General features: G+C 39.3%; 3 protein-coding genes across 5 annotated transcripts; all 3 read right to left on the reverse strand.

The window, feature by feature from the left end:
• Positions 1-45,354: 45,354 nt before the first annotated feature.
• Positions 45,355-58,658, reverse strand: LOC111909113 (wall-associated receptor kinase-like 1). Its single transcript, XM_042899840.1, has 2 exons — positions 57,836-58,658; positions 45,355-46,609 (listed from the first exon to the last, which is right to left on the reverse strand). The coding sequence occupies exons 1-2, from the start codon at positions 58,650-58,652 to the stop codon at positions 45,507-45,509; spliced, it is 1,920 nt and encodes a 639-aa protein (XP_042755774.1). The 5' UTR covers positions 58,653-58,658; the 3' UTR covers positions 45,355-45,506.
• An 8,159-nt stretch (positions 58,659-66,817) lies between these two features.
• Positions 66,818-73,054, reverse strand: LOC111909116 (NAD(H) kinase 1). 3 transcript variants are annotated; one of them, XM_023904904.3, is made up of 11 exons: positions 72,828-73,054; positions 71,146-71,275; positions 70,926-71,045; positions 69,910-70,109; positions 69,296-69,409; positions 69,072-69,166; positions 68,834-68,940; positions 68,666-68,739; positions 68,448-68,526; positions 67,459-67,766; positions 66,818-67,391 (listed from the first exon to the last, which is right to left on the reverse strand). In XM_023904904.3, exons 1-11 carry the CDS (start codon positions 72,858-72,860, stop codon positions 67,083-67,085), a joined length of 1,569 nt encoding a protein of 522 aa, XP_023760672.1. In that variant the 5' UTR covers positions 72,861-73,054; the 3' UTR covers positions 66,818-67,082. The 3 variants fall into 3 exon arrangements, with proteins under 3 accessions (XP_023760672.1, XP_023760671.1, XP_023760673.1); XM_023904903.3 differs by having other exon boundaries at positions 71,146-71,299; XM_023904905.3 differs by having other exon boundaries at positions 71,146-71,357; positions 72,828-73,051.
• A 35,465-nt stretch (positions 73,055-108,519) lies between these two features.
• On the reverse strand, positions 108,520-110,395 carry LOC111909101 (uncharacterized). The gene is made up of 2 exons (XM_023904889.1): positions 110,044-110,395; positions 108,520-108,821 (listed from the first exon to the last, which is right to left on the reverse strand). The coding sequence occupies exons 1-2, from the start codon at positions 110,393-110,395 to the stop codon at positions 108,520-108,522; spliced, it is 654 nt and encodes a 217-aa protein (XP_023760657.1).
• Between the last annotated feature and the right edge of the window lie 33,784 nt (positions 110,396-144,179).

Genomic DNA, 144,179 nt, shown 5'->3' on the forward strand with positions numbered 1-144,179 from the left:
TTTACATGTGAATTACATGTGATTAATATGTGAATTACATGTAATTCATATGCGATTCACTCATGATTTACATGTAATTTACATATGAATCATAGTAATTCATATGTTGTGACAACCTGAATTTTATTCCGTCGCTGTAACGCATTTCCGTTAATAGAATATTTATTATTATTATTATTATTATTATTATTATTATTATTATTAAAATTTCCGTTAACATTTGGGTTAGACAAATCAATTAATGTTATATTTTATTTTATTAGTGTCGGAATGAAATAAAAAAAAAACACTTGTAATACCCTCAAAAAATATTTGGGAAAAATTTCAGTTTACGACTAAGCCGGGTTACGACCATTTAATCGGGTAAAATTTTAAACTCCGTTTAACGTCGGTATGGGGTGGATCCCCACCTGGCCGCCAACTCAAGACCTATATAAGGGTTGAGTGGCTTTCACTTGAACCTTTTCTCACTCCTAGAAGCTTCCTCTCTCTACTCTCTCTCTACAAGTGGGTTTTGGCCCAGAAACACCTCATTCAAGCTCCAAAACCGTAAGTAATCCTTCCTAGATTGTTTTTTAGCTTTGTATCCATGAAAATTCGGGATTTAATCACCCAAATACCTTAAAAACTCGATTTTACGGTTGGGGAACACCTCCCAAAACCGTGAACTCCCATAAGGGGGTTTTGAAGCCCCAAAATCCCTCCAAAACCCTTCTAATGCTTATCTATGACTTAGAAACTTGCATGCATGAAATTAGAAACCCAAAATCGTTCCTTTAGGGGAGTAAACATGAGTTTACGGTCCATGAACATTCATGAACCATAAACACCAAAACCGTAAACAACATAAAGGGTGTTTTGGTGTCCCTAACTCCTTCCTTAGCATGTTTAATGGACATGAAACTTGTATAAATGAGCTTAGGACCACAAAACATTAAGGAAATTATGTGCCCAAGGGTTTATGACCGTAAACCCTAGTGTTTACGACTGTAAACTCCCAAGGAGTGGTCCAAGGACCGCAAACTCCAAGGGAGTACCCTTTTGAAACCTAATCACCTCTCAAGCCTTGGATTTGACCATAGAACCCTTCCTAGTGATGCAAGAGACCTTTAAGCACACAAATACACCCCTACCATGAGTTTATGGCCGTAAAATCATGGGGGAATTGGTTCCTCAACCGTAAACTCACCTAAGGTGGGTATTTGAGGAGTAAACTCCATAGTGAGGCCTTACACTCCTTTATTGCAACCCAATAGCCTTCTAACACTTGACCAAAGCGTTTTTCTTCGTATAAGGATGTTTATACGTGTTTAATTAGTGTTTTAATCACTAATTATATGTAAACATATGTCTTCATATGTTACTAGGGTCATTAAGTGTGTTTAAGTCTTCACTTGACACCAAGCACTCAACCGACACTTCCATCCGATCCACTCGCTGCAGGTGAGTTCATACCCCTTAATTAACCTTTCAAATGTTTTTTAAACGTTTTTATGGGGGGGGATACAAGTTGAATACAACAAGTTATAGTATCAATCACATGTGATTTATAACTTGCAACCAAAAAGGCTTTTCTATACTTTTAACTATGGTCAACAAAATTGTTTTAAATAATTATCAAACGCATTTTCTATGTTTAATTGTTATTAAAATATTTTCAAACTATTTATAAACCTCTTTTCTTTTAAACTATATCTACACCAATATATTTATATAAGTAAGACTTGAAGGACTTAGGACTGATAACTCGCTTTACTTCCTGTTCTTGTTTGATTGTGGTCTTAGGGTATACTGTTATCCGTCCGACTGTCGTTGAATTCTTAGTTATATATCATATATATTTGTGTTAGATATGAAAGTCTTCACTTAGTTCAATACCTTTGTAAACCAAAGGCATGCAATCCCACACTCTATTTAACTATAATAGGTATAGTTAAGACTACTGCTCATTACCCCTATCATTATGATGCTCACTATAATTACTACTATTATGAGTTAATACATGTTAAATACTATGCGAAGAGGACACTCTATACACTATACTAAAAAGTTCATTATACTATAATACAAGAGAATACACTAATCCAGAATGTGACACACTATTCTTCTATACGACATTCTACTATGCAAACACCGTGTAACCAGAGCTTCCCGGAGGGAAAACAAACACTACATGTATAGATCTATACAGGACGGACACTATCACATCCCGACTGTTAACTACAGTCCGAGCCAACTAGGCCCAGGGGTGACAAAACATCGCTACACTACGTATGACCGGGAATGTAACACCGTAAGAATTAAAACAATTTTTCACATTTTCAAAACACATTTTCCATTTACATTTGTTAATAAAACATCACTATATCATATCCTTGTTTCACAAAACATTCCCCAAGATCGAAATACATAAAATCCCATGTGTGTACGACTCATGCCGGCGCCTTCCCGCGATCATCGCTGGTACCTGAAACACATATCACATAACACTGTAAGCATAAATGCTTAGTGAGTTCCCCAAAATACCACTCTAACACATAATAGCCACTCGAGGTTGTAACTCTGTCGACCCTCTGGTCAATGTGTCTCAGTGGGCCCTCCAACCCCAACTCTCTGTGGGCCCTCTGGCCCTAACTCTATGGATCTGAAGGTCTTAACTCTGATAACTCTGAATCAGGCATATCACATATCACAATAAATATCATAAAATAAATAGCATACAAATACACTGGCACATAACTCTAAACCTAACTCTGTGGACCCTCTGGTCCTAGCTCTATGGACCTTCCGGTCCTAACTCTGATATACACACAGCATAAATCACATAGAAATAATGCAGTGCCACACATCGCATAGATAGCATACGATAACTCTGTCACATAACTCTGTTACCACTCTAGGTAAAGTATAGTGAGAAGACTGATGATGCGAGCCCTAGTGTGGAGGATCGGGCCCTTGCGTTCCTAGAGGCCCACGACCGTGTGACTAAAGGGGCTTTACGGAAATGGCCATAACTTTGGCTACGAATCTCCGTTTTGGGCCTACGACCAGTCAAATCGAAGCTTGGAGCAAAGAGCACGTCTAGATAAGTCCCCAAAGGGGACTTACCCATTTTTGAGTCCAGAAATCGCTTTCTAATTGGAGTTATGAACAATTTTGTTATTTTTCCTTAATTTTTGGGTTTTGTTTTTGGGTTTGTATTTGGCCCATGGACTTTTAGGGTTTCATTTTAATTTCTGCTTCTTATTTAACTGTTTTTGATGTAATTTGCATGGTCGATCATCAATTTTATGAACTTTCGATTTTCTCCCAAATTCTGCGTTGTATTTGGCCCATGGACTTTTAGGGTTTCATTTTAATTTCTGCTTCTTATTTAACTGTTTTTGATGTAATTTGCATGGTCGATCATCAATTTTATGAACTTTCGATTTTCTCCCAAATTCTGCGTGTGTTAACCCAGATTTTGAAGCCAATCCCACGGTATTCGTAGAATCAATGCGGTTTTGAAGAGACTGTCCTGGCTATTCTTTTAGAAACAATAGGTTCATTCTTGGTTATCTTTGTGTTGTTTTTTTTGTGCTGCATCAACTCACCTCCGGTATCTCGGTAAATCTCTGACTCAGTAAACGTTGGCCTAGCCTCCACCTAATCATAAGAAATAAATACCCTATTTAATATAACTCTCAAAGGCTAGACTATGTCCTCTTATGATACTCTTAGAAGGGTAAAAGACCATTTTACCTCTCTCATAACTCAAAAGGCCCCACAATAGACCATAACCTAAAAGTCAACCAAAAGTCAACTTTCCGGGTTACGCTGCGCGTACCAAATGTGTACGCTGAGCGTACCCCGGCTGCCTCTCAGAATCGGGGAACGCCACCCAGTACGCGGCGCGTATTGGGATTACGCCCGACGTACTCCCCTGCTTCAGCCCCTTAGCTCTTGAGGTCTTAAACAGCTAAGACCCACGTCCAAATTCTAGATCCGACCACACCTAAGCCTCTTAATCCATAAAGTTGATGACTTTAATTAAGCCTTTGCATGGCTGAACAAGCCACCAACTCCCATAATATTCCATCCTCAAACTCTAGAAGCTTATTACTCAAGCATGACCTCAAACTAACAACCAAGATGGAAACTTTATGGCTCTAAATCACTAATACTGTTGAAAAGGGACAGATCTCGGACCATGGAGCACCTTACACTCATAAAGTCTCCACCTTTGGGGTTTTAAACCCTAGAAATGGCACATGCAACAACAACCAAAAGAAGAGGAAAATTTTGAACTTTATACCTCTAAGTGTAGCCCTTTTCTCTATAGATCTCAGATCCAAATTGGCACTTCTAGCTTTAGCTTCCAAAAGCTCCTTTCCTTCTTCTTCACTAAGTCACCAATACACAATTAGCTCCAACAAGACCCACACACACTAAGGACGATGGGAGGCTCTCTCTTAGGGTTTCACTCACTGATATGGACGCTGAGAAATGAGCCTTAGCACCCTTTAAATAGTGCACAAGACAGATTAGGGTTTTGCACCTGGGCCGGGTACGCCCAGCGTACCTTGGCGACTCTGCGTCCAAACTAAGCCCATGAGTACGCGCAGCGTACCCCTCTGGTACGCCCAGCGTACTCACTTGCTAGGTTCCCTCCACTCAAGGACCAATCATGACCAATTGACAAAGAATAAAGGTGAAAGAAATGCACCTGAATCTCGGGGTGTTACAATTCTCCCCCACTAGAACCAAACTTTGCCCCCGAAGTCTCATTCCTCGAACAAATCTGGGTGCTGCCCTCGCATCTCCGACTCTGACTCCCAAGTCATCTCGAACCCCTTCCGATGTTGCCACTGAACCAACACCAGAAGCACTTCCTTGTTCCTTAAAACCTTGATCTTCCGATCCCTGATCGCCACCGGCCTCTCAGCATAATTCATGCTCGCATCCACCTGAATATCCTCCAACGGCACCACTGCCGACTCATCGGCTATACACTTTCGCAACTGAGACACGTGGAAAGTGTCATGAATCTGTCCCAACTCCTCAGGTAGCTCCAAACGATATGCTACCCTACCCACCCTCGCGGTCACTCTAAACGGACCAATATACCGGGGCCCTAGCTTGCCTCTCTTCCTGAACCGGATCACTCCTTTGCAAGGAGATACCTTCAGGAGCACAAAATTTCCGACCTGAAACTCAAGCTCGGACCAACGCCTGTCCGCATAACTCTTATGGCGACTCTGAGCTGTCAATAACCTCCGTCTGACCTGCTGAATCTGCTCCATTGTCAGAAGTACTATCTCTGTGCTACCCATCACACGTTGCCCTACCTCTCCCTAGCAAATGGGAGTCTGACACCTCCTCCCATACAACAGCTCAAAAGGCGGCATACCGATGCTCGAATGATGGTTGTTGTTGTAGGAAAACTCTGCCAAAGGTAGATACATGTCCCAACTCCCTCCGAAGTCCAATACACATGCCCGAAGCGTGTCCTCGAGCGTCTGAATCGTCCGCTCGCTCTACCCGTCAGTCTGTGGGTGGTATGCGGTACTAAAATGCAGCCTCGTACCCAATTCCTCATGAAATTTCTTCCAGAATCTGGAAGTGAAACGCACATCTCGATCGGTACTCCATGTCGCGATACCACCTCTCTCATGTACAACTCTGCCAATCTCTCAGCGGAAGAGCACTCACTGATAGCAAGGAAGTGGGCGCTCTTCATCAACCTGTCCACAATCACCCAAATTGCATCGACTCCCCTAGCAGTCCTTGGCAATTTGGTGATAAAATACATGGTAATTTGTTCCACTTCCACTCGGGAACCTCCAACGGCTGCAACTTACCATGCGGTCTCTGGTGCTCGGCCTTAACCTTACGACAGGTTAAGCACCTCTCAACAAACCACGCGACATCCCTCTTCATACAGGGCCACCAATACTCTCTATTCAGGTCCAAATACATCTTAGTGGCCCCAGGATGGATCGAGAACTTCGATCGATGAGCCTCTTCGATCAAAATGGTACACGTCCCGCCCAAAAACGGTACCCAGATCCCGGGTATCCATCACATAGGCGATATAACCCGTGCAACCCTGCCGAAGGTAGCGCCTAGCCCTCGCAGTTGAACATAAAGTCAACCCGTGTTGCGGCCTCTCGCCTTGGATCACTAACCCTCCCTCACTAGGAGTCCGAACCCTCACTAGTTGCTGCTCGCAGTCGATCACTACCCCATAGGGCTCAACTAGTCCATACCAACTATAACCTTATTCCCTTACAAGGGAATGGGGACCAAATCTACCGAAAACTGCTCATCAAACAACTACAGTGTACATCCCCGATGAACCCTCGCAACCCAAACGGTCATATCATCCACTATCTCCCTGTCCAGTGGACAATCTATCTCCCCCGGAGCTCCAACAAATCGCTTGTTAAGTGTGAGTGATATAAAGGATCGTGTAGCCCCCGAATCAAGCAATACCATAACAGATATACCGTTCAGTAAGAACGATCCTATAATGAAACACATAGACATAAGAGACAGTAGATATAAATAAAGAGATAAGGAGAAGATACATACCTGTTACAACATTGGGAGTTGCACGTGCCTCCTCTGCTGTTAACTGGAAGGCTCTGCTCTTCGCCACACGCGCCTCTGTCCGGCCTTGTCGGTTGTCTATAATCCTCAATACAGCAGGAGCGGGTGCCACCACCTATCCTGTTACTGCTAAACTCGGACACTGGGACCTTTTGTGGCCCCTCTGGTTGCACTGAAAGCAAATCAGATAAGATGATGTGGCGTTGGTGGTAGCAATACAATCTCTGCTAACATGTCCTGTTCGACCGCACTCGAAGCACCAGAACTACCCGCCCTACACATCCCCTGGTGTGCCCTGCCACACTTGCCGTAGCGGCCTCGGCCCTACTAGACTTTCCCTTGGGAATCTACCTTAGGCTTTTTGCCCGAGCCCTCCACACCAGACACCGCCTCTGGTTCCTCTTCCTCTCCATCTCTAAATCAATCTCCCTCTCACGAGCCCTAGCAATCATATCTTCCAGCGTCTTGTAGCTGGATTGGCTCACAAACTGCCAGATATCACTCTGAAACATCTCATGATACCAGGATTTTTTCATCCCCTCGTCCGCCACGTACTGCAGAACAAGAAGGGCCCTCTCCCTGAACTTAGCGGTGATCTCCGTCACCATCTCAGTCGTGTGTCGTAAATCCTGGAACTCTCTAGCTAGCTGATGCACCTCTATCACAGGTGCAAACTCAGCCCTGAACCTAGCCAAAAAATCACTCCAGGTCATCGCATCTGAAACTGCATCATCACCAATGACATGTCTGACCTTCTCCCACCAGTCAAGTGCCCTGTCCTTCAGAAGGCAGGAAGCAAGTCAGACCTTGTCCCCCTTGGGACACCGGCTCGTATGGAAGGCGTTAGCGACATTAGCCAACCACCTGCTGCTAGCAATGGGGTCCCGATCCCCATGATAGTATGGAGCTCCACATGCCTGGAACTCCCTGAAAGTCATCGCGCACGCCCCTAGCATGGCCGCCATCTCAGTGAAAAAAGCACTCTACCTCTTGTCAAGAATCTCGAGGATGCCCTTCTTGACCGTACAAAAGATCACAAGAGTCTTGTCTAAAATACTATGTGTGATCTCGGATGAGATGAACTCCCTCAACTAGTCATCTAGCTAGCCGGCTCTAGAGCCCGAGCCTGATCCCTCACCAGCGCCTGAACTGTCAACTAGTCTAGTGCGTAGCGTCACCATACTGAAAATACACCATAAAAATCATCAGAAAACTCATCATAATCAAGGGATCTCACACACTACAAGTTCCCTGGATACATCTCAGCCCTCATTGACTCGAGTACGGATCCTATGCTTTCAGTAGTATGGGCCCATACTACCTTCCACATCTATCTGTACTTTCCTCAAGAATTTCCTTGACTCCACCAAGTCCCTTCTACTACTACTGCTCACGCGCTAATCTCATCCTAGGCTTTCCCTATAGAAATCACCAATCCACTCTTTGCCATCAGCTACATAAAAAGTCCCTGCTATGTCCCCTAACTAGCTTGCGAATACCATTTCATATCACTAAGACCAGATAATTTTTCGAATGAGAGGTTCTACCATACAATGGTTAAAATCAAACAAGAGCTGCGAAATAAAGATAAACCTAAAGTTCTAAAATTATTTAGTCCTCGTAATATGTAACTTAACGTATTCGTTTACTAGTTATTTAAAGATAACTAGAACTCCTAAAAGCACAAAGCAAGCAGCATCCGAGCAATGAGTAAACATAATCAAACATATCCTACTCAAGGTATCATATTACTGACTAATTAGTACTAGCATGTTGTTCATAAAGCTCATACTCATATAACAGGCATATAAGACATCATTTGTGACATCCCCATTTTCACGGCCAGAAAAGACTGATTTTTTTTATGCTTCGTATGAAAATCAGAGTAACATTTTAAATAAAAATGTTGCGGAATTTGTCCCAAAACAAAATATGATAAAGATTTATCAAAAGCATTTCCATAGAAATGTATTTCATTAAAAAGACTCGGGATGTCATGTTCGATATAGATCATAAGCATAAACAATACAACATAGGCCTTACTACATTATTCCGTATTTACAGGCCTAAAATCCCTTAATCTCTCATCCCAAGACATCACATCTATGCTCATGCGCCACTACCTGTAATACAAGAAACTGAGTGGGCCAGGCTTGGGAGCCTGGTGAGCACATAGGGTTTTCAACCCACAATAAATAAGTTTATTAACTTTATCAAACCAAACCAACCCGGTTACCCGTTCCTGTTATCCTCACTTTACATCCCTAAAACATCTAACACAAGGGACCTAGTCTAAGGACTTTCATTCAGATGGACACTACTGCTAAGGGGATTCCTCAACAATAAATGTCCTTAAGGTAACCATGTCGGGGATGGAGTACACCTGGTGAGCACACAGTTCAAATAAATATCTACAGGTTGCGAGCCTGCTAGCGTTCCACTGGACTGTCTACAATAGTCCGTGATCGTCATCTATACTCCGCTAGATGACTGGATCATCAATAACATCTATAAAGAGGTCTCTCATCATTTTATTTTGTCACACAACGACTATTACATCTACCCATTTTTAGCCAACACATTTTATAGATATAAAATACATAGGGGTGGCAATTTATGACACGACACGACAAAAATACATGACACGAAACGAAATTGGGATGAAACTAAAATTTGAATTCGTGCTCGTGTCGTGTTCGTGTTAGCTGTAAAAAACACGATGTTGTGTCGTGTCGTGTTCGTGTTCAAAATTCGACACGAAATTGACACGATTTAGCAGTTCCTTATCGTGTTTTTCATGTTTGTTGTGTTTATTGTGTTATATTTGATAAAGTATTCATTAAATATACTAGTTTTTTGTATATGTTATATTTGTCGTGTCGTGTCGTGTTTATTGTTTTTTAATTCGTTTGTTTTCGTGTTAGTTACAAAAAACACGACATCGTGTCGCTCGTGTTCGTGTTAAAAAAAACTTTGTCATGTCGTGTCGTGTCAGACAGAAACACGAAACGATAGCACGATTTGTCACCCCTAAAAATACATATACAGTTTAAATCATTTAAAACATGTATAAAGTTGTTCATCCAGCATAGATAGCAAGTATACATATAATATGCACACACAACACGTAATTTATATAAAATACTTCATATCTATGTGTAAGCTGAAAGTAACCATGCACTCACCTGAAAATGTGGTGATTCTGCCCTCGAGCAGCGCTTCGTTATCTCAAAACAATTATTCCTCGATAAAACCTAGTATCAATACCACTAAGGTTGAGTCTAACGTTAACGGTGACTAATTAATAGTCTAGCTACTATTATTATTATTATATAAGCGTTAAACAACACTCTATATAACTCATAATAATAGCCCAAATAATTATTTTAAGGACTTAATAACATTACTATACTTATCTAACAACTATATTAAAAATTTCAAAGGCGTAGCTCACTTACAACGGGTTTTCTTAAAAAACGGGCTTTGCTTGGAGCAGCGTTTTGAAACCGAAAGACCCCTTTTTCTCGGGACTTCGGGAGCCTCGGGGCTTCCCTCGGGTGCTAGGGTTCACCTAGACTTTAGGGAGGGTTAAAAACCCTAGAGAGAGAAAGTATTTTAGAGAGAGAAGTGAATTGGTGTGGAAAATCCGAGAACTCTCGCATGTATTTATAGGTTGCTGGCTTCGGACGAACGCTGGGCGTTCAGCATCTACGCGGCGCGTAGCTTCGGATCAGAATTTCAGGTGCGAGCATTCGGTGGGGCAACGTGGCTCCTTCTAAACCGAGCAAGGGTTTGCGCATGCGGCGCGTTCCGAGTTCGGATGCTGGGCGTAGCGAGGGGCTACGTGTCGCAATTCGAAGCGACTTGTGGAACCAACATCGGACGGCTCAGATGCTGCCACGTCAGCACATCTCGCATCAAACTTCTCAAAATCGAGTGCAATATTTAAAAATTCGTAACTTTCGCGTATGAGCTCCTTTTTCGACGTTCTTTGTATCCACGCGAAGGCGGGAACGTACTCTACAACTTTTGTTTAGACTCTATCGGCTAATTTTGATTTTATATTAAAAGTTATATTATTAACAGGACAGGATATGATTGGTCCGTTAAAATCTCATAACTTCTTCATCCGACGTCCGTTTTCGTCTGTCTTTTTATCGTTACGCTACTATTAACGAGATCTTTGATTCTCATTTAGGTTGTGTCGGCTAAAAACCTCTCAATCTAATATTCGAATTTCGGGTTGTACACTGCTAAGCCGAAACTTCGAAAAATCATAACTTCCTCATACGAAGTCAGATTTGGGCGTTCTTTTTATGGACGCTCTCGGTTTAATGTATTCTACGACTTTTGTTTAGATCACTAAGGCTAAATATCGCTCTATCATAAATTCACTATTTACGCTTCCCGGTATTGTGCTGGTTCCATCGCAAAAGTTTGACGGGTCATAACTTCTTTGTTACAACTCGGATTTCGGCGTTCTTTATATCTCCGAAATCCTTATTTCGACCAATACAACTTTATGTAAAGATATAGGGTTTATATCACACTTTAATTTTGACTCTTATTTTTATCATTTATTTATTACACATTTATAAATAAGTAATAAGCATATAATTTACATAATTCTCATAATACTCAAATATTTCATCTTTATTATCTCAAAAAGTGTTACAATAGTTGACCTACACTATTACATCTTCTAAAAATGCTTAGCCCTGAAACCCGGGAGTTACAATTCTCTCCCCCTTAGGATGATTCCTTCCCGGAATCATGCATAAGCAAACAGACGTGGGTAGTGACTCATCATGTCACTTTTTGTTTCCCAAGTGAGATTCGGCCCATGCGAATATTTCCATCGGACTAGCACTAAGTCGACCATCTTGCGTCGTAACTTCTTAGTCTTACGGTCAACAATTGCCTCAGGCTCTTCGATCAGCCTCTTATTGTAACACTCGTGTTTCTAGCCTAGGCATTAATATTAAGGTGATAGTATAGGTTAACCTTTGTAACTCATTTTGAAGAAATGAAAAAGGAATTATGTGGATTCTATGTGTTTTATGCTTAATTACTAGGGCTTAATTAATTAAGAATAAAAATGAGCGTCAAAAATTAATTTTTAGATAAAGCCGATATCTATTAAGAAACTTGGAGTGGGAGTGACAAGGATTACAGATATATAAAGAATGCCGAAAGCCGAGTTATGACGAAGAAGTTATGACCTGTCGAAGTTTCGCGACAAACCGGCACGGGGCCGAGTGTTGTAAAAAGTGAGTTTTTGATAAACTACTTTTTAGCCTTAGTGATCTAATCGAAAGTTGTAGTATTCGTTAAACCTAGAAGTACGATACAAAGAACGCCCAAATCTGACTTTGTATGAGGAAGTTATGATTTTTCGAAGTTTCAGCTTAGCAGTAGACGGCTAAAAACTCGAATTTTAGATCGAGTGATTTTTAGTCGACACAACCTAAACGAGAATTGAAGGTCTCGTCATTAGTAGCACAACGGTAAATAGTCTGACAAAAACGGACGTCGGATGAAGAAGTTATGAATTTTTAACGGATTTCCTGTCCCGGTTTGTTAAAAATAATAATGTAACACCGTAAAAATTAAAACAATTTTTCGCATTTTCAAACACATTTTTACAAACTCATTCATTCATAAAATGTCATAGTATCATGTCTTTGTTTCACAAAATATCTCCCAAGATCAAAATACATAAAATCCCATGTGTGTGTATGAATCAAGTCGGCGCCTTCCCGCGGTCATCACTGGTACCTGAAACAGATAACACGTAACACTGTAAGCATAAGCTTAGCGAGTTCCCCAAAATACCACTCTAACACATAATAACCACTCGAGGCTATAACTTTGTTGACCCTCTGGTCAATGTGTCTCAGTGGGGCCCTCTGGCCCTAACTCTAAGGACCCGAAAGTCCCAACTCTGTAACTCTGAATCATGCATATCAAATATCACAATAAATCATAACACATAAATAATATGCAAATGCACTGGCATATAACTCTATAGTACTCTGTCACATAACTCTGTTACCACACCGGGTAAAGTATAGTGAGAAGACTCACCTCTGGTATCTCGGTAAACCTCTGACTCGGTAAACCCTGGCCTAGCCTCCGCCTAATCATATGAAATAAATACTCTATTTAATATAACCCTCAAAGGCTAGACTATGTCCTTTTATGACACTCACAGAAGGGTAAAAGACCATTTTACCCCTCTCATAACTCAAAGGCCCCACAATAGACCATACCCTAAAAGTCAACTTTCTGGGTTATGTTGCGCGTACCAGATGTGTACGCTGAGCGTACCCGGCTGCATCTCAGAATCGGGGAACGCCACCCAGTACGCGGCGCGTACTGGGATTACCCCCATCGTACTCCCCAGCTTCAGCCCCTTAGCTCTTGAGGTCTTAATGTTGGGTTTTAGCCATAAGAACTTTCCTATGTGCGCATGCAAAACCCTAATGCTTGGATCTAGGCTTTCTAATAAACATGCATTGAATCCAAGTCTTCTAATGACTAATTAGGTTAAATAACAACATTGAAACAGATCTAGAATCATACCTTTGAGTTCCTTGTTGATCTTGAGGTCTTGGAGCTTCTAGAGTCACAAGTGTCACTCCTCTAATGGCTTACAAACACCAATAGCAATAAGAATGATTTAGGAGAGAGGAGAGGGAAGGAATTCGACCAGAGGTTCCTTGCTTTTGGAGATGTGTTGAATTCCCTATGCCATAGGGTCTATTTATACTTGTAGACTCCTTAAGGGTTACAACCTAAACCCCAATTGGATAATCTTCTCTTAAGGCTATCCAAATCCATTCCATAGATAAGTATATGGACGATTTAAGCTATCCTAAACCTCTTAGAATTCGTCCATACCATATCCTAATGGATTTACAGTCTAAAGCTTAACTATCAAACAATTGACAGTTTATACCCCTTTATTTAATTAATCTCTTTAAGTCACCAAATTAATTCTAATTAATTCTATGACTTATATTAATCAAATAACAATATATTATTCATTATATTATTCACATAATATATTAATAATATTTACTCTCTCTTAGTAAATCATCCTATCAAGTTGCTATGGTGAAGGCAACCCAAAAGGACCATGCACAACCGGATCAAATACTTGCCTAATATAGTTGCAGCCTTAGACACTATTCCAACAGTCTCCCACTTGGATAAGTCTAGCAACTATACAAGTATAATCCGGTTTGCAATCATAGCTCTCAAAGACGCTATCAACTCTGATCTAATCAATCTTGTCCTTTAGATAAGGGAACGTACAGTCCTCTGTTAGATATCATGCTGACAATCCTATGGAATGGTTAGTCAAGCATTTAGGTTTCTCGATCTCTGATTTATTCGACATAGAACTTAATCGAACACATCAATTCAGTTCTGACCGGGCCCGGCACATAAGTCAAATCAAATCATCGAGCGGCCGAGATATCGCTTTTACCTTCTTAGATAAAAGTTACAGATAAACTTCGACTTATATGCATTTACTTATTCATTAACCAACTATACACAACAATACGCTTTATAACACCAAGTTACTGATGCGTTTTCGTATTATCAATGTACAATCAATTAACAAATAATAAACCATATATCTAGGTTTTAAGACTATATGATATTATCGTCTTGCGATCACCTTTTATATCGTATTCCACAAGGTGATTCCAGCAAGCGTGGGTTTATTCCAATACTCAAAACTAGTTCATAAGCACTCATGAACGTTGCAGCAATCCTTTGCTATGTCTAACACCATTTAGACACTCTACACACCAATTCATGACAATCTTCTTTCATATCTACTCCCAACATATGAACGATTGTGGACCATTTGAATAATTCGATTATTCCTAATAAACTCAATTATTCTGGAAGTCAAAACATGCAAAGTGAAACAATAGCTAAACAATTAACATAAGATAGTATCATTACTCATAAATAAAACTCCTTTATTTATTCATCAAATGTCAATTTACATTTATCTATTACACGTTTCTAATACTATCTAATCTATGCTAATATCATCCTTCAGCTCAATACTCCTAGCATGCTGTAAGTGCTTAACCCTACTCAGTCCCTTCGTAAGCGGATCTGCTGGGTTATCTTCTGATGATATCCTCTTCACTACGAGTTGTCCTTCTTCTACACGATGTCTGATGAAGTGATATTTTCTGTCGATATGTCTTGATCTACCATGATCCCTCGGTTCCTTGGTTAAGGCAACCGCACCTTCGTTATCACAGAAAATCTCCATGGGCTCCTTTATGGCATGTACGACTCCAAGATCACCGATGAAGTTCTTTAGCCATATTGCCTCCTTTGACGCTTCGCTCGCTGCAATGTACTCTGATTCGCACGTTGAATCAGCTACGGTCTCTTGCTTGGAACTCTTCCAGGTCACTGCTCCTCCATTTAGGGTAAAGACCCAGCCCGACTGCGAACGGTAGTTGTCCCTGTCGGTCTGAAAACTGGCGTCACTATACCCTCGCACCTTCAAGTCATCACTCCCTCCGAGGACTAAGAACCATTCCTTTGTCCTCCGAAGGTACTTAAGGATATTCTTCACCGCAATCCAATGTGCTTTGCCAGGATTCCCTTGATATCTGCTAACCATGCTCAAAGCGAAGGCTACATCAGGGCGAGTACAAGTCATAGCGTACATGATTGAGCCAACTGCGGAAGCGTATGGTACTCGGCTCATTTATGCTATCTCAGCTTCGGTACTCGGACTTTGAGTCTTACTCAATTTGGCATTACTTTGTATTGGTAATTCTTCCTTCTTTGAGTTTTCCATACTAAAACGTTTCAGTACCTTCTCCAAGTAAGTGTTCTGACTAAGTCCAATTAGTCTCTTACTTCTTTCTCTCACTATCCTTGTTCCCAAAATGTAAGAAGCTTCTCCGAGGTCCTTCATAGCGAAGCACTTCCCGAGCCAGGACTTAACTTCCTGCAGAGTCGGGATGTCGTTTCCTATGAGCAATATGTCATCGACATATAGGACGAGAAAGCTTACTATACTCCCACTGGCTTTGACATATACACAAGACTCGTCTTCGCTTCGTACAAATCCAAACTCTTTGACTTTCTCATCGAAGCAAAGATTCCATCTGCGAGACGCTTGCTTAAGTCCATAAATGGACTTCTCAAGCTTACACACTCTATTCGGATGCTTCGGATCCACAAACCCCTCGGGCTGAGCCATGTAGACATCCTCAGCCAACTTCCCATTAAGAAAAGCGGTCTTGACATCCATTTGCCAAATCTCATAATCATGAAATGCGGCAATAGCTAGCATCACTCTAATAGATTTAATCTTCGCAACTGGTGAGAAGGTCTCATCATAGTCAACTCCAGGAGTTTGAGTAAAGCCCTTCGCAACCAATCGCGCTTTATATGTGTGTACGTTTCCATCCACGTCGGTCTTCTTCTTGAAGATCCATTTGCACCCAACGGTCTTACGTCCGGGCACATAATCAACCAAATTCCAAACTTGGTTATCATACATGGATTGGATCTCGCTATCCATTGCCTCTTTCCATTTTGCAGACTCCGGGCCTGCCATGGCTTCCTTATAGCTATTAGGTTCATCAAGATTCACTAGTGTACCATCACTAATATACGTGTCCCCTTCGGTAGTAATATGAAAACCATAAAACTGGGGTAGAACTCTAACTCTATCGGAACGTCTAAGAGGTAAGGATTCGTCAATCGGTTCAACCGGAGTTTCCTCCTCGGGTTGAGTGCCAGCGGTAGAGGTTCCTTCATCTATCGACTCTTGAATCTCTTCAAGCTCGATTTGCCTCCCACTGTCTCCTTGGCTTATGAGTTCTCGCTCTCGGAAAACTCCTCTCCTTGCAACGAAGACAACATTGTCCTTCGGTCTATAGAAGAGATATCCAAAGGATGTCTGCGGGTAGCCGATGAAAATACATCGCTCACTTCGAGGTTCAAGCTTGTCGTGAGTATCTCGTCTTACGAAAGCCTCGCAACCCCAAACCTTGATATGTGCCAACGAGGGAGCTTTCCCTGTCCACATCTCGTGAGGTGTTTTGGCAACCTTCTTAGTAGGGACTCGGTTAAGGATATGGGCGGCAGTCTCTAAGGCATACCCCCAGAAAGAGATAGGTAGTGAAGCACGACTCATCATAGAGCGAACCATATCCAATAAGGTTCGATTACGCCTTTCTGCCACACCATTCAACTGCGGTGTCCTAGGAGGCGTCAATTGTGAAACTATTCCACACTCCTTGAGATAATCGTGGAATTCAAGACTTAGGTACTCTCCTCCTCGATCGGATCGAAGCATCTTGATTTTCCTGCCCAATTGATTCTCCACTTCATTCTTGAATTCTTTGAACTTTTCAAAGGTGTCTGACTTTTGCTTGATTAAGTAGATATACCCATATCTACTATAGTCATCGGTAAAAGTCACATAGAAGCGGTTCCCATCCTTCGTGGTTGATCTAAACGGTCCACACACATCGGTATGTATTAGGTCCAATAGACCCTCGCCCCTTTCACATGTACTCGTGAAAGGTGACTTAGTCATCTTTCCAAGCAAACAAGACTCGCATGTGTCATCTTCCCTAAGGTCGAATGACTCCAACACTCCATCCTTTTGGAGTTGGGCTATGCGTTTCTTGTTGACATGTCCAAGACGACAATGCCACAAGGATGCCTTATCCATACTAGTGGAAGAATCAATATTCAAAACGTCATTTCCTAAGTTATCAACAATCATAACGGTTTCATATATTCCATTACATGGTATAGCTTCAAAGTAAAAGACACCATTTAGATAAGCCAAAATAGAACCATTCTCATTATTAAAAGAAAATCTAAATCCTTGTCTATATAAACCATGAAATGAAATGATGTTTCTTGCCATTTCTGGCGAATAGCAACAATTGTTCAAATCTAAAACTAAACTATTCCTAAGCACTAAGGAATACACTCCAATCTTGGTCACAGGCGACGATCTTCTGTTCCCCATGATTAGATTGATCCTTCCTTGCTCCACATCCCTACTTCTTCTTAGTCCCTGCACATTAGAACAAATGTGATAACCACAACCGGTATCAAGAACCCAAGAAATAGCATGATTAGAATCGTTAGATTTGATTGTATATATACCTGCGAAAGATGGCTTGATCTTTCCTTCTTTGATTGCTTGCAGGTAATCCGGGCAGCTTCTCTTCCAATGTCCTATCTTGTGGCAGTGGTGGCACTCTGCCTCCTTCGGGTTAGAGCAGGGCTTAGCGGGATCAACTTTGGTCCCACTAGAAGAGGCACCATCTCGGGCTTTCACCTTGCGATAGTTCTTCGATGAAGCTTTCCTCTTCTTTCCCTTCCCTTGTCCAATAGCCAAGACAGGAGCAGCGGGCGGATTGGGAGTGGGCGCAACAGACTTGTCCTTGAAGTTGCTCTCAGCAACCCTCAAGAGACCTTGGAGCTTGCTTAGGGTGACCTCTTCTTTGTTCATGTGGTAGGTCATCCTAAATTGGTTGTACATCGGAGGCAAAGAGTGAAGCACCATGTCGATCGCCAAGTCTTCACCGAAGTCAACATTTAACTTGCGGAGGCGGTCAACATACCTTTGCATCTTTTGCAAGTGCACGGTAAGAGATTCTCCATGACCCATCTTCGCGGAAATCATGTTAGTGAAAATCTCGTACCTCTCTTGTCTCGCGTTTTGGTGATACCTCTCCAATAAGTCTTGATGCATCTCGTACGAGTACATGTCCTCGTAGGACTTTTGGAATTCGGAGTTCATGGTGGCGATCATGATGCAATGTACCTTCGTTGCATCTCGCTCATGAGTTTCAAAGGCGGTGATTTCGGCGGGAGTAGCAATTTCGGGGTTGATTTTCTCGAGCTTCTCATCGAGGACATACTCCTTATCCTCATAGAGAGCAATGGTACGAATGTATCTTATCCATTCGCTAAAGTTCGTTCCATCGAAGGTGACCTTTTGGCAAAGGCTCATCAACGTGAAAGAACTAGCAGCGGCGTTGTTTGCGTTCGACATCTACAATTAGAAAAGGACAAAGATAGATTAGAATAAGAATCCCTAATTATCACCCAATAAGAAAATTAGGGCTAGGATCCAACAATAACATTTACATACTAGAAAAGGGATGCCGTAATCTAACATGCAAATAAATTGAAGGTAAGTGAATGACGATTCACTAATTCTCCATCACAAAACTTAAACTATTAGTCCTAAGTGTTTTTGAGAATTCCTAGGTTCGGATGAGATTCATTGAAACTATTCAATGGCATGTTTAAATCTCGATATGCCCCTCTTGTTTGTGACTGGGATGCCGAGGATCACAAAGCGGGTGTGAATTACCATGCAAATTCACATGGTGCCTTCATTGTAACAATCACCTATTCGATGTGCCGGTAAACCACACACGCTCCATCGAACTATGATAAACAATGAATCACCCTTTGCCACCTTCGCTTAGAACCAATTAGTGTGCCGGTAAACCACACACGCTCCACTAACATCTTAGCAAGGTGCAAAGTGTAATTTCATGGGATTGCATCAATTCACTTTTCCTAAAGTAACTAGGATTGGGAAATTTTAAAAAATATACGTAGTTACTTTATATTTCTTATTATACTTTTAATGAGAGAATGAGGTTGCCCCATCCTACCCGTTCGGCTAACGACCCTCCACCAATCAAGCAAGCGGTGGGTGTGAGTGTACACCCATTAAGCGCCATTTTATAGGCCGCAACCTTATACCCACCTTATAGATCGGCTTCGTGAATGAGGCCTACTAACGGTAAGACTAGCATTTAGTTATACATATATTTATTATTCTAGTAATATCATATTTGTATAGTGTTGTATTTTAAAACTTTTAAAATCTAGGGTTTGAAATTTAAGTTGTCTAAATTAAAGCTTTTAATCTCAAAAGTAAATTTCAAAACATGAGGGTAGGTTTTAAACATTTAAAACATGGAGGATCAAATAACAAATAATTCTAATTAACAATTAATATCCTAATTATCTATATTTGATTTATTCAAGATTTCTTTTGAAAGATAATTACCAAAATAGTTAAATAATTAATTAATTATCATATAAGGAAATTAAATATTTAATTAGTTGATAATTACCTTTTTCTAGATCAAGATAATAGTCATATTTATCATAAAATCGGATTTAGGTTGATCTATTATGATTAAGGTAAGTTTCCATAAGATAAACACAAAGAAATCCCGAATCTGGCCATTCCTGACGCTTTGACTCGCCGAGTGCACAAGGGGACTCGCCGAGTCAGGCCTACTCGCCGAGTCCACCTTGGGACTCGCCGAGTTAGTGACACAGAAACCAAAAAATCGAATTTTGCAGGTTTGTTTCAGTTAATCAAGCAACAATTTAAAGAAAACCAAGCTAGGCTCTGATACCACTGTTGGGTTTTAGCCATAAGAACTTTCCTATGTGCGCATGCAAAACCCTAATGCTTGGATCTAGGCTTTCTAATAAACATGCATTGAATCCAAGTCTTCTAATGACTAATTAGGTTAAATAACAACATTGAAACAGATCTAGAATCATACCTTTGAGTTCCTTGTTGATCTTGAGGTCTTGGAGCTTCTAGAGTCACAAGTGTCACTCCTCTAATGGCTTACAAACACCAATAACAATAAGAATGATTTAGGAGAGAGGAGAGGGAAGGAATTCGACCAGAGGTTCCTTGCTTTTGGAGATGTGTCGAATTCCCTATGCCATAGGGTCTATTTATACTTGTAGACTCCTTAAGGGTTACAACCTAAACCCCAATTGGATAATCTTCTCTTAAGGCTATCCAAATCCATTCCATAGATAAGTATATGGACGATTTAAGCTATCCTAAACCTCTTAGAATTCGTCCATACCATATCCTAATGGATTTACAGTCTAAAGCTTAACTATCAAACAATTGACAGTTTATACCCCTTTATTTAATTAATCTCTTTAAGTCACCAAATTAATTCTAATTAATTCTATGACTTATATTAATCAAATAACAATATATTATTCATTATATTATTCACATAATATATTAATAATATTTACTCTCTCTTAATAAATCATCCTATCAAGTTGCTATGGTGAAGGCAACCCAAAAGGACCATGCACAACCGGATCAAATACTTGCCTAATATAGTTGCAGCCTTAGACACTATTCCAACACTTAAATAGTTAAGACCCACATCCAATTTCTTGATCTGACCACATCTAAGCCTCTTAATCCATAAAGTTGATGACTTTAAGCCTTTGCATGGCTGAACAAGCCACCAACTCCCATAATGTTCCATCCTTTAACTCTAGAAGGCTTATTACACAAGCATGACCTCAAACTAACATCCAAGATGGAAACTTTATGGTTCTAAATCACTAATACCACTGAAAAGGGACAGATCTCGGACCATGGAGCACTTTACACTCATAAAGTCTCCACCTTTGGGGTTTTTAGCCCTAGAAATGGCACATGCAACAACAACCAAAAGAAGAGGAAAGTTTTGAACTTTATACCTCTAAGTGTAGCCCTTTTCTCTGTAGATCTCAGATCCAAAATGGCACCTCAAGCTTTAGCTTCCAAGAGCTCCTTTCCTTCTTCCTTACTAAGTCACCAAAGCATAATTAGCTCCAACAACACTCTCACACACTAAGGACGATGGGAGGCTCTCTCTTAGGGTTTCACTCACTGATATGGAGGCTGAGAAATGACCCTTAGCACCCTTTAAATAGTGAACAAGACGAATTAGGGTTTTTGCACCTGGGCCGGGTACGCCCAGCGTACCTTGGCGACTCCACGTCCAAATTAAGCGCATGAGTACGTGCAGCGTACCCCTCCGGTACGCCCAACGTACTCACTTGCTATATTCCCTCCACTCAAGGACTAATCATGACCAACTGACAAAGAATAAGGGTGAAAGAAATGCACCTGAATCTCGGGGTGTTACAATTCTCCCCCACTAGAACTAGACTTCGCCCCCGAAGTCTCATTCCTCGAACAACTCTCGGTGCTGCCCTCGCATCTCCGACTCTGACTCCCAAGTCATCTCGGACCCCTTCCGATGTTGCCACTGAACCAACACCAGAGGCACTTCATTGTTCCTCAAAACCTTGATCTTCTGATCCCTGATCGCCACCGGCCTCTCAGCATAATTCAGGCTTGCATCCACCTGAATATCCTCCAACGACACCACTACCGACTCATCAGCTATACACTTTCGCAACTGAGACATGTGGAAAGTGTCATGAATCTGTCCCAACTCCTCAGGTAGCTCCAAACGATATGCTACCCTACCCACCCTCGCGATCACTCTAAACGAACCAATATACCGGGGCCCTAGCTTGCCTCTCTTTCTGAACCGGATCACTCCTATCCAAGGAGATACCTTTAGGAGCACAAATTTTCCGACCTGAAACTCAAGCTCGGACCGACGCCTATCCGCATAACTCTTCTGGCGACTCTGAGCGGTCAACAACCTCTGTCTGACCTGCTGAAACTGCTCCGTCGTCTGAAGTACTATCTCTGTGCTACCCATCACACGTTGCCGTACCTCTCCCCAGCAAATGGGAGTCCGACACCTCCTCCCATACAACAGCTCAAAAGGCGGCATACCGATGCTCGAATGATGGCTGTTGTTGTAGGAAAACTCTGCCAAAGGTAGATACGTGTCCCAACTCCCTCCGAAGTCCAATACACATGCCCGAAGCATGTCCTCGAGCGTCTGAATCGTCCGCTCGCTCTGCCCGTCAGTCTATGGGTGGTATGCGGTACTAAAATGCAGCCTCGTACCTAATTCCTCATGAAATTTCTTCCAGAATCTGGAAGTGAAACGCACATCTCGATCTGAGATGATCGAGATCGGTACTCCATACCGCGATACCACCTCTCTCATGTACAACTCTGCCAATCTCTCAGCGGAAAAGCACTCACTGATAGCAAGGAAGTGGGCGCTCTTCATCAACCTGTCCACAATCACCCAAATTGCATCGACTCCCCTAGCAGTCCTTGGCAATTTGGTGATAAAATACATGGTAATTTGTTCCACTTCCACTCGGGAACCTCCAACGGCTGCAACTTACCATGCGGTCTCTGGTGCTCGGCCTTAACCTTACGACAGGTTAAGCACCTCTCAACAAACCACGCGACATCCCTCTTCATACAGGGCCACCAATACTCTCTATTCAGGTCCAAATACATCTTAGTGGCCCCAGGATGGATCGAGAACTTCGATCGATGAGCCTCTTCGATCAAAATGGTACACGTCCCGCCCAAAAACGGTACCCAGATCCCGGGTATCCATCACATAGGTGATATAACCCGTGCAACCCTGCCGAAGGTAGCGCCTAGCCCTCGCAGTTGAACATAAAGTCAACCCGTGTTGCGGCCTCTCGCCTTGGATCACTAACCCTCCCTCACTAGGAGTCCGAACCCTCACTAGTTGCTGCTCGCAGTCGATCACTACCCCATAGGGCTCAACTAGTCCATACCAACTATAACCTTATTCCCTTACAAGGGAATGGGGACCAAATCTACCGAAAACTGCTCATCAAACAACTACAGTGTACATCCCCGATGAACCCTCGCAACCCAAACGGTCATATCATCCACTATCTCCATGTCCAGTGGACAATCTATCTCCCCCGGAGCTCCAACAAATCGCTTGTTAAGTGCGAGCGATACAAAGGATCGTGTAGCCCCCGAATCAAGCAATACCATAACAGATATACCGTTCACTAAGAACGATCCTATAATGAAACACATAGACATAAGAGATAGTAGATATAAATAAAGAGATAAGGAGAAGATACATACCTGTTACAACATTGGGAGTTGCACGTACCTCCTCTGCTGTCAACTGGAAGGCTCTGCTCTTCGCCACAGGCGCCTCTGTCCGGCCTTGTCGGTTGTCTATAATCCTCAATACAGCAGGAGCAGGTGCCACCACCTATCCTGTTACTGCTAAACTCGGAAACTGGGACCTTTTGTGGCCCATCAGGTTGCACTGAAAGCAAATCAAATAAGATGATGTGGCGTTGGTGGTAGCAATACAATCTCTGCTAACATGTCCTGTTCGACCGCACTCGAAGCACCCGAAATACCCGCCCTACACATCCCCTGGTGTGCCCTTCCACACTTGCCGCAGCGGCCTCGACCCTACTGGACTTTCCCTCGGGAATCTACCTTAGGCTTTTTGCCCGAGCCCTCCACACCAGACACCGCCTCTGGTTCCTCTTCCTCTCCATCTCCAAATCAATCTCCCTCTCACGAGCCCTAGCAATCATATCTTCCAGCGTCTTGTAGCTGGATTGGCTCACAAACTGCCAGATATCACTCTGAAACATCTCATGATACCAAGAATTTTTCATCCCCTCGTCCGCCACGTACTGCAGAACAAGAAGGGCCCTCTCCCTGAACTTGGCGGTGATCTCCGTCACCGTCTCAGTCGTGTGTCGTAAATCCTGGAACTCTCTAGCTAGCTGATGCACCTCTATCATAGGTGCAAACTCAGCCCTGAACCTAGCCAAAAAATCACTCCAGGTCATCGCATCTGAAACTGCATCATCACCAATGACATGTCTGACCTTCTCCCACCAGTCAAGTGCCCTGTCCTTCAGAAGGCAGGAAGCAAGTCAGACCTTGTCCCCCTTGGGACACCGGCTCGTACGGAAGGCGTTAGCGACATTAGCCAACCACCTGCTGCTAGCAATGGGGTCCTATGCTTTCAGTAGTACGGGCCTATACTACCTTCCACTCTCCGCACTTCGGCTCAGTGCATCAGCTACAACATTAGCCTTACCCGGGTGGTACAGGATCTCGCAGTTGTAATCCTTTACCACATCCAACCATCTCCTCTGGCGCATATTCAGGTTGGGCTGATCCATCAAGTACTTCAAGCTCTTGTGGTCCGTGTATATGGTACACCGAACCCCATACAGATAGTGACGCCAGATCTTGAGGGCGAACACCACTGCCCCCAACTCTAGATCGTGAGTGGGATACCTCGTCTCATGAGGCTTCAGCTGCCGCGATGCGTATGCTATCACATGCCCTCTCTGCATTAGCACCGCTCCCAACCCCGATATCGACGCGTCACAATACACCACAAAGTCCTCCATCCCCTCTGGGAGGGCTAAAACTGGGGCTTCGCACAGTCTCTGGCGAAGTGTCTCGAAGGAGACCTGCTGCTCTGGGCCCCATGAAAAAGCAACACCCTTCCAGGTCAACCTGGTGAGTGGCACGACGATCTTGGAGAAATCCCTGATAAATCTCCGGTAATAGCCTGCCAGCCCTAAGAAACTCCTGATCTCGGTGGGTGACTTCGGCACCTCCCAACTCATCACTGCCTCAATCTTGGCCGGGTCGACCAATATCCCTTTCTGGTTAACGAGGTGCCCTAGGAACTGGACCTCTCGCAACCAGAAATCACACTTGCAGAATTTGGCATAAAGCCTCTCCGATCTCAGAACTCCGAGGATCTCCCTCAAATGCTCCTCACGCTGCTCTCTAGATCTCGAATACACCAAAATGTCATCGATGAATATGATCACCGAGCGATCCAACATCAACCTGCACACTCTGTTCATGAGATCCATGAACACCGCCGGTGCTTTGGTGAGTCCGAAAGGCATCACCACAAACTCGTAATGTCCATAACGAGTCCTGAACGCTGTCTTCTGGATGTCCTCATCTCGCACCCTCACCTGATGACACCCAGACCTCAAATCGATCTTGGAGAACCAAGATGCTCCCTACAACTGATCGAACAAATCGTCAATCCTCGGCAACGGGTAACGGTTCTTGACCGTCAGCTTGTTCAACTCCCGGTAATCAATGCACATCCGGTGTGAACCATCCTTTTTCTTGACAAAAAGGATAGGCGCTCCCCACGGCGAGCTGCTCGGCCGTATAAACCCCTTCCCCAGCAACTCCTGAAGTTGCGAGGATAGCTCATGCATCTCTGGAGGCGCAAGGCAATAGGGCACCTTGGCGATAGGCGCAGCCCCCGGAACCAAATCGATACTAAACTTCACCTGCCTCACGGGAGGCACGCCCGACAACTCCTCTGGAAATACATCCGGGAACTCACGCACTATTGAAACCTCATCAACTGACCTCGGTCTCCCTGAATCAACCCTCGTATCCATCACATACGCTACAAAGCCCCTACAGCCCTGCTATAGACACCGTCTCGCTCTAGCGGCTAAACAAAATGCTGACCCAGAACGTGTACCCTCGCCGTACACCGTAAGAACTCCCTTACTAGGTTCTCGTATGGTCATCAGCTGTCGATCGCAGTCGATAACCGCTCCGAATCTGCTCAACCAGTCCATGCCCACGATGACACATACATCTCCCATCGCAATAGGAACTAAATCAATCGGGAATTAAACACCGAAAATCTCGAGTACACACCCTCGGATCACCTCTGTGGCATACACCGTCCTCTCGTCATCTATGGAAACTCTCAGAGGTCGACTCAACGCCTCACGACTAACACTGATGTGCTGACTAAAAGCCAAAGATACAAAAGACCGACTCGCACCCTAGTCAAATAACACCAAGGCAGGTGCAGAACTCACAAGAAAAGTACCTACGCATAACATAATATAAGCACAATATCTCAACATCAAAATAAATACACGAAAGAATACATACCATCCACGACATCGGGCACTGCGTGGACCTCCTCCGCAGTCAACTGAAAGGCTCTCCCTCGTGCCTTCGGTGCCTCGGCCTTCACTGGCCGACTCTCAGTAGCTCTGATAGAAGCAGGGGCAGATCCCTGAGAGGCTCCCTGTGCTGATCCCTGCAACTGTGGACACTCTACCTTCCGGTGTCCTATCTGGTTGCAGTGAAAACATACTGCAAACCCCTTGGGGCAATCCTTGGCCATATGCCCCTCCTTGCCATATTTGTAGCAAGACCCTACTCTGCACACCCCATCGTGGATCCTGCCTCACTTGCCACAAGTGCAGCCCCTCTGACTCTATGATCTCGAATCAGCAGGCTTGGCCCACTTGGCTACCGGCTGAGACTGCACCGGTCGCCGATCCCTCCCCTGAGACTCAGCCTCTTCCCTAGCCTGGGTCTCCAGCTCTATCTCCCTCTTCCGGGCATTTGCCTGAAGCTCGACAAATGTCCAGTACGTCGAGTTCGCCACGAACTCTCATATATCCCTCCTCAAAATGCTCAGATATCGGCTCATACGTGCCTGCTCGGAGGACACGTGCTCTGGGCAGAACATCGCCCGCTCATGGAACATCCTCGTAATCACTATAACAGACTCAGTACCCTACTTGAGGGTCAGAAACTCATGGGCCAAATGCTCCCTCTCCACCTGGGGAACATACTCATCTCGGAACATAGCAGCGAACCTCTCCCAGGTCACTGCAGCAAGCTCAGCAGGCGTATAGTGTGCCGTCACAAACTTCCACCAATCCTTCGCTCCCAAGCGAAGCTGGTTCAGCGTGAACCGGACTCTCAAATGCTCTGGAGATGAGAAAGTAAAGAAACACCCCTCTATGTTTAAAATCCACCTCATCGCCGCAATCGGGTCTTGGGTCCCGTCAAACTCCGGTGGTTTTGTGTTGCTGAACTCTCAGAACAACAATGCATCACCACCCTGTGGCCTAGTCGCAGCTATAGCTGCAGTGGCCGCAGCAATAGCAGCCTCAGAAAGAGCAGGGTATCTCTCATCAAATGTCTCTATTAGTGTGGTCTTGATAGACCTGAACATCTTTGGTATCTCTGCCCTGATGGCCGTAGCCACCTCCTCATGGATGATCCTACGGATCTCCTCGTCACTCGTACCGCTGCTCTCTGGTGTGTGGCGTGTCCCAACCATGATCTCCCTCTCTCTGAAATACAACATAAAATATCAGGGACTCACTCGAGTATACTCACACTCGAATACTCCACCCTACTTGTCCCTTGCTACTCTACGGATTCTTACTTGGACTGTGCACTGACCCGGTATCTTCAGTAGTACGGGCCCAATACTACCGTCCATACCGCATCAGCATTCATCCCAAGTCCTCCCTCCAGAGTCCCAAGTCCCAAGTACTCTATTCTCTCCAATCATGTGCTACTCACTAGCAGATCTCTAATAAGCTCCTTGCTGCTATCTAATTACTCTCAAGCATCTCTAGCAACAAAACCCCTAAACTAAGGCATCACATATCAGGCCACCCTAGTCCTAATAATAATACCTAGTCTACTCTAGCATGCATAACATAATTCATCATATAGCATAACATAACATATCTTATAACACTTATTGTAAGGGTATTTTGGGAAATCACCATTCGGGCGCTTGCTGATCGTACACACGGCTCTGCTCTGTTTGTCTCAAAACTCTTTTTGCTCTTTAAAAATTTTACTTTATTTTCAAAAACTTTTCCTCAAATCCTCAGTTTGAGTTCAGATACGCCCGAAGATGCATCCGAATCCCTCAAACCAAGGCTCTAATACCAACTTGTAACACCGTAAGAATTAAAACAATTTTTCGCATTTTCAAAACACATTTTCCATTCACATTTGTTAATAAAACATCATTGTATCATATCATTGTTTCACAAAACATTCCCCAAGATCGAAATACATAAAATCCCATGTGTGTACGACTCATGTCGGCGCCTTCCCGCGATCATCGCTGGTACCTGAAACGCATATCACATAACATTGTAAGCGTAAATGCTTAGTGAGTTCCCCAAAATACCACTCTAACACATAATAGCCACTCGAGGCTGTAACTCTGTCTACCCTCTGGTCAATGTGTCTCAGTGGGGCCCTCCAGCCCCAACTCACTGTGGGCCCTCTGGCCCTAACTCTATGGACCCGAAGGTCCTAACTCTGATAACTCTGAATCATGCATATCACATATCACAATAAATCTCATAAAATAAATAGCATACAAATACACTGGCACATAACTCTAAACCTAACTCTGTGGACCCTCTGGTCCTAGCTCTTTGGACCTTCCGGTCCTAACTCTGATATACACACAACATAAATCACATAGAAATAATGCAGTGCCACACATCGCATAGATAGCATACGATAACTCTGTCACATAACTCTATTACCACTCTAGGTAAAGTATAATGAGAAGACTCACCTCCGGTATCTCGGTAAATCTCTAACTCGGTAAACGCTGGCCTTGCCTCCGCCTAATCATAAGAAATAAATACCCTATTTAATATAACTGTCAAAGGCTAGACTATGTCCTCTTATGATACTCTCAGAAGGGTAAAAGACCATTTTACCCCTCTCATAACTCAAAAGGCCCCACAATAGACCATACCCTAAAAGTCAACCAAAAGTCAACATTCTGGGTTAAGCTGCGTGTACCAAATGTGTACGCTGAGCGTACCCGGCTGGCTCTCAGAATCGGGGAACGCCACCCAGTATGTGGCGCGTATTGGGATTACGCCCGACATACTCCCCTGCTTCAGCCCCTTAGTTCTTGAGGTCTTAAACAGTTAAGACCCACGTCCAAATTCTAGATCTGACCACACCTAAGCCTCTTAATCCATAAAGTTGATGACTTTAAGCCTTTGCATGGCTGAACAAGCCACCAACTCCCATAATATTCCATCCTCAAACTCTAGAAAGCTTATTACTCAAGCATGACCTCAAACTAACAACCAGGATGGAAACTTTAAGGCTCTAAATCACTAATACTACTGAAAAGGGACAGATCTCGGACCATGGAGCACCTTACACTCATAAAGTCTCCACCTTTGGGGTTTTTAACCCTAGAAATGGCACATGCAACAACAACCAAAAGAAGAGGAAAGTTTTGAACTTTATACCTCTAAGTGTAGCCCTTTTCTCTGTAGATCTCAGATCCAAATTGGCACTTCTAGCTTTTGCTTCCAAGATCTCCTTTCCTTCTTCTTCACTAAGTCACCAATGCACAATTAGCTCCAACAACTCCCACACACACTAAGGACGATGGGAGGCTCTCTCTTAGGGTTTCACTCACTGATATGGAGGCTGAGAAATGAGCCTTATCACCCTTTAAATAGTGCACAAGACAGATTAGGGTTTTGCACCTGGGCCGGGTACGCCCGACATAACTCTGGGTACGCCCAGCGTACCTTGGCGACTCCGCGTCCAAACTAAGCGCATGAGCACGCGCATCGTACCCCTCTGGTACGCCCAGCGTACTCACTTGCTAGGTTCCCTCCACTCAAGGACCAATCATGACCAAGTGACAAAGAATAAGGGTGAAAGAAATGCACCTGAATCTCGGGGTGTTACAGGGAAGGTCATCGGACACTCTGTTATCACTCAGTTATGAGAGATCACATTCAGACTCAAATTAACGCACTAAGAATTAAAGGCTAAACTAACTTCCCGAAGGTAATATATATATATATATATATATATATATATATATATATATATTACTAACTGGAGTTTGCATTACTACTATATCCAGCCGGTAGTAAAACTATTGAAATAAGATATTATCTTTCCTCATCTATTTTACACAAATGAAATCTATAACTATATTTTTATATAACTGAAAGTCTCATTGGGAAAACTTTTACACACTCAAAGGATCAAACTTACAAATATTCAAGTCTGAAAAATATAGGATTTTCTAAGGATTCATAGTATTTTCAAAACCTTGATAACAACTATTATATTACATGATTGTAAACACTTTTATACAAGCAATGACACTAAATTCTTATGAACTCACCAGCTTTATGCTGATACTCGTTTTTAAATAACTTGTATTCTCAGGTCAACAATATATAGGTACTGATGCAACTTTTGAGACGATGGAGCACATACAAGACCCATCTTTTATTTCTGTTTATACTTTTGGTGTCTACAAACTGTACTAAACACGTGTGTATTACAATTACTATATTAATGAAGTGGATGTTGTTGCTTGTTTTTACTATTATGCATTGTTATGATACTGTACATGACGTCCTCCACCCTAGAACGTATTCCGCCGTTCTCGGTTTTGGGGTGTGACATATGTGCTCTTGTTATTTACATGTGAACTACATGTGATTCATATGTGAGTTACATGTGATTTACATGTGAATCACATGTAATTCATATGTGATTCACTTGTGAGTTACATGTGAATTACATGTGAATCACATGTAATTCATATGTGAATTACATGTGAATCACATGTAATTCGTATGTGATTCACTTGTGATTTATGTGTGAATTACATGTGATTCATATGTGAATTACATGTGAGTTAGGCATTTATAGCATATAAAAAGAAAACATATACTTGTTTTAATTCCACAAATTGTGATATAGCTACATGCTGAACTTTAAAAACAATGTTTATTGTTTACAATAAATTTAACACTTATAATCAGAAACCTAAAAATCAAATTAAAAAATTAAAAAATTAAAAAAAATCAAATAGGCAAAAAGAAACAACAATGAAGGGGAAACAGTAAAACGTATACATGTTTTAATTCCATAATACGTGATATAAGTGTCAAACAACAATGAAGGGGAAACAGTAAAACATATACTTGCTATTCATCGAAATGGTTAATGGTTAACAGGTTAATAAAAAACAATTCAATAATTAAATAGGCAAAAAAAAGTACATTGCTATTTAACTGATTTTGATCGATACAAAGACATATTGTTATCATGTGTTTAAGTTAGTTAGGGATAAATAAGTTAGTTAAATACAGAGATAATGTAAATACAAAAATACATTTAGGCAAATAAGTTAGTTAGGGGTAATATTGGAAATCATCAAATTAAAGACTATATTAATAGTGGGAGGGGCGTTTTAGGCATTTATAGCATATAAAAAGAAAACATATACTTGTTTTAATTCCACAAATCGTGATATAGTTAAATGCTAAAATTTAAAATAATGTTTATTGTTTACAATAAATTTGACACTTATAATCAGCAACCAAAAAAAATTCAAACAGGCAAAAAGAAACAACAATGAAGGGGAAACAGTAAAAAAAATACTGATAACAGGTAAAGTATATTGTTGCTAGTCATCGGAATGGTTAATGGTTAACATGGTTAACTGGTTAATAAAAAACATGGTTAACTACAAAAGTATATTGTTGCTATTCACCGAAATGGTTAATGGTTAATAACAAACATGGTTAACAGAGTAATAAAAAACAATTCAATAATCAAAAGTGGGTTGATATTACTTGTAAGGTATATTGTTGTCCAATATTTGACTACATGAATAAGGGGAAACAGTAAACTGACCTGGTTGATTATGTAGTCCAAAACTAAAAATTCGATGAGTATATACCCTAGATATAGAAAAAACACATTGCAAACACACAAAAAAAATCGATGAGTATACCTTCGATATAGGAAAAACAGAGAGCAAAGACAATGTAGTCTCCTGACCCGATGATGAATATTTGATCTATGCGTATTGAAATAGGAATATAAACAGGAATGTAAACGTCAATATATATTTGATTGATATTCGATTGCTGATTTATTGTGATTGATATTCGATTTCCTGATTTATTGGGATTGATATTTGGTACTTAGATTATATTACTTTTAGATAGAGTTCAACACATATTTTCTTCCAAAATTGTTGCATAATTATATGGTATAAATGAAAATTCAAATTTCAAATATCCTGATTTAAATTTTTCCTAATTTACATTATTTTTTTTGAACTTACAGTAATTATTGAATAGAAGGGCAAAGTGGGAAATTCACTTACAACAATTGAGCGGGAAAAGTCAAGGGGGGGGGGGGGGGCACTAAGGTAATGCCACGTGGCGTTTGTGGTACTGTTTTATTAGAAGAGAAGATATATATATATATATATATATATATATATATATATATATATATATATATATATATATATATATATATATAAGTGTTGCAGAAATCGGCCGATTGATCGGCGATTAATCGCTAATCGGACCTCCACCGATGAGATTTATTGCTAATCGGTCACTATAATCAGGTTTAGTCAATATAGGTCAAAGTCGGAATTAATCGGACCTAATCGGGTTTGGTCAACGCAAATCAAAGTCGGACCTAATCGGCCCTAATCGGACCTGATCGACCCTAATCAGACCTAATCGCCAATTAATCGCTTATTTTGTAGGACTAAAGTTAGATTTATAAATTTTTGAGTAATTTTCTTAATAATTAATAGTCCCCGATTAATCTCCTGATTAATCCCCGTCTAGCTGATTAATCCCTAATCGCTAGTCCACCGATTAGCGATTTCTGCAACCATGATATATATATATATATATATATATATATATATATTAATAATTATCGATGTATGTTGTGTGGACTGATGTGATTGCCTGACTTGACATAATGCATGTGTATGTTTTGTTTTATGCTTATGTGTTTGAAATTGACTCATTATACTGATATTGATACTTGTTTCTTTCCTGTTATTGTGGATTTTTCATTGGTACAGGTAGCTTGACTTCGATGGTCTGGTGAGGTTAAGATCTTTTGGGTAGTTATAGTTTTTGGTTACTAGTGCTGATACCATTTTGAGACATGACGTGATGTTTCATTTACTTTTGGTTTTGACATTTGTTTTGGTTTGAATTTTACAACTTTGATTCATGTTAGGTTTTTGTAAAAGATTTTCAAGTGACACTGGTGATGTTTTCTTAATATGACTTCCACTAACGTTTCCTGATTAAAATTTGTTGAAAAGAAAAGATTTTTTTTTGTGAAAAATCACGGTGTTACAACTATAATGTAATAAGCCTTTTTGGCGGGAAAATGCATCTCCGAACCATTTCATGATAAAGAAATATGTTTAGGTTTCAGGGTGCTACCCCTTGATTCCGCAATTCCAAAGTTCATATTTACCACTTTGAGTGTACAAGCCGTACCTCCTGTCTCGATAAGTAAATGGAGCTCATTCAATCTCGATATTAATAATAACAACAATAAAATATATTGATAAAACTAAAATCACCAACTAGATTTTTATTGTTCTCCCTATCAAACATCCAAATGGTTGGCAATATTGATTAGAAAAGGGATGATTTTAATCTGGTGTTGCTTCGTGCATGTTCTGTGGTGTTGTTCATAGATAACTTGAGTGAATTATACTTATATGTCGAGCAACTTGGTAAAGCCGAAGATCAGCCTCAGTTTGGCAGAGTTAGAAGTGTTATATTGGCAACATTCCCATTGTGCAACATATAAACAATATTACCCATGTACTAAAATTGTTGGAATCGAGTCTTTCATGCTACAATATGGCTGGAAACTTAATGATATCGAATGCAAACTTTATTTTGGTAGTGCTAGAAGTAACAAATCAGACGGATTTATCCCTACTTAAAATATAGACAATTTTACCCCTGGACAAATGAAAGTAAGATGCTATAAAATATTATAAAATCGATCTATTACTTTTACATCAATCAACTGTCCACCGAAAAGGTATAAAGTCTTATTGAGTGACTTCTTTCCCTACATGGGCCTCCCATTTAAATGAGGTAAACTATTTTTATTTCTACTTTGTCTTTCTTTACACCATTCTTATTTTATATTTAAATATTTTAATACATAAATTCCTTTTATGAAGTGAAAGATCCACTCTTATTTTAATGTCTATGAATGAAAGAACTCCCTTTCATACAGTCAACACATTGTTACTCCAAAACAACATGCTACATGCATATTCATAAACATATGATGTTATATACTAAAGGTCTTATTATAAAATACTGGATACAAACCGACTATGTTTAATATATTACAAAACTACCCAGGATATTATAATTTTATACATACTTAAATTCAAATACAAAAGTAATAGTATAAACTATTCTAAATCTCTCAGCAGTATAAAGCTATACTGGTTGCCTATTACCTACAATTGTTAAACACTGAGAGGGGTAAGCAATAACGCTTAGTGAGTTCAATAATAGATACAACATAACGTTATGCCATATATATACATCAATATGGCAGAAGCAAGAGGAACAAGGAACAACAAAGGCATATGTGAATCATGTGACAAGCTTTCCGTATCAATCAACGATTTAATTCAAAGATATACTATCAATGAGATATAAGAGTTTCAATACTTGATATACATCAATAAAGTTTAGCCCAAGTGGCACAAAAAATTATACAATTTCTGATTATCATTTTGCTAGCGTATATAGGCTTTCAACCCTACCTAGCCCATTACCAATATCAAAAGTTATACGGGTCATGTTTTACATGGTCAAAGGCACAAAGCCAATACCAAAAATTATACAAGACATGCTCTACATGATCAAAGGTATAATACCAATACGAGACATGGTCTACATGGCCAAAAACTCAAAGTCAATACCAGAATATCACAGGAAAGCACCTTGCACATATAACACATAACATACAATTGTTCCTATATATTGAACTCACCGTGAAATAACTGGGGGTTAAAATAGTAATTTGGGCAGCACTTCGTTCCTATTAATAGCTTTCTTTGATGAAAACCGGGAGCTTTATTGAAAACCAGGCCTTGCGAGAGTTGAGCTTCAAAACCGAAAAGATAATTTTTTTCAGGGTCTTCGGGCACTTTGGAACGTATTTCAGGTATTGGAAATGATCCCGGGGCTTCGGAGGAAGTTGAAATGAAAGAAATATTGATTTAGGGGCGAAATATGTGATTTTTCAAAATTATCACCGGGAGGGTTTGCACCCTCCTATTTATAGGTGCGAACCGAGGGTCTTCGGCCGAAGGAAGAAACATGCGGCAGTAGCGAGGGGGTGCCAAGCGTTGGATGCGAGGCGAGGCAGGTGATGGTCACACGTCGGTCTTGGGTTGGACCTGCTCTTCGGATGACTCACCGTGATCGGACACGAGGCGCTTCGCGGGAGAGGGTGACGTGGCCGAACCTAAGCCATTCGGAATTTCTTAGATTTCGGGATTTTCTCGATTTTTGTGTCCCGAACTTCTAAAATCCATAACTTTCACATACTAGCTCTGTTTTTGATGTTCTTTATATATGCACGCGTAGGTGAAATTATGCTCTACAACTTTCGTTTAGACTCCGTCGGTTAATTTTGACTTTATTTTTATTGATATATTTTTAACAAGCTGGTACAGGAAAATTCCGTTAAAAATTCATAACTTCTTCATCCGATGTCCGTTTTCGTCAGTCTTTTTACCATTGTACTACTATTGACGAGACCTTCGAGTCTTGTTTTGGTTGTGTTGGCTAAATATCGCTCGATCTTATTTCGAGTTTTTAGCTGTCTACTGCTATTCCGAAACTTATAAAAATCATAACTTCCTCATACGAAGTCAGATTTGGACGTTCTTTTTATGAAAATTCTCGGTTTAACGAATACTATGACTTTCATCTAGATTACTAAGGCTAAAAATTAGTTTATGGAAAACTCACTTTTTACACTAAACAGTGTTTGCCGGTTTTGTCACGGATCTTCGATTGATCATACCTTCTTCTTTATAACTCGGATTTCGATGCGGTTTTCGCCTAAATGTTTCTAACGAAATTATCTACAACTTTCAATAATAAAATTTTAGTTATTTCAACTTTTATATGTAACGTCCCAAAATTCAAGACTAAAAATTTCTTTTAATAAAGTATCACTTAAAGTAAAATCATCATTTCAAAACATAAACAGAGTATTAGTTTTCAAAACACATGTTCATTATCAGAGAAAAACGTTCCCAAGCTGACTAATCTATGGTGTGTGCCATGCGATCATCCCGAGCTCCATCATCCGCTACCGGAAGTACCTGAAACCAAAACTGAAAGCCGTAAGCACGAAGCTTAGTGAGTTCCCCAGATACCTCATACCATACAAACCATTCATAGCCAAGAGCTATACATAACCGACTTATCCATAATCAAATAAGGTGCTATGTGCCAAACATAGTCTTGCCATTATGCCACGGGCCGCACGTGGTCTTCCTGGTCAAGCCTGGGCCGCTCCTTGGGTCTTACAGACAAGTGCCAAGGGCCACCCCCTGGTCTTACAGACATGTGCCAAGGGCCACGCCCTGGTCTTTTATGCAAGTATCACAAAGACAACTGTACATACTACTCTACTTAGCTAAACAACATACAGTGTGCCAGAAGCCACCTCCTGGTCTTTCATATATAATAGCATACAATGCGCCAGGAGCCACCTCCTGGTCTTTCATACATATTGCCTAGGGCTAACCCCCAGGTCTTCCTGTCATCCATAATAACATATTGTGTGCCAGGGGCCACCCCCTGGTCTTTCATGCATATTCTAAATGGGCTGGCATTGGTGCCTTAGACCCATACAAACAGTGAGGAGACTCACCTCGCACTGCTGAACTCTGCTGATAATCCTCCGGCTGCTGACCGACAACTCTCTGAACTCCCGCTCCACTAGCTCCCCAAGCTACCAATATCAATGCAACACTTAGTCTAACTATCTCCCGAAAGTCAACTAAGTCAACTCAGGTCGAAGTCAAAGTCCTGGTCAAAGTCAACCTTCCAGGTCAACCCTACTCGTCGAGTCACCCTACTGACTCGCCGAGTTCATAAGTCCAGAGTCCTTCCACTCGCGACTCTACTCGCCGAGTCAGTCCATGAGTCGCCGAGTCTACCGATTTCCGAGTCCTGACCTGTCCAACTCACCGAGTCTCTAATCGACTCACTGATTCGAGTCTAAACGCGAAGGATTTGGGGTTTCGCGACTTGACTCGCCGAGTCCAAGAACAGATTCGCCGAGTCCAAGACAATCTTCATCCAACTCGCCGAGTTGTTCTTCCAGCTCGCCGAGTTCATGCCCAACTTCATCCGACTCGACGAGCTGTTCATCCCACTCGTCGAGTTCCTCCTCATCTTCAAGCTACTCGCCGAGTCCACTCAAAGGACTCGTCGAGTCCATCCGGTCCTTCATACATGCAGAGGACTTTTGAGTCATGCAGGGACTCAAATCTGTAGATCTACCCTTCCCAAGCCTATTCCTCACGTAAAGTTGCAAACTTTACGTGTAGAGAAGGAGATCTAAGCAAAATACACCATAAACTAGGGTTTAAGGCCAAGGGGCTTCAACATTGACTCAAGGGCTGATACTTTATGCTTCTCTAGTCCATAACACACTTGGATCGGAAGTAACAACTCCAGATCTGACTTCTAACTCAAATGGGTGTCAAACCATGGCTTAAAAGCCCCAAATCTCACAACCATGGAAGACCTAAAGGAGAGAGGGATGACTTATTACCTTCAATATCTCAGAAAGGCTCCACAAACTGAAGATCTATAGTCCCTTCTTGCTCCTCCAAGTTCCTTCTTCCTTCTCCAAGCTTTAATGCACCTTCCAAGGCAACAAATGGCTCAATCAAAGGTTATGACGGCTAGGGTTTGGTATCCAGGGCTGAAGAGGCAGTAAGGGAACCCTAGGAAGAAGATTAAGACGTTTATATAGGCTCCAAGTCCCGAATTTAGGGTTTTCCACGCACAGACCAGACTCGCCGAGTCATCTTGGCCTACTCGCCGAGTCGGTCACTTACTCCTCGACCCGGATCCCGCTCGGACTCGCCGAGTCGACCCCTAAACTTAGGGTTTTCTTTCCTTTCTTGGCCTTCAAAACTTTGGGTGTTACATTATATTTTCGTTAAATTTCAATATTTGCATTTTGATTGGAATCTCATAAGACTTCCAATACCTTCTGAGTGATTCTAAACATAGCTTTACTTCAATTCTAGTAAAAACTATCTGTTAGAACTCAATGCTCAATATCATATAATATTTCATGATATTATTCACTTTTAACATTACAAAACACGATAACAGAACGTGTATGTTACAATGAAGATATATAAAACATACACTTTCAATCGCTTAACAAAGTAAATACAATTTCAAATTAATACATATCAAATCACAAAGTTTGAAGTTATATTCGTTTTGGTAAGTGATTGAATATGTAATAGTTTTATCTAATTAGTATTTTTATAAAAAATAATTAAAAAAGAAATAACTTAATTATTAAAAATGAACTTAAGTACTAAAATGTAAATATAAAACGAGAATGGTGTAAAGAACAAGGAAGAAAAACATAAAAGAAAATGTTAGGTGCTGTTTGTTTTTTTGCAAAAAACCTCTTCATACCTCTTATTGCTGCGCGACGCTGCACACACGCAACACTTTTAATCTCATAGCTATTTGTTTTTTAGAAGTCTTCAGAGTTAAAAACCCCTGCGCGTGTTCTGTTTGGCACAACACTTGTATTGCCTCTTCCAACCTCTTCTTCTTCTTTTTTATTGATAAAATCTTGATTATATGTTGTTGAAATCTTATTTTACATTTTTTTTCTTTTTTTTTTAGTTTGTTCTTGTTGATTTTTTTTTAATATTGAATAATGATAATTTCTTGATGAAATATCATTATTTTTTTGCTAAAATATCTTTATTTTTTTTGTTGAAATATCATTATTTTTTGCTGAAATATCATAAATTTTTGTTGAAATGTTATACATTATTAAATTTTCGGTATTAATAAACTATTTTTGGTTTATAAAATCAGTTTATTTTAATTTTTTAATATCTACAGCAGCATGTAAAAGTTAAAAAAACAAACACGCTTCTTATTAGAGTCTGCAACCGTTTGATCCACCCCCTCTACTGCAGAGGGTTGCAGAGGTGGTCCACAGACTTCATGAATATTTGCTTAAAAAAAAAACACCTTAGTTTACATGATTTAAATGGTATATGAGCATTTAGTACCAAATCTTGATCCCACACCGATTCGTACTGAACTTAAACATATAGGACGGTAGTACTTTAAAATAATAAAATTTTAAAAATGAGAATCGGTATGGAAAATTGGTACCCTTGTCGACACATGTATTGTTAATATTAGTTCAGTTTAGTACTTAGTATTGTTTTTTCATCAATTTCGGTATTCGAAATTCTAGGGTTAGTAAATATTCGATACCTCTATATGCTCATTCCTAATCAAATATTCAAACTACTAATATGATATATTAGAGATCTTTTATAGTTGGAAAATGGGTTGAAATTGTATTCCTTTTGTAATTTGCTATGAATGAGTTTGAAGTTTTAATCTTTTATTAAGTAGATGATTATATAACAAATTATCTAATTAATATGTTTATAACATCTCTTAAGAAAATAGAGATGATAGTATAAATAACTATCAACGAAGCAAAAGAAAATATTAAAATAAAAATAGATCTTTTAGTTCATAAAATAAACTAGGCGAATGCCCGTGCGTTGCGCAGAAGCATCTATATAGCTGAAATCTTTACAAATATATGTTTTTTTTAAATATAACAATAATGTTGTTAAATTTGATATAGTAATTCGTATACTAAGTTGATATAGTGTATTGACTATTTTGAATTATATGTTAATATATATATATATATATATATATATATATATATATATATATATATATATATATATATATACATCTATTAAAACTGCATAATCTCAATCTTTTAAATGACCTCTACCCGCGGGTGACTCATGAATAAAATTAAATATAATAAATAGTTTAATGCTATTTATAGTTGTTGTTATTATTAATTATTTTTTAAAATTTATTTGCATAACGTTTTAATTTCTATCATTGTAATTATTTAAAACATCAAACATTTTTTTTTATTTTAAAGGTAACAATATAATCATTTATATAGAGTTATTTTCTACTATATTTATTGTAAGTTATTTTAATATACTTATTTGAAAGCTTTTAACGATTATAAAAATATCTTTAGAAAATATTTTAGTTAAATTGATATTACAATTTAGTTTTTGCATTTAACACTACAATTTATCACTTTTAACTATTCACAAAATATTCTTTGGATTTTTTAAGTGGAACTGAAATTTATATTAAAGTTGACCTTGTTATGTTATATTTAAATTAACAATTTAAGTATTTTGTCTAAACTGTTCAAAAATTGTAGCTTTAAACTGATAATGGTTTACATACAACAACATATTAAATCTAAAAAATTATGTATAATATGTTAAAAGTTAAAGACATAATTTTATAAGTAGAAGTAAAAATAGTATTTTAATATTGAAATTTAGTTTATTGATGATTACACTTTAGATTTGATACTCATTTAACCTTATTAACCAACTTATAATCATTATTAGAAAGACACTACAATTTATCACTTTTAACTATTTACAAAATATTATTTAGGTTGTTTAAGTTAAACTAAAATTTATATTTAAGTTGATCATGTAATGTTATAGTTAAATGAGTAATTTAAGTATTTTATACAAATTGTTCAAAAGTTGTAGCTTCAAAATGGTAATGGTTTACATACAACAACATATAAGACCTAATAAATTAAGTGTAATATGTTAAAAGTTAAAAACATAATTTTATAAGTATAAGAAAATATATTCTTTTAGTATTGAAATTTAGTTTATATATGATTACACTTTAGTTTTTATATTTATTTAACCATATTAACCAACTTATAATCATTATTAGAAAGAAATTGAAAACTTATGGGAGTTTCAAATGAATGCGGTGAAAGGAAAAAAAGAATAGGCGTTTCAAATGAATGTGGTGCAAGGAAAAATGTTAGCTTTATAAGTATATAATGATAAGTATTAAAAAACTTTATTATAAAATAATAGTGATGTAAAGAATGACAAAGAAGAAAAACTAAAGTATTATACATGTTTAAAGAATAACAAAGAAAAAAAATAAAGTAGTCAACATGTTTAAAGAAAGACATAAAATGAAAAGACAAAATTACAAAAATGGTCTCTGTGGTTTACCAAAAGTCACAAAGTCAGTCCCTATTATTTTTTTTGATGCAAATGGTCCTTGTGGTTTGCGAAACTTGCAAAGTTGGCCCTTTTTACTAACACCGTTAGTAAAATGCGGTTTGGGGCTAAATCTGTAAGGGCATTTTTTGTCTTTTTCAAATATAGAAGGACTGAAATCGTGACATTTGAGAAACCACATGGACCATTTTTGAAATTTGTTTGAAAAATGAATTAATTTGCAAAGTTGGCCCTTTTTACAAACAATTTGTATGTATTTTTTGTATTTATTTTACGTAAAATATATTTTTTTATTTCTTTAAAAAATAAGTTTTCATATAAAAAATATGTTTTCGTATATTATATTTTTTTATATCTTTGAAATAATAATAATTAACAATACTGATGCATTAAAAATGTATAAATTCTGTTGAGACGCTAGTTCTAAAACCGTTTTTTCGGTTATATGTATTAAAAACAACTTAAGAACGATTATGTTATGTATCTAAACAATTTATACGTTTTTTTTTTTTTTTTTTTTTTTTTTTTTTTTTTTTTTTGTCAAAAGTACTATTAATTATCGTTAGACAAAATTACAAAAATGGTCTTATCGTTATTTTGTTTTTTTTTTAAATAAGATATATAACCGAATAGGTTTTTTATGTTTTTTTTAAATACATATAACCGAAAAACAGTTATACGTATTTAAAAAAGATGAAATACGTATTTTAGAACTAGCGACTCAAAAGTATTAATATATTTTTTTTATGTCATGAGTAGTGTTAAAAAAAAATATAATATACGAAAACATATTTTTTATATGAAAACGTATTTTTTAAAGAAATAAAAAAAATATATATTTTACGTAAAATAAATACATAAAAATACATACAAATTGTTGGTAAAAAACAATTTTTTTTTATAATACGACTAAAATACATTTTGTTTTATTTAAAAAAAGGTTATCTAAAAAAATGTTTTTTGGAATTTATTTATTATTTAAATATTAACGTTTTTGTTATTATATAAATTAGTTTTAGGGTGCTATAACTAAGTGAACAATCAACTCAACTGGTTAAAGTTTTGGTGAAATAATGGGGGCTGGAGGTTGTGAGTTTGAGCCTTCCCCTACCTTCACAAATTTATACATTTTTTCAAACAAATTTCAAAAATGGTCCCTGTGGTTTCTCAAATGTCACGAATTCAGTCCTTCTATACTTGAAAAGACGAAAATGCCCTTACAGACTTAGTCTATAACGACATTTTATTAACGGTGTTAGTAAAAAGGGCCAACTTTGCAAGTTTTGCAAACCACAAGGACCATTTGCATCAAAAAAATAATAGGGACTGACTTTGTGACTTTTGGTAAACCATAGAGACCATTTTTATAATTTTGTCAAATGAAAAAAATAAAGTAGTCACTGTGTTTAAACAGAGGGGTTGTGGGCAAGGTTTTGAAAACCGGACCGAAGACCGAACCGGTCGTCTTACTGGTTCGATGGTTCAAGTGGTCCAACCGGTCGTTCCGGTCTCAAAAACCGGAAAAACCGGATGATGTCATAATTATATTTAATTATATAAAAATACAAAAAATGAAAAAACTAAATATCTTTTAAAATTTCTGGTTTTGACCGGTTCAATCAGACCGGTTTTTACCGGTTCAAACAAATACCGGTTTTTTGACCTTTATGAACCGGATCCGGGACCGGTTCCCGGTTGAACCGGTCGAACCGGCCGGTCCGGTCCGATTTTCAAAACATGGGTTGTAGGTAAAAAAAAAATACTTTATGGAAACATATTTATTTTTCTTTAATATCCAAAAGTTTAAACCAAGGTTATAAATAATGTGAGGAGTGGGTTTGACGGCAATGTCAAAGTTAAGCAATGACGAGCTTTAGCGAGCCATGATGTTTTTCAAAGAATGATTATTTTATATACATTAAATAAAGATAAATCACATAATTATTGAATTTTATCAAATATATCAAGTTAAAAGTGTTATATTAATATTTAATATATAAAGTTAACAAAAACTTAATTATTTTAGACCCGATCAGAAAAAACAAAAAAAATGAAATAGGCAAACTAAAAAAATATTCCTTCAAAAAAACTCGCACTTTAACGCGATAAGGTGCACATTGACACATTATTTGGGCGTCACATTTAACAAATCCATTTTAAACGTTTTCGTAATGGCTACATCACGCTTTGCGTCTTAACACGCATTGAGGCGCGCCATAACATGATTTTTAGAACCATGGTTTTAATCATGGACAAAATTAGCAATGTATATAAAATTTAAGTGGATGAAGAAAAATCAATCCTCAAAATAACTATCAATATATGGAGAGTTCTATATTATGCAAAATATAGTTGTATATTATGCAATGTTTTCAAAATCACGTTTTTAATTAAAGTTGGTATACCGATTGGTTTCGGTTTAACCGGGTTTTTAGAATTTTTATTTTCATATTTTTTCATATTTTCCTATACATACAAACACAAAAGTTTAAACATTAAAAATACACAAAAAAACAAATTTTAAGTCATTTAAAATATATTAAAAAACACATAATCATAAGTTTTATATCAATTTACATACATAAAAAAGAAAATAAATAAAATATAGTTTTAGATGAATAAACACTTTCAGAATGTTTCATAACATTCCCCATGTGTTTTTCCTACAATTTAAGAAAAGTTTAAATAGATATGAAAACCGACATTTCGATAGGGTTTTAAAATATTGATATTATGTAAAAATGACATTCTTGCATAAATTAGGAAAATACAAAATATTGTTATATGCAATTTTACCTTATTAGTTTCTTCTTAATTACTTTTCTAAATAAAAACTGTGATTAATAGCCAAATAATTAAATTTCAAATTAAATATTATTTGATAAGTATTATCTAAAAACACAATTCTTATGTTAAGGACTTCATAGTTATGATCACCTCAGAATTAAACATTCCAAAGAAAAAAAATCATATTCAAATCTTACGTGTTTCAATTTTGGAATGACCCGTCTTTAAAAAAAGAAGACGTTATGTTACTAAAATCAATTTAATACTTTACTACAATAATAGATTTGGTGTAAATCTTATTAGTGACTATTTTCCATAAGTTTATAGATCTAGCTATTTGAAATCATATAATATTCAGATATCAAACAATAACGGTAGGGGATATTTAATTTCCCTAATTTAAATCAAAAGATGTATTTTTCTTAAAATATAAAATAAAATTATGTGGGTGTGAAATCAAAACACATAAATATCCTCTACAAGTCCATTTCGAGAATTTAAAATAATTAATTAAATTTTAATATTTTCACAAATAAACTTATCTAATGTATTGGGAGCCCATTCTAGAGACTAATGAAAAGATACAAATAACACCATTCTTATTTATTTATTTACTAGTTGTGAGATCCGTATATTATATAGGTCGATTAAAACAAAATGTTAAATACAAAAGATTAAATGAGAAGTTTATTTGAATTTGAAATTTGAAATAAATAAAAATTATGAGAAAAAAGAACATGCAAAAATAAATAAATTAAAATTATTGTTTAGTTATCAGACTTGTATACTAAACAGGTTAATTATAACAAAATGTTAAACACAAATGTTTAAACTGTAAATTTATTTAAAATTGAAATTGATATTTAAAATTTAAAATTTAAAATTAATATCATTATGGTAGGTTTAATTTATGGAAACTAATTAATAATATATTAGAAATGGAAAATGAAATAAATGACAAGTGGAAAATAAATATATCTCTAAATTATGACAAAATGACATGTGGCAAATTGAATGAAAAGAGGACATGTGGCAAAATCATTCTTATTTATTAGGGTAGATTTATTTATTAAGAACCAATCAAATTTCAAACAATGGAAACATAAAATATATATGATATGAAAGAAGAAAAAGATATAACATATACCGTACTTTTTGGCCTTTAAACGAATTTATCGATACTAGTAATTAATTAAAAGAAAACATAAGGTTTACCATAACTCATAGACTACGGTTGTCGCCAACTGTCCATAATGTTCATGTTGATGTTGACTCGCTATATGTTAGCTATACATCATCATGTTGTGTCACATGTCCAAAATTAGTTTGATGTGTAGAGGGCACATGTGACACTCTGATTCTTTCTAACTCAGTAGCGACTTCTTTCATTGTTGGCCTATTTTTTCCATTGAAGTTCAAGCATCGCATTGCCATGTTAGCCATAGCCAACAACTCGTTCGTAGAACCCTCCTTAACAACCATTGCATCAAAAATAGACATCACACGACCTTCTTCCATGGCTAGCATAAAGTATGTAGCCAAGTTTCTATTTTCACCAAATCTAGTAAAGGAAATAGGCTTCTCTCTTGTCAAGAGTTCCAATAAAACAACACCAAAACTATACACATCACTTTTTTCAGTGAACTGACTCGATTGAAAGTACTGTGGGTCTAAGTAACCAAATGTTCCTTTGACTAAGGTAGTTAAATGAGTTTGATCAATTGATACAAACCTTGACATTCCAAAATCAGATACTTTGGCTCTATACTGTTCATCCAAAAGTATATTAGTCGTCTTGACATCCCTATGGTATATCGGAATGGAGGTTGCGGAATGTAAGTAAGAGAGTGCTCCAGCAACCTCTGTAGCAATGTGTACTCTCATTGATAAAGAGAATGAGAACTCACCCGTTTCATCTTGAATAAGGTCATATAACGTACCATTTGAGATGAACTCAGAAACAAGTAGTGGGACCTCAGTCTCTAGGCAACACCCCAATAATTTAACAACATTTCTATGGTTGACCTGTGAGAGAATGACTACCTCATTGATGAACTCTTCTAGTTGGATTTCATCAACCATCTTTGATTTCTTGATTGCTACGATCCTTCCATCAGCTAACATACCTTTATATACTATACCTTGACCTCCTCGACCCAAAATTCTATTCTCATTAAAATTGTCGGTGGCCTTCCCCAATTCGTTGGAAGTGAAAAGTATGGTTTTATCAACTAAAGCAACATCAGTTGCTTGTTGTTGTTTAAGAAGCAGACCACCATTGCGTTTAAAAAACCTTTGTTTCCTTTTCTTGGCTTTAGTTTTCTTGATTATATTGTACAAAGCATAGCTGATCACTGATAAGAGAAACAATCCCATACTTATACTAACACCTAAAAGAAAGAAAGTATATCATAATTAATAAATTAACAATTGTTCTAAAAAGACATTTAGCAATTCACGTTGATGAAATATTGAGTATGCCTCCCACAAAAGATATATGTTAGTCTATTATATCTTTAAAATTCATCAGTTTTTTCTTCACTATCAAACTTCTTATTCCATTAGTAAATAGCATAGAAGAATTCTTAGAGAGATTGATTATTTTTTTTAAATTTTACGAGTAATCCAATTAAAATAAAATAATTAACTATACATAGATAAATAACTTGAAGAACTCTTATAAACAAGAGTTTGATCATTTTGAAAAAACAAACAAAGCAATTAATTTCAAATTAAATCCTGGTTAGGTTTTTATATTCTCTGTATATAATTTCTACTTATGAAAAAAATCTCCATTTAAAAACCCTACAACGACATCTATAGGGAATCCGACTAATGCCAACCAACGATAGAGAAATGCTAGATCAGATTGAGATAATAAAAGAAATAATATGTGTGAGCGGCGATTTCAGAATGCCAAGAAGAGAAACACAAACAATAATCATGAGCTACAAAATAACACGAAATAAAGAAGGTCAATGAAACAAAAGGGAATCAAAACGAAAAATAGTGGGATAAGTGAATCAAATCATTTCTAGAGGTTCTTAAAGGGCATCAGAGAGAAATTGTTGGAAAAAGAAGTCAAAGTGCTTCAAGAACGATCACAAATGAGTCTTGGGACCCGTTAACCATCCCAGACTCGATTTGTGTCATTGTGGATAATAATGGAGAGGTGTATTCTATTACTAACCTATTCAAGATTAGAAAAAAGCAAGGATATGAACATATTATGATGAAGTACATCATAGGAACATGAGTGTGCTTGGAATTTAAATCTAAAACTGAATGTGATAACTTTAAAAAAATGATGATGTTACTTGTATTTTACATAATTGAAGCCATCAATGAGAAAATTTATAATTAAAGAACATTTGGTGTGATTGGAAATATAAGGTCTTCTGTTATGTGCATGGAAGTCACGTGCATTTGAGATGGTGACGAGATTGTTTTACTAATGACGGTCAACAGTATAACATGCATGGCTAATGGTCATGTTTGTATTCAACCGAAGTCAAGAATATAATCTCGGAAAATGTTAATATTTCGATAAATGAGATTAAGCATCATGTAAGGGTAAGATATATCTTTTTATTTCAAGTAGCACTTTATTTCTATACTTCGAGAAGTATATGCTTCTTGTACTTTTGTGGTCAGTCGATGACACTAGGCATGTTGCATACATAGTGATAGACACGCTTGCACACTCTTGTATTTCCTTACATTCATACATTTGTACTCTCTAACCTTTTCTTAATCAATATGATCTGAAACTTATTATTTACTTGTGTTATTTCATTACATCTGATTTTGATTCGTATATTTATTGAATAGCTCATCAATCGGTATCAGGGCAGGGATCTTTCAAGTCTTTCGAAGAATTTCTTTCGTCTTTCATATTCTAGATCTAAAATTGTTCTTAGATCTAGTTTCCACATTTGATAAACATTTCTTCGGTTTTGGTTGTGATTTTTGATCATGTATTTTCTTCTAATCAATTCATACAAATCATATCTTTTTGTCATGGAAAATTCCTCTACTAATACAAATAACATAATGAGTTACACAAATATTCTTGGTTACGTAACGAAAACCTCGATGTTACTTCCAGAGCATTATGATCAATGGGATGATCGTATGGAAGAATATCTTAATGGTCTTGATGAAAGTCATTGGAGTTCACTAACAGATGGTCCTAACGATCCAAGCAAAGTTACCGTAGTTAGTGTCACTGGAAGTTCTAAATCGTTGGCGAACACGAAATTAACAATGAAGCAACATGATGAAAGATGATGAGAGAACTACGTGGAACTCTACCTCTAGTTGTCTACGGTTACATCAGAGGATGTAATCTTGGTAAAGAAATTTGGTAAGGCTAAAAGAAAATTTTAAAGGAAGAGAAAGAACAAAGAAAAGTGTACCTATAGATCTAGCTTTTGATAGATTCTATGATTTGGTGTGTCATATGTCAAAGTATGGTGTGGATAGGAGTACTTTGGAGAAAAATATAATGTTCATTCAAGGATTACGTAAAGAATGGAAAGGAATAAATATTCTTATGAATTTTGATACATATTCCTTATTTGTACTCTTTAACATTCTCAAAACACATAAACATGATGTCAAGGAAATTACTGAAGATAAGGAAGAAGAGGATGAAGAAAATAATGTTAATGATGATGATGATATATCTGTATTTGATAATTTTTAAGTAGTTAGATTAAATTGAATTATCCCTTATAAATTTAATAATTAATTTAATTGTAAAGTAACTAAAAGATAATTGTAAATTAATTATGTGTTTAAATTGATTAATTAGTTATATGATAATTTAGATAATTGATATTTAAACCTCGTAATTTGAAAATATTTAAAATACACTTTATACTATATACAATTAAAAATTTAATATATTATATGTATAATACAAATCAGTCAACCAATAGTAGGCCTCAGTCTCAATGTCATGCTATAAAAGGGGGGGGGGGGGGTATAAGGAAACTGCCTATAAAATGGTTGTTGAATGAGTGTTAATTCTCACCCACCGCTCCTTTGCGTGGTGGAGGGTCATTATCCGAACGGATTGATATGACATAACCTCTCAAAAGTATGATGCCATACAGTACTAGAACCCACTTTAAAATCCCACTATAGTTACTTTAGGAAAAATTTGAAATTATATGCTAATCTATGAAAACACATATCATTTCATTATGAGTCGTTAGTGGACCATGTGTGGTTAACCTGCACACAAGTTTGGTACTATAAGGATGAAATGATGAAACAACTCGTGTTTATGATTATTTATGGAATGTGTGTGGTTAACCGACATATCATTGAGAGATTATAAATCGATCGAGGGTACTTAAGTGGATTTGCATGGTTATTCACATCTTAATTGTGATCCTCGGCATCCCAGTCATAACTGGTAATCACATAATCGAGATTAAACATGCCATTGATAAGATTCAATGAATCTTAAAGATGTAGGAGTTTCATGTGATTGAAATTGGTGAGTTGACTCTACCTACCTAAAATAAATTCGAATTTGATTACGAGATCCCTCTTCAAAGTTCAATTAAAAAATATGGATCCTAGCCTTAATTTAAATTATGGGTTAATTAAGGATTAAAATCAACTAACTTGAATTCTCTCTTCTCCCAACTTTAGATGTCTTATGAAGATAGAAATGGTCTTCCACGTTCTTATGGAAATGGTTTTCCTAAATCTTATGGAGATGGTCTTCCACATTCGATTCAAGGTTAAATTGTTTTCCCTTCCTTAGGAAATGGTGGAATTGAACATCTTCCTCTTTTAACTCTTCCACCTCCTCCTCATATGATTCTCCCAACGTCACGTTTTCCTTGAGTTGAGAAATATGAAACAACTCAAGCCTTGTTGGCATGTAAACAAAAAGATGGAAATTATGTGTGTGCGCATGTTCTGAAAATGAAATCTTACATTGACAAATTGGAAAGAATGGGTATCGTAAAGGAGAGAGCTACTGATGTGGTTCTTATCTAGCTTCATGATTCATATGATCAGTTCGTTAAGAATTTTCGTATGCAGAATCTCGAGGTGACCCTAAATGATTTCACATATATGTTGATGGTTGCTGAAGCAAAAAGGCTTAAGAACACAACTAAAGAAAAAAATGCTTATAGGGTCTAATCTGAAATTTTCCAGGGACATTGATAATGGAGACATTTGTGATCAAGAATGATTTCTCTTCCCATCGAAAGGGATCGGAAAAGGTCAAGCCTTTTAATCGTATGGTAAAGAGAAAGGCTCATTTTGAGATCATTCCACATGTTGAATCCAATGAGTCCATTTGTTTCTTCTACCAATTGAAGGAACAATGGAAGCAAAGCTACCTAAAATACTTGAAAGATCTTCGAGATAGTAAAGTCAATTCGGGTGACTCTACTTTAGCTACATCCATTATCTGACTCCATAAGTTCCTATTCTTAGACTCTTATAGGAAGAAGGAAGCTTAAGAAAAGTGAGCTAAATTTGATCCTGAAAGATGGACTTTGGTCGCATGGTTCAATGGTCAGAATTTGGAGCTACTACTAGGGAGTTAGGATAAATTAATAGATTACTATTAATCTTGGAGAAGTTTAGAAATATAGTTTTCATTCATTCATTTTAAGGACAAGTTTAAATTTTCATTGTATTTCAAATAAAAGCGAAATTTTGGTATATGTAGTTGCCTTATCTTATTTCCTTGCAATGGAATTAATGAAAGAGTTGGTTATGTTTCTAATAATAGAAATATTACTTGTGGATATGATTCTTATGATATCGCTTGTGGTATTGTCATAATTGACCAAGTGAAAAGAAATCTCATCACCAACTGGACAGATACTTGGTGGTGTATAAGTCGTATTGTATAATATATGAGAATCTTGTTCATTGGAAAATAATGACTTAATTCATTATTCACCTGCTTATGTGAGACAAGTGAATGAGTAATGGATGTAGTACATGTTGATATGGACTATTCAGATCCACCACAAGGGAGGATATCTCTTTTCGTCATGATTCACTGATGCTTCAGTAAATATGGTATTGTTTAAAAGATTAAACAAAATTCTAAATACTTTTGAAAAGATTCAAAGAGTAATATAACGAACAAAAGAATCTATTAGGCATAAAGATAAAAGATTCTCTAATCTGAAAAGCAAGGAGAGTGATTTAGTATCATGTTTTATGATCACCTTGGTAATTGTGTAACTTTATCACAATTAATCCTCCAATAAAGTCTTAGTGCAATTGTATGGCTAAGAAAAGGAATCGAATATTGTTGGAAATGGTTCGATCATAGATGATTCATGCTTCATTCCAATAAAGTTTTAGATCCGTTCTCTAGTAACTATGAATCGTATCTTGAAACTCAAAATAATAAGCATGATACCGCCGCGTAATATGTGGAGTAATAATTTTTTGTTACACTAACACATTTAGAATTGGAGTTTTGATGTTTTTCATTGATCAAGAAACAAAAGATAAACTGAGTCCTATTCTACGAAGTGTTTCCACATGACTTTTAAATGTTTATTTTAGCGCGTCAAGGAATGTTCCTTGAGAGAAAACTCACATGTCAAGAAGGAAGTGGGAGTCATGTTGATCTTGATCCTGCAAGAGTCAACTAACAATGATCAATTTAGTTATCACTGGCATACAACCAGAGTTTGAAAACCTGTTGGGTTTAATTGACATATTTTTGTGCACTTCCAATTTAGTTGGAAATGCTTATGAGTTCTATGTTCTACATTTAATTGCAAAAGAAAAACATGTTAGTCAGTGAAAGTACACTGATCAATATGGGTGGGTTGCTAACAACATGCAAGCACTGGTGGGCTATTAAGCTCCCAGAAGGCAAGAGATTAAAATAATAGCAAAGTTCAGTCCATGAAGGAAAATTGATTCTATATTTGGTTTGTCCTAAACCTTGTCTTATGACATTAGGGTGGAAAGGATTGATCCACTTGGATGGGAATGTATGCACCTTTAAATCTAGGTGGCAAAAGGTTTCACTTTAATTCATGAAAACGATTATGAAGGAATACTTTCGCTGAAAGATTTTAAGGATCTGATAAAGATCGATATGGATATTGGTTGTATAAATTGTATTCTCAAATTCACAATATGATTTCAACACCCCTCTTCATATTTTGAATTGTGAGGAATAGCCATGAATTATTTAAACTTTCAGGAGATATGTTGATCATGTCTTGAAAGAGTTTGAACACATACACTATCCAGTTAAAGTGCATAAGCTTAAGAAGCCTAATTAGAGGCTTGGCGAAGCATTGCGAAATAGTAATCTGCACTTCCATGAGAAAGTCAAAAGGTATTGATTTCTAGAAATCTAGTTGATTTTTTAGTATGGGTCAGAGCTACTGGGAGCGTAATTGTTATGCATGGTATTACATGTTGACAATACTATTCATAGGAAACAATGTTTCTAGTTTGCAAGTTGCAAATTTATATAATTGTTTCACTATTATGGACTTAAGGGAGAGGGCACTCAGACTTCGTTACGAATCTAAAGGTTTAGATTATATAGTTTAATAGAACTTAGTCAAATACATATATGAATGGCATGTTGAAATATTTTGAAATTGGATATTCTATATATGGAAATATTATAACAAGGAATTGAACATATATTGGACCCTTGTAATAATGAGTCGAGCCTCATATGCTTCGGATATATGATCGATTATATATGCTATAATATTCAATTATTCTATTTATCAAATGATTTTAGCATTATGTGGAACATGATTAGGATTACATGTGACTGAAGTTGTCAAACAACTATCAAGAACATTCTAAGGTTTTACCAAAGAACTGGTTGCTTGTGGACTGTTGGAAGTATGTTACTAGGATGAATTATAGTGACACGTTCTGGATTGAGATGATTCTTTTTCATATGAGAATATGGGAATGGTTCCATAATGGGAGATGCTTGTGAAATCTACATGTGAGTTGGAAACTTTAATGGAAAAAAGTGTTCAAGGAGTGTACCTTGAAATCGAGACTTCATAATCATTGAATTGATCTGAGTAACAAGTTCCAATGGAACATTCTGTAATATCGAAGGCTAAGTCTGTGAATTTAGAACCTTGACATCACAGAAAGACAATGCATGAAATTTCACTACATTATAAATAATGATAAGAATTTGGAATTAGGAAACGTGCATCATTGAAATAGTGTCTAGTGGATCTATTCACAAAGGAAGGACCATAGGGAGGCATAGTATACATGTTCATAACATAGACATGACTAATGTTATCTAATTCAAAATATTAGTTGATTACTCAAAAAATTATACAATGAATAAATTTGTGATTACTATGGTGATTAAACAATTGGAATTGTTTATGTTCATTAATTTTGAAACCATCAATAATTAATTTATGATTGTGTTTCACTTTGCATGTTTACTTCCCTGAGTAATTTTAAGATCATTCAAAATCCCACAGTCTCTCATACCTTTGGAAGTAAGTAGTGAATTAAGACTGTCAAGAATTGATTGTAGATTGTCGATTAAGGTTAAGACATTGCAATTGGAATTGCTACGATATTCATGAGTACTTTGAAAATAGAGATTTTAAGTATTGGATAAACCCATGCTTGGATATTACTTCTTGGCTTTTATCACAAGTAATTTTGAGACGATAAGATCCACTATTCTTAAGCGGATATATATATATATATATATATATATATATATATATATATATATATATATATATATATATATCGTAGTTTACGAAGCAATTGTGCATTTTTTTTATCCAAACACATATCGTAATTGAGTGTTAAAAAGTGTAATTCCATCCAAGATTTTGTTAGTAAAATGTATGACAATATAGTCAAAGTAATTTGTTCCGTTTTCCTTAACAGGAATAACGATATCTTTGAGTCCCTCGATGATTTGTTGCCGACATTTGGAGTGCTTGGCAGAGCTCGGACTAAATTGATGTTTTCAGTTAGTAGTCTGAATTTAGTCATCATAATTCAGGAAATCGAGAAACAAAATCTTGGACTATAAGATTGATTTTAATCCATGTTTCACGCCCATACAATATCTTATAGAACAAATGAATAGTTGATCACTTATCTTAAGGTCGAAGTTTGATTTGAGTCAGAGTTTGGCAGCGGCTTTGGAAATCACTCTTTGCTGTTTAGTTCAAGGTCAATACTTGCAACAATAGTCATAGATTTATCCAAGTGGGAGATTATTGCATTAAGGTATCTAAGGCAGTAACTAAATTGATATATTTTTGTAATTAGAAGCAAAATCCTTTTTGGATTGCCCTCATAACTAGAACTTGATTAGAATGAAATCTATAAAGAGATGATGATTTATTAGACTATTATATAGTTAATAAACTAATTGAAAGTTATGAGGAAATAATTTATTAATATATTATATGATTAATACAATAATTGGAAATAAACAGTTGGTTTGTTAATTTATTATGTGATTAATAAATTAATATGAGATAATAATTGATTTGTTAATTTATATGATTAATAAATTAATGAGAAATCAATTAGTACTAATTAATTATTAATCAAAATTATCTGGAATTAATTTGGGATTATTTGGAATTAATTAAGGATGTAAGGGGTGAATTGAAATTTTTCATAGTTGAGAAAAGAAAGAGAATTCTAGAACCTACCATCAAGGTGGACGGTTTTGGGAGCCTTTACAGGGTTTCCAGAAACCCCCCGGATGATAATAAAGAAATGATTTGGATTAAGATTAAATATATTATTTTATCATTCAAATCTTGCTTTGTCCGTAAGTTAGTTAAACTATAAATAGGACCCATTGGGATCTCAAATTTGTTCATACTCTTCTAAGGAAGATACTTTGGCCGAAAATCTCCTCCTTCCTTTCTCATCTTGTGCTCTAGTTCTAGAGTTTGGATGTGAGCCATTAGAGGCATCATCCTTTTGGTAATAAGCTTTCCAACTACACTACAAGGAGATTGAAGTGATTTGTTTACTACAAAAAATTGAAGGTATGTAACCCTAATACCATGATTTTGATTATACTAGGGTTTAAGCTAGATTTAGTTATCCACTATATGTTGCTATCAATGTGTATACCATATATCTTTTGTAGGATGCATGTACTCTATTAATAGTTAATTGTTTTTACGTATTTTACAACATTGTTTCCTATAAAACCCAACAATATGATCCAAAATACAATGATTTAAAATATATATGATTCAATTTTTTTGTTCAACATGTTTATGATCTTTAATTTGTTAAAATCTAAAAATATTTTGATTCAAATATTTTATTATCGTTAATTATATCTTTTATGATTCAAATTTAGATAATTCAAAATATATAATGATCCAAAATTTATTTTTCAACTAAAACTTTATTTAATTAGATATAATATTGATCCAAAATCATATAATTCAAAATGATATAGTCCAAAATATTATGATTCATGATCGAAAAATAATATGATTCTGAAAAAAGAATGAACGGAAACAATATCGTGGTTAATATTTTTCTTATTTAAAACTTTTATAAGTGTTAAAAATTAAAAACTCGAACTAATATTTAGTTCAAAAATATGAAATAATAAAAATACATATAAAAAAATAAAAAATACAAAAAAAACACTGATAACTTTAAATATGTGTAAAGATATTAAATAACCCAAAAATAAATAAATAAAATAAAAAAAATCTTAAAACCATATATATATATATTTTTTAAATATAAAAAAAATTAAAACTCACTTAAATGACGTTCTATAAACGTTCGTCGCACATGATTAAATAATCAAAGACTGTATTACCACGAACCTGCGTTGCATGCGAACGCGTCACATCTAAATATTGAGTTTGACGTTTGTGCTCTTGATAAAGTGAGTGATTGAGACTTTTTATCGCAATACTCAACATTTTTTGAGTTTTCACCGGATCCACACTCACTCCGTGAAGAACACAAATTGATTTTTCACACAAATATAGAGTTTTCATTTCCTTGGTTTAATAGTATGAATTTGAAAGTTGTGATTAAATGGTTAAGGATAACACTTGATTGAGACCGAACTAACGCTAACAGAAACAAAGAAACAGTCTCAATCTCGGTTTGACTTTCAAACCGGTATCCCATTATATGGCTGCAATTAAACAATAATCATAATTTTGATTAAAGAATTATAGTACCTTTTAGTTATCTTTTACAAAGTTCGACACATGGATTAAAATTGCCTTCCTATTTTTTCTTGGAATCATGACTCAAATGTTATATGAGAGTTGAATAATGACCTTTTAGTTAAAAGGGTCCTTCATTACCGTCAAATCAAAAGTCTTTTGGTTATTAAAATTGACTTTCTAAATAAAAATATTGATATTTCACGAGGAAGTTAAACATAGTGTCTTTTAACAACTATTGATATAATACTGCAAATATACTTACTTTTAACAAATATTTGATCAAATATTAAAAATCTTTTAGATCGGAAAAAGTTTGAGTAAATTACACAAATGGTCCTATGGTTTGAGGTAATTTGCATGTTTAGTCCCTAACTTATTTTTTTAACTCGGAAATACCCTACTGTTTGTTCTTGTTACGTGCTTGGTTCATACTGTTTGTTTTTATTGCGTGATTGGTCCCTTTCTTACCTAAAAAAACTATTATTTAAATAAAGAAAAATAATTGGGTAGGTAAGGTAAAGTGAGGAGGTGAGGTTGAAGGTGTGTTTTAACTAAATTAAAAAAATAAAGGACAAAATAGTCATTTTAGGTATGACATGGATCAAACGTGTAACAAAAACAAACAGTAGGGATCTTTCAAGTTAAAAAAAATAAGTTAGAGACGAAACGCATGCATTACCGTAAACCATAGGGACCATTCATGTAATATACTCAAAAAAGTTTTAAACAAATATTTGATCAAATATTACAAAACTTTTAGTTCTCATAACAAAAGCTTGAACTATATTTAATTAAATTCTAACATGAAATCATAATTTTTTTTTATACTAATACATGTGTTTAACTAACGGTGGTTGATGAGCTAGGTTAATACTGTACGTTTTACTTTTTAGGTTATTGAACACTAGGTGTGAGACCCATATATTACATGAGTTTATTTAAAAAAAATGAAATTTTAACAATTTGAGAAGTTTGAATTTATAAGAAAAATGAGAAAAAATTTAAATTATTAAAATTAATGAGACTTTAATACATTGAATACATTACATATATAAATTATTTCTAATAAATATCTTACATATATATTACCTTATATATTAAATATGGAATTTTAATTTAATAAAATGAAAATTACAATAAAATGACAAGTGGAAAATAGAAAATTAAAAAATTCTAGAAAATGTTATGTATCTAAATAAAGGAGAAGATGACATATGGCAAAAAAAAACCTTCATTTATTAAGGAGGATTATTACTTAGGTTATTATCTGAAAAGTAAAACATATTAACTTTATCACCGGAAAATGAATGTTTTAATCAATTTTTAGATTTTATAAAAAATAAAGAGAAAGTAGAGGGAAAATAAAAAGCCGACAAAGAACATATAGTAATTAAGAGAACAGCTTACCCAGAATGACACCTATTTTTTTGCTCCTTCCGTAAATATAACAACTCGTACCCGAGGCTGCGTCAACATTTATGGAACAATACCCTCCCTTGATTTCACACCTTTTGCATTCTGGCGAACTTATATCTCCGGATGTTGAATAAATCAAAGAAAGTGTTATCGGAACATAAATGTTGTCCCCATCAATAGATTGTCGAGGAAACCCTTTTTCGAAGTATGCACTGTTCATGAAGAAGGCAGTCCCACAGCTTCCATCTCCAATCGGCCTTTTCAACCTAGTTCGATTCAAGTTAAACGATTCGAGATAATAAGAAAACGTACTTTGGCAACAACCGACTCCAAAGCAGTTGTTTCTGTCACTAACAGTTTTTTTGCGACAAATCGTTGAACAACCAGCGACAATGCTCCCACTCTTTGTCACGTTAGCATAAATATTGCCACATCCCTTAACGAAGAAGCTGTTGTCGTATACCGAAATAGCAAAGGGACTCTGGTCACTTAGGACAAGAGTGCTATTCTGCATTGAATTCTCGCAATCAAAAGTCATGGATACGTTAACAATGACATCTCCGGTGGAGCTTGCATGCAAGACCTCCACGTTGTTGAGTGAAGGTAGATATGGTATCGAGGAGTTACAGTCAACGTTGTACCATTTGTTCAGAAAACAATTTCTTCCAATCCCAAAAGGGAATGGAATCAAGATACCTCCGCATGTATCATTGCATCCTTTTTTGCTGATGCTCTTGGCTTTTGTTAATGTTGTTGTTCTTGTTAAGGAGATCAAGATAAGTAGATGCAAAACTCGAAAGACCTGCATTTTCTTTTTAACAATAACGATGGAAGGCTTTGAAGAAAGAAAACTATATAAGTCAATTTATGTGCTCCAGGGTGGTGCATGATTTGGTTATTTTTTGGAGAAATTTTATTCTTAGTTGACTTTGTGTTGTATTTTTGCCATTCTAAAATCAAGTGGCTGATATTTTTTATGTATATGTTTTGGAATATTAGACTAAATCAAATACGTAAAACTAATTAATCTTTTCGTTCCCAGAAAATTATTATAATGCCTAATAAATTTTTGGAAAGAAGAAACCCTTTTTTTATTATTTTTTTTATAGCAACGACTTTATCCCTATTATAAGAAACTATTATTGTCGACTATTTCGTACTAAACATATTTAATTTAGAGAAATTAAATATCCTTTTATTTTTTTGTTTTTACAAATCTTTCCATCTAATTAAATAGTGACATATAACATTTAATATTTATTTAATGATATTTTAATATAAAGAGAAATTAAATTACCTCTTACCTTTTATGTCTACAATTATTCATACATACTAAAATTATGACAAATGACTATTCAATTTAATTTTATTTGATATATTTTTAATATAGCCTTAACGAGTTAGTTTAAAAAATATGGAATGATGATAGTTGTCATAATTTTATTGAGTAAGAACATTTGTAGGCATAAAAAGTAGGAAAAAAAAATTTAAGTTTACTTTAATATATTAATATGACACATGTCATCATTTAATTCGGTAGAAAGATTTTGTAGGAACAAAAGTATGAGGATATTTAATCACCCATTTATTTATACAGAAAATCAATAAATGAGCTAAAAGGGGATATATAACAAAACATCCAACACTTTTTGCTTTTATAAAACTAACTATGAATTTTACACAACAGAAAAGCAGGAAAGTCTGTAAGCCCCAAAATTAGATTGATGTATCAATCAGATCCACTTAATGATGCAGAATCACAATCAAGTGGATGATGCAAGATAGAGTGGAGAAGAAGAAGAAGAAGAACTTGATGAATCTCTATGAATTGATAATAAGAATGATGCTCCACATAAGATTCACACACACACACACACTCTTCTTCTCTCTAACTTTCTCTCTCTACTCAACAATGACTTCCCTTTTTGATATCCCCCCTTCTCATATGCACTCTAGCCTCACCTAACTCTCCTTTCTCAAACTATATATATATATATATATATATATATATATATATATATATATATATATATATATATATATATATATATATATATATGGACCTAAGGCGAAGCCCAAAATACTAGGCCTTGACCGAAAACACATGCGTTTTCGATCCAAGCTATAAATAAACCAATAATATTTTCGGCCCAAGACTAAAAACAATAAATATTTAGAAAAGCAAAGTATAAACCATATTTTTAACCCAACAATCCCCCCTTGGTTTATAGCTTTCTTTTCTTTTGACCCAACAAACTCCCCTAGGTTTGTAGCTTGCCTTTCTCGTCAATCTTCACTTTGAGCTTGACTTTAGCGTTAATCTTTAAATTCTTCACAACTTCAAGATGAACATATGAATCTTCTATGTGAGTGACTTCATCTTGAGCAGTTGGACTTTTCTTCAAAATTTGACATTGAACGCACGTTGAGTGTGAAAGCTTCATGTAGAGATTCTTGAAAATCAACACTTTTAGCTTAAGAATCTTCAGAGAGAACGACAAAGAACGAATCTTCTGGATCACTTCAGCAGGTACATAGATAGCAGCAAATTGATTAAGGAGGCTTCAATGCAATCTGTCACATAATCTTCAAGTATAACTTCACCTTGCTTCTAGGGTTGAAAGATTGTATGTTGAAAGAATAATCTTCATTTCTTGTTCTTTCGAATGAGAATTCTTCGACAATCACAGATGAAGCTTTGGCTCAGAAAATCTCGATACAGTCTCCATGAGTCCCATCTACATCTGAATTCAGTTTTCAAGACAAATAAAAATTTGAGATAAAAGTGAAACTAAAAGAAAACTTAACACACAATATTTTTTGAATTTTTTTATATTTTCTGGAAAAATAAAACAGAAACAAAAATATTTTTGGATTTTTTAAATTTCTAAAAAAGAAATAAAACAGAAATAACACTATTTTTGAATTTTTTATTTTTTATTTTTCTAATTTTTGTTTGACTATTAAAATTTTTAACTCTCCCCCTTTAATTTGTGCATAGAGGAAAACTATGAACAAATTTAACAGAAACAAAAATCATAGCTAACTTTAAGACTAATTTGGGATCAAAGTTGTCAAACAATTCAATATCGTTTATCAGCATACACTTGCATGTTTAGATCTGGTCAATCACCGGTATTATGGTCCACTTAAACACGAAGGATGTTGACAAATTGGACAGATAATAAGTGACAATACATTTCACCTATATTCATATATGGACCATTTAGCTGACGATGACCAAGGATATTGTTGTCCACTTAAATTCAGCAGCGAGATCTACAGACTACCTTTAAATTGTTCAATTTTAGATGCACTAGAACGTGTTTCCTACTTCCTGATATACCCCGGTTATCAAGAACTTCCAAAGAACTCCTTACTTTAGATGAGTATTCAATCATTAAGAAAGAAGTCAGATATAGAGCTACATATGTTGTATCCCAGGTCGGATGTCTTCCAATCACGCAGAGGGAACAACATATGACTAACATAGATAGAGGGATAAAGAAGTAGAAGGGTACATATGCTGTGTCCCAGGTCGAATCTTTCGATCACGCAGAGGGGACAACATATAACTAACAGATAGAAAGAATTGCATATATAAGGAGGTGCATAGAAATAGAGTTGCATATGTTGCATTCTAGGTTGGATCTCTTCCAATCACGCAAAGGAGACAACATATGACTGACATATAGAAGGCTAGAAAACAATTTCCTACAGACCTACTTTATCAGAATCCCCCAGTCACCCTATCAGTACCGGAATTAATGACATGAGTCCATACATCGAGGAAATGTTAAACCACAATTCTAGATACATAAGACTTTAGTGTATCCTACAGGTTCCCATGTTTATCTCACTGCTCAATCTACCCGAGCGTCGTATTGTTAGACCAAATAGAACTATCTAAGTCCACAATGTTAAGTCCTTTCATTGTCAATCTACGTCTAGTCCTTTTAAATCCTTCGTGCCTACCAACGCATTAAGCACAAAGTCTAAACAACTTAGCTTCAGTACATTACACGAATCACAAATTACCATTTAGCACTAGACTTCATATCACTTCCCAAATGATTCCCTACAGACAAACCACCATTAGAACATATTTTTGTATTTTGATTTTTCTTAATTAATTATTATTATTTTTTTGTATTTTGATTTCTCCCCCATAAATTGATCACGGGGAAGAAATAAAATAAATGCGCAAAATTAAACAGAAATTTGTCTTTGAAACGAAGCATTTTAAGAAAAACTTAGGAGCATCGAAAGAATTCAAACCGAAAGTCAGTAATTGAAGACGCAAGCAACAATGAATTCAGCCTTAGCTGTGTTTCAATCTCGGAACAGATCCAAAAATTCTGCATTGGACACGTTCCATCATAGTGTCCCAATCGTGACCCATCAACAATTCGTCCACCAAGACAGGCTCCACAAGCAAACTTTACTGATTATCACTCACACGCATCATCATCATGGTTGCCGGACACCGGTGCAAACAGTCACGTGGCGCCTAATCTCAACGGTTTTGACAGCTCCGAGCCTTATTATGGTGAGGATACACTTCATGTTGGTAATGGCAAAGGTTTTCCTATTCTTCATATTGCTTCTACATCTTTTAACTCACCAAAAAAAACCTTTTCAATAAACAAAATTCTACATGTCCCTCAAATCAAACGAAACCTTCTTTCTGTACAACGTTTTTGTCAAGACAACAATGTGTCTTTAAGTTTCACTCTACCTTTTTTTGTGTGAAGGATACAGTTACCAGAACTATCCTCCTCATGGGTCCTAGTAAAGATGGTCTTTACTCTTTCTCTCTACCAAAGATTCATCCCGTTTCCAATGTTGCCTTTTCCACTATTCGAGCTTCTCCAACAACTTGGCATCAAAGACTTGGACACCCCCACCCACAACTTTTACACTCTATGATTTCGAAAAACCATCTTCCTATTACAAAAAATTCTGCCATTTCTTTTTGTAATCCATGCCCTATGGGAAAATCCTTAAAAATGCATTTATCTTCTTCAAATCATACAAGTTCACATGTCTTGGATTTAGTACTCTGTGATGTTTGGGGACCCGCTCCTGTTACTTCCTTTTATGGTCATTGTTATTTTTTACTTTGTGTTGATCATTATACTAGATATATGTGGCTATTTCCCATAAAACAAAAATCTGATGTTCTCAGCACATTTAAACAGTTTCATACAATGGCTGAAAGACAATTTGAAACTGAACTCAAATCGGTTCAAACTGACTGCGAAGGGGGAATTTCAATACTTAATCCTCCTTTTTCACAACTCTTGTAATCATACACCGTCTCTCTTGCCCTCATACAAGCAAACAAAATAGATTTGTTGAGTGACGACACCGCGGTATGGTGGAAACCGGTCTCATCCTCTTGGCTCAATCTGGCGTTCCAATGCATTTTTGGAACTTTGCCTTTGAGTCCGGTACATATTTGATAAACTGTATGTCCTCTCGCACTTCATCAAATATCTCTCCTTTTGAACATCTTCTTAATCGCAAACCCGATTTGTCTTTCTTACGTGTCTTCGGGTGTCAATGTTTCCCTCACCTTCGTCTATACAATCCACATAAGATGGATTTCCGCTCTCTACCTTGTATCTTTTTAGGGTATAGCTTATCTCATCATGGGTATCAATGCCTAGATCCCACTACAGATCACATTTATGTTGCCCGACATATACAGTTTAATGAAGCATATTTTCCTTTTATCCAAACATCATCACCTACACCTCCTACGCCCTCACCCGATCCATATTTCTCATCCTATCCATCACCTATCCCACTTAACTCAACCCCAACCGAAATACCTACCCCATATACAACCCAAAATACAACCGACCCTAACCAAACAACCTCCTCACCCTCCTTTCCAACACATAACACTGACATTCCCACCACCAACACCTCATCGCCTCCTAATAACCATTCACAACCACCTCTACAACATAGCTATCGCCGCCGAAAAACCACCCAACCCACTACTACTACTACTAAACCTCCTACAAATACCACCACAACCAAAAGCCAACCGCGTACTCGACCTCCAAACCTTTGTCAAAACCCTAAGCATAAAACTCCATATAATGCATTTGCCTTTCACACCTCCACAGACTCTTCCCTTACCGAACCCTCCACTTTTTCTATTGCCAATCGAATTCCTCATTGGTGTGCTGCCATGAATGAGGAATTCACTGCCTTGATGAGAAACGACACATGGACCCTAGTACCACCTGTTCGTAATGCTAATGTTGTTGACTGTAAATGGGTGTACAGGTTGAAACGTGATCAAAACGACAATATAAAACGTTACAAAGCATGTTTGGTGGCAAAAGGTTTCAACCAATAGCCGAAAATTGATTATCATGAGACATTTAACCCTGTGGTAAAATCCACAACTATTCGTGTAGTTATGTCACTTGCTGTTACAAGGCAATGGTCTCTTCGTCAATTAGATGTTTAGAACGCCTTCTTGCATGGTGATCTCCAAGAAACCGTTTATGTACGCCAACCACAAGGTTTTATTGATCCACATAAGCCGAATCATATGTGTCTGCTTCACAAGTCCTTATACGGACTCAAACAGGCTCCAAGGGCCTGGTTTAATCGCATTTCCGGAGTCTTGTTACAACTTGGATGTCAGGGGTCTAAAACAGATCCCTCATTGTTTATTTACTCCTATAATGGTAATCTTCTATATATGCTTGTTTATGTGGATGACATCATCTTGACCGGCAACAATCCTCGACTCATTGACCACATCATTCAGTGACTAGGTACTACTTTTGGGATCCAAGACATGGGTCGATTTTCATATTTTCTAGGGATTGAGGTAGTTCCTAAAGGTAGTGATTTGCTTCTTTCCCAGAAGAAATACATCGCTGAATTCACAAGGCATGTCTCTCAAACTCCAAAGCGGTCGACTCTCCCATGGCTACAAACTCAAATTTGACTCTTGTTAATAGCCCTTTGCTTGAGAATCCGGTTCAATACAGACAAACAGTTGGGGCGCTACAATACCTAACTCTTTCCAGACCAGACATTACCTTTGTAGTTAAAAAAGTCTGTCAGTTTATGCATTCCCCCACAGAAAATCATTGGTCAGCGGTCAAACGAATTCTTCGGTATCTTCAAGGAACCTCTCATTTCGGCTTGCTGATTCAACAAAAATCAGTCCCTGTCATCCACGCATACACTGATGCCTGCAGTCGATCTCTCACAGCCTTTTTCGATGCAGACTAGGTTGGCTCTCTCGATAACCGTCGATCCACAAGGGGATTTGCCATCTACCTTGGATCTAATCTCATTTCGTGGTGTGCTCGTAAACAACGTAGCATCTCTTGGTCATCTACAGAGTCCGAATACAAAGCTTTAGTAGACATGGTTGCTGAGTTAACTTGGCTTGAGGCGCTTCTAAAGGATCTTCGTGCCTCCTTGATATCAGTTCCTATTTTGTGGTGTGATAATTTAGGTGCCACCTACCTTTCAGCAAATTTGGTATTTCATGCTCGCACAAAACATGTGGAAATTGATTTTCACTTTGTTAGAGAAAAAGTCGCTCAATGAAAGCTCTCAATACAATTTATCAAGACAGATGATCAAATTGTTGATGTGTTCACAAAGCCTCTTTCCTCTCAACGATTTCTACTTCTTAGATCCAAGCTACAGGTCTTACCCCGACCTTAGCTTAACGGGGAATATTAGACAGTGATGGTGTGCTAAATATGTCACTGATTGTAATTATCAATTAGTGTTATTAGACAATTAGTTTACTATAATTAGATTGATTATGACTCTATGTACAGTAAAATATCAATATACAATATACATAATTCTTATACCAAGTTTGTAAGTTGCCAATATCTCATAAAGCTTAAATCTATCCGCAAAATCTTCTTCACTTGTGGCATTATGGCATCCTGTGTGTGTTGTTAGCATTGAAAAAACAATTAATGCTATATATATATATATATATATATATATATATATATATATATATATATATATATATATATATATATATATATATATATATATGTTAGATGTTAATAACACATTTCTTTACGGCTACTTTACCGCATTATTCTAACAATGTTAATAATAAAGTACGAAACCATGTTTAAGTCTTTGTATATAAAAACATCTTCTTTATTTTTTTTTTATCCAAAATAGCAACATACTTACATTTTTACGTAAAATAATAGCAATATGTAACTCAATATAACAACGTACTTACATGTTCATTACACAATAAAAATGGTAAACACCATTCGAACAGACAACGTTATCCTGCATCAAGGCCCACATGGGAGGTCAATAACAGAACATTAACAATATTTTTAGCATGTCAATTTTTAAACACTAGACCTCCTGCGTGAAATTTTGCACCTCAAGTAATTTCATTACACATAATACCAACATACTTATAATGTTTGTTTTTTTACCAATAATAACAATATATAAAAAAACCCACACCATTATATAAAGCAAATTATTATGGGTAAAAGAACAAAGCACATTACCCATACCATTCTACTAGCAAATTACTATTATAGGTAAAAAAGAGAGTAAATTACACGAATGGCCCCTATGGTTTGGGGTAATTTGCATGCTTGGTCCCTAACTTATTTTTTTAACACGGAAAGTCCCACTATTTGTTTTTGTTATGCGCTTGGTCCCTACTGTCTTACCTAAAAAGACTTATTTAAATAGGGAAAACTGTGGGGTAGGTAAGGTAGGGTGAGAAGGGTGGGGTTGGGGTGTGTTTATTTAAATAAATTAAAAAATCAAGGGCAAAATAGTCTTTTTAGGTAAGACAAGGACCAAGCGCGTAACAAAAACAAACAGTAAGGACCTTCCGAGTTAAAAAAATAAGTTAGAGACCAAATGCGCAAATTACCCTAAACCATAGGGACGATTCGTGTAATTTACTCTTACTAGTATAGGTAAAAAAGTTACATATCTATTATTGGTAAAGAAACATAACTACATTGCTATTGTCCGTAATTTTCCATACATATTATATTAAGAGTAATATAGTTTTTCTAATTAAACAAATAACAACATAATCAAATTCCTTCCCCCCTTCTCGATATGAATTCCGTCGTCTGGCAACCAAACACACCATGGAATGGAATTTCGGATTCCAATTTTCCGTACTTAACCAAACACGCGATGGAATGGAATCTCGGATTCCAATTTTCCATACTTGTTAAGATTCACGGGGTCCATCAAAAGATTGAGTTCTTCTCAAATTCCAATGAAGACCATCATGGATGCTATGCAAGAAATCACTGGTGGAGTCGCCTCTACACGCGGTGGGAACTGGCCACGCCGCCATGCTACACACCAGCGCGTCTCCCGGAGCCAATTGTTTCCTGTCCTTACCGTCGAAGGACGCCCATGCATGGCCTCGGCTATTTAAAGGTACTTGAATCCTAAGTGTTACATGTTCGGGTAGTATTAGAGGTCGGAATGATAACGAGTGTGGACAAATCGGTGTGAATAGAATCCCTGGAACCTGTATAAACATAAGGGTAAAATCGTCATTTCATTAAAAAAAATGTCAATGAGCAACGGCAACATACTTGTGGATGGACCATTGAGCCTCCGGCTGCAAGGGAGTATGCGGTGCTTCCGGATGTTGTTGATAAGATCAAGCCGTCTCCTTGAACCGTTGTGACAAAGGAGTTGTCAGAGTAACATTCAAGATTTGTAAGGAATGAGGAAATCCCACGATCAATTGTCACCTCATTTAGCACAAGTATCGGCCCTTCATTTTCATTTTCATTTTCACTTCCTTCTCGAATCACATGGCACTGTAAACGGTGTCTTAGTGTGATGCTGATTGGACCTTCGAGTATTGATTTTAGGCATTCTTTGTAGCGTTCACTATCTAATTATGGTTAAAGTTAAAGATCACTTGCTTACTTATCATGCCATGCTAAGGGCATTTACGTCTTTTGCACACAAAAGGGCGATCTAGAGGGACTCTTTGTCAAACCTTAAAACCAGTACGTGTACGTTCTTTCTTGGAGGGCATTTAAGTCTTTTTGCTACACATTTCGAGTGGGACAATAAAAACTATTGACATTAGTCGCACTCCAAGATGAGGGCTTTCACATCTTTTACACATTTGATAAATCACATGTTACATTCTTTTAGATGGGACAAAAAGATTGTTTTTTTTTCGTCCTATTGACATCAGTACCCCGTCTGAGTCCTTTATAGGGTTATTTTGAGTGACGAGGATGAGGAGGGCATTCACGTCTTTTTGCACAGACGAGAATCATGTTCCACCAATTTTTATACTTTTGACATTGGTCCCGGTCTACAAGGCCGTCATTCTTTCTTGAATTATTTTGGGTTATGAGAATGAGGAAGGGTATTCACGTCTTTTGCACAACATCATTTCCACCTTTTTGGGTGTGACAAAGATTGCAAATTTTGTCCCATTGACAACAGTTCAAGTAGTATAGATGTCATTTTTATTTTATAGGGCTATTTTTGGCAATGAGGATGAGAAGGGCATTCATGTCTTTTTGCACAGACAAGAGATATGAACAGAAAAGGATACAAAATGGAGTCATGAAACCCAAGGAACCCAAAGAAAATGGAACAATTGGAGGAACAGGTCCTTTGAACTTTGATGCAGCCTACAAAAAAAAGGTAAAGATACTGAACAAACTCATCCACATTTAGGGTTTCAAACAACATAACTTACTACAAATTAAAAAAAATATTCTAATAAGATCATTTTATTCCAAAAGTAATATAATAATAATAATAATATACCCAAAGCACTGTTCCATCTCCTCCAAGAGTTACTACAAGATCAACTACCTCATGCAAACGCCACATCTCCTTATCTGTAAAGTCATAACACAAAATAAAATTTCCAAGTTATTTCAACCTTCAAAATAAAATTTATGAATCTATAAAATATAGATGAAATTGACTCACCATCTATCCATGATTGTGCAAAGTTGAAGTATGAGGATTCTTCTAGAAGTTCATTCCTTACGCGTGGTTCAACAAATATATTCATACTTCTCTTTTCCTTCAACCAACTGGAAAATTGAAATGATCACCAAATATATTCATACTTCTCTTGTTACATACTTTAACAGAAGTCTTTGACTAATAACCATATGCCAAAAATACCCTTTAAGAAGACAATTGAAGTCATAATTGATAATACCTGACCATTTCTGCACAAAGGATTTTGACTGAAGTTGAATTTGGTTTTGTCAAGATAAGCACAGTTTGAGGAGGAGTTTCCCACTTCAAAGAAATCTGAATTATAAAATGTAAATAATATAATGCATTCCATCATATTCCTTATGAAAAAACAAAGACTAATATAGTATAGGGTAAAATGCAAGAAATATATAAACATATTTTCATAATTAAATTAAAATATACCTGTTTACTGCTACGTTCTGCTGTGGTTATATTTCCCTTCTCAAAGGAGACAATGTCATGTTTATGTTGATCATCTTTTTTACTTTTGCTACACCATTTTAGTTTGAAAGATGCCTGAATCAGAAAAGATGCTATTAATAGATTAAAAATAGAAAGGATGAATAAAATAAATGTTGCAGGAAATTGAGGGAACTGGTTATTGAACACTAACTCTGAAAAGAAGGGTAAAATGGTCATTTACAGTCATTCAGATGGGTTCATTCCGGACAAAAAAGGAACAACTTTTTTTCATTTTTACTACTTCATACAGACCTCATTTATCTCAACAAATGCATCATAAATCCAATATGAGTCGAGTCCTGATTATGGTGTATCATTAGATAAGTTAAGTGCCTAAGTTAGGTAACTAATGAGACATAAAACTGATGAAATGACTAAAATGCCCTTATGATAAGCATCAGAAGAAGATTAAGTATGACTTTTCTCATTGGACCGGGATCAATACTAGAACATTGATCATATCATTAACATAATAAAATACCCTTAACAACTCCCTAAAATCTAGGTTTTCTTTCAGTTTATTTGTTGAAATGACTAAAATGCCCTTATAGTACCTTACGAGTAATTTTGCTGTGAATATTAGGGTAAGAGTCGGGTCCCCTGTCCCTAAGAACCTCATGAGAGCAAATCCCATTTTCCCCACAACACCTTTGAGATTTTTCACCAGTTTCAGGTTCAATTGCAAGGTGCTCAATGGAGTCTGAGCCTCCTACTTTTTGCTCAAAGTTTCCTGGATTCTCAGCAAATGTTGGACCTAAAATGAAAGAAAAAAATGGTTTTGTGAATATATATTTCGATTACTAAGAAATTATGAGTCAAAAAAACTATAGGTATTCCAAATAAGATGCTATAAGATGTCATGATATACAGAGCGAATGCAAAGTTCAATAAGATGCACATAATAATATGTTTAAAATATTGTTGTTGACTTTTTTTCATGGATATTCGTATGATCTTATAAGAGTTCCAAATAAGATACTATTAAAGCTTTGTCACAATGATATAAGATGTCGTCACATACAGAGCAAATTTCAAGATTCAATTAAATGCACATAATAATATGTTTTAGAGTAAATTATAAATAAAAAATGGTCCCTGAGCTTTCTGATTTTACCACTTTTAGACCAAAATTGGAACATTTTTCCACTTTGGTGCTTATTTCAAGGTTTCATATCGATCTTGGAACCTTGTTTTTAAGGACCAAAATGAAAAAGGTTTCAATTTTGGACTAAACATGGTAAAAACAAGAAAGCACAGGGACCATTTTTGTAACTTATTCTATGTTCTGTTTGGTAAAGCCCAAATTTTATATCTACCCTTTTCTCATGGATATTTTTACAATCTTATAGCAGTATCAAGTAAGATGCTAGTGAATCTTGCCATGAAATACAAAGCGAATTCCAAAAACTATCCAATTATAGCAATGTCATCCCATAACTAAATAAAGAAAGCAAGATGTCATAATAAACAAATAAATGAAATCCAGATGCTATTTGTTGCAATTAAGTTACCCTATCTATTTTGTATGTTAGGCATTAGTGAATTTCAAAGTGGTGCATATGTGTCACACCTTTTGTTTCCAATTGCAGATTCTTTTCTCTTTCCAATTCATATTTGTGTTTCCATTCTGTAGCCTCAGCTTGAGCAGCAGCTTTAGCTTCTGCTGCTTCTCTTAAAACCTTGCCAACAGCTTATGAATGACATAAACCACAAGGATCAGACACGAACCTTATTCTTTACAAAAGCATCATACTTTTATTTCACCTAAATGAAAGCAATCATATTCATACTTCTCATGGCTTCTGAAAACTCCACAAGCTGATCTTCAATCCCATCAACAAGTGGAAGTGGCTGATCAACAATTTCTTTTATAGCTTTCTCTAAGTTTCCAAGAGGAAGGAAATCGTTTACACCATTCTCCTGTGCAAGATTATGTGCATTCCCCTATTCAAAATTGAATGGAAATTTGGAAGATAGTAGGTAGAAAAGAGGGAGAAGGGCTCTACAAAAGTTAAAAGGCAACAAATAGCAACATAATTTCAGTTATTTGTTTAGTATAGCATGCTACTTCTATTTCTTCCAATTTATGGCATTGTATTTGAAAAATCTACATGATTATAACAATGTCATCCAAATAAAAAGCAACTTTTACTGATATAATTAAGTGGAATTTTCAAAGTATGGTGTTCTAATAAGAAAATCTTGGAAGTACAATGTCTTCATAAGAAGAAAAGTGGAAGCACAATGTTGTGATAGAAAGAAATGAAAGTTAAGATGAAATCATAACATATAAAAGAAAGCATGTTATTATTTCTTGCATTTAGCCTTTAGTAAAATACACCCAATTTTAATGCTTTGAACTCTCAAGAAGTCAAGATACCCACTTTATTGCTTCAAATAAAACACATACAAGTGGTTCATATAAGTGAAACTCCCAAGATTCCCATTTTATTGCTACAAACCCCATAGATCATTAATTGAATAGATAACCTCCAATCCAATAATGAAAAAATAGGAGAATCTTGTGAATCACCATCAATAACATCATCATGATGATGATGTAATGACAAAATGGGCAAGTAAGTAATCCTAGCTTGAATATTTTCAAAAAAAAAAATAAAATGTTGTAATCTTAAGGAAACATCCCAAAATGGAAATGAGTGAAACTGTTTGTACTAAAATGTTATTTTCAAATTACTTCATCAATCTCCAATATTATTATTATTACTACTTACTTCAATGTTGCATCCGAATCTATTACATGGAATAAGAAGTAATATCTTCTTTGTTAGTAAGGCTGATTTGTTTGTAGGATAAAGATTGTATATTCATGTAAGTTAGGATAGAGAGTTCATGTAGAATAGGAACTTATTGATCATATTTTTCTGATTTCATGTATGGCACTGTATATATTTAGTATGTAAATTTGGAGAATGTTTCATAGAAATTTGAAATAAATATTAAGCTTAGAAAACAAAATATATGTAGGGTAATCTTGATGTCATTGTATGTTATACTGCCCTTAAACTAGTATGGCAGGAATTGGATTTGTTTTATGTAGCTCAACAGGAAGAATTGATAATCAAAAGTTATATACAAGATACTACCTTCATAGGAACCTAGATAAAAGAAACTCAATATCTAATGTCTCATTTATGTAAAATCTTAGTGGATGACATTGTTCCTAATCATCCTCAAGTTAGAAGCAATGTTGACAAATAATCATTTTATCTTGTTCCAAATATCAAGTACAAAAGATAACCATTACATGATATTCGAGTCCAGGAATAAACTTCAAAAAAGCAAAAAACATCTATAGTAGGCAGCTCTGAACAATTCTAATCAGAATAAAAGCAGAAAACACATAACCCTAACTAACAAATCACCAATATATCAATCAGAAATGATTCAAGTTGAAATCATCTGATTTAACACCAAAATTGAAGAAAGATAGATATATCGTAGACAAAACCTGTACTGTAGAGTTAACATTCGAACGCTTCATGGCTGTTTGATCGAGAGAGAATTGCGACCGAAAGTGGTATAGTTAGAGTGCCTTTCTCGGAGATTCGAGACAACCCAGTCGCGATTTACATTGAATGGAGTTAATAGAAGTGTTATTCGGATTTCTCAATCAGCTCAACTTTTTTAAAGCAACATTGTAATTGGTCACGTAATCACGTGGGTGGTTGTGGGTCAAGAGACGGAAAAGTTGTTTGGAAACGAGATGGGGCAGGTTGATTTCTCGGGTTCTAAATTAAACACAAAATTTCAAGTTTCGAAAAAATAATTTCCAATGAAGTACAACAGTACGTTGAATCAAAAGTGTTATTTAAAAACAAAATGTTATAATATTTTGATTTGGAAAGTGTTATCTGAAAAAGTTTATTGAGAAAATATTGATTTTGATGAATGATAAAAAATAATTATAATATTTTGATTTTTGTTTCAAAAAATATATATATATATATTATAATGGATAAAGTTGCAAAATAATTATAAAAACATACAAATTATTATTTAAAAACAAAATTACAGGATAATCTTAAAAAATTCAAATACAAATTGTCATACAAAATAATTAAACGTAAATCAATTAAAATCCAAATATAATGTTGGTTATGTTGTTTTTTGTTTTTTGTTTTCAAGTTGATGTTACGTTGTAATTCTTTTTATCCATTTTAATTTTTTATAATCTAATATGTGATTCTTGACCCGGTTTATGAGTGATAGTGGTGGGATAAATGTGATTTTTTTATAATAAATTAGGATGATGGTGGTCTTGTTCCAAAAAAATATGAATTAATCCAATAAAAATGAATTTAAAAAAATTAATTAAAACAAATTAATAATCCAATAAATTAATATTTATTAATATATAAATATTATATATTATATATAATATTTATTAATATATAATAATCCAATAAAAAAGAATTAATCCATAAAATAGAAATTAAGAAATATATTTAAAAGAAATCAATAATCCAATAAAATAATATTTATTAATACATAATGATTATATATTAAAAATAATATTTATTAATATATGATAATCCATTAAAAAATAATAATCCATTAAAAAAGAAAATAAAAAATTATTTATAATAAATTAATAATCCAAGTAAAAAAGTAAGGTTTGGGGCATAAATGTCTTTTCAACCCATTCAGTTAGAACGATATGATATTCGAGTGAGGGGAATGCTCCCGACATTCTCTTTCCTTCTGTTATTCGTCATTTTTTTACTAGCCTTTCCAACGGTTACTTTTTTTTTTTTTTTAAATTACTTTTTTTAATTTAACAACGGCTACCCCACACACACAAATATATATATATATATATATATATATATATATATATATATATATATATATATATATATATATATATATATATATGTCTTTTACCACTTTACACAACTATAAATTACTCATTATTATCAACTTCAAATTCACACATTTTTCTATCAGTTTCTCTTTATTTTCTTAAAAAAATGAATCCTAACAATCCAACCCTAAACTCCGATAGAAGAAAAAAAATCACTGTTTCAAATTCAAGCAACACAACTCGAAACATTTTCGTCGTCGATCCATCTCAATGGGTTTATCGTCTCTAACTTGATGCTCTCATTCAATCTCCTCCACAATTCCAATACCAAAAGGGCAATACTACCCTATGCAAGTGCCAAATGTTACTCCACATATGTTCATAAACTTTGTTGTTTTTCCCAATCAACTTTCACCAAATCAACCCCAAAGCCAAACCCCACTCCATCAATCTCAAATCCAAAGCCAAACACCATCCTTTAACTCTCAACCATAATACCAAAGCCTCGATGAGTCGGAGGACAAAATTGTACAAGAAACTCAACCCACACCACCCTCACCATGCAGAAGAGGAAAACAACCGGTGCAAGAGACTAAAAGAAAGAAGCTGCCATTATGGATTCCCAAAGAAGAACTAGTGTTGACAAAAGCTTGGGTTGACATTTCAGAGGATTCAACGAAGGGAAACGCACAAAATGCACAAATGGGAGTTCATTTTTGGATTCGCATTCTTGAGAGATTCCTCAAGGAGTTGGTTAAAGAAGATGAAGAGTATCATACTAAACACCAACTAAATTCAAAGTTTCGAGAAATAACGAAAGCCGTCTAAAAAATGAACGAGTTGTGTAACAACCTAAAAACTCAAAGGAAGAGCGGTCAAGGAGATGAAATTCTTCAAGAGGCTTTGCATTTATTCGTGAGGGAATGGGAAAAGCATTCAAGTCACACGACTGTTGGAAATTGTTAATTCATAGCCCAAGGTGGAAAAAATATGAACAAGATTTTATACTAAGTGAAGAAGGCCAATGAAAAAGAACATGTAACACCGGAGTCCTGGTACACTTTTAAACTATTGAGTATTTATTTTGTAAGGGCTACTCGACGAGTTGGTAGCCCTAACTCGTCGAGTAGACACCTGTGTAGACGTAGGGTTTATGTGACCTACTTGATGAGTCAGGAGCATCAACTCGACGAGTAGGGCTGCCTAATGGAAAACCTAATTTTAAGTGTTTGGCCCTCTATTTAAGGGAACATAGCGCCTTTGTGGCCTCCCTTATCATCTCCGAACATCCAGAAAACCCTAAACCACCATTGTTAAGCTTTGGGAGTGTCTAAGTGCTATTTTGAGGTATCTTTGTGTACTTTTGAAGCTTGTGGAAGAAGGAGAAGATAAAGGGCTCAAGAGGGAAGGAGTAGATCCAGAAGATACACTTCATTTGTTGTATTTCTTGGTAATCAAGTCTCTAACTTGATCGTTCCTTTCTTAGATCTATCTAGGTCCCTTTTATGAGGTTTTTGATTCAAGAACCGTGGCCTTTGGGATTTGGACATCCCAAGTGACTTATACTTAAGATCTGGGGTCTAGGAAGGGTTCCATGGCATAAAGTGCAAACTTTATCACCATGGAAGCCCCATGCAAGCTTTTAAGCATTTATATGGCATTTTTAGCCAAAATGGCCATGCATGGGGGGGAAAAAGCTTAGAACTTTACGTGTTATATCAACCCCAGGAGACGAGATCTATGTTCTAGATGCATTAACCTTGACTGAAATTGACTTGCTAGACTTGGGCATTGAGGGACTCGGCGAGTTCCTCATAGGACTCGGCGAGTCGGATCGTCGTTTTCCTCAAACGACTTCTGGAAATGATCTTTGGTTGATTTGAGGGAAAACTCAGCCTGTTGGGGGTTTGTTGTGGACTTGAAGATCAAAGGACCCGAAGAGTTGTAGCGACCCGTCTCCGGTATGATAATTCCTTGGTATTTATTTTGAAGTTTTGCAAGAGGGACTCGGCGAGTTCATAGCCTGACTCGCCGAGTAGGGTCGGGATTTCGAGCACGTGTTAGCTGGCGACTCGGCGAGTCCATATTCCGGACTCGGCGAGTCTGTCCGTCTGGGAGAAACCCTAAATCCCCGGGTTGCCCATTATTTAAGCCACCTTATAGCCCCCAATCTCGCCTCCTTCACCCTCAAGAGCTGTGAGAAAACCGTAATTCGTTCTTGAGTGATTCTAAGTGATTTTGTGTGCTATTGTGAAGGCTCGAAGAAGGTGAAGAAGGAAGGAGCAAGAAGAAGGACTGTAGAGCAGAGATTCAAGGGAAAGCAAGAGCTCTTTGAGGTATTCTTCCGTTTTCCCTCTCTTTTATGCCTTAAACCCTTTCTAGATCTTGTTAATGCCTTTCTCAAAGCTTTATGTTGATATGGAAGATCTCTTATGCCGAGATAACCTTAGATCTGTTCATTTAGGAGTTGTAGAGCCCAGATCTATTGCCTTTATGGAGCTATTTTGCATATTAACCCTAGATCTACCCCTTTTAAGCATCTTTTAGCCTTTATTTCCTTGTTCATGTGTTTGTACACGTAAAGTTGGAAACTTTACGTGGTAAATCAGCTTATTGGACTCAGATCTACCATTTGTATGTTTTGGATTCGAGCAGAATCGAGCGTAGAGTAGTTGCATGGCGGTGACTCGGCGAGTCGGAAGAACGACTCGGCGAGTCAAGTCGCGAGTCCCCGATTTCTTCCCTTTTGAGCGGTGTCGAGTGGGACCAGTGAGTGGTGGAGTGGACTCAGCGAGTTTGAGGGTAGACTCAGTAATGGAGGGACTCGGCGAGTTGTTCATACAACTCGGCGAGTCCAAGGCAATCTTCTTAAGCTCAAGAACAATTCGTCGAGTTGTTCATATGACTCGGCGAGTCGGATGAAGATTGTCTGAGTTCTTGGATCAAATGAGTACTCGTCGAGTCGATGCCATACTCGACGAGTAGCAGCGAGTAGGGTCGAGGAGTGAGAGTAGGGACTCGGCGAGTTGGCGGCCCAACTCGGCGAGTCAGGACAACTGTGGGTTGACTTTGACCGAGAGTTGACTTTGTCTGAGAGTTGACTTTGACCAAGGGTAAAAGAGTCACTTTACCCAATGCAGTGTTTAGTATTTGATTGAGTGTGTTTATGGACTTGTAGCCGGGGAGATAGCGGAGCAGCAGCAGTTAGCCCTCGTAGCTATTCACTCAGCAGCCAGTTCACGAGGTGAGTTTCCCTTCAGTAGGAATGGGTCTACGGCCACAATGCCGGCCCGTTTAATTATCAGTAGTTCCGGACTTTGGTCTGATGCAGTAGCTAGAGTGCTTGATGTCTTTGTGATTCAAGCATATTTGTGTTATGTTTTCCGGACTTCGGTCCGATGCAGTATGCAGCATATGTGATTATAATAGTTGTGATGTTCTATGCTATGCCATGATCGATCAGTTCCGGACTTCGGTCCGATGCAGTCAGTTCCGGACTTCGGTCCGATGCAGTCAGTTCCGGACTTCGGTCCGATGCAGTTAGTTCCGGACTCTGGTCCGATGCAGGGGACAAGGTTCCAGTCAGTTCCGGACTTCGGTCCGATGCAGCTAGTTCCAGACTTCGGTCTGATGCAGTGGGCAAGGCCCAGTATGTGCTTTTTATGTACTGTATAGTATGTGGTAGCTTGGGGGAGCTCACTAAGCTTCGTGCTTACAGTTTTAGTTTTGGTTTCAGGTACTTCCGCTAGCAGAGGGAAGAGCTCGGGATGATGGCATCGCACACACCACAGCTTCAACTTTTATCCTGGGAGTTGATTTAGTTTTTTGATTTTTATATGACATGGTTATGATACAGTTTCCGCACAGTGTTGTTTTTATTATGTTTGGGATACATCACGTATGGTTTTTATGATATGACACTCAGATTATGGTTTTTGGTTATATTGAAAATGAAATTTTTGGGTCGTAATTTTTGGGTCGTTACAAGTTGGTATCAGAGCCCTGGTTTGAGGGATTCGGATACACTTCCGGGTGTATCTGAACTCAAACTAAGGGGAAATAAAAAGATTTTTTTTCTAAAAAGGAAAATGTTTTCTAAAAGAGTTTTGAAAGCACTTAGAAGGAAATAAATTTTTAAACAAGATAGGGGTGTGGTACATGCGATCAGCCGAGCTCAAGTAAGTACTCCCAAATTACCCATACAAGTTAATTGTTCAGTTTCAGTTTCAGTAGAACAGCATGCTAGTATAGGACTAAGGATCTAGGAGGATGCCTTATGTACCTGCTTTATGTGTTACAGTTTTATGAGAATTGCATGCTAGTATTAAGTAAACAGTAGTAGGATAGCCTGTTTAGGTTATGCCTGGTAGCGCGAGCTTAGCATCGTATGCTAGAGTAGCTTCTCGTTATGAGGATAGTTTTGCCTGAGTATGTTTCCCTTATCCGAATGATGCCTGCTTTGTGCTTTGTGGGACTCTGAGTGATGGGAGTTAGCCATTAGGTGAACACGTCACACCACATGTGATCAGGGTTGAATAATCCCAGAGTGCTGGAACTGGCCCTATTGCGCAGCTCTTGTTTGAGTCCAAACGTTATAGGGACGGGTCTTTTACTTGAAGGATTATCTGATCCTCGTCACATGTGATGGTGTTCAGGTGGTGGCTAACTAGCATTATAAGGAAACCTTCAGCAGCTGAGGACTAGTTGAGTTGAGCCTGAGGTTTCCCTAGGGCAAGCCTAGGATGAGAGTAGCAGAGATCAGTAGTAGTAAAAGTGACTTGGTGGAGTCAAGGCAGTTCTTGAAGAAAGTACGGATAGATGTGGAAGGTAGTATGGGCCCGTACTACTGAAAGCAGAGGATCCGTACTCGAACCAAGAAAGGCTGAGACAAGACCAGGAAGCTATTTGTAGTAATTAATGATCCCTTGAGATATTTCGGTTTTCTGATGTAGTTGTGATGTGTTTCAGAATGGTGGTTTTGCGTTCGAGACCAGCAGCCGGCAGTGGAGGTGCCGGGGAGGGATCAGGTTCAGGCTCGGGGGGTGAGCGCATCGATGAGCAGACCCGAGAGTTTCTTTCTTCGGAGATTACGCGCATCATTATAGAGCAGACTCCTGTGATCTTTGGTTCGATCAAGGAGGGGATTCTAGAGCTGATGGATGAGAGATTGGGCACCTTCCGTGCCGAGGTGGCAGCTATGATGGGGTCGCGCACCCTTACTTTCAGGGAGTTCAGGGCATGTGGAGCTCCGGACTATCATGGGGCACGGGACCCCATAGCGAGTACCAGATGGTTGGTGGATGTGGCCAACGCTTTCCGCACTAGCAGGTGTCCCGAGGGGGACAAGGTCAGATTGGCATCCTGTCTTCTGAAGGACAGGGCACGGGATTGGTGGGAGGAGGTCGGACACTCCATTGGAGATGACGCAGCATTGGACGCCATGACTTGGGCTGATTTCTCTACCAGGTTCAGGGCGGAGTTCGCACCGGTTATTGAGGTGCAGCAGTTAGCTAGGGAGTTTCAGGACCTCACCCAGACTACAGAGACAGTGGCGGAGATCACCGCCAAGTTTAGGGAGAGGGCTCTTCTCGTTCCTCAGTACGTGGCTGATGAGGAAATGAAGAAGGCCCGTTATCATGAGATGTTGCGGAGCGATATCCGCCAGTTTGTGAGCCGGTCCAGCTGTAAAACGCTGGAAGATATGATTGCTAGGGCTCGGGAGAGGGAGATTGATCTCGAGATGGAGAGGAAGAGGAAACCGGAGGCGGTTTCAGGTACAGGCGGTTCGGGCAAAAAGCCCAAGGTTTCGGATCACAGATCTAGGAGTCAGCAGAGCCACGGTCGATGTGGAAAGTGTGGGAGATTGCACGAGGGAGCGTGCAAGGCAGGGAGTTCCGGCTGCTACAAGTGCGGTCGGATTGGGCATTTGAGTAGGGATTGCACGGCCCCTGCTACTGCCGTCGCAGCATCAGATCTGATTTGCTTTCAGTGCAATCAGAGGGGACATAAAAAGTCCCAGTGTCCGAGTTTAGCTGCAGCAGGGAAGGTGGTTGCACCTGCCCATGCTACCTTGAGGATTACAGATGGCCGGCAGGGCCGAGCCGAGACGCCGGTGACGAAGAGCATGGCGTTTCAGATGACAGCAGAGGAGGCACGGGCGACTCCTGATGTGGTGACGGGTATGTATCTTCCTTCATCTCTGTATTATTATTATCGTTTGAGTATTGCTTATGATTGTATATTTTATTCAGGGTCGTTCTCTGTGAACGACATTTCTGCTATGGTATTATTCGATTCGGGGGCTACCCGATCATTCGTATCGCTTGCACTTAGCAAGAGATTTAGTAGAGCTCCAGGGGAGTTGGATTGTCCATTAGAGGTTGAGATAGCAGCTGATAGGACCGTGAGGGTCGGTAGAGTGCATAGAGGGTGTTCCCTTCAGTTGGTTGGCGAGCAGTTTTCAGTGGACCTGGTACCTATTCCCCTGCGAGGGAATAAGGTTATTGTAGGCATGGATTGGCTAAGCCCCAATAGGGCGGTGATTGATTGTGAGCTTCAGCTAGTGAGGGTCCGCACTCCCAGTGGGGGAGAGTTAGTGATTCAGGGCGAGAGGCCACAGCGGGGACCGACCTTTTGTTCCGCCGCAAGGGCGAGGCGCTATGTTCAGCAGGGTTGCGCCGGTTTTGTAGCTTACGTCTTGGATGCCCTGGAGAAGGGCAAGACGACAGTTGATGATGTTCCTATTGTTCGAGACTACCCGGACGTGTTTCCCGAGGATTTGCCGGGGATACCTCCTGAGAGACAGGTCGAGTTCAGGATCGACCTAATTCCTGGTGCGGCTCCGATAGCCAAAGCACCGTATCGACTAGCTCCCCCTGAGATGCAGGAGTTGTCTACGCAGCTACAGGAGCTGTTAGACAAGGGTTTCATTCGGCCGAGCAGTTCGCCTTGGGGAGCGCCGATCCTGTTTGTGAGGAAGAAGGATGGGTCGCATCGTATGTGTATAGATTATCGGGAGTTGAATAAGGTAACGGTGAAGAACCGTTACCCACTTCCGAGGATAGATGATTTGTTTGATCAGCTCCAGGGAGCGTCTTGGTTCTCCAAGATCGATCTACGCTCCGGTTATCATCAGATGCGGGTTAGAGATGAGGATGTACAGAAGACTGCTTTCAGAACCAGGTATGGTCATTATGAGTTTGTGGTGATGCCATTTGGGCTCACCAATGCTCCAGCCGCGTTCATGGATCTCATGAACCGCGTGTGTAGGCCGATGCTGGATCGGTCAGTGATAGTGTTCATAGATGATATCTTGGTATATTCCAAGACGCAGGAGCAGCACGAGGAGCACCTGCGGGAGGTGCTGGAGGCTTTGAGGAGGGAGAGACTTTTCGCAAAGTTCTCCAAATGTGAGTTCTGGTTGCGCGAGGTGCAGTTCCTTGGTCACCTCGTCAACCAGAAGGGTATTTTGGTAGATCCGGCCAAGATAGAGGCCGTGATGCAGTGGGAGGTCCCGAAGTCTCCATCTGAGATTCGGAGCTTCCTAGGGTTGGCAGGGTATTATCGGAGATTTATTCAGGATTTCTCCAAGATAGCAGTGCCGCTCACCCGACTGACCAAGAAGTCGGTGGTATTTCGTTGGGGGCCTGAGCAGCAGGCAGCGTTCGAGACCCTCAGGCAGAGGTTGTGCGAGGCTCCGATCCTTACCTTGCCAGAGGGAGTAGAGGACTTCGTAGTCTATTGTGATGCCTCGATCACCGGTATGGGAGCAGTTTTGATGCAACGAGGTCATGTGATAGCTTATGCTTCGAGACAGTTGAAGCCTCACGAGGCTAATTATCCTACCCATGATTTAGAGCTGGGGGCAGTTGTGTTTGCCCTCAAGATTTGGAGGCATTACCTTTATGGGGTCCGTTGTACTATCTACACGGGTCACAAGAGTTTGAGGTACCTTATGGATCAGCCGAGTCTGAATATGAGGCAGAGGAGGTGGTTGGATGTGCTAAAGGATTACGACTGTGAGATCCGATACCATCCAGGGAAGGCCAATGTGGTGGCTGATGCCCTGAGCCGCAAAGTGTCGGCGGCCCCTATCAGGGATCTATGTTTGAGGATGATAGTGATCACTCCGTTGTTGGAGCGGATCAAGGAGGCTCGGGTGGAGGGCCTCAAGGAGGAGAGACAGAAGTGTGAGAGGATCGTGGGCCGAGTAGCCTTGTTTGACTATGATAGTCGTGGTTTGCTGACGCTTCACGGGAGAGTGTGGGTACCGTACTGGGGTGGAGTACGACAAGTGTTGATGGATGAGGCTCATAAGTCTCGGTTTTCTATCCACCCAGGGGCGACGAAGATGTATCGAGGTCTTCGACCTGATTATTGGTGACCCTGCATGAAGCGGGACGTCGCCTGGTACGTCGAAAGATGCCTGACCTGCCGGAAGGTCAAGGCGGAGCACCAGAGACCTCACGGCAGGATGCAGCCGTTAGACATTCCCGTGTGGAAATGGGAGGACGTCACCATGGATTTTGTCACCAAGCTTCCCCGGACCGCACGTGGAGTGGATTCGCTATGGGTAGTAGTGGATCGGTTGACGAAGAGTGCTCATTTTATCCCGATCCAGGAGAGTATACCGGCGGAGAAGTTAGCCGATATCTATGTGCGAGAGATTGTGGCACGTCATGGAGTGCCGGTATCGGTGGTGTCAGACCGAGATGTCCGTTTCACATCCAGGTTCTGGAAGCGGTTCCACGACGAGATGGGTACTCGTCTCCATTTCAGCACCGCTTTCCACCCTCAGACAGACGGGCAGAGCGAGAGGACGATTCAGACTCTCGAGGACATGCTTAGGGCATGTGTCCTAGATTTCGGTGGCAGTTGGGATACGTATCTTCCGTTAGCGGAATTCTCGTATAACAACAGTTATCATGCGAGCATTGATCGACCTCCCTTTGAGATGCTGTATGGGAGGAAGTGTAGGACCCCGATTTGTTGGGGCGAGGTCGGTCAGCGGGTCATCGGGAGCACGGAGGTGGTGCTCAAGACGACTGAGTTGATCCAGCAGGTCCGTAGTAGACTGCAGACTGCTCAGAGTCGGCAGAAGAGCTACGCCGATAGGAGGTGTTCGGACTTGGAGTTCCAGGTGGGGGATATGGTCCTTTTGAAGGTCTCACCTTGGAAGGGTGTCATCAGGTTTCGGAAGAGGGGCAAGTTGGGCCCCAGATTTATTGGTCCTTTCAGGGTTTTGGCCCGGGTGGGTCGGGTTGCTTATCGGTTAGATCTTCCTGAGGAGCTTAGTCAGATTCACAACACTTTCCATGTGTCTCAGTTGAGGAAGTGTTTGGTGGATGAGTCAGCAGTCGTTTCCCTAGAGGATATTCAGGTTGATAGCAGCCTGAATTATATTGAGAGACCGGTCGCAATTCTGGACTGGAAGACCAAGACCTTGAGGAACAAGGAAATTCAGTTAGTGAAGGTGCAGTGGCAGCACCGGAAGGGGTCTGAGTGGACGTGGGAGACTGAGGAGGAGATGAGGGAGCACTACCCTGAGATATTTGCAGATTCAGCCGTAGCAGACTTCGAGGACGAAGTCTGAGATAAGTGGGGGAGAATTGTAGCGACCCGTCTCCGGTATGATAATTCCTTGGTATTTATTTTGAAGTTTTGCAAGAGGGACTCGGCGAGTTCATAGCCTGACTCGCCGAGTAGGGTCGGGATTTCGAGCACGTGTTAGCTGGCGACTCGGCGAGTCCATATTCCGGACTCGGCGAGTCTGTCCGTCTGGGAGAAACCCTAAATCCCCGGGTTGCCCATTATTTAAGCCACCTTATAGCCCCCAATCTCGCCTCCTTCACCCTCAAAAGCTGTGAGAAAACCCTAATTCGTTCTTGAGTGATTCTAAGTAATTTTGTGTGCTATTGTGAAGGCTCGAAGAAGGTGAAGAAGGAAGGAGCAAGAAGAAGGACTGTAGAGCAGAGATTCAAGGGAAAGCAAGAGCTCTTTGAGGTATTCTTCCGTTTTCCCTCTCTTTTATGCCTTAAACCCTTTCTAGATCTTGTTAATGCCTTTCTCAAAGCTTTATGTTGATATGGAAGATCTCTTATGCCGAGATAACCTTAGATCTGTTCATTTAGGAGTTGTAGAGCCCAGATCTATTGCCTTTATGGAGCTATTTTGCATATTAACCCTAGATCTACCCCTTTTAAGCATCTTTTAGCCTTTATTTCCTTGTTCATGTGTTTGTACACGTAAAGTTGGAAACTTTACGTGGTAAATCAGCTTATTGGACTCAGATCTACCATTTGTATGTTTTGGATTCGAGCAGAATCGAGCGTAGAGTAGTTGCATGGCGGTGACTCGGCGAGTCAAGTCGCGAGTCCCCGATTTCTTCCCTTTTGAGCGGTGTCGAGTGGGACCAGTGAGTGGTGGAGTGGACTTAGCGAGTTTGAGGGTAGACTCAGTAATGGAGGGACTCGGCGAGTTGTTCATACAACTCGGCGAATCCAAGGCAATCTTCTTAAGCTCAAGAACAATTCGTCGAGTTGTTCATATGACTCGGCGAGTCGGATGAAGATTGTCTGAGTTCTTGGATCAAATGAGTACTCGTCGAGTCGATGCCATACTCGACGAGTAGCAGCGAGTAGGGTCGAGGAGTGAGAGTAGGGACTCGGCGAGTTGGCGGCCCAACTCGGCGAGTCAGGACAACTGTGGGTTGACTTTGACCGAGAGTTGACTTTGTCTGAGAGTTGACTTTGACCAAGGGTAAAAGAGTCACTTTACCCAATGCAGTGTTTAGTATTTGATTGAGTGTGTTTATGGACTTGTAGCCGGGGAGATAGCGGAGCAGCAGCAGTTAGCCCTCGTAGCTATTCACTCAGCAGCCAGTTCACGAGGTGAGTTTCCCTTCAGTAGGAACGGGTCTACGGCCACAATGCCGGCCCGTTTAATTATCAGTAGTTCCGGACTTTGGTCTGATGCAGTAGCTAGAGTGCTTGATGTCTTTGTGATTCAAGCATATTTGTGTTATGTTTTCCGGACTTCGGTCCGATGCAGTATGCAGCATATGTGATTATAATAGTTGTGATGTTCTATGCTATGCCATGATCGATCAGTTCCGGACTTCGGTCCGATGCAGTCAGTTCCGGACTTCGGTCCGATGCAGTTAGTTCCGGACTCTGGTCCGATGCAGGGGACAAGGTTCCAGTCAGTTCCGGACTTCGGTCCGATGCAGCTAGTTCCAGACTTCGGTCTGATGCAGTGGGCAAGGCCCAGTATGTGCTTTTTATGTACTGTATAGTATGTGGTAGCTTGGGGGAGCTCACTAAGCTTCGTGCTTACAGTTTTAGTTTTGGTTTCAGGTACTTCCGCTAGCAGAGGGAAGAGCTCGGGATGATGGCATCGCACACACCACAGCTTCAACTTTTATCCTGGGAGTTGATTTAGTTTTTTGATTTTTATATGACATGGTTATGATACAGTTTCCGCACAGTGTTGTTTTTATTATGTTTGGGATACACCACGTATGGTTTTTATGATATGAAACTCAGATTATGGTTTTTGGTTATATTGAAAATGAAATTTTTGCGTCGTAATTTTTGGGTCGTTACAAGAGTTCAAGGAAGAACTCGGCAAGTTCAAGGCAATGTCCCAACCACATGAAGACGAACTCGACGAGTTCATGGAGAAATCGGCGAGTCATAGACTAAACACTTTCATACGGATGAAGATGAACTCGATGAGTCAAGGATGAACTCGGCGACTTAGTTGAAGAAGGTCCCGATAATTATTGAAGGCAAACTCGTCGAGCTCTTGCTAGACTCGATGAGTAGGGACGGGGTTGTGGCATTTTGTGGACGTGGGGACTCGGCGAGTTGGTGGACCAACTCGGCGAGTCTAGTCAACCAGATGTTGACTTCGACCAAAGTTGACTTTGACCAGGGTTTTGGACCTTGACTTTTACTAGGACTTGAGTTGACCCTTGTAAGGGGTTATAAGTATGAAATGGTGATGAAAGGATGTAGTGCAGGGATTGAGGAGTTGAAAAGAGTTGATTTCCACATCAGGGACATTGCAGACACTCACGACATCGAGGTGAGTTACCTTCCAGTAGAAGTGGGTCTAAGGCACCAAGGTCGGCCCATTAATAGTTTATTACAGTGAGATGATTGTCTTTGTGATAATTGTCTGGTTTGATACTACCTGGTATGATTAGGTGCTAGTATGATATGTTATATGTGATAATGATAGTAAAAGGGGAATAGTCCCCCTGTTCGGTCGCTAGGACCGAAGGGTAGGCCGGGCTCTCCAGGTATGCCTGGCAGTATGATTATGATATGTTATTATGTGGTAGTAATAGGGGTGAAATAGTCCTCGTTGCTGGTTGAGATAGACCGGAGGGTAGGTCGGCACCCCAGAATGGCTTGACATGGATAGGTCAGCACCCCATAATGGCTTGACACGGGTAGGTCAGCACCCCATAATGGCTTGACACGGGTAAGTCAACACCCTAGAATGGTTGGACATGGGTAGGTCAGCACCCTAGAATTGCCCGACAGTATGTATGATTGTATGGTATGCGGTATGATGGGGGAACTCAGTAAGCTTTGTGCTTACGGTTTTCAGTTTTGGTTTTAGGTACCTCTTCGTCGAAGGGGAAGGAACCCGCAGGGTACCAGCGCATCGCACACACACATGATTCCGCATTTGAGATTTCTAGGACTGTATTCTAACATTATTACTATTTGATGATATGGTTTTGAGACATATAACTATGGTTTATGGATTTATATGATATCAATAATGTTTTCCCCAAAAAAAATTTATAAGCAATATAAATCTAAAAAAAATGGTCTCGGATTTTGGGATGTTACAAGTTGGTATCAGAGCCTTGGTTTGAGGGATTCGAGCACACCTTCGGGGATGTCTGGACTCAAATCGAGGGCTTGAAAGATTTTACAAGAAAATAGTTTTCAAAAAAAATGATAAGGAGCTTTGAGAAAGAACAAGGTGTGTGATGCGTGCGACCGACCGAGCTCAAGTAAGTTTTCCCCCAAGATATCCATACATGATATGTTATGATATGATTATGATAACTTCATGCTAGACTAGGGCTAAGGATCTAGGAAGGATGCCTTATATGCCTGTTATGTGAGTATGATAACTGCATGCTAGATTAGGGCTGAGGATCTAGGAAGGATGCCTTTTTTTTTCTGTTATATGAGCTTATTAAGCTATATGCTAGGGCTGGTTGGTCAGCAGTATGATAACCTGATTAGGTTATTCTTGGCTATGGTTGCTCGATGCACTAATGCTACTTGCTTGATGCTTATAGGGGTTCCAAGTAACTTTAACTAGCTAGTACGCGAATATGTGATAGTATTCGCAAGATAGTTAGGAAAGAATGGTAAGGACTCCTTGCACAGCTGATGGCGGAGAGTAGGCCGAGTAGTGTCCTAGGATAATCCTAGGATGAGGTTGGTTTGGAAAGCAGAAGTAGTGAAAGGGACTTGGTGAGTCGAAGCAATCCTTGAGGAAAGTACAGATATATGTGAAAGGTAGTATGGGCCCGTACTACTGGAAGCAGAGGATCCGTACTCGAATCAAGCAGGGCTAAGATAGAACCAGGGAACTTGGAGAGTGTGTGAGACCTCTCGAGAGTATGAAAGACCCTGACATTTATGTGTTTTATTTCATAATGGTGACTACGCGTCATGGAGCAGGAGGTTCAGGGTCTGGATTGTGATCAGGTTCAGGCTCGGGTGTGGGATCCGAGCAGGTTGATGATGGGCTACGCGAGTTCATCGCGTCTGAGATCACGAGAGGTATCCTTGAGGCGACCCCGGTCATTTTTGGGTCGATCAAGGAGGGGATTATTGAGCTGATGGAGGATCGCCTCCGGGCATTCAGGAGTGACTCGGCGTCCAGCCAGTCAGGGACGCACACACTGTCCTTCAAGGGCTTCAGGAGGAGTGGTGCGCCAGAATTTCATGAGGCGAAGGACCCCATTGCTTCCAGAAGATGGATCGCAGACATCGGGTTTGCATAGTTGACAAGCTTCTGCTTGGAGGGCTCGAAGGTTTGCTTTTGTAACGGGTTGTTTAAGAGACAAAGCTAGGGATTGGTGGGAGTCGGTTGGTGACTCACTGGGAGCCCCAGCCATCAAGGCTATGACTTGGTCGGACTTTGTGACCAAGTTTAGGGATGAGTTTGTGCTAGCTATGGAGCTTCAACAGCTGGCCACGGAGTTTCTCGACATGAGACAGACTACTGAGACAGTGGCGGAGATCACCGCCAAGTTCTAAGATAGGGCCTTGTTGGTACCTCAATATGTAGGGGATAAGGAGATGCAGAAGACCCACTATCATGACATGTTGAGGGCTGGTATTCGGGAACATGTCATCCATTCTTCCTGCCCGATCCTAGAGTCCATGATTGCCAGGACGAGGGAAAGGGAGATTAATTTGGAGCACCTCAGGAAGAGGAAGGTAGATACGGATCAGGTTACTGGGGTTTTGCGGAAGAAACCCAAGGGATCTAACGCTCGGTCGATAGGCCAGCCGAGCCAGAGCCGCTGCAGGAAATGTGGTAGGTCGCACGAGGGAGCTTGTAGAGTGGGATCTTCGGGCTGCTACAAGTGCGGCAAGACGGGGCACTTTGGCAGGGATTGTACTGCTCCTGCCCCCACTATTCAGAAATCAGACCTGATTTGCTTTCATTGCAATCAGAGGGGCTATAAAAAGGCCAACTGCCCTAGGTTGACAGCAGCAGTAGCAGCACTTGTGGTGGCGCCAACTCCAGCGACTACTCGGGCTACGGATGGTCGGAAGGTCAAGTCAGAGGCTCCGGTGGTAAGGAGCCGAGCTTTTCAGTTGACAGCCAAGGAGGCGCGCGCCGCACCTGATGTGGTGACGGGTATGATTTTGTTTCTCTCTAACTTTTATATGTCGCTTGTGATGTTGATGTGCCATGTTATATGTTTTGTTTAGGATCGTTCCATGTGAACAATATTCCATTTCAGGTGTTGTTTGATTTGGGTGCTACCCGATCATTTGCCTCGTTTGCACTTAGCAAGAGGTTCCCTGAGTCTTCGGGTATGTTGGATTTTCCTCTAGAGGTCGAGATTGCAGACGAATGATCAGTACGAGCATCAGCAGTTTTCAGGGATTGTGTTTTGAGGTTGTTCGAGGAGCGCTCCTTGGTAGACCTGGTTCCCATACCATTGCGGGGGAACAAGGTGTCACACCCCTGAACCAGACGGCGGAAACGTCCGAGGGCTCGTGTGACTTTAATTGAATATCATCACAATGAATATACATGAATCATAACATAAACGTCACCATGCATCAATATATTACAACTGGAATTGTTCACATCAAGTACATTGTTTTAACATTACACATTCATAACATAAATTGTTTGAGTGCTTTTAACAACATAACATCCTAACATTACTTCATATTACTCTTCCGCTTACTTGTTACCTGAGAATACAAGTTATTTTGGAAAAACATCAACATATGAAATGTTGGTGAGTTCATAAGCAATGTTGTGATAAAATGATTTGTGTAGTTTGTAAAACCCAGAAAATCCGATATTTTCTGAGAAGACTTTTGTTTATCAAAGTGTGAAGATCCATAAGTTGATGCATGAATGATTTCAAAAACATATATGTGAAGGGTATTTTGTATTATAGTTATAAAATTTCGAGCGAGTAGTATTAAATCCCCTGGAAAACCTGATGTTTTCCGATGTTGAAATGTATTCGTGATTACTGATTTTTGTGTTGTCTTAACGAATGAATATTGATTACTCCACATTGTATATCGTCCTAATTTCTTCTACTTTGATTTCTCATAAGCCTTAGCGAACGAAGAGAAGAGGAGCATTATGTCCCACTACTATCGTAAGTACCTTAGGCTGTCGTGGATGCGAAAGACACGAGGGTTAACACGCATTTGATTACTGTGACCTTACTAGCTTTTCTAATGGGCCTCTAGGGCCCAATAGCATATAAAAGCTATTGAAAGTCCTTTTATAAAATATTGGGTCATGGAAGGCCTAATAACATATAAGCGTTATCCCTTTGGGCCCAAAGATCATGTTGATGGGCTTGCAAGGCCCAACGAGCATGATTTGAAACTCACAAGCCCAAAGTTTGAAGATTTACTCATTGTAGTTATCGCGTATCTATTGAAGTGTTTTGATTTAACGATTGTTGTTTTGTATTGATTCGAGACCGAATCAATTCGTTTATAACGATATTTGGTGTTGAATGTGTATTCGTTTTCCGTTTTGTCGGTAGTCGTGGATCTTGTATTTTGTCTTAATGAATTAATTTGTTTAAAAGTAGAATTTGACCTTTTCACTACCTTTCTTTTATAAAAATAACACTTTTAGTCCTTTATATCAAAGAATTTCATTTTTAGTCCTTAAAACATTTTCTTGACACTTTTGTATCATAAACTTGTTGAAAAGATAGTTTTAACCCAAAATTTATTTTGTTAACAACTTCAGCCCTTCCAGAATGGTGTCTCTCGGTTAGAACCCCATTTTTCGCAACTTTTACAGTTTTGGTCCTTTTTGATAGTGAAAAGCATTTTTGACCCTTAAAATAGTTTTGTTATGCTAATTATCCCCTGTTTTACAGAAAGTTTTATTTCAGCCCCTTAAATTTGTCATTTTTCGCAATTCGAGGCTTATTGGGCCAAAAAGCCCAAAATTAGCCCATTAAGCTAAAAGTTTACATTTTAAAATCCTTTGAAAATTTTATTATTCAGAATAACAGTTATGAAAACTGTTTTGACTCTTTTGGCCCTTAAGAAACTGTGACTGGCCACTTTTAACCCTAGTTTTGTATACTTGACATTTTAAGCCCAAAAGTGGGTTTTTATGTTGAAATATGTTATCATAACCTTATAATTTATTATTCTTGACTTGATTAGTGTAGAATAACTTAGATTATATTTGTTTCTCTCCTTATACCATAGATCTCGAGATTTACCCCTTTTAGTTACATATTTATCACAAAACACATAAATATACACATACATGCATAAAATCACACATAGCATACATATACACATAAATCTACACATTTTCTTGTATTCTCCCCCATAAAACACATGAAAACCGAAAAGAGAGGGGTATGAAGCTCACCTTGAGTTGTGGTTTCGGTTTTGAAGAGAGGAATGAAGAAAATTTCGATCCAAGTAAACTTTCTTGGATGATCTCGAATTTAGAGGCTGCTAAGATGCAAGATCACAAGATCGCATGGATTTAGAAGAGATTTTTGATGAAATGAAGTAGTTAGATCATGGATTATGTGACAACCCAACGTTAAATCCGTCATAAAATTTCGTTTCCGCTAACGGAATATGTCATATATAAAAGTTCCGTAATTTGGAGTCGTAAAATAAATGAATATTTAATTATTTATTTATATTTCACGTAATTATCAATTTAGTAAAAATAAATATAACTCGTTAATGTTAGTTCCATTTAACGAAATAAAGGTATATTATTTTTCAACCACTTAACCCGGGTAAAAAGTTTAAACCCCGTTAAACTTTAGCAGCGGGTAGTCGTGTACCGTGTGCAATACCCGAGGCATATATAAGGAAGGTGAACACCTCTTTGAACTCTTTTACCACTCAAACACACTCTCTCTCTCACTACTTTCTCTCTCTAGACTCGTTTTCGGCTCAAAAACTGCAAATTCCGGCTTCCAAACGTAAGATCTTCCTCCCTAACTTGTTCTAAACATGCATCATAGTGGTTATAGCTCAAAAATCGTATGAATGGGACATGAACAAGGAGTTTACGGCCTAAGAAGCTCCTTAGGCCGTAAACACCCAAAATGTGCCAAAAAGTCCCAAATTTCCTTCTTTTAAGCTTGGATACTAGTTAGGGGTTTTACCTAGGAGTGTTTGAGCATCAAAACCATAAGTTTTAGGGCACTAAGGAGGGTTTACGGACCAAGCACATGCTTAGGCCGTAAACACCCTTTTTCCATGTAAAATGCCCCAAAAACCCTTCCAATGCATGTTTAGGCTTGGGATATGATTTTAGGAAATTCCATTTCGAGTTTGGGACCATTAAACATCACATTTTGAGGGGTAATTTAGAGTTTACGGCCCAAGATTAAGCTAGGACCGTAAAATCCCCCAAACCTCACCAAATGAGGGTTTAAACCCCCTAATTAGCCCTAGACCTTCACTAGAAAATTAAAGGGATTGATTTAAGGGTCTTTGCATCAAATTTGGGGAGTGAACAAGAGTTCACGGCCAAGACATGAGGCTTACAGCCTTAAACTCCCAAGGAGTGGCCTTTGGGCCGTAAAGTCCAAGGGAGTAAACTCTTGGAGTCCCTAGTACCCCCTTTTTGGTCTTGTACAATCCCCGAGAACCACTTCGAATCCATAAGACCCCGAATCAATTTTAGAATATGTAAATGTTTTAATAAAAAGTATAAATGACTAATTTCTTGTAAAACAAATATCTCATATGTTAATAGGGTCTTAAAAGGTGTACAAGTCCTTAATTGACACCAAACGCTCAACCGACACTTTCACCCGATTTACTCGATTTCAGGTGAGTTCATACCCCTTAATGAACCTTTCTAATGTTTTCATATGTTTTAGGGGGGGATCCAAGTCAAATATACATTTTTATGAAAGTCAATCACATGTGATTTACTACTCGTAGTTCAAATCACATGTGATTTATCACTATGCTTTATAAAAGAACTTTACGTTTTCAAAACTACTTTGGATAAATAAACTATTTTCTAAATGCTTTCTTCGGTCAAGATTTTTATTAAATTACTTTTCTTATAAAATGTATCTACACTATATATTTATATAAGTAAGACTTGAAGGACTTAGGACCGATAGCTCGCCTTATTTCCTGTTCTTGTTTGATTGTGGGCTTAGGGTATTTGATATCCGTCCGACTGTCGTTGATTTCTTAGTTATATATCATGTATATTGGTGTTAGGTACGAGCATTTTCATCTCATTCGATGCCTATATTACTTAATTGTCAAGAACCATACACACTAAGTTAACTATAATAGGTATAGTTAAGGCCACTACTACTCGTTACAGCTACTACTATACTTACTATAATTCATACTATTACAAAACGATACACGAACAAGTGAACACACTATGAGCTACATAAAAGTCTACTACACTATAATACAAGAGAAAGCACTAATCTGGAAGATAACACACTAACTCTCTACAAGATACTCTACGCGCTACATACTGTGACCAGAGCTTTCCGGAAGGAAGGCGACGCTACATGTATAGATCTATACGGAGCAGACACTATTATATCCCGACTGTTAACCTCAGTTCGAGCCGAGCAGGCCCAGGGATGGCATTTCTTCACTACACTATGTATGACCGGGAAGGTCATGGGATCCCCTATTGTTCACACTATTGGTCACATAAAAAGAATACACTGTATCCACACTAAAATACTAAGACTAAAGTCTAAGTTAATATCCCGAAGTAAATAAGTATCTATTACTAATGGGAGTTTGCACCACTATTACTGACAACAGGCATAACTTTTCTTATTTACACCACGTACTGGAGATTTACTAATATACTTTTACAACAAATAGTTTTCAATGATGAATCTTACATGCAACTTAAAAGTTTTCACTTATGATGTACTTTCTGGAAAATATAGGATTTTCTAGGATTTTTCTACTACTTATAAATGTAAATTGCAGTTTTCCACACTATATGTTCTGATACATTTTATACAAAATTCACACTAAATTCTTATGAACTCACCAGCTTTATGCTGATGCTCGTTTTCAAAATAACTTGTATCCTCAGGTCAAAGATAGACAGGTATAGGTGCAACATTTTGGAGAAGATGGAGCATACAAGATCCATCTCTTATTTTTGTATTACTTTTGGTGTCTATTGGAACTTTGCAGAAAACACTTGTAATTAAACTCACTATGTAATGAGATGGTTGTATGTTTCTTGTTTTTACTATTATGGAATTATGATGATACTGTACTTGACGTCCTCCACCCCGAAACGTATTCCACCATTATCGGTTTTGAGGTGTGACAGATTGGTATCAGAGCATTGTTTATAGTGAATCAAGTATATCAACCTATAAAAGATATACGAACTATAAGCACTTCGGGACTAAAACACTCTGACCAAGAATATATATTGTTAAGTATTTAAAAGATTTAACTAAGTATATATACACACACCTCTATAAAACACAGAAGTCAGTATCACACTAGAACAGAACAAAAGTATTAAGATTGTTGGACAACACAATTGGGCTTAGAGACATATAGTCACATCTGGGGGGATGTAGCCTGATCAACTATATTTTTCCTGGGAGTGACTAGCATGTGCCTAAGTTTGGTTGTGGTGTTGCAACAAGTCTAAAACTTACCAACACTACCACAATAACGTTAGCATAAGAATACTATAGGAGTATTTTTTACCTCTAAAATATACATATGTGAGAACTAAAAAGGATCGTTACTAGTAGAGCAATAGTTGCTAAATGGATACTTTCCGGTTACCTGTGATTAGGGCGTTATAGACTTAGAATCTGTGATCTTTGCTTTATTTCCTGTTCCTTCTTTGGTTGTGGACTTAGAGTTAGGGTCACTTATTCGACGGACTATCCTGCCCCGGTCACATGTAATTAGTATGCATTATGCAAGTATTGGTCTAACTCGTGGCGATCATCTTATAAGTATTTTAGGTTAGTACGTCTATTAATCTTCTTTTCCCCTTTCTTGCGTAGATAGCATGGTTGGCTTCCATCTTCCCGGCGATCCGTACTACCCAAACCAGGGCAATGGAGGATGGCTCGACGAAGAGTCGGATGATGATCACCAGATCCCTCTGGATGACCACCGAGCAGAAGGCTTTTCGGATAGCTCCGACTCCGAGCCAAAAGTTAACAACCTACCTCCTGAAGCTCCGAACCCCAACCCCCGTCCGGCATATCAGGGTCCCACTCCCCTGTGGGCAATATCCTTGAACCGATGGAGCGAGGAGCAGGGCCATCCTTTACCTTTCAATGGAGACCGAAGCTTCTACAACATAAGCGAAGGAGGATCAGCGGATCGGGTTCTGCCCATCATGGTCCGAAGGATTGCAAGGAATGTCGAGCAGGGTCAAGCAACCATTGGTCGAGTTGTAGAAGTGGATGCCAACTCGAATCTCAACATTGTTCGCATCCGCCAACTTGAAGAAGCCATGGACAGGACAAGGAGGACCAACGAGGCTCTGCAGCATCAACTAGCTGCATCCCGAGCCGAAGTTAGGGAACTCCGAGCACGTCAAAGGGCTCATGAACGACACCTTCAAGAAGTTATGCGTCAGCTAGCGGATCTGAGGATTCGCCCAACAAGTAACCGTCGCCAGTAGAAGACATCTAGTTACCTCACTCTTTTGTTTAAAGGACTAGCCTTCCCTCTTTATGTTTCGTAGATCACTTGTCGGTAAACATTCCTAGCTTAAAAGTACTCTAACTAGACCTCTAGACTGCCAAAATTTTCCTTATGGGTTGATGTAAGACCTACTGTTAGGCCATTTTTCATGAACTTGTATTACATCATTAATACCAGTAAATTGGCAGTTAATGATGGGTTTTTGGCTATAAGAACATCCTATGTGCTCATACAAACCCTAATGCTTGGATCTAGGTTTCTCTATTGTACATGCAAGTTATCCAAGACTATAAACCCTAATTCTAGCATTCAAGTAATCATATTAACATGAGAATAGGTTTAAGATATTACCTTGATTGTTATGTAGCAATAACAATCCCAATTCCTCCTTGTATTGACTTTAGAAAGCTTAGAGTCACAAATGTCACTCCTCTAATGGTTCACAAACACCAAGAGCAAGAGGATGAAGAGGAGAGGTGAAGGAGGCTGCCCTAAAACGTGTGAAACCCTAGAAGAAGTCTTGGCCACGTTTTTGGGGCATAAGGGCTCTATATATAGTGAGACTATTAGGGTTATCTAACAAGGAAACCCTAATTTGGATGCTTAAGCCCTAAGCAACCCATGGATCCCTTTCCTTAAGGCCTTGGGCGATTTCTTATGGGTTTACCCATAGAATTCGTCCACTCCTTAATATAAGGCAATCCATGGCCCAATTGCAATTATCTTATAATTACAATTCCAGTCCCTTAAGTTTAATTAATCTCTTTTAGTCACAAAACTAATTACCAATTAATTATTGACTAATATTAATTAAACAATATGATTTCTTCTTTAATATATTATTCTCATAATATATTAATAAATCATATATTCATCCTATCAAGTTGCTTTGGTGAAGGCAACCCAAAAGGACCATGCACCATCGGGTCAAGTACATACCAAAATAGTTATGGACTTAGACACTAATCCAACAGTTAACTACTCTATTGCTATGTCTCTCATTTTGATCTTTGGATTATGTTGATTTAATCCATGAAACACTCTATTCATATTCGCAATAGACTCTTACTAATTGCCATCATTTCTATGATCTTCCAGTGAAAAATGCCTCCACGAAAGCGTCCAAACAGAGGAAGACCAGCAACTCAAACCCCTCCTCCGCCACCTCCTCCTCCGTAGTTCGATCCAGTGCTGTTCCAAACGGCTGTGACTGCAGCTGTAACAGCAGCCATGGCTCAAATGAACTCCGGTGATGCGAGCGGTGGTAACTCTAGATTTGGTGAAGTCCATCAAAGGGTGCAGGGATGCACTTACAAGGACTTCATGAACTGCAAACCTACCTTCTTCGATGGTACCGGAGGAATTCTGGCATTGTCTCAATGGTTTGAAAGAACTGAAGCTGTCTTTGAAATGTGCTCTTGCCCCGAAGAGAGCAAAATCAAGTTCGCTACTGCCACCCTCACTAACAGAGCCTTGACATGGTGGAACGGCCATGTCAGTGCACTCTCCTTGGTAACAGCCAATGCCATGGGCTAGGACACTCTGAAGGATCTCATGAGAAGGGAGTACTTCCCTAGGGGCAAAATTCAAAAACTTGAGGAGGAACTCTGGAACCTCAAGATGAAAGGGACCGATATAACAACTTACACGGCTAGGTTCTACGACTTGGCGGCTATGTGTCCCAATATGATCCCATCTGTAAGAAAGAAGATTGAACGATAAATTTGGGGTTTAATGCCCCCATATCAAGGAAACGTTCTAGCCTCACGCCCTACCACCTTCGACAGCGCCGAGGAATTGGCCCAGAGTCTAATCAATCATGAAGTCTCTTCCACTCCAGCAACAACAACTACAATTGCCACTGCACCGCCCGATTCATCTGACAAAAAGAGGAAGCGTTGGGATAAGAAAAAGGGAAAGAAAACTCAAACCTCCTCCAAGGATCAACAAATTGTGGCTGTCCATGCTGCCACCACTCCAACCACACTTGCACCAGCAAGGGCTTACATTGGGAATCTGCCCAAGTGTTCCAAGTGCTCCTTCCACCACCATGGCCCCTGCCGCGAATTACAGTGCTCCAACTGCGGCCGGAAGGGCCATACTGTCCGGTTTTGCAGGGCCCCTCCCAAACCTATCTCGCAAGTTCCCGCTTCGGGAGTGACCCAGACTTGTTATGGCTGCGGTGAGGCTGGCCATTTCAAGAAAAACTGCCCGAAGGCTGGGAATACAGGAGGAACTGGAAGACTACTCGCTATTGGTCACAACGAGGTAGTAGCGGATCCCACAGTAGTCACAGGTACGTTTATTCTAAACAACTCTTATGCCCGTGTCTTATTTGATAGTGGTGCAGAAAGGAGCTTCATAAACCAAAACTTTAGACACTTACTTTAAAAATCCTCGAAACCACTAAAAGAAACATTCGTCGTGGAAATGGCTAACGGGAAGACCAAAAGCTCTAACGAAATCTACATAGGCTGTACCCTCACGTTAGACGATCACTCATTCCCAATCGACCTCATACTAGTCTCTATCAAGAATTTCGATGTCATTGTTGGCATGGACTGGTTGAGTCTTCATTGCGCCGATATCCTATGCTTCGACAAATCCATTCGCCTGAATCTTCCAAATCACGAAACTCTATTGATCTATGGAGACAAACCCGGTACGAGCCTTCGTATCATCTCCAGTATTCAGGCCCAGAAATATTTGCGTAAGGAATATCGCGCCTTTCTGGCTCACGTCGTCGACACAAGCCAGAAAGCGAAAAATCCAAAAGACATCCCCGTTGTATGCGATTTCCCTGACGTCTTCCCAGAGGATCTCCCAGGTTTACCTCCCAAATGTCAGGTTGAGTTCAGAATCGACCTAGTCCCAGGAGCTACCATCGTAGCTAAGTCGCCCTATCGTTTAGCGCCTGTCGAGATGCAAGAACTATCCGGTCAACTTAACGAGCTGCTCAGCAAGGGCTTCATAAGACCGAGCTTCTCACCCTGGGGAGCTCTGGTTTTGTTCGTAAAGAAGAAAGACGGATCGTTCCGTATGTGCATCGATTATAGGGAACTCAACAAACTCACGGTCAAAAATCGCTACCCTCTCCCTTGTATCGACGACCTATTCGACCAACTACAAAGGGCGAGTTATTTTTCCAAGATTGATCTCAGGTCCGGGTACCACCAGTTACGGGTGCTTGAAGTGGATGTTTCGAAGATAGCTTTCCGAACCCGTTACGGGCACTTCGAGTTCGTGGTGATGCCCTTTGGACTGACTAACTCCCCCGCAATGTTCATGGACTTGATGAATAGAGTATGTCATTGATACTTGGATCAATTCGTCATCATCTTTATTAACGATATACTCGTCTACTCTCGGAGCGAGGAAGAACACAGGGATCATCTACAACGAGTCCTGGAAACCCTGCGATCAGAGAAGTTGTATGCGAAGTTCTCTAAGTGCGAATTTTGGATCCGAAGAGTTGAATTCTTAGGACACGTGGTTGGTGAAGACGGAATCCACGTGGATCCCTCCAAAATTAAAGCTATTGAGAACTGGTCAGCACCGAAGACGCCTATAGAAATTCGTCAATTTCTAGGCCTCGCTGGCTACTACCGCAGATTCATCCAAAACTTCTCTTGGATTGCGAAACCTCTCACCATGTTGACACAGAAGGGCGTAACATTCGACTAGGAGGAGAAACAAGAGAAGGCATTCCAGACCCTGAAGCGAGCCTTATGCACCACACCAGTATTATCCCTTCCCGAAGGAACAAAAGATTTTGTTGTATATTGCGATGCATCGAATCAGGGGCTCGGTTGTGTCTTGATGCAATGAGTTAAGGTCATCGCCTATGCCTCAAGACAGCTAAAGACACATGAGGTAAACTACACTACTCACGACCTCGAGTTAGGAGCAGTCGTCTTCGCACTAAAAATCTGGAGACATTACTTGTACGGCACGAAGAGCATATTGTACACCGATCATAAAAGCCTCCAAGACATATTGAACCAGAAAGAGCTCAACATGAGACAACGCCGGTGGGTCAAACTACTCAATGACTACGACTGTTAAATTCGTTACCACCCGGGAAAAGCCAACATGGTAGCCGACGCCCTAAGTAGAAAAGAGTATTCTGGTCGAAGAACCAAGTCGTTAACAATGACTATCCATTCGCACCTATCCGCACAGATCAAGGAGGCTCATCTTGAAGCCTTAAAGCCTGAGAATGTGACGGGAGAATCCCTGCGCATAATGGATAAGAGTTTGGTGGTCAAGGGTGACGGACCCTACTATCTCATGGACCGAATCTGGACTCCACGCCACAGAGGTTTCAGAGATTTGGTCATGAATGAAGCACACAACACTCGATACTCCGTCCACCCAGGTTCGGATAAGATGTATCTGGATCTCAAAAAGTTATACTGGTGGCCAAACATGAAAGCAGAGATAGCTACCTTCGTGAGTAAGTGCCTTACTTGCGCGAAGGTCAAGGTCGAATACCAGAAGCCATCAGGTCTCCTTCAACAACCGGAGATACCAGAATGGAAGTGGGAGCGGATCACGATGGATTTCATAACCAAGCTGCCCAAGACAACGGGTGGGTTGGATACCATTTGGGTCATCGTCGACAGATTGACCAAGTCTGCACACTTCCTACCCATCAAGGAGACGGACAAGATGGATAAACTCACAAGAACATACATTAAGGAAATAGTACGGCTGCATGGTGTCCCTATATCTATTATCTCAGATAGAGATAGTAGGTTTACCTCAAGATTTTGGCAATCACTACAAAAGGCACTAGGGACGAGGCTGGACATGAGTACAGCCTACCATCAACAGACTGACGGACAAAGTGAGAGGACGATCCAAACCTTAGAAGATATGCTGCGAGCTTGCGTGATTGACTTCGGAAAATCGTGGGATACACACTTACCCCTTGTGGAGTTTTCCTACAACAATAGTTATCATACGAGCATCAAGGCTATTCCATTCGAAGCCCTCTACGGCCGGAAGTGCAGATCCCCTTTGTGCTGGGCTGAGGTGGGTGACACTCAGTTAGTTAAAGGAAGAGTTCCTGACAGCGCTCTCACTGGTCCAGAGATCATTCGAGAGACGACCAAGAAGATTGTACATATTCGCGAACGATTAAAAGCCGCTAGGGATCGATAGAAAAGCTATGCAGACAAGCGAAGAAAACCCTTGGAATTCCAGGTGGGAGACCGAGTACTTTTGAAGGTCTCGCCCTGGAAGGGCAAGATACGCTTCGGAAAGCATGGAAAGCTGAACCCAAGGTACATAGGGACTTTTGAGATTCTCGCTAGAATCGGCCCTGTAGCTTACAAACTCAACCTACCCCATGAGCTAAGTAACATACATCCTACCTTCCACGTCTCAAACCTGAAGAAATGCCTGTCCGACGAGACTCTAGTGATTCCACTTGACGAGATCGAGGTCAACGAGAGCCTCAACTTCGTGGAAGAGCCTGCGGAGATTATGGATCGAGAAGTAAAACGAACGAAACAAATCTGCATCCCAATTGTGAAGGTACGGTGGAACGCCAAGCGGGGACCGGAATTCACTTGGGAACGCGAGGATCAAATGAAACTCAAATATCCCCATCTCTTCGCTTAGTAGTTCTGTAATAACTTATCTGTTTGAACTCTAAATTTCGGGACGAAATTCCCCTAACGGGGGGATGATGTGACAACCCAACGTTAAATCCGTCATAAAATTTCGTTTCCGCTAACGGAATATGTCATTTATAAAAGTTCTGTAATTTGGAGTCGTAAAATAAATGAATATTTAATTATTTATTTATATTTCACGTGATTATCAATTTAGTAAAAATAAATATAACTCGTTAATGTTAGTTCCATTTAACGAAATAAACTTATATTATTTTTCAACCACTTAACCTGGGTAAAAAGTTTAAACCCCATTAAACTTTAGCATCGGGTAGTCGTATACCGTGTGCAATACCCAAGGCATATATAAGGAAGTTGAACACCTATTTGAACTCTTTTACCACTCAAACACTCTCTCTCTCACTACTTTCTCTCTCTAGACTCGTTTTCGGCTCCAAAACCGCAAATTCCGGCTTCCAAACGTAAGATCTTCCTCCCTAACTTGTTCTAAACATGCATCATAGTGGTTATAGCTCAAAAATCATATGAATGGGACATGAACAAGGAGTTTACGGCCTAAGAAGCTCCTTAGGCCGTAAACACCCAAAATGTGCCAAAAGGTCCCAAATTTCCTTCTTTTAAGCTTGGATACTAGTTAAGGGATTTACCTAGGAGTGTTTGAGCATCAAAACCATAAGTTTTAGGGCATTAAGGAGGGTTTACGGCCCAAGCACATGCTTAGGCCGCAAACACCCTTTTTCCATGTAAAGTGCCCCAAAAACCCTTCCAATGCATGTTTAGGCTTGGGATATGATTTTAGGAAATTCCATTTTGAGTTTGGGACCATTAAACATCACATTTTGAGGGGTAATTTAGAGTTTACGGCCCAAGATTAAGCTAGGACCGTAAAATCCCCCAAACCTCACCAAATGAGGGTTTAAACCCCCTAATTAGCCCTAGACCTTCACTAGAAAATTAAAGGGATTGATTTAAGGGTCTTTGCATCAAATTTGGGGAGTGAACATGAGTTCACATCCAAGCCATGAGGCTTACGGCCGTAAACTCCCAAGGAGCAGCCTTTGGGCCGTAAACTCCAAGGGAGTAAACTCTTGGACTCCCTAGTACCCCCTTTTTGGTCTTGTACAATCCCCGAGAACCACTTCTAATCCATAAGACCCCGAATCAATTTTAGGATATGTAAATGTTTTAATAAAAAGTATAAATGAATAATTTTTTGTAAAACAAATATCTCATATGTTAATAGGGTCTTAAAAGGTGTACAAGTCCTTAATTGACACCAAACGCTCAACCGACACTTTCACCCGATTTACCCGATTTACTCGATTTCAGGTGAGTTCATACCCCTTAATGAACCTTTCTAATGTTTTCATATGTTTTAGGGGGGGATACAAGTCAAATATACATTTTTATGAAAGTCAATCACATGTGATTTACTACTCGTAGTTCAAATCACATGTGATTTATCACTATGCTTTATAAAAGAACTTTACGTTTTCAAAACTACTTTGGATAAATAAAGTATTTTCTAAATGCTTTCTTCGGTCAAGATTTTTATTAAATTACTTTTCTTATAAAATGTATCTACACTAATATATTTATATAAGTAAGACTTGAAGGACTTAGGACCGATAGCTCGCCTTATTTCATGTTCTTGTTTGATTGTGGGCTTCGGGTATTTGTTATCCGTCCGACTGTCGTTGATTTCTTAGTTATATATATCATGTATATTGGTGTTAGGTATGAGCATTTTCATCTCATTCGATGCCTATATTACTTAATTGTCAAGAACCATACACACTAAGTTAACTATAATAGGTATAGTTAAGGCCACTACTACTCGTTACCACTACTACTATACATACTATAATTCATACTATTACAAAACGATACATGAACAAGAGAACACACTATGAACTACATAAAAGACTACTACACTATAATACAAGAGAAAGCACTAATCCGGAAGATAACACACTAACTCTCTACAAGATACTCTACGCGCTACATACTGTGACCAAAGCTTTCCGAAAGGAAGGCGACGCTACATGTATAGATCTATACGGAGCAGACACTATTATATCTCGACTGTTAACCTCAGTCCGAGCCGAGTAGGCCCAGGGATGGCATTTCTTCACTACACTATGTATGACCGGGAAGGTCATGGGATCCCCTATTGTTCACACTATTGGTCACATAAAAAGAATACACTGTATCCACACTAAAATACTAAGACTAAAGTCTAAGTTAATATCCTGAAGTAAATAAGTATCTATTACTAATGGGAGTTTGCACCACTATTACTGAAAACAGGCATAACTTTTCTTATTTACACCACGTACTGGAGATTTACTAATATTCTTTTAAAACAAATAGTTTGCAATGATGAATCTTACATGCAACTTAAAGGTTTTCACTTACGATGTACTTTCTGGAAAATATAGGATTTTCTAGGATTTTTCTACTACTTATAAATGTAAATTGCAGTTTTCCACACTATATGTTCTGATACATTTTATACAAAATTCACACTAAATTCTTATGAACTCACCAGCTTTATGCTGATGCTCGTTTTCAAAATAACTTGTATCTTCAGGTCAAAGATAGACAGGTACAAGTGCAACATTTTGGAGAAGATGGAGCATACAAGATCCATCTCTTATTTTTGTATTACTTTTGGTGTCTATTGAAACTTTGCAGAACACACTTGTAATTAAACTCACTATGTAATGAGATGGTTGTATGTTTCTTGTTTCTACTATTATGCAATTGTGATGATACTGTACTTGACGTCCTCCACCTCGAAACGTATTCCGCCGTTATCGGTTTTGGGGTGTGACAGATTAAACATCAGCTTACCTTAAATTTGTGATATTAAGAAGAGATTTCCTTGTAGCCCTTGTGATTCTCGAAATTTTTGAGGGAGAGTGTAAGGATAAAATTTGTCAACTCCTCTTTCTCTTATGGGTTTGGGCCGAGAATGGAGAGGGGAAGAGATAAAATTTGGGCTTTTTGCCCTTAAGCCCATATTATAGTTAAGTTAGATGATGCTTGGCCCAAATAAATCCAAGTAATATTTTTATGACCTATTCGGGCTAAATTAAATTGGTTGTGACCCATTAAGGCCCAAAATATTATGTTTAATGTATATGGGTCCAATTAGGGTCCATTAAAAAGTTCTAGGTTCAAGATGGATAAATTGGAAGCTTATTAGTCCATTAGGCCCAATAAGGAAATCCTAGTCCAAAATGGACTTAAACCGGGATTTCAAAGGTTTCCAATTCTTTGTTGACCATTTGTAGTGCTAGAATGAAGTATTTGATAAAGTTTTTTTTGTTATAGAATAAGCATCATGCATGCTTTCATGTTATTGATTCATAGTTGTTATAGGTGTTGTAGTTACAAGACACCAAAATTCCTAGTTGTGACATCATCCCCCCGTTAGAGGGAATTTCGTCCAGAAATTCTTTTGAAAGCTAGATTTGAGAATGCGAGAATAGATGAGGGTACTTCTGCTTCATTTGATCTTCGCGTTCCTATGTGAATTCTGGTCCGCATCTCGCGTTCCATCGAACTTTAACAATTGGAATGCAACTCTGCTTGGTACGCTTCACCTCTCGGTCCATGATTTCAACTGGCTCCTCGATGAACAGAAGGTTCTCATTGATTTCGATCTCCTCTAAATGAATGACGAGAGTCTCGTCGGATAAGCACTTTTTTCAAGTTGGAAATGTGGAACACAGGGTGTACACTACTGAGCTCAGCGGGTAGCTGCAGTCTATAAGCCACTGGACCGATCCGGGAAAGAATCTCGAAGGGTCCAATGTATCGAGGGTTCAATTTTCCCTGCTTCCCAAAACGAATCACTCTATTCCAATGAGAGACTTTTAGTAACACCCTATCTCTGACTCTAAATTCCAAGGGCTTTTGTCCTTTATCGATGTAGCTCTTTCGTCTGTCTCGTGACGATTGCAGTCGTGCTCTGATCTGAATTATCTTCCTGGTCGTCTCGCGTATGCTTTCCAGTCCCATTAAAGCGTTATTCAACATTTTCCCTCTCGCTAGTTGGGTGTCTCCTACCTCAGCCCAACACAATGGTGATCTACATTTACGCCCATATAATGCTTCGTAAGGAGCAACTTTGATACTCGAGTGATAACTGTTGTTATATGAGAACTCGATCAAAGGTAAGTAGGTATCCCATGATTTTCCAAAGTCTATCACACACGCTCAGAGCATATCTTCTAGTGTTTGAATGGTTCGCTCACTTTGACCATCCGTTTGTGGGTGGTAGGCCGTGCTCATGTCGAGTTGTGTTCCCATAGCTTTCTGAAGCGATTGCCAAAAGCGGGATGTAAACCTACTGTCTCTATCTGAGATGATACATACAGGTACTCCGTGGAGTCTCACGATTTCCTTGATGTAGATTCTTGTCAGGCGCTCCATCTTGTATGATTCTTTTATTTTTAGGAAATGGGTGGATTTCGTTAGTCTATCAACTATTACCCAGATCGTGTCCAAACCATCCGTCGACTTGGGTAGTTTGGTCACAAAATCCATGGTAATCCTTTCCCATTTCCACTCTAGAATTATTGGTTGCTGTAGTAATCCGGAGGGCTTCTGATATTCCACCTTTACCTTAGCACAAGTAAGGCATTTGCTAATGTAAGTGGCAATCTATGCCTTCATATTAGGCCACCAATAATGTTGGTTAACATCCAAGTACATTTTGTCTGAACCCGGATGGATGGAGTATCGCGTCTTGTGGGCTTCGTACATTTTGTCTGAACTCTGAATCCCCCAAGTTTAGGGACCTATATGCGGTTCATGAAGTAATATGTTCCATATTCCTTCACTTCCAAGTTCTTCTCCAGCCACGTAACGCTTCACTTGTTTTGTTTTCCGCCTTCATGGCATCTGACTGGGCTGTCCTGATTTGTGAGGTCAGGTGGGATTGAATGGTTGTTGAGAGAGTTTTCACACGAAGATTTGAGTATTCTTTTCGACTCAAGGCATCGGCTACCACGTTAGCCTTGCTTGGGTGGTACTTGATTCCGCATTTGTAGTCGTTTAGCAGTTTGACCCATCTTCGTTGCCTCATGTTTAGCTCTTTTGGATTCAAGATGTGCTGGACACTCTTGTGGTCAGTGAAGATAGTGCACTTGGTACTGTAAAGGTAGTGTCTCCAAATCTTCAGGGCGAAGACCACTACTCCCAGCTCCAAATCGTGGGTCATGTAATTCACTTCGTGAGTCTTTAGTTGCTGGGACGCATAAGCTATCACCTTTCCACGCTGCATGAGTACACAACCTAAACCCTGATTTGACACATCGCAGTAGACTATAAAGTCTTCCATTCCACCGGGTAGCGATAGCATCGACGCACTGTAGAGTGCTTGCTTCAGAGATCGAAACGCGGATTCCTGTTTGTCCGTCCATACGAAGGGTACGCCCTTTTGTGTAAGCATGGTAAGCGGTTTGGCCGTCTTAGAGAAGTTCTGGATGAATCTCATGTAATAGCCTGCGAGACCCAGAAATTGGCGAATTTCTGTGGGTGTTGTTGGAATTGCCCATCCTTCGATGGCTTGGATTTTAGAAGGACCCACATGAATTCCTTCCTGACTAACAACATGGCCCAAAAAGTTCACACTTCGGAGCTAAAACTCGCACTTGGAGAGTTTTGCGTATAACTTTTCGGTTCGCAGGGTTTCCAGGATTTGTCGAAGATGTTGGCCGTGTTCTTCTTCGTTTCGGGAATATACGAGGATATCATCGATGAAAATGATAATGAAGTTATTAAGAAAAGGTCAGAAGATTCGACTCATTAGGTCCATGAATGCCGCAGGAGCATTCGTTAGACCGAAGGGCATTACAACAAATTCGTAATGTCCGTAACGAGTTCGGAAGGCGGTTTTTGGAATATCCTCCTCCCGGACCTTGAGTTGATGGTATCCAGATCGCAGATCTATCTTTGAGAAGTTACTAGCTCCTTGGAGCTGGTCAAATAGGTTGTTGATTCGTGGAAGTGGATATCGGTATTTGACAGTGAGCTTGTTAAGTTCTCTGTAGTCGATACACATCCGAAAGGTACCGTCTTTCTTCTTGACAAAGAGAATCGGAGCTCCCCAAGGTGAGAAACTGGGTTAGATGAATCCTTTATCCAAAAGCTTGCTGAGTTGGCTGGACAACTCTTGCATCTTCGCAGGAGCCAATCTGTAGGGCGATTTGGCGATGGGGGTAGCTCCAGGTACAAGGTTAGTTCGAAACTCGACTTGTCTTTCTGGGGGTATCCCCGGAAGATCACCAGGAAAGACATCTGGGAACTCACAAGCTACTGGAATGTCTAGAATGTTGACCTTTTTCTTGGATTTATCTACTATGTGAGCCAGGAACGTCAAGTCCCTCTTTCGTTGGTACTTTTGTGCTTTAATGCACGAGATAAGACGAAGGTTCGTGCTAGGTTTGTCCCCGTAAATAACTAGGGTTTCGTAATTTGGGAGATGAAGGCGAACAGCCTTCTCGTGACACATAATTTCAGCATGGTGGGGGCTTAACCAATCCATGCCGATAATCACATCAAAACTCCTAATGGAAACATACATTAAGTTTATTTGAAAGACGTGATGATTTATGGCTAGGGTACATTCGATATAGATTTCCCAGTGGATTCTGTCTTCCCATTAGCCGTTTCCACCATGAAGGTTTCATTAAGCTTCTATGGTTGTTGATTTAACAAGTGTTTGAATTTATTGCTTACAAAACTCCGTTCTGCTCCGGTATCAAATAGGATGCATGCATAAGTGTGGTTTAGGATAAACATACCAGTAACAACAGCGGGATCCTGAATCGCTTCTCCCTGACCCATAGCTAGCACCCTTCTCGTTCCTGCGTTCCCAGGGTTGTTGGTGTTGGGGCAGTTCCGACGTATATGCCCCGTCCTTCCACATCCGTAGCAAGTGGGGCTTCATCTTGTGTTATTGCTGCTATTGTTGGTGTTGTTGTTGCAGTTGGTGTTGATGTTGTTGTTTCCTTGTGGTTGACTTTGGGGAGGATAGGTCCTGCAATACTTTGTCGTGTGACCCTTCCGATTGCAACTGGTGCAATGCATTTCTCTGCATTCTCCATTATGGTGGAGACCGCATTTGTTGCACTTTGGAAGTGTTGCCGAATACTGTCTAGGAGCACTTGGATTAGCTGAGGCTAGAGCATGTGGTGTGAAGGGTACTTGAGTGGTCGCGACATTGACCGTCACTGTTTATTGCTTCTTTGCTGATTCCGAGCCTTGTCGCCCTTTTCTCTTGTTATTATTTCCTTTCTTGTTGTCATTCTCTTTCTTTCCTTCAATTTCCGCTGGCTTCTCTCCCTTTTTGTTGTTGTGGTCGTACATTTTCTTGGCCAATCTCTTAGCACTGTCGAACGTTTCAAGTTTTGCAGCGATCACGTTTCCTTGAATTAGGGAGGTCAGCCCCCAGATGAATCGTTCGATTTTCTTCCCTTCAGACGTAACCGTGCCAGGGCACAATAATGACAGCTCGCTAAACTTTGATATGTATGCATCTATATCAGAGTTTCAGACGGTGAGATCCCACAACTCTTGCTTCATCTTCTGGATTTCTCCACGAGGGCAGTACTCAGCCATCAACATTTCCTTCAGCTCCGTCCATGGCATAGAGTTGGCTACAGGGAGAGTCATGGCCTCTGTATGTCCATTCCACCAGGTGAGAGCCTGGTTGACAAAGGTGCACGCGGCAAACTTCACTTTCACTTCCTCGGGGAATTCACATATTTCGAACACTGATTCCACCTTCTCAATCCACCTTTTCAGGGCTATCACACCACCTGTGCCATTAAAGGTTCGCGGCTTGGCATTGGTGAAATCTTTGTAGGAGCATGTTTTGGTCGGTCCTTGATTGATCCTGTTGTTTGAACTTCCTGCCCCTTGTCCGTTGACTCCTCCATTGTTTCCTTGGTGAATCTGTGCCATTGCTGCGGTGACTGCAGCAGACACAACTGCTTGGAATGAAGCTGAGTCATCTTCTGGAGGGGTTGGTCCAGGGTTACCGCGAGTTGGTCGTCGAGGCATCTTTCTGTCATGGAGTGGAAAGATGTTGAGTGCCTATGGTTTTGTGAGATTGTGATCCTATAAACTAGGTGTGTGGCACGAACTTAAGCAATTTCACAATTTAGCAAAGCATACAATCATGGATATATAACACATAGCAGATTACAACATCACAATAGAACACATAAAACCTTTCATTAATATTATCTACATTTTTGATACATGAAAATTTTGCTCAAAAGAGCATACATAAGTGGTGCAAATTCGTCAGCATAACGACTCTATGAGTAGTGTAATCAATTAAACATAGAGTCGGGGTACATAGCATAGATCCTAGTAACATAATGTTAAAGATGGGTACGACTAGTCCTAGTGATGGTGGGATGCGCCAGGGAGTGTCTGAGGAAGTGGACGCTCCCTGAAGATGAGCCACCTGTCGTTCCGCATCTCGGAGTCGAGCCTTCCACCTCACCTGTCTCATGTGGAACTCTCGGATAACCTCTCACGTTTCCTGCTCTGCACACTTGACCCTAGTCCGCATCTGGTGCATCTGATCGGCGGTGCTCTGAGCTAGGTCGCCAGTGTTCCGCAATTGTCTCACCATGACCGGAAGAGCACGATCGGCCGGTCCTCAATTCATCAGGTCATAGAACTCGCGTGACATGCCGAACGGGGGTCGCTGTCCCTGCTGCCTGCTCCACCTCCAAAGGTCGATACCCCTGGGGGGTGTAGGACGAGTGGGGCCTAGCCGATAAGCGGGCACCCTCACTGGATAACGGGAGTTGATGACTTCGGAATCTGCATCCGAATCACCATCTTCGTTTTCGCTGGGTTCCTCCTCGAGACCTCCTTCGGCTTCCTCTTCCTCCTGGTCCACCACTGGCTCGGTAGGTCCGCCTTCGGCTTCCGCCTCAGGTTCCCCTTCGGATTCCTCCTCGGAGTCTTCCTCGGGTTCCTCTTCAGACTCCTCCTCGGATTCTTCCAACCATCCGTTATTCCCCTGATTAGGGAAATAAGGATCTCCGGGTGATGGAAACCAACCATGCTGTCTACGAGGGTGTATAAACATGCTAATATCATTCCTAAGATGTATAGATTGAGTTGTTGTACCCTTTTTGGTGATAAAGGGGTATGTTTTTAGGTTTTCCTACCATCGCGATTTCCTCGGGACACGTGATAGTTGTACCTTGGAGGAAATGTAGTTGATCAGACTACATCCTCTCCTTGATACAACCATGAGCATTCCCGGCTTACCCGAGATGATAGCATTATCTTGTTTGGTTTGGTATTATATCCTGTTTCCTAATTCACACAGGCAAAGATGTTTTATAGTTGTGTTTTTATTTGTTTAGTTTTGTTCAGAGTTGGGTTAGTCCCTTTTTGGTTTATAGTTGTATATCAATGTGTGGTTAGATATGCTAGTTCACTATAAACAATGCTCTGATACCAACCTGTCACACCCCCGAACCAGACGGCGGAAATGTCCGAGGGCTCGCATGACTTTAATTGAATATCATCACAATGAATATACATGAATCATAACATAAACGTCACCATGCATCAATTGATTACAACTGGAATTGTTCACATCAAGTACATTGTTTTAACATTAAACATTCATAACATAAATTGTTTGAGTGCTTTTAACAACCTAACATCCTAACATTACTTCATATTACTCTTCCGCTTACCTGTTACCTGAGAATACAAGTTATTTTGGAAAAACGTCAACATATGAAATGTTGGTGAGTTCATAAGCAATGTTGTGATAAAATGATTTGTGTAGTTTGTAAAACCCAGAAAATCCGATATTTTCTGAGAAGACTTTTGTTTATCAAAGTGTGAAGATCCATAAGTTGATGCATGAATGATTTCAAAAACATATATGTGAAGGGTATTTTGTATTATAGTTATAAAATTTCGAGCGAGTAGTATTAAATCCCCCGGAAAACCCGATGTTTTCCGATGTTGAAATGTATTCGTGATTACTGATTTTTGTATTGTCTTAACGAATGAATATTGATTACTCCACATTGTATATCGTCCTAATTTCTTCTACTTTGATTTCTCATAAGCCTTAGCGAACGAAGAGAAGAGGAGCATTATGTCCCACTACTATCGTAAGTACCTTAGGCTGTCGTGGATGCGAAAGACACGAGGGTTAACACGCATTTGATTACTGTGACCTTACTAGCTTTTCTAATGGGCCTCTAGGGCCCAATAGCATATAAAAGCTATTGAAAGTCCTTTTATAAAATATTGGGTCATGGAAGGCCTAATAACATATAAGCGTTATCCCTTTGGGCCCAAAGATCATGTTGATGGGCTTGCAAGGCCCAACGAGCATGATTTGAAACTCACAAGCCCAAAGTTTGAAGATTTACTCATTGTAGTTATCGCGTATCTATTGAAGTGTTTTGATTTAACGATTGTTGTTTTGTATTGATTCGAGACCGAATCAATTCGTTTATAACGATATTTGGTGTTGAATGTGTATTCGTTTTCTGTTTTGTCGGTAGTCGTGGATCTTGTATTTTGTCTTAATGAATTAATTTGTTTAAAAGTAGAATTTGACCTTTTCACTACCTTTCTTTTATAAAAATAACACTTTTAGTCCTTTATATCAAAGAATTTCATTTTTAGTCCTTAAAACATTTTCTTGACACTTTTGTATCATAAACTTGTTGAAAAGACAGTTTTAACCCAAAATTTATTTTGTTAACAGCTTCAGCCCTTCCAGAATGGTGTCTCTCGGTTAGAACCCAATTTTTCGCAACTTTTACAGTTTTGGCCCAAAATCTAAAAACTTTACATTTTTGGTCCTTTTTGATAGTGAAAAGCATTTTTGACCCTTAAAATAGTTTTGCTATACTAGTTATCCCCTGTTTTACAGAAACTTTTATTTCAGCCCCTTCAGTTTGTCATTTTTCGCAATTCGAGGCTTATTGGGCCAAAAAGCCCAAAATTAGCCAATTAAGCTAAAAGTTTACATTTTAAATCCTTTGAAAATTTTATCATTCAGAATAACAATTATGAAAACTGTTTTGACTCTTTTGGCCCTTAAGAAACTGTGACTTGGCCACTTTTAACCCTAGTTTTGTATACTTGACATTTTAAGCCCAAAAGTGGGTTTTTATGTTGAAATATGTTATCATAACCTTATAATTTATTATTCTTGACTTGATTAGTGTAGAATAACTTAGATTATATTTGTTTCTCTCCTCATACCATAGATCTCGAGATTTACCCCTTTTAGTTACATATTTATCACAAAAACACATAAATATACACATACATGCATAAAATCACACATATCATACTTATACACATAGATCTACACATTTTCTTGTATTCTCCCCCATAAAACACATGAAAACTGAAAAGAGAGGGGTATGAAGCTCACCTTGAGTTGTGGTTTCGGTTTTGAAGAGAGGAGTGAAGAAAATTTTGATCCTAGTAAGCTTTCTTGGATGATCTCGAATTTAGAGGCTTCTAAGATGCAAGATCACAAGATTGCATGGATTTAGAAGAGATTTTTGATGAAATGAAGTAGTTAGATCATAGATTAAACATCAACTTACCTTAAATTTGTGATATTAAGAAGAGATTTCCTTGTAGCCCTTGTGATTCTCGAAATTTTTGAGGGAGAGTGTAAGGATTTTCTAGAGAGAGTTTGAGAGAATGGAGATGAATTTTGAGAGTGTGTGTGTTGTGTTCGGCCGAGAGAAGAAGGGTGAGGGGAAAAGAGAAAGTTGATGAGATGTTTGCTTGGAAGCATGGGATTTGCATGGAAACCCACCAATTATTAGTGAGGTGGCAATAAGAAAGTCAAATCCTCTTTCTCTTATGGGTTTGGGCCGAGAATGGAGAGGGGAAGAGATAAAATTTGGGCTTTTTGCCCTTAAGCCCATATTATAGTTAAGTTAGATGATGCTTGGCCCAAATAAAGGAAAGTAATATTTTTATGATCTATTAGGGCTAAATTAAATTGGTTGTGACCCATTAAGGCCCAAAATATTATGTTTAATGTATATGGGTCCAATTAGGGTCCATTAAAAAGTTCTAGGTTCAAGATGGATAAATTGGAAGCTTATTAGTCCATTAGGCCCAATAAGGAAATCCTAGTCTAAAATGGACTTAAACCGGGATTTCAAAGGGTTCCAATTCTTTGTTGACCATTTGTAGTGCTAGAATGAAGTATTTGATGAAGTTTTGTTGTTACAAAAGAAGCATCATGCAGGCTTTCATGTTATTGATTCATAGTTGTTATAGGTGTTGTAGTTACAAGACACCAAAATTATTAGTTGTGACATCATCCCCTCGTTAGAGGGAATTTCGTCCCGAAATTCTTTTGAAAGCTAGATTTGAGAATGCGAGAATAGATGAGGGTACTTCTGCTTCATTTGATCTTCGCGTTCCTATGTGAATTCTGGTCCGCGACTCGCGTTCCATCGAACTTTCACAATTGGAATGCAACTCTGCTTGGTACGCTTCACCTCTCGGTCCATGATTTCAACTGGCTCCTCGATGAACAGAAGGTTCTCATTGATTTCAATCCCCTCTAAAGGAATGATGAGAGTCTCGTCGGATAAGCACTGTTTCAAGTTGGAAATGTGGAACACAGGGTGTACACTACTGAGGTCAACGTGTAGCTGCAGTCTATAAGCCACTGGACCGATCCGGGCAAGAATCTCGAAGGGTCCAATGTATCGAGGGCTCAATTTTCCCTGCTTCCCAAAATGAATCACTCTATTCCAAGGAGAGACTTTTAGTAACACCCTATCTCCGACTCTAAATTCCAAGGGCTTTCGTCGTTTATCGACATAGTTCTTTCGTCTGTCTCGTGACGATTGCAGTCGTGCTCTTATCTGAATTATCTTCTCGGTCGTCTCGCGTATGATTTCCGGTCCCATTAAAGCGTTGTTCGGCGTTTGCCCTCTCGCTAGCTGGGTGTCTCCTACCTCAGCCTAGCACAATGGTGATCTACATTTACGCCCGTATAATGCTTTGTAAGGAGCAACTTTGATACTCGAGTGATAACTGTTGTTATATGAGAACTCGATCAAAGGCAAGTGGGTATCCTATGATTTTCCAAAGTCTATCACACACGCTCGGAGCATATCTTCTAGTGTTTGAATGTTTTGCTCACTTTGACCATTCATTTGTGGGTGGTAGGCCGTGCTCATGCCGAGTTGTGTTCCCATAGCTTTCTGAAGTGATTGCCAAAAGCGGGATGTAAACCTACTGTCTCTATCTGAGATGATACATACAGGTACTCCATGGAGTCTCACGATTTCCTTGATGTAGATTCTTGTCAGGCGCTCCATCTTGTATGATTCTTTTATTTTTAGGAAATGGGCGGATTTCGTTAGTCTATCAACTATTACCCAGATCGTGTCCAAACCATCCGTCGACTTGGGTAGTTTGGTCACAAAATCCATGGTAATCCTTTCCCATTTCCACTCTAGAATTATTGGTTGCTGTAGTAATCCGGAGGGCTTCTGATATTCCACCTTTACCTTAGCACAAGTAAGGCATTTGCTAATGTAAGTGGCAATCTATGCCTTCATATTAGGCCACCAATAATGTTGGTTAACATCCAAGTACATTTTGTCTGAACCCGGATGGATGGAGTATCGCGTCTTGTGGGCTTCGTACATTTTGTCTGAACTCTGAATCCCCCAAGTTTAGGGACCTATATGCGGTTCATGAAGTAATATGTTCCATATTCCTTCACTTCCAAGTTCTTCTCCATTCCATGCAGCGCTTCACTTGTTTTGTTTTCCGCCTTCATGGCATCTGACTGGGCTGTCCTGATTTGCGAGGTCAGGTGGGATTGGATGGTTATTGAGAGAGTTTTCACACGACGATTTGAGTATTCTTTTCGACTCAAGGCATCGGCTACCACGTTAGCCTTGCCTGTGTGGTACTTGATTTCGCATTCGTAGTCGTTTAGCAGTTCGACCCATCTTCGTTGCCTCATGTTTAGCTCTTTTTGATTCAAGATGTGCTGGAGACTCTTGTGGTCAGTGAAGATAGTGCACTTGGTACCATAAAGGTACTGTCTACAAATCTTCAGGGCGAAGACCACTACTCCCAGCTCCAAATCGTGGGTCATGTAATTCACTTCGTGAGTCTTCAGTTGCCGGGACGCATAAGCTATCACCTTTCTGTTGGATTAATGTCTAAGTCCATAACTATATTTGGTAAGACTTGACCCGACCCGGCATGGTCCATTTGGGTTGCATACCATCATGCACTTGAATGAGAGAAATAAGACACTTATGGTTATTAATATATTATAAGTTCTAGTATATTAATGATAAGAATAATAAGATTATTTAATTAGTATTGATCAAGAATTAATCTAGGATTAATTAAGTGATCAAAAGAAGACTAATTAAATATATGGGTTGATTGTGTAAATCATCCATACTTGTATAGTGGGCTAATGCTCCATGGATAATCAAGTTGGGCTAAAACCCATAGGATGGTCCATGGATGCTCCATGGTATATTTGTACCCATGGATCCAAGGAAATGGAAAGCCATGACAATTAAGAGTTTACCCTAATTGTGTAACTATATAAGCATCTTATTATTGAGGAAAAATCGGCCACTAGTAGTATTCAAGAAAGGGCTAGCCGATTTTGGTGAGTGTAGAATTCTCTCAAGTCATTCTAAGTGTTTTGATGATTGTGATTCCATTTGAGGTGTCACACTTGGGGCACTAAGCACTCAAGCTTCATGAAGACTTTCTACATCAAGAGGTATGTATTCTATCTTGTTACATTATTGTTTTGTATGCTAGATTAGGATAATACCTTGGAAGTTCTTATTTGCATGTATAATAGAGAAAACATAGATCCAAGGTATTTAGGGTTGCATGTACACTTAGGAAGTGTTAGAATGCTCAAAACCCAACAGTGGTATCAGAGCCACGGGTTGTTTTCTGTTATATTGATGCAAATATTTTATTTTCAAAGTTGAAAAAAAAAAAGAAAAAAAACATGAAGTTCGTCAAATTTTAAGATAATTACTTGTTCTTGTGAAAAAACTAATTATTTGTAAAATTTGAATAATTTGCTTTATGAGTTGAAGTAGGTCAAATTTAATAAAAGATAAAATAATATGATTATTTTATTAGTTTTAAAAGTTTGATCTAAAAAGTTTTATTTTTTTGAAACCTCCATAAGTTATGGATTTGAAAAGGTTTTAAAAAAAAAAAAATTGATTCAAAGTTTTTTTGGAGTTACAAAATTTGGTGTTAATGTTTTAAAGGATTACATAACTTAAGAATAAGTTATGGATCACCAAAAGTTTTTTGTGTTACTTTGTTTTATGAGTGAATTTAGATTAATGAATAAAATTATGTGATAGTTGGTTTTAATCCAAATTAATCTAAGAATTGATTCTAAAATGTGTTTTTGTAACTTGTCCTCAAGTTATATGAAAAGTCACATTTAAGAATCATAAAACTCATAAAAATTGGCAAAGGTTACAAAATGAAGAGTCTAGTTCTAATTAAATGGTTTTATGACTCCATAACTTGTCCTCAAGTTATGGAGGACCAAGAGTCTCTTCATTTAATAAAATAAAATAAAATAAAAAAAAAGTGTAACCTTAATTAATTCCATAAGTTATAAAATAAAGAAAAGTTAATTCTTTTATTAGTTTAAAGTCTTCCATAACTTGTCCTCAAGTTATGGAACTTGAAGAGTTTTTGGATTAAAACTACTTTAAACACATAAGTTATGGAATTAATTAGTTTTGAATAGTTTCAAAACTTGCCCTCAAGTTTTGGAATTTGTAAAGTTTTCACTTATGAATACTTTAATTCCAAGTTAGCCCTTAGAATTTTAAAAGTTAAAATTCAACCCTTATACTTTATAATATTATAAGTTAATAATATATATATGTATAAGAGTAAAGTCAGTCTTACCGCTAGTACGCCTCATTCACGAAGCCGGTCTATAAGGTGGGTATAAGGTTGTTGCCTATAAAATGGCAACTTAATGGGTGTCCACTCTCACCCACCGCTTGGTGGAGGGTCGTTAGCCGAACGGGTTTGACAGGACTAGAATTCTCCCTTCATTAAAAGTATTAATGATAATACTAAGTAACTAAACTCTTAATAATACCCAATCTTAGTTACTTAGGAAAAATGTGAATAAGGTGCTAATCCATGAAATTGCACTTTACACTTTGTCTAAGTCGTTAGTGGAGCGTGTGTGGTTAACCGGCACACTAACTTGGACTTAACAAGGTAGGTAAAGGGTGACTTAATATTTATCATAGTATCGATGGAGCGTGTGTGGTTAACCGGCACATCGATTGAGGGGTAATTTATTAAGGGTACCAAGTGATTTGCATGGTTACTTCACACCTTGTTTTGTGATCCTCGGCATCCCAGTCACAAAACCTGAAGGGCACACTCGAGATTGAAACATGCCTTTGAAAAGTTCAATGAATCTCAAAGATCTAGGAGTTTCAAAACCAATTAAAACCTAATAATACATTTCGTTTATCTTGGTGGAAATTGGTGAATCGTCATTCACCTACCTTCAAATATTTTATAGCTTGGATTACGGCATACCTCTTCTAAGTTATAAAATAGTTTGTTGGGTCCTAGCCTTAATATTTCATATTGGGTGTCATATTAAGGACTTTAAATCAACTATCTTGAATATCTCCCAAAAGATGTCTGGTTTAGACACCTATGATCTTCCCAAATCTCTTGAAACAAGGTTTCCTAATGAAGATGATGTCCCATGGATATCATACTTCTTCACCTCTTCAAATTATTCTCCCTAACCCACAAGTTCTTGAAAAGTTTAAGGTCACTCAGGCCCTATTAGGCAAGGCAAGGTCTAGGTGTGGTCACATCTTGGAGATGTAGTCACATATTGACAAGCCGGGAGAGTTGGGTGTCAAAGTCTTGAGAAAGTTGGTGGTTCAACTACTTTCTAAGTCACATAGTGAGTTCTTTTGGAACACCTATGAAAAAGACTATGACAAGACCCTTAATGATCTTATCTATTTGTTAAGATCAACTTCCTAAAACTTTATGGACATTGACAATGATGACATTGGATATCCAGTAAAGCATTCTCTTCCCAATGGAAAGGGATCGGCTATAGTCAACTCGGTTGACCAAATGGTAAAGAGAAAAGCTAAGTCTGTGATAGTCCTGTGTACCATTATCAAAGGGTCCATATGTTTGTATTGCCAAAGAAAGGGCATTGGTTGCGAAGCTGCCAAATTTACCTAAGGATGTTAAAGTCAATAAGTTTGACTCTACTTCAGGTAAAATCCACTATCTAACTCTGTTAAGTTTCTATTCTGAGATTCTTGATACATGATGTGACCGGGTCGCATGGTGATGGTTTAAGAATCAAAGGAAAGTGAAGAAACTTAAAGGAAGAATATGCTGAATCTGATCGCATAGATGGATTTCTATCGCATAGTTTGAAAAATCGGATTCTTGAGCTACTTCTTAGGAGTTATGAGATATTGCTTAGGAATAGATAACAACAAGTTTTCATATGGATTGTAAGGATAGTTTTTCCGCAAAGTTTTAAAATAAAAGGAAATTTTTGATTTTATTTATTTTAAAATATCCTTACAATGGCATCTGTGGAAATTTTTGTTGCTTATAAGATTCCATTAGTAGCAAGAGTGGAAGTATGAAATTGATTCTTTCATTTGTGGTAATGTCTAAATTTACCAAATAAGGAAAGATTCTCATCACCCAAGTTTCAATTGGACCGGAACTTGGAATCATGCAAGTTGTATAGCATGATGAATGAGAACTTTCAAGTTTTGGAAAATTAAGACTAATTACTTGTTCACATGGATGTGTGAGTCAAGTAAAGGACTTAGGGATCGAGTACACATTCTTGTGCACTGATTAAGTCCACCACAAAAGATCGATAAGAAGAATCAAATAAGGCAGAAGGATAAAAGTTTCTCAAATCTGAAAAGATGGGAGAGTACTTTAGTATCAGTTTTGTGATCATCTTAATGATTAAGAAACCATATCAAAATTAGTTCTCTAAGGAAATCTTAGTGCATTCTTATGACTAAGAAGAGGAACTTGAATTGTTGAAATGGTTAAATCAAGAAGATGAGTCATACTTCGTTCCAATACAAGTCTTAGAGTCATACTCCAAGATTGTCATTTGAGTGACATGTCTTAAAGAAGGTTTAAAACACTTGTCAAATGTAAGAGTAAAAGTTTTCTACTCTTGTACATTTGAAATTGGTAAGTTGTGATGTTTTGGATAAAACAAAGACCAACTTAGGCCAATTGGGTAAAGTGTTTTTCTTGATTAGAATCCGCACTATCTCTTGGATGTTTGACAAGGGAGTCTTATATGTCAAGAGGACAGTGGGAGTCTTAAAGGTCTTGAAAGTCTCAAGAACTAATCAAGAATAAAACCTAAAGTTCTTCTCTAGCACACAATTTGAGGTTTATAATCTATTGTGTTGACATATCTGTGCCCATTCCAGTTAAAGTTGGCTTTGCATATGAGTTCTTAGAGTTCTCAGTTTGTTGCATAACAACTTGGAAGCAATGGCAGGCCCTTGAGCTGCCAGGTGGCAAGAAGTTAAGATTGAGTTCAATCCATATGGTTTTGGATTTGTCATTATCTTTGTCTTGTGATTATGGTTTGACAAATTCATATGGGTAGGAACTCATACACCATATAAATCTAAGTGTCATAAGGTTTCTCTCCGATTCATGAAAATGATGGTGAGGAAACACTTTCACTAAGTAGATTTTATCTAGATAGCAATTGTGATATTTGCATTCTCAAAGTCGTTAGTGGAGCGCGTGTGGTTAACCGGCACACTAACCTGGACTTGTGAGAAGTGGCAAAAAGGTCTAACCATTATGATTACGGCATACCTCTTCATAATTGTTTAGACTCACAAGTGTGCTATCTAAGGGAAGGTGTATGATTTTGATACAACTTTATCAAAACAATCTAGCATCAGAAATCTGAACTTTGGTCAATGAAGTATTGATTTCTAGAAGTCCAGCTGATTTCTGAGTACATGTCAAAGCTAGTGGGAGCATAAGTGTTATGCTAATAATCATCATGTTAGTGGGAGCATGATAATTATGATAAGTATTGCAAGTTAGCAATGTTAATTATAGAAAACAAAAGTTTCAATTGGGAAAAAGTTGTTTTGCTATAATTAAGGGAGAGGAAATTATGCTTCATCTCAAATCTATAAGCTTAGATCGTGAGGTTTTTATCATTTAGTCAAGGATATATATGAATTTCATGTTGGAATGGCTCAACATAAGGAAATTTTGTATATGGGTCTATTATTTGCGTTCTAAAATTCGATTATGATTACGGCATCCCTTTTCATAATCTGAATTATGAGAACTTGGCAAATTGAAATGGAAATATTATAGCAAAAGACTGGTTTAGTCTTTATGTAAGACATCATGAATCGTGTCCCATATGCTTCGGATATAGGATCGATTACATGTGCTATATTCATCCGTTCTAAAATTTTCCAAATGCCTGGGGCATTAAGAAGGGAAAAGGTTTAGAACTGGATATGACTAAAAGGATTAAACAATTGTCGAGGACAATCTAAGGTTTACCAAAGATTGGTTGCTCAAGGACAATTGGAAGTATAGTGATAATTCTAGAAGGACCATATTGACATAATCTGTAAGGAGGCAACTCTTGTTCAGAAGTGATAGTCAAAATGGAATCTGGAAATGTTTCAAAGTTAGAATTTTCAATCTGTGTAAGATTAAGGAAACTTAATGCAAGAAGGATATTTCCAAGGCGTTGATCTCCTTTGGAATACTCTGTAATGATTGTTGCCAAGTCTTTGTGACTTTGTGCATAATCGTTACAAGAGGATCAATGCATATAAGTTTAGAATCTAACAGATTTCAGTAAATGGCATGAATTTGGAATTCCTGCATTTGCGGTAAGGATTTGGGAGTGTGAAAAGAGAATCATTGAAGTTATGTTCAATGGATCTAGTTCACAAAGTAAAGATCATAGACAAACATAGTATGCATACTTGGTGTATGGCATGACTAGTGTTTAAGAAAACATAGTGTACATGCTTGGAGCATGGGACAACTATTGTTTTAAATTCAAGAATAAAGTTGATAGCTGAAACAGTATACAATGAATAATGTGTAATCATATGGTGATAAATAAAAGGTGTTTTATTTATGTTCAAAGGGTTGATACCATATTGGATTCTATTATTATTGTGTTGCACTTTGCATGTTTTGACTTCCCGAATAAACTAGGTTATTCTTTCGGAATGACTAAGTTATTCAAACTATCCACAGTCGGTCATATGTTGGAAGTAGATATGAATTAAGACTGTCATGATGGGTTGTAGAGGTCTAAGGTGTTGGACAAGGCTACAACATTCATGAGTGCTCATAAGTTCTGAGTATTGGATTCAACCCGCGCTCATTGGAATCACTTCATGGATTTTATCACGAGTGATCATGAGACGATAATATCTTATATTCTTCAAACCTAGAGATATGAGTTGTTACTATGAGTTGATAGTACATTGATTGCACGAAACCGCATTTGGTAACTCTGTGCTATAAAACGTGCCTTTGTGTGTGATTCAACAAGTAGTAGAACAAGCCATATGAGTCGAAGTTTATCCGTTCCTTTTACCTTCGGGATAAAAGCGATATCTGTGGGCCCCTCGATGATTTGATGATGACAAATGGAAGTGCTCGGCCGGGCCAGGACTGATTTGATTTGTTCAATTAGTCAGTTGTCATAAATCGGAAATCGGGAAACAACAAATGGACAGAAAGAATGATTATAATCCATGTCTCAGTCCATATGATATCTAGAATGGAGGAATATATGATCCCTTATCTAATGGACAAGTCACTGACAAAGGTCAGAGTTCATCTACAAGGTCAGAGTTCGACAGAAGCTTTTGAGAGCTACGATTGCCAGTTGGTTCCTGAAGTCATACGCAATAATAGTTTTAGACTTATCCAAGTGGGATACTGTTGGATTAATGTCTAAGTCCATAACTATATTTGGTAAGACTTGACCCGACCCGGCATGGTCCATTTGGGTTTCATACCATCATGCACTTGAATGAGAGAAATAAGACACTTATGGTTATTAATATATTATAAGTTCTAGTATATTAATGATAAGAATAATAAGATTATTTAATTAGTATTGATCAAGAATTAATCTAGGATTAATTAAGTGATCAAAAGAAGACTAATTAAATATATGGGTTGATTGTGTAAATCATCCATACTTGTATAGTGGGCTAATGCTCCATGGATAATCAAGTTGGGCTAAAACCCATAGGATGGTCCATGGATGCTCCATGGTATATTTGTACCCATGGATCCAAGGAAATGGAAAGCCATGACAATTAAGAGTTTACCCTAATTGTGTAACTATATAAGCATCTTATTATTGAGGAAAAATCGGCCACTAGTAGTATTCAAGAAAGGGCTAGCCGATTTTGGTGAGTGTAGAATTCTCTCAAGTCATTCTAAGTGTTTTGATGATTGTGATTCCATTTGAGGTGTCACACTTGGGGCACTAAGCACTCAAGCTTCATGAAGACTTTCTACATCAAGAGGTATGTATTCTATCTTGTTACATTATTGTTTTGTATGCTAGATTAGGATAATACCTTGGAAGTTCTTATTTGCATGTATAATAGAGAAAACATAGATCCAAGGTATTTAGGGTTGCATGTACACTTAGGAAGTGTTAGAATGCTCAAAACCCAACACTTTCCACGCTGCATGAGTACACTGCCTAAACCCTGATTTGACGCATCGCAATAGACTATAAAGTCTTCCGTTCCTTCGGGTAGCGATAGCATCGACGCACTGCAGAGTGCTTGCTTCAGAGATCGAAATGCGTCTTCCTGCTTGTCCATCCATATGAAGGGTACGCCCTTTTGTGTAAGCATGGTAAGCGGTTTGGCCATCTTAGAGAAGTTCTGGATGAATCTCATGTAATAGCCTGCGAGACCCAGAAATTGGCGAATTCCCGTGGGTGTTGTTGGAATTGCCCATCCTTCGATGGCTTGGATTTTAGAAGGACCCACATGAATTCCTTCCTGACTAACAGTATGGCCCAAAAAGTTCACACTTCAGAGCTAAAACTCGCACTTGGAGAGTTTTGCGTATAACTTTTATAACTTTTCTGTTCGCAGGGTTTTTAGGATTTGTCGAAGATGTTGACCGTGTTCTTCTTCGTTTCGAGAATATACGAGGATATCATCGATGAAAATGATAATGAAGTTATCAAGAAAAGGTCGGAAGATTCGATTCGTTAGGTCCATGAATGCCGCAGGAGCATTCGTTAGACCGAAGGGCATTACAACAAATTCGTAATGTCCGTAACGAGTTCGGAAGGCAGTTTTTGGAATATCCTCCTCTCGGACCTTGAGTTGGTGGTATCCAGATCGCAGATCTATCTTTGAGAAGTGACTAGCTCCTTAGAGCTGGTCAAATAGGTCGTTGATTCGTGGAAGTGGATATTGGTTTTTGACAGTGAGCTTGTTAAGTTCTCTGTAGTCGATACACATTCGGAAGGTACCGTCTTTCTTCTTGACAAAGAGAACCGGAGATCCCCAAGGTGAGAAACTGGGTCAGATGAATCCTTTATCCAAAAGCTCGCTGAGTTGGCTGGACAACTCTTGCATCTCCGTAGGAGCCAATTTGTAGGGCGATTTGGCGATGGGGGTAGCTCCAAGTACAAGGTCAATTCGAAACTCGACTTGTCTTTTTGGGGGTATCCCCAGAAGATCATCAGGAAAGATATCTGGGAACTCACAAGCTACTGGAATGTCTTGAATGTTGACCTCTTTCTTGGATTTGTCTACTATGTGAGCCAGGAACGTCAAGTCCCTCTTTTGTAGGTACTTTTGCGCTTTAATGCACGAGATAAGATGAAGGTTCGTGCTAGGTTTGTCCCCGTAAATAACTAGGGTTTCATAATTTGGGAGATGAAGGCGAATGGCCTTCTAGTGACACATAATTTCAGCATGGTGGGGCTTAACCAATCCATGCCGATAATCACATCAAAACTCCTAATGGAAACAGACATTAAGTTTATTTGAAAGACGTGATGATTTAAGGCTAGGGTACATTCGATATAGATTTCCCCAGTGGATTCTGTCTTCCCATTAGCCATTTCCACCATGAAGGTTTCATTAAGCTTCTATGGTTGTTGATTTAACAAGTGTTTGAATTTATTGCTTACAAAACTCCGTTCTGCTCCGGTATCAAATAGGATGCATGCATAAGTGTGGTTTAGGATAAACGTACCAGTAACAACAGCGGGATCCTGAACCCCTTCTCCCTGACCCATAGTTAGCACCCTTCTCGTTCCTGCGTTCCAGGGTTGTTGGTGTTGGGTCAGTTCCGACGTATATGCCCTGTCCTTCCACATCCGTAGCAAGTGGGGCTTGATCCTGTGTTATTGCTGCTGTTGTTGGTGTTGTTGTTGCGGTTGCTGTTGCTGTTGTTGTTTCCTTGTGGTAGACTTTGGGGAGGATAGGTCCTGCAATACTTTCCCGTGTGACCCTTCCGATTGCAACTGGTGCAATGCATTTCTCTGCATTCTCCATTATGGTGGTGACCACATTTGTTTCACTTTGGAAGAGTTCCCGAATACTGCCTAGGAGCACTTGGATTAGCTAAGGCTGGAGCACGTGGTGTGAAGGGTACTTGAGTGGTCGCAGCATTGACCGTCACTGTTTGTTGCTTCTTTGCTGATTCCGAGCCTTGTCGCCCTTTTCTCTTGTTATTCTTTCCTTTCTTGTTTTCATTCTCTTTCTTGCCTTCAATTTCCGCTGGCTTCTCGCCCTTTTTGTTGTTGTGGTCGTACATTTTCTTGGCCAATCTCTTGGCACTATCGAACGTTTCAGGTTTTGCAGCGATCACATTTCCTTGAATTAGGGAAGTCAGCCTCTAGATGAATCGTTCGATTCTCTTCCCCCTGGGCACAATAATGACAGCTCGCTAAACTTTGATATGTGTGCATCTATATCAGAGTTTCGGATGGTGAGATCCCACAACTCTTGCTTCATCTTCTGGATTTCGCCACGAGGGCAGTACTCAGCCATCAACATTTCCTTCAGCTCCGTCCATGGCATAGAGTTGGCTACAGGGAGAGTCATGGCCTCTATATGTCCATTCCACTAGGCGAGAGCATGGTCGACAAAGGTGCACGCAACAAACTTCACTTTCACTTCCTCGGGGCATTCACATATTTCGAACACTGATTCCACCTTCTCAATCCACCTTTTCAGGGCTATCACACCACCCGTGCCATTAAATTCGCGGCTTGGCATTGGTGAAATCTTTGTAGGAGCATGTTTTGGTCGGTCCTTGATTGGTCCCGTTGTTCGAACTTCCTGCCCCTTGTCCGTTGACTCCTCCATTGTTCCATTGGTGAATCTGTGCCATTGCTGCGGTGACTGCAGCAGACACAACTGCTTGGAATGAAGCTGAGTCATCTTCTGGAGGGGTTGGTCCAGGGTTACCACGAGTTGGTCGTCGAGGCATCTTTCTGTCATGGAGTGGAAAGATGTTGAGTGCCTATGGTTTTGTGAGATTGTGATCCTATAAACTAGGTGTGTGGCACAAACTTAAGCAATTTCACAATTCAACATACAATCATGGATATATAACACATAGCAGATTACAACATCACAATAGAACACATAAAACCTTTCATTGATATTATCCGCATTTTTGATACATGAAAATTTTGCTCAAAAGAGCATACATAAGTGGTGCAAATTCGGCAGCATAACGGCTCTATGAGTAGTGTAATCACTTAGAAATAGAGTCGGGGTACATAGTATAGATCCTAGTAACATAATATTAAAGACGGGTACGACTAGTCCTAGTGATGGTGGGGTGCGCCAGGGAGTGGTACTGAGGATGTGGATGCTCCCTGAAGACGAGCCACCTGTCGTTCAGCATCTCGGAGTCGAGCCTCCCACCTCACCTGTCTCATGTGGAACTCTCGGATAACCTCTCGTGTTTCCTGCTCTGCACGCTTGACCCAAGTCCGCATCTGGTGCATCTGATCGGCGGTGCTCTGAGCTAGGTCGCCAGTGTTCCGCAATCGTCTCACCATGACTGGAAGAGCACGAGGTCTCGATCTGAGATTCGCTTGACCCAACCGAAGTGGAGGCCATGATGAGTTGGGAGGTTTCGAGGTCTCCATATGAGATTCGTAGGTTCCTATGACTGATAGGTTATTAGCAGAGATTCATTCAGGACTTTGCCTGACGGCTCTGAGAAGAAAAGCTTTCAGCTCGGAAACGCTGCTCCAGCGAAGCCCAGTTTTTTTTTTTTTAATAAAACCCGCTGTAAGTGAGCTACGCCTACACTATTTCTAATATAGCTTCTATTTAAATATAGTAATGTTATTAGAAACTTATAATAATTATTTGGGCTATTATTATGTGTTATATAAGTTTCGTTATAATATCTTTTTAACCACTCGCGGTACGGGGAATCTAGTTTAAAGGGCCGCATAGGGTTGTTGGATTTCAAAAGTGTTATATGCCAAAATGGTCATGCCCTCCGGTGTTTTATGTCTGACCCCTGTCTGTACATAGTGGTTGGAAAGTATTGTTTAAACGCTTATATAATAATAAGACTAATAATTAGTCACGGTAAATATTAGACTAAAATCTAGTGGTAATAATACTAGGTTTCGTCGAAGGAAATTATTTTAAAATAAACGAAGCGCTGTCCGAGTACCGAGTCATCACCTTATCAAGTGAGTGCATAGTTACTTTCATCTTACACATAGATATGAAGTATTTTATATAAACTACGTGCTATGTGTGTATATTTTCTGAATACTTGCTGTCTGTGTTGGGTGAAAGATTTTCATAGATGTTTTAAATTATTTAAACTGTATATGTATTTTATATCTGCAAAATTTGTGGGGTAAAACATGGGTAGATGAAATAGTTTCTGTGTGACAAAAATAAAATGATGAAGAAGTGACATAGACCATGAGGTAAGGGTGAGAGGGGAACCATGAGAGAAGCCTTTTACCCAAGTGATGGCCCCGTCATCCAGCAGAGCATGGATGACAACCACAGACTATTCTAGACAGTCGAGTGGACACTAGCAGGCTCGCAACCTGTAGGTGTTTTGAACTGTGTATTCACCAGGTGTACTCTAAAAACCCATCGACATGTGTAACGACCGAAAAATCCAACCAATTTAAATTTTTCAAAAACAACCCGATTCCATTAAATTATTACAAAAAGGTTTTCAATACAAATCATTTAGAGTATTCCCAGAATCACATTGCGACAAAAACATGAGGAGTGGTACGATCACGCCTTCGCCTTGCCACGGTCTCCTGAAGTACCTGAAAAACATAAAACCACAACTGTAAGCCCGAAAGCTTAGTGAGATATCCCCAAAATACCAACCACATATACCATACACGCATAACATGCCATACATATCCGATCACAGAACAACCATGCACTTCGGGTCTACTATGTGACTGGTCCGTCGCACCGGCCAACAGTCCACCTGGTGCACCCTCCAAGTCTATCCATATACCTCGAGTCTGCAGTGTGATTGGTCCGCCCGCACCGGGCCTTCAATCCACCTGGTCCACTCTCTGAGTCTACAGTATGACTGGTCCGCCCGCACCGGGCCTTCAGTCGGCCTGGTCCACTCTCTGAGTCTACACTATGACTGGTCTGCCCGCACCGGGCCTTCAGTCGGCCTGGTCTACTCTCCGAGTCTACAGTCTGACTGGTCCGCCTGCACCGGGCCTTCAGTCAGTCTGGTCCACTCTCCGAGCCTCGGCATGTCTGGTCCGCCCTCTTGGGGCCTACAGCCTATCCGGACCGCTCGCTGGGCCTTCGGGACAACCGGTCCGCCCTGGGTATCTTGGCCTATAGCACAAAGCAGGACCCGCCTCAACCCAACTCCAATCCAAACAACCATGTGCACATAAACATACAGTTATATAACAAATAATAGTCAATAGGCCGATCAAGCAGATCACATAACATATCATCATCCTAACCAGGATACCGACCTAACCGGTCACTAGCATAGCATCTCCCTATAGAACAGGATACCGACCTCACCCAGGTCTCTAACATATACCATCCTAACTACCAGGATGCAAACATATCAAAATAGTCATGTAACAATAACTACCCGGATCTCAATCCAATAAAGGGCCGACCTTGGTGCCGTAGACCCTGTTGATATAGTGAGGATAACTCACCTCGAAACTACCGGATGAAAGGAAAAGATCCCGTTGCTCCAAACTCCGATACGAACTCCTCCACTGAACAACACCAAAGCACTAAACTCAATAAATACCCATAATTACCAAAATACCCCTGGAAGACAACTGGTCAACCCTTGGACAAAGTCAAAGTCAACCCCTGACTGACTCTACTCGTCGAGTCAACCCGATGACTCGCCGAGTCCCCAAGCTCAGAACTTCCCTCAATCTGCGACCTAACTCTCCGAGTCACCCCGAGACTCGCCGAGTCCAACAACTCTGAGTCCACTCGCACACAACTCACCGAGTCATCCCTTGACTCACCAATTCTCGGCTCAACCAGAAAAGATTGGGACTCTTCGACAAGACTCGCCGAGTCCAAGAACAGACTCGCCGAGTCTAAGGCTATCTTCAACCTACTCGCCGAGTTCCAGGCCATCTTCATCCAACTCGCTGAGTTGTTCTTCCAACTCATCGAGTTCCAGCTCATCTTCAAGCAACTCATCGAGCTCACCTTTGTGACTCGCCGAGTGCCCCTCGATCTCATTCCATACAGAAGCATTCCATGCCATGCAATTGATCCAAAATATAGATCTAGCCTCCTACAACCCATCCATCACGTAAAGTGGCAAACTTTACGTGAATCCAAAGAGATCTAGGCCTTTTACACTTTAGGACTAGGGTTTGGGACATGATGGCTTCACTAAACACTCAAACACAGGGACTTTCATGCACTCTAGTCCTTCTCCATTCCTGATCTGAGGTAGCAACCTCAGATCTAACCTCCAAACTCCAACACATCCCAAGATGAGCTCCCCATAAACCCCAAAATGATGAATCTATATGAGTAACAACCCAAGAACGAGATAATACCTAAAAAGAACGCCCCAACAACAATGAAACTCGAATCCAAGCAAAGCCCCTTGCTCAAAGCCTCCTACCCTTCAAGATTTCCTCAACAATTGTTTCTCCAAGCTTCCAAATGCAACTTGATCCACTCACACACGAAGGTTAGGGTTTCTGGACTTGAGGAAGAGTAAAGAGGCTGGGGGAATGGATGTTATGCTCTTTATATAGGGCTCAACCCCGAGAAGTAGGGTTTTCTCCACTCAGCGCCTACTCGCCGAGTCCAGCCTCTGACTCGCCGAGTCGGCCACTTAACATGCGACCAATTCGCGACCCTACTCGCCGAGTCCACCCATGGACTTGCCGAGTTCCCTTTTTCAATTCACTCTTTTAGCCCTTCAAATCTACTCTTGATATTTCGGGATGTTACAACATGTATTACGAGTGGATTCTCAGAAACGATACTGTCGATAAACGAGATGAAAACCATTGACTTGTATTACGAGAGGAGTCTCGGAAACGATACTGTCAATAAACAAGATAAACCTTGGTAACTATGGATTTAGTGTCTGTTGAGTAAACCGTGGCAACGATGGATTTCGTACCTATTCCTTAGGATAACCCTTAGGAATAAATGAACGATAAATAACTGAATTCTTAGGGTAGAATAAAGAAGATAATGGGAATGGGTAATTGGGTTGATTGTCTAAATGTTTAAACATAATAATTATATTATTGTGGGTTGAAAACCCTATATACTCACCAGGATTCCCAACCTGAACCACTCAGTTTATTTATATCACATGTGTTGATATGAAGTCACAATACACTGAGAGATTAAATGAGATATAAATCACTAGTGATAATGAATGTAAGGTCTATTTATGTTTATGTTTCTATATTGACGATGACATCCCAAATGTTTTTAAATGAATAAAAATACATTTCTTCGGAAACTCTTTGATAATGTTTTTATCATGTTTTGCTGGGAACAAATTCCGCAACATCTTTATTAAAAGAAGTACTCTGATTCTTATAAAGCATAAACAAAATCGGTCTTTTCTGGCTGTGAAAATGGGGATGTCACAGTTGGTAGCAGAGCATTAGTTTAAGCGAACTAGGAATAAGGATTTGTTTCTAGACTTAAACATAGAATGCTAAGTGATGATCGTAAGGAGTGTGTCTAATATATTTTAGGAAGTACACATAAATAGACATGAGCACTAGATTAATTAGGGAAGATGCCTAAAATGCTTTTATGTGCTAAATGATTTGTGATGCTTTATGCTGTCGTTTGATCGGATCTATGGTCTGTTGCCGAGCAAATCTGGAAATTTTATGTGCTCAGGTTTCTAAACGTTTAATTCCGATATTAGAACTGGCATGTAACTTTTTGGAGTAATACGGAGGAATACACGTCTAAATCTTCCTCTATCTATATTCTCGTCTCGATACACCGAACGCCTGCTTTGGTGTATAGAATGTCATGATAAGGACTCATAGCAGACTGAGCAAATGGAGGAAATGAGAAGGTTTACGATAGTGAATGATACCTATCAGAATATATTTTATGAGTGATATCTTGCTTTTAGAACGCGTCTAATAATAATACGTCTAGTACAAGAGAAGTTCACTTTCGATTAAAAGAAAGAAAGATTTTTGGTAGAATCCAAGAAGTTATCCCATCGTCTGACATTTCCACCACCAACCGGGTTGAAACAGAATTGATGATTGAATATACGCATGGAAGAAGTCCTAGTAGAGTCTAGATAAAATTATATGATTGTTTGGACACATTTGTATGTGTTAAAATTGTTTTTTTGATAATAACTTGGAGAACTGCGAGACAATACTTAGGATGAGTATGAGTAGGTGTGAAAGGTAGTAGAGGCCTATACTACCGGAAGCATAGGACTCACGCTTGGATCAGGGAAAGTCACAAGGTTACCAAGAAGCTAGTAAATGATAACGTTTTATTCAAATATGTCGTTACCATCGTTTCGGTAAAGAATAAGAGGATGATTGTTATTCCGACCCTAGTGGTCATATCAAATTGAGTCCAACTACGATGAGTATGTTACGTGGTTCAGAGAACCAAGTTTGATGTAGCATCCGACTTAAGCCGGAAGATTGAAATAAAAGATAATCAAAGCGATCGGTAGAGGTATCACGATAGTTGCTTGTAGCTAGAAATGTTACATGTTAAAATGTGATTATATCACACTAGAACATGAAGGAAAGTATATTCCTTTCCAGAATTCAACTTTAAGAGACCCGAGTTTAATCGTTGCAACATACGATGAGAGGTCATTAGAACATGACCCATTAGTCTATTAGGGCAATAAAATAGTTTGTTAAGGAGAAGAAAGAGTCTCCAGCAACCATCAAGATTGTGAATTGAAGATCATAATTTGGAGTCTAACATGAGATAGGGAGCAAGTGCAAGATCGAGCACCGCCTGCAGTCAAGGAGTCCAAGAGTTAGATACTCATTCGAAGAAACAATGAAGTTACAATTATTACCTAGGATGAAGAGATAACATATGGAATCATTATATTGCCCTGTTTTGTTGATGATTCCGGGACGTAATCATCCTAAGGGGGAGATAATTGTAACGCCCGCAGATCCGGGCTAGTCAATTTAGAGACAATAAGCATCAAAAATGAGTTTTTGATGGAAGATTATTTAGAAGGACTAATCTTAACCAAGTTGTAGTATATGTTACAAGGGTTCAGTACATATAAAGAACTCCAAAATCCGAGTTATAATGAAGAAGTTATGACCCGTCGAAGTTTTTCGGCAAAACCGGCACGACACCAGGAGACGTAAATACTGAATTTACGATAGGGGACTTTTAGCTTTAGTAAACTAAAAAAAAGTCATATCATATGTTAAAATGAGAGCGTCCATAAAAAGAACACCCAAATATGACTTCGTATGAGGAAGTTATGATTTTTCTAACATTAAGCATAACAGTGCACAACCCGGAAATTCGAATTTTAGATCGGTCGATTTTCAGCAAAAATAATTTAAACAAGAAATGAAGATATTGTTAATAGGAGTTAAACGATAAAAAGACAGTAAAAAACAGAGCTCGTATGTGAAAAATATGGACAAAGCTTAGTCTCTACTCTTTGAGCGCGACGAATTCGATACAGTTTTGTAAATCCGAGATAGAATGAGAATTAGCCAACAGTGTCTAAATGAAAGTTGTATTACTCATAAATACCAACACGTGGATATAAATAACATCAAAAACGAAGCTCGTATGCGAAAGATATGGACGAAGCTTAGTCTCTATTTTTCGAGCGCGGCGAATTCGAATACTGTTTTGTAAATCTAAGATACAATAAGAATTAACCGACGGGATCTAAATGAAAGTTGTAGTACTTGTAAATACCAACGCGTGGATATAAATAACGTAGAAAACGGAGCTCGTACGTGGAAGATACAAATGAAGCTTAGAGACTACTTTACTATAAAACTCCTATAAATAAAGGGTGAACTCATCATATTTTCTTCACACCATAAGCCTTTCTTTCTCTCTCTTACTTCTCTCTAGCCTCCTTAAACCCCTCCCAAGTCTAGGGAACCTCCATAGCACGAGAAGGAAGCCCAGAGCGCCCGACGGCTCCGAGAAGAAAAGCTTTCGGCTAGGAAACACCGCTCCAGCGAAGCCCGGTTTTTTTAATAAAAACACGCTGTAAGTGAGCTACGCCTACACTATTTCTAATATAACTTTTATTTAAATATAGTAATGTTATTAGGACCTTATAATAATTATTTGGGCTATTATTATGTGTTATATAAGTGTCGTTATACTATCTTTTCAACCACTTGCGGTACGGGGAATCTGGTTTAAAGGGCCGCATAGGGTTGTTGGATTTCAGAAGTGTTATATGCCAAAATGGTCCTGTCCTCTGGTGTTTTATGTCTGGCCCCTGTCTGTACATAGTGGTTGGAAAGTATTGTTTAAACGCTTATATAATAATAATAATAAGACTAATAATTAGTCACGGTAAATATTAGACTAAGGTCCCGTTTGATAGTTTCTGTCTGGGAAAGTGCTGTCTGGTAAAGTGCTGTCTGGGAAAGTTTTCTGACTGGGAAAGAAACCATGTTGTTTGATTGTACATCTGATTGACTGTGCTGAATGATGAAAAAAAAATAAATTTTTTTTTAAAAAAAAAGTTATTTAAAAAAATTAATAATCCAAGAAAGAAAGAAAGAGACGGGGTTTGGTGCATAATTGTCTTTACGGCCCATTCAACCAAAAAGATTTGATTTTGGGGCTTTATGGGAAAGACATATCTTACCGGGAAAGACCCATTTTTTTTTGTGCAAATCAAACAATCTTTCCGGTCCATTTAGCCAGAAAGATTTGTTTGTACCTGGAAAGATGCGTATCAAACGGGGCCTAAAATCTAGTGGTAATAATATTAGGTTTCGTCGAAGGAAATAGTTTTAAAGTAAACGAAGCGTTTTCCGAGTACCGAGTCACCACCTTATCAAGTGAGTGCCTAGTTACTTTCATCTTACACATAGATATGAAGTATTTTATATAAACTACGTTCTATGTGTGCATATTGTCTGAATACTTACTGTCTGTGCTGGGTGAAAGATTTTCATACATGTTTTAAATTATTTAAACTGTATACGTATTTTATATCTACAAAATGTGTGGGGTAAAACATGGGTAGATGAAATAGTTTATGTGTGACAAGAATAAAATGATGAAGAGGTGATATAGACCATGAGTTAAGGGTGAGAGGTGAACCATGAGAGAAGCCTTTTACCCAAGTGATGGCCCCGTCATCCAGCAGAGTATGGATAACAACCACGGACTATTCTAGACAGTCCAGTGGACACTAGCAGGCTCGCAACCTGTAGGTGTTTTGAACTGTGTATTCACCAGGTGTACTCTAAAACCCATCGACATGTATTGCGAGTGGATTCTCGGAAATGATACTGTCAATAAACGAGATAAAACCCATTGACCTGTATTGCGAGAGGAGTCTCGGAAACGATACTGTCAATAAACAAGATAAACCTTGGTAACTATGGATTTAGTGTCTATTGAGTAAACCATGGCAACGATGGATTTCGTACCTACTCCTTAGGATAACCCTGAGGAATAAATGAGCGAGGAATAGTTGAATTCTTAGGGTAGAATAAAGAAGATAATGGGAATGGGTAATTGGGTTGATTGTCTAAATGTTTAAACATAATAATTATATTATTGTGGGTTGAAAACCCTATGTACTCACCAGGGCCTAACCTGACCCATTAAGTTTATTTATATCATAGGTGTTGATATGAAGTCACATTACACTGAGAGATTAAATGAGATATAAATCACTAGTGATAATGAATGTAAGTTCTGTTTATGCTTATGTTTCTATATTGACGATGACATCCCAAATGTTTTTAAATGAATAAAAATACATTTCTTCGGAAACGTTTTGATAACGTTTTTGTAACAGCCCGGATTCCCATGTATTATTTATTCTTCTTAATTTTGGTGTTTTGTGAGGAGACTCGGCGAGTTGGAGCTCAAACTCGCCGAGTATGATCGCGGTTTGGGAAAGGGTTCGCGTCCGGACTCGGCGAGTCCAAAAGGTGGACTCGGCGAGTCCACGCTGTTTAATGAAACCCTAAATTTCAGGGTATGAGACCTATTTAAAAGGGCTTATGGCCGTCATTTGCGGCCACCAACCCCAGAGAGAACCCTAAGAGAGTCCTTGAGTGTTTTGTGAGAGAAAAGAGGAAGATCCTTGATTATTTGTGGGTGATTTTGCATATAGAAGAGGATCAAGGCAAGAGGAGACCAAAGAAGGTGCTAATCCAGTGATTCCTGAGTCCAAAGACTTCATTTGAGGTAACCATTCGTTCCTTTCTCAGCCCTTGGTGTAAATCTTAGAGTTAGGGCTTCTTTGTGGAATGATTCATGGAGTAATTGGCCTTTTTTGTGTTGATGCTTTAGATCTGGACCCAAAGAGGTCCAGAGACTCTTTTCCCTCAAGCTTTATGAGTGTTAATGGAGGCCATGAGCCTAGAATAGCATTCTAGAGACCATATCATCAAATATGGCTTTTGGACCATTGCATGAGCACCAAGATTGTAAGTTTACGTGATAAATGTGCTTGGAAGGACTGGATCTATGAGTTACTGGAACGGATCTGACCTCAAGAGTGAGTTTGAGTTCATGCATGGCTTAGACTCGCCGAGTCTGAAGAACAGACTCGGCGAGTAGCATGAAGATTGTCCATAACCACTCAGCGAGTGGTCTTACCGAGTTAAGGGTTGACTCAGTGAGTCAGGGAGAGTCAAAGAGGGTTGACAGGTGGACTGAGTCAAGCTGGAACTCGTCGATTTGTTCTTGAGACTCGGCGAGTTGAGTCGTGGTGGCCCCGCGATTCATGCCAGGTGGAACTCGTCGAGTTAAGGGAGTACTCGACGTGTCAAGAGAGGATCCTAGGGAGTCAGTGAACACGTATAGACTCGCCGAGTCGCTCTAGTGCACTCGCCAGGTCCGGTCAAAGTTGACCGTTGTCCGTTAACCAGAGTTGACCAGTGTTGACTTGATAGGGGTAGTTAACCTTAGTTGTGAAAGTGTTAATTAGAGATATATTGTGTTATAGGAGGATTATAGCTCAGAGGATCGAGCTCGAGTGATTTCTGGGATTTACGAGTTATCGAGATACGCGAGGTGAGTCTTCTCACTATACTTTACCTTGAGTAGGTAACCAGAGTTATGTGACAGAGTATTTGTATGCTATGTGTTGTACTGCATTATTTCTATGTGATTTATGCTGTGTATGTTTACAGAGTTAGAACTGGAAGGTTCACAGAGTTAGAACCAGAGGGTTCATAGAGTAGGGTCCACGGACCCACAGAGTTATAGCCTCGAGTGGCTAATATGTGTTACGTGTGGTATTCTGGGGAACTCACTAAGCTTCGTGCTTACAGTGTTTTGTGTTATGTGTTTCAGGTTTCTCTCAGGATCACGGGACGGCACCGGCTCGATTGTACACACCAGAGAAAGAGTCATGTTTTGAGGATCCTGGTTTACTATGCAAGTGAAAATGGAATTATGTTTTGTAATTCGATTATGAATGAGATTTTAAGCAAAGTGTTTTTAAGAATTAAACGATTATTTTTAAATGAAAAATTGTTTTGAAATTATCGGTGTTACAAGTTGGTATCAGAGCCTTGGTTTCAGGGATTCGGATGCGCCTTTGGGTAAATCTAGACTCAAACTGAGGAAGTAAGAAAGGTTTTCAAAGAAATAATTTTCTAAAGCGAATAAGAGTTCAAAGAGAAAGCGAGAAAGAGTAGTGTGTACAATCAGCCAGAGCCCGAACGGTGATTTCCCAAAATACCCTTATTTATGTGTTATGAGATATTTATGATGCACTTTATGAGATATTACTGCATGCTAGAGACAGGCTAGGTATTCCATATCATAGGAATAGAGTGGCATGATTTGTGATGCCTTAGCCTAGGAATTTCTGTTATATGCGATGTGCTTTTGAGTATGTGATGAGTGAGAATATTTAGTTGGAATCCTTTAGGGGATTTGAGTAGAGGAGTAATCTAGGGGAGATACCTAGATAAGTACCATGGTACTTAGAGAAAGAATAGTTAGAACCCGCGAGGGGAAGAGTTGCAGAGTTCGGTGGTACTTTCGAGGATGAGCAGAGCAAGCGGAGTTATCACCTAGAGTGATTCATATATATTCTTCGATGCTCGAATGCTGCTTGCTTCGTGCTTTGTGGAACTCTCGATGATGGGAGTCAGCTACCAAGCGAATATGACGATATTCAGGAGGTAGATGGCTGGCATCATTAGGAGCTCTTCAGCAGTTGATGGCAGAGAAGTGTGGGAATCTAGGAAGAGCCTTGGGAGTAACCTTAGCCAGATGAGTGCACTGGCAGAGTAGAGAATTTCGCTAGGGAGCGAGCGCGCGACGGAATTGGTGAACGGGAAGGTTGAGCAGCTACTTAGGAGCTCCGGGATAGTCCGTGTGGAAAGTATGGGTAGATGTGGCAGGTAGTATGGGCCCGTACTACTGAAAGCATAGGACCCATACTTGATACAGGGAGTATTCTGAAGGTTCTAATGAGCGGATGGAGGAGTGATGTTATGGTTCGAGTACCATACATCAAAGCGTATTGAGGAGTGATGTTATGGTTCGAGTACCATACATCGGAGCAGGTTGAGGAGTGATGTTATGGTTCGAGTACCATACATTAGAGCGGATTGAGGAGTAATGTTATGGTTCGAGTACCATACATCGGAGCGGATTGAGAAGTGATGTTATGGTTCGAGTACCATACATCGGAGCGGATTGAGGAGTGATGTTATGGTTCGAGTACCATACATCGGAGCAGATTGAGGAGTGATGTTATGGTTTGAGTACGATACATCGGAGCGGATTGAGGAGTGATGTTATGGTTCGAGTACCATATATCGGAGCAGATTGAGGAGTGATGTTATGGTTCGAGTACCATACATCGGAGCGGATGAAGGAATGATGTTATGGTTCGAGTACCATACATTGGAGCAGATGGAGGAGTGATGCTATGGTTCGGGTACCATACACCGGAGCATATTGAGAAGAGATGTCATGGGAAGAGTACCATGGTTCGTAGTGAATGATGCTTGTGGTTCTCCGGTTATCCAGTCACGATTGATGATGTAGAGATTGGACGCTATGGGTTTTAGGAATGTGGGCCATGATTGAGTTCAAAGAGGCGTCCCTTGAGAGGGAGGTCGAGAGCCTATCAGAGTATTTTGGTAAGGAGTTAGAGGGAGGGGAGAATTTCGGTCTGAGTTGAGCAATCAGTCGATAGAGGAGATGTCACCTTCTATGACCTGAGTGGTTCTATTTATGTTCGTGTGTGGAACATGAGAGGCCTGATGTTTAAGTTTCGGGTTTGGGGGTAAAACCCTGCAGGTTGTCATTGATGATGATTTTCCATCAGAGTATCAGGTAGCATGTGTGCTGCGAGATAGTGATTTACCATAAGCAGATAGTCAGATGGGACTGAGATAGTCGAGGACCACGTTACACCTATTTGAGTATAGTAGGGCGTATTGTAGAGGTATCAGTGGGGAGTCCAGTCGAGTTAATCAGTGCAGTGGTTTTTCTATTTATGTTGGGTATTGAATATGGGAGTGGGTCCCTGTTCTTGGGATGATCCATGTATTGGAACGTCGGTTGATGAGTCGAGGTGGGGGAATATGATGATTTCGTGGTCCAGTCTATGAGTCAGTGATGTTATTGGACAGTTGAGTTGTTTGATATTGGATTGGTACGAGACTTGGAACGACTAGAGGCAGTCGTGACGAGAAGTTCTTGAGGATTCCATCTGAGGTTCAGAGTTATGAGATCGATTGATTTCCTTAAAGGGGATTATCGGGCGTTGCGTAGCACTTTCCAGGGGCAGGTGCATTATTGCTGGTGAAAATAGTTCGTGAGGTTGTTGATGTGTCAAATAGTGATGGTTCGAACCCTAAGTGGGGGAGAACCGGATGGTTTATTGAGAGAACCGGAGATTTGTGCAAGAGCGGTTAGGTGGTGGATGTAGAAACCTGCGGCTTTAATTCATGAGATCAGGGTCATTGGTGATCAAGGAAAGGTGTAGGGCGAGATAATGCATGTGGTATATGTCTGAAAGAAGGATGGGTGTCTCCACGGCGGGTGGTCAATGGTCAGGAATCTGGTGGTGGTCGGAGTCGTCTCAAGTAGAAGACTCGTAATGATGGTATGGGTAGTTGAGAACTTCTGGGTTGAAATATGGGTAGAAGATTTTCGAGTAGCCAACTCCCGGGTTGGGATGTGTATTCTCGCTTGGATTTTGGAGCAGTAGTGGAAAGGGTTTCGGAAGATCATCAGTGTGTTCTGAAGGGTTAGCGCCTTTCTTGTATTCCAATTGAGTGTTTGGATGCACTAAAGTTGCACATCGAGTGATATAAGAAATTATTATGGGATTCAGAGGAAATGTATTGTTGTATGTGTATGGTGCTGGGAGTAAGGGAATCAGTGTTAGAGGCAGGACATTGTGATGCTCTGTTAGGGTGTTCTGTGGTTTCCGTGTATAGCGTCCCGATTTCAGAGTTATTTAGAGTCTTGGGTTTAAGATGACTAGTGATGTATCATGTATCCACGGTTCCAGTGGGATCCCTTCGTGTATTGTCATCAAGAGGGATTATTTAAGGAAGTGGATCTCCACAGAGGTAGGTTCTGTGTTATGGCGGTTGCCGCCAAAGTCTGTAATGCATATCGGGGCAAGTGTGTGTGTAACTATCTATGATAGTCTTCGGTGCATGAGTTAGTAAAGATAGTGTGGCGTTGTAATGAGAATGAGAGTATAGGGTGAAGCTATGTGGAGCCATAGTATTCACCAGTCAGAGGGTGTTGTGATGCTACGGGGAGCCGTAGTACTCACAAGTCAGAGAGAGAGAGAGAGAGAGTCGTGATGCTACGGGGAGCCGTAGTATTTGCCAGTCAGAGGGTGTTGTGATGCTACGGGGAGCCATAGTACTCACAAGTCAGAGAGAGAGAGAGAGAGTCATGATGCTACGGGGAGCCGTAGTATTTGCCAGTCAGAGGGTGTTGTGATGCTACGGGGAGCCGTAGTACTCACAAGTCAGAGAGAGAGAGAGAGAGAGTCGTGATGCTACGGGGAGCCGTAGTATTTGCCAGTCAGAGGGTGTTGTGATGCTACGGGGATCCGTAGTACTCACAAGTCAAAGAGAGAGAGAGAGTCATGATGCTACGGGGAGCCGTGGTATTTTCCAGTCAGAGGGTGTTGTGATGCTACGAGGAGCCGTAGTACTCACAAGTCAGAGGGATGGAGTCGTGGTACTACGGGGAGCCGTAGTACTCACTAGTTAGTTGGTGTTGTGATACTACAGGGAGCCATAGTACTCACTAGTCAGAGGCTGTCGTAATGTTGCGGGAAGCCATAGTACCCACTAGACGGCAAGAGAGTGTGATGATGGAGTGTTGTCCAATAAGTGCATGATGCAGAAGAGTTTTAGGCTTGAGTAGCCCTAGTGTTGAGATTTTGGAGCCTAGTGGTTAAACCGGGGCGAGATTGGGGTCTCTGTCTCTGTCGGGAGGGTCAGCGAGGCGCGCGGGAAAATATGCGCAGCAGACGCCAGAGGTCAGAGCTGAGTCGATCTTCGTTTGGATTGTATTTTTTATGAGGAAAAGGGAATTTTGTGACTTGCATGTCATTGTGCCGTGACAGTGGTCACGGGGAAGAAGTTAGTGAGATGTTTTGGATCATGTTATGTGTGACCTTTGGGGGTTCAGCTGTGGGGCCAAAAGCTGACCTGGTGCTCAGTATCGAAGATGAATACGAGAAATGAGCTAGAGTTTACCATGGTGATGTCTGCGGACACTTCAGAGTGAGCGAACGATTCAGATGCTCGAGGATATGTTTCGGGCATGTGTATTAGATTTCGGGGGGAAATTGTGGCCCGTATTTTCCCTTGGTAGAGTTTTCCTACAACAACAGCCATCATTAGTGCATCAGTATGCCACCATTTGAGCTGTTGTAGGGAAGGGGGTATCGGACACCATTTGCGGGGGAGAGGTAGAGCAACGTGTGATGGGAAGTACAAAGATCGTGCTTCAGACGTTAGAGCAGATACAACAGGTCAGGCAGAGGTTGTTGACCGCTCAGAGTCGCCAGAAGAGTTATGCGGACAGGCGTCGGTCCGAGCTCGAATTTTTGGTCAGTGACTTTGTACTCCTAAAGGTCTCTCCTTGGAAATGAGTGATTCGATTCAGGAAAAGGGGCAAGTTGGGGCCCCGATATATTGGTCCATTCCGAGTGATCGCGAGGGTAGGCTGGGTAGCCTATCGTTTGGATTTGCCAGCAGAGTTGGGGCAGATTCACGACACTTTTCATGTGTCGCAACTGAGGAAATGTTTAGCTGATAATTCGGCAGTGGTTCCATTAGAGGATATTCAGGTGGATGCGAGCCTGAATTATGCTGAGAGACCAGTGGCAATCAGAGATCGGAAAATCAAGGTTCTTAGGAACAAGAAGATACCCTTGGTTTTGGTTCAGTGGCGGCATCGTAAGGGGTCCGAGATGACTTGGGAGCCGGAGCTTGAGATGCGTGAGCAGCATCCGGAGTTATTTGCAGAGCGAGACTTCGAGGGCGAAGTCTAGTTCTAGTGGGGGAGAATTGTAACAGCCCAGATTCCCATGTATTATTTATTCTTCTTAATTTTGGTGTTTTGTGAGGAGACTCGGCGAGTTGGAGCTCAAACTCGCCAAGTATGATCACGGTTTGGGAAAGGGTTCGCGTTCGGACTCGGCGAGTCCAAAAGGTGGACTCGGCGAGTCCACGCTGTTTAATGAAACCCTAAATTTCAGGGTATGAGACCTATTTAAAAGGGCTTATGGCCGTCATTTGCGGCCACCAACCCCAGAGAGAATCCTAAAAGAGTCCTTGAGCGTTTTGTGAGAGAAAAGAGGAAGATCCTTGATTATTTGTGGGTGATTTTGCATATAGAAGAGGATCAAGGCAAGAGGAGACCAAAGAAGGTGCTAATCCAGTGATTCCTGAGTCCAAAGACTTCATTTGAGGTAACCATTCGTTCCTTTCTCAGCCCTTGGTGTAAATCTTAGAGTTAGGGCTTCTTTGTGGAATGATTCATGGAGTAATTGGCCTTTTTTGTGTTGATGCTTTAGATCTGGACCCAAAGAGGTCCAGAGACTCTTTTCCCTCAAGCTTTATGAGTGTTAATGGAGGCCATTAGCCTAGAATAGCATTCTAGAGACCATATCATCAAATAAGGCCTTTGGACCATTGCATGAGCACCAAGATTGTAAGTTTACGTGATAAATGTGCTTGGAAGGACTGATCTATGAGTTACTGGAACGGATATGACGTCAGGAGTGAGTTTGAGTTCATGCATGGCTTAGACTCGCCGAGTCCGAAGAACAGACTCGGCGAGTAGCATGAAGATTGTCCATAACCACTCAGCAAGTGGTCTTACCGAGTTAAGGGTTGACTCAGTGAGTCAGGGAGAGTCAAAAAGGGTTGACAGGTGGACTGAGTCAAGCTGGAACTCGTCGAGTTGTTCTTGAGACTCGGCGAGTTGAGTCGTGGTGGCCCCGCGATTCATGCCAGGTGGAACTCGTCGAGTTAAGGGAGTACTCGATGTGTCAAGAGAGGATCCTAGGGAGTCAGTGAACACGTATAGACTCGCCGAGTCGCTCTAGTGCACTCGCCGAGTCTGGTCAAAGTTGATCGTTGTCCGTTGACCAGAGTTGACCAGTGTTGACTTGATAGGGGTAGTCAACCTTAGTTGTGAAAGTGTTAATTAGAGATATATTGTGTTATAGGAGGATTATAGCTCGGAGGATCGAGTGCGAGTGATTTCTGGGATTTGCGAGTTATCGAGATACGCGAGGTGAGTCTTCTCACTATACTTTACCTTGAGTAGGTAACCAGAGTTATGTGATAGAGTATTTGTATGCTATGTGTTGTACTGCATTATTTCTATGTGATTTATGCTGTGCATGTTTACAGAGTTAGAACCGGAAGGTTCACAGAGTTAGAACCAGAGGGTTCAAAGAGTAGGGTCCATGGACCCACAGAGTTATAGCCTCGAGTGGCTAATATGTGTTACGTGTGGTATTTTGGGGAACTCACTAAGCTCCGTGCTTACAGTGTTTTGTGTTATGTGTTTTAGGTTTCTCTCAGGATCACGGGACGGCACCGACTTGATTGTACACACCAGAGAAAGAGTCATGTTTTGAGGATCCTGGTTTACTATGCAAGTGAAAATGGAATTATGTTTTGTAATTCGATTATGAATGAGATTTTAAGCAAAGTGTTTTTAAGAATTAAAAAATTATTTTTAAATGAAAAATTGTTTTGAAATTTTCGGTGTTATAGTTTTTATCATGTTTTACTGGGAACAAATTCCACAACATTTTTATTAAAAGAAGTACTTTTATTTTTATAAAGCAGAAACAAAATTGGTCTTTTATGGCCATGAAAATAGGGATGTCACAGAGAGGCTGGCTGAGATTTACGTACGTGAGGTGGTGGCACGGCATGGGGTGCCAATCTTGGTGGTGTCAGATTGAGATGTTCGTTTTAATTCTAGGTTTTGGAAGTGGTTTCACGACGAGATGGGTACTCATCTCCATTCCAGCACCGCTTTCCATCCCCAGATGGATGGGCAGAATGAGAGGACGATACAGACTCTCGAGGACATGCTTCGCGCATGTGTTTTGGACTTCGCTGGTAGTTGGGATACGTATCTTCCGTTAGCGGAATTCTTGTATAACAACAGCTACCACGCTAGCATAGATCAAACTCCCTTTGAGATGCTCTACGAGAGGAAGTGCAAGACCCCAAACTATTGGGGCGAGGTCAGTTTGAGAGCCATGGGGAGTACCAAGGTGATACTCAGGACTACTGAGAGGATTCAGCAGGTCTGGAGCAGACTCCAGACTGCTTAGAGTCGACAGAAGAGCTACGCCGACAAGAGGCGTTCCGATTTGGAGTTCCAGGTGGGCGACATGGTCCTCCTGAAGGTGTCACCCTGGAAAGGTGTCATCCGGTTCAGGAAGCGGGGCAAGTTGTGCCCCAGGTATATCGGTTCGTTTAGGGTTTTGGCCCTGGTGGGTCAAGTTGCTTACAGGTTAGACTTTCCAATAGAGCTCAG

Source organism: Lactuca sativa, chromosome 2 (genome assembly GCF_002870075.4).
Source record: "Lactuca sativa cultivar Salinas chromosome 2, Lsat_Salinas_v11, whole genome shotgun sequence".
Lineage (NCBI taxonomy): Eukaryota > Viridiplantae > Streptophyta > Magnoliopsida > Asterales > Asteraceae > Lactuca > Lactuca sativa.

Coding starts and splice junctions, on each gene's coding strand:
- LOC111909113 (XM_042899840.1), bottom strand. CDS start 58,652: ATGCAGGTCTTTCGAGTTTTGCATCTACTTATCTTGATCTCCTTAACA. Junction 46,610..57,835: donor AAAAATAGGTGTCATTCTGG/GTAAGCTGTTCT, acceptor TCTTTCTTTTAG/GTGTTAGTATAAGTATGGGA.
- LOC111909116 (XM_023904903.3), bottom strand. CDS start 72,860: ATGAAGCGTTCGAATGTTAACTCTACAGTACAG. Junction 68,527..68,665: donor GAGATGGAACAGTGCTTTGG/GTATATTATTAT, acceptor TTTTTTTTGTAG/GCTGCATCAAAGTTCAAAGG. Junction 67,767..68,447: donor GGGTTTCATGACTCCATTTT/GTATCCTTTTCT, acceptor AACCATAATTAG/ATAGTGAACGCTACAAAGAA.
- LOC111909101 (XM_023904889.1), bottom strand. CDS start 110,395: ATGTTTATACACCCTCGTAGACAGCATGGTTGGTTTCCATCACCCGGA. Junction 108,822..110,043: donor TCGTCCTACACCCCCCAGGG/GTATCGACCTTT, acceptor ACTCTGATATAG/ATGCATACATATCAAAGTTT.